At 40.6% G+C, this 144179-nt stretch overlaps 3 protein-coding genes across 5 annotated transcripts in view; all 3 read left to right on the plus strand.

Moving 5' to 3' along the window:
- LIN7C (lin-7 homolog C, crumbs cell polarity complex component) overlaps positions 1 to 3510 on the plus strand; it is a 12574-nt gene extending 9064 nt beyond the window's left edge. The window contains exon 5 of the mRNA XM_027663356.1: positions 1 to 3510. This exon is cut by the window's left edge and continues 50 nt beyond it. Coding sequence (XP_027519157.1) covers positions 1 to 106 — 106 coding nt within the window. The 3' untranslated portion in view covers positions 107 to 3510.
- Positions 3511 to 14653: 11143 nt separating this feature from the next.
- LGR4 (leucine rich repeat containing G protein-coupled receptor 4) lies at positions 14654 to 86624 on the plus strand. Of its 2 annotated transcripts, XM_027663309.1 has the most exons (18): positions 14654 to 14838; positions 46308 to 46379; positions 59125 to 59196; positions 60732 to 60803; positions 70342 to 70557; positions 71207 to 71278; positions 72714 to 72782; positions 73366 to 73437; positions 73524 to 73595; positions 74265 to 74333; positions 74765 to 74836; positions 75958 to 76023; positions 77096 to 77167; positions 78071 to 78142; positions 78443 to 78568; positions 79954 to 80075; positions 80563 to 80631; positions 83642 to 86624. In XM_027663309.1, the coding sequence occupies exons 1-18, from the start codon at positions 14654 to 14656 to the stop codon at positions 84916 to 84918; spliced, it is 2847 nt and encodes a 948-aa protein (XP_027519110.1). In that variant the 3' UTR covers positions 84919 to 86624. The 2 variants fall into 2 exon arrangements, with proteins under 2 accessions (XP_027519110.1, XP_027519111.1); XM_027663310.1 differs by lacking the exon at positions 77096 to 77167 and having other exon boundaries at positions 14748 to 14838.
- A 6418-nt stretch (positions 86625 to 93042) lies between these two features.
- On the plus strand, positions 93043 to 114249 carry CCDC34 (coiled-coil domain containing 34). Of its 2 annotated transcripts, none has more exons than XM_027663311.1 (6): positions 93043 to 93275; positions 96823 to 96955; positions 99403 to 99510; positions 111744 to 111902; positions 112330 to 112471; positions 113760 to 114249. In XM_027663311.1, exons 1-6 carry the CDS (start codon positions 93067 to 93069, stop codon positions 113972 to 113974), a joined length of 966 nt encoding a protein of 321 aa, XP_027519112.1. In that variant the 5' UTR covers positions 93043 to 93066; the 3' UTR covers positions 113975 to 114249. The 2 variants fall into 2 exon arrangements, with proteins under 2 accessions (XP_027519112.1, XP_027519114.1); XM_027663313.1 differs by having other exon boundaries at positions 93070 to 93208.
- The last annotated feature ends 29930 nt before the right edge of the window (positions 114250 to 144179 follow it).

Consider the following 144179-nt stretch of genomic DNA (forward strand, 5'->3'; position numbering starts at 1 on the left):
CCAAGGAAAGGTTAAATTAGTTGTACGATACACGCCGAAAGTCCTGGAAGAAATGGAGTCAAGATTTGAAAAAATGAGATCGGCAAAACGCAGGCAGCAAAACTAACGTTGTATGCAATAACTTAAAGAGAAAATATATTCCTTTTACATATTATAGTTTCTTTGTGACTCAGTTGATCCAATGCCTGGGCTACAAAAAACCCTGTCCTTTTCATAGAATCACAGAACGACTGAGGTTGGAGGGACTCCTGGAGATCCAGTCCACCACGCCCTCAGCTCAGAGGAGGGCCAGCTAGAGCAGGTTGCTCAGCACTGTGACATGCTGGGTTTTCAAGCATCTCTAAGGATGGAGCCTCCAGAAGATCTCTGGGCAGCCTGTTCTAGTGCTTTGCTCTCCCTTACACCGTGAAAGTCCATTTTTTAGTTTAAATAGAGCTTCCAGTATTTCCACTTGTGCCCATTGCCTCTTGTCCAGTCACTGGATTCTACTGAGAAGAGTTTGGCTCTTTATTTACTCCTCCCTTTCAGGCATTTACACAGGTTGGTAATATCACCCCTGAGCCTTCTCTTCTCCAGGTGAGACTATCCCAGTTCTCTCCACTTCTCCTTGTCTCTAAGATGCTCCAATCACTTAATCACCTTTGTGGCCCTTCACGGAACTCGCTCTTGTACACCCGTTTCTGTGTTGAACTGGGTAGCCCAAAACTGGACCCAGCACTTGTGTCTCACCAAGACTGAGCAGAGAGGGAGAATCCCCCTCCCTCAGCCTGCTGGCAGTGCTTTTCCCAGTGCAGACCAGGAGACTGCCAGGCTGCTTTGCTGCAAGGGCACTTGGTGGCTCGCGGCTTACTGCTGCTCTGCGAGGCTGCTTTGCAGCTGGTCGGTCCCCAGTCTGTGCTGGTGTGTGGGGTCATTTCCCCCACGCTGGGTGTAGGACTTTGCACTTTGCTGAACTTTATGGGGTTCTTGTTTGCCCCTTTCTCCAGCCTGCTGAGGTCCCTTTGAATGGCTCGCTGAGAGCGTGATCTGTCCCGTCACCCGGGTTGTTAATGAGAACAGACAACAGTTTGGACCCCAGTACGGGCCCTGGGGTGCACCAGTAGTGACTGGCATCTGGCAGGACACTGTGCCACTGATCACAAACCCTCAGCAGTTTCAGAATGTTTTCAGTCTCCACGTGTTTCACAGTTTAAGAGGAATGTGTGCTTTTAAAATGGCCTAAAATACCCTGAAAAAACATATACGGTGATATTTCTATTGATTTTTATTTTTTTTTTAATAAGTCTCGTGTCAGACCTTTAAGCAAGAAAACGAATTTACAGATTTTTCAAAGGCATTTAATAAGACATGCTGGTACAATCGGCATACCTTTTTTCCTGTTCTCTTTTGGCATTACTTAACATAGAATCTGCAGGGGTTTTTGCTGAATGACTTTTGGAAAAAAAAAATTCTTATGTAGCAGTATTTTGGCACTTTTCTTAAGAATATGTTGTATATCGACTATAAAACCTAATCACAATCTACTGTGTAGCTGATAATGATACCAGATTTTGTAATGTTTTGGTGAATACATTGTTTTTACACTTCTGCTAAATTGTAATTCATTATTCTGGAAATTGTATTACCTCTCCTGTAAATAATTTACAGTTGGTGTTCTCATATAATGATTTTGTAATAACCAACATTTACAAATTTGCAACAATCATTCCTGTAACTTATATTATTTTGTACTAATTTTAAAGCCGTTAAGGGGGAAAATATGACTGTTGTATGCAGTTCTGGATTGACTCTCTAGATGTATTTTTATATTGAGAAACAGAAGGTATATTAATGCAGTGCAAAAGAATTCCAGATGTTTCCCTGACTTTCTGCTGTTTAAAAGAATTATTCATCTTAATTGTCATACCTCCCTTATCTTTTTCGTATCTTCTATTGTAGTCTTATCTACACGCTGAATGTGTTGGTCCTGCAGTAGTTAGTACCTAAATTACTGATTGTTATATTTATAAGAGTAAAATGTTCTGAGTCTTAAATGCCAGGTTACTGTGACATGTGAACTTGTCTGGGGTTTTATTACTGACCGCTTCTGACTTGGAGGATTCTTGTTTGTGCTACAGAAGTACTACATCACCACTGCTAAGTAAGGACATCTCCATCTGTAAGCAGTTGATGTCTTATCTCATGCATGCTTGGTGGTGGCGTGGGTTTTGTGTGCCCTCTTGGAGAAAATTTCTGGACAGAGATCCACCTTTTGGAATCTACCAGGTTTGATGCTGTACTTGTGTAGTTTAGGTTTGGATTTGTTTTGGTTTGGGTTTTTTTTTCGAGCTTCACCTTTTGGTATATATCTAGGATTAACTTCGTTGTCTGCTGGTTGTCTGTTCACTTGTATGGCAGCTCTGAGTGCTTCCTGTTAGTAATTTGATTTTTAGAGGTTTAAACTGAAAAGTGCAGTTCTTGCTGTGTGGCTAATCCCTAGTCTGATTTCACATGGGGCAGTATGTGAAAGGAAAAAGGAAAAAGCTAGTGATCTGAAAATGGCAGCATGAAGCTTGTGCTTTGTCAGGTGAGCTATTCGAAAATAAAAAAAAAAAAAATGTGATTGCTACAGGCAAGTGAGAAATGTGATTGCCTTCTGCATGTTTGTAAGCATGGTAAGCCTGCAAAAAGAAATTTCGAAGATACTGGTAATTTGAAAATTCAGTATAAATATTTATCAGCTAGATGATGTTGAGCACTGAATTGCATGGTTCGTTATGTGTCATAGGCCTCTTTCAAAAGGCCTCATGTTACTGATACAACCATGATGTTGAATTGTATATTTTTATGGAACAACTGATGTTTAAAGTATTGAGACCAAAATCATTAGTTAGATCAATTGTGGATGTGTTTTAATTTAATTGTAAATTAGTAGAGGTTTGTTTTAGAGCCATATATAAATATATATATAATATAGAAAGGTATGGATACAAGATAGAAATGTGCATTTTACAACCTGTATCCCTTGTGTTACTGAACAAAGAGGTGTGTTTTGTTACTCTAATGAAATACTTACTCTAGTGCAGCTAGAGCTGTTAAATGCAGTAGCATTTTCATTCTGAATTGTGAATTGAGTCCAAATGTGTAGCATTTGGATACAGTTTGTCAGCTACTACAAAATGTGGGGAGGTGTATCTGGGCATATAAATAGTACATGTAGAATTTGATAAAATGTTTTTTAAATTGCAATAATGAAAAAATGAATAACAGACAACTAGTTGTCATCTTTTAATACTATGAAAACCCTTTAGTAATAAGGAAAGGGTGGATTAAAATACGCCAAGAAACTTGATCTCTGTTACTACTGAGCAGTGCCTGTGCTGTATTAATATGCAGTCCCTACACACTTGGCATACTTGGGTGTGCAAACAGATTAAGAAGAGGTATCATTTCTGCAAGTAACTTCTGCATCTGTTGCTGCTGTGAGGGATCTTTGGTTTTATCAACAGAAAAATAAAAGTTAAATCTCACACGCGTTGTGGCTGTGTGTTTTTCTTCCAACTTTCCATTCTGAGTGCGGGTTTCAGACTGCTGTAACCTCCAGGGCACAACATGAGCACCCTGCATGGGTGTGGGTGTCCAAAGAGAAACTTTAAATCTGTGGTAGTTTGTTCTCCTGATTGTTTATGCATCTTTCATTTCCTACCCCCGTGTTTTCTGATTTGCTGGAGAAAATCAGAATGCTCTAAAGTATGTATAGTAACTTGGACTTCCAGCTTTTTTGAGACCTCCTTAGTCTCAGCTACATAAACTCGTTATTCTCAATCAGATATTATCTTTTAATTGTTTGAAGCAAGTATCTCAAGTAATGAGATGCTGAATTTCTGTAAGTCCTTGTTTAAAGAACTTGTAAGATGGTTAGAAAAATGTGCCTGGAGTTAAGAATTGAGATAAAAGGTAGGAGAAAATGCTTCAGTTCTGAATGTTAAATAATGGGGGGGAGTGGGGTTTTTTTGATTGTTTTTGGCTTTTTTAATGTAAGTAGGCTGGACTGTGAATTGGAAATATATGCAGAAATATTTATGTGAATATCTGATGTAGAGGATTAATAATACTTGAACTGGAAATAAAAACCACACATTTTCAGTTTTATTTTAAAATCAAACGATTTCCATGACCGGACTTGTGCCACTGATGTAGGTCAAAAAGCAAAGTGCATTGTCAAAGGAGTTGCAATGGTGCAAGGAAAGAGTGAGACTATATAGTTGGTAGGTAAACATTGGAATTCAAGGGAATTCCAAGATATAGAGCAGTATGGGTTTCTGTGATTCTTTGTCTTCTAAAAGCCTGATGAGAAGTTGGTTTCAGAGCAGAGTCTGGGTTGCAGTGCTCACTTTTACAGGGAAGTTGTTCTTTTCTTGGAGAGTCTTCAGAGGGCACACTCAACACAAGACATCTGAAATTCAGAAGTGTGCCCCAGGATAAAATTGGCAGCTAGTTCTAGTGTTAAAAAACCCAAGAAAACTGCAACAGAAGTTCTAGGGAAGCCTTTTAAAATTAAGTTAGAAGTAATTTGAAGTTTTGATGTGCTGCTGTTTCTTCTTGCTTTAGAGACACAAGTTTAGAGTGACAAAACCATGAAAAATAAAACAAGCTCTGCATCTCTTGCCTTTGGCTTTTGTTGTGTGGTTCTTTGGTTGGTTGGTTGGTTTGGGGGTTTTTTTGGTGGGGGGGAGATGAGTAAATTGGGTATTTTATTGTTAGGTTTAAAATAAAATCTGCTACTCTGACACATGCTAATCATTTCTTCCCCACTCCTCACAAAAAAAAAAAAAAAGAAGGAGCCTTGTCACACATTGCAAGGCTTAAGAAACTGGATCTATTAATTCCAAACAGAGCAATCCTCATATCTCTGTATGACTTTTATATCTGTTTAGTTTTATCATTTGCTATATTGATAAATCCTGTCTATATAAAGAATGGCTCCCTTTAGTATAAAAGCTGGAGTAAGATGGATACATTCCAATATTACTGGGCGTTTATGTTCAATCTTTTAAAACCTTATATGGAAATTGTGTCCTGTTGAGAAACAGTGATATTTGAACAGTCATTTTCTCCTTCTAGAGTAAATTTCCATGTCCCCTTCCCCCCATTTTTTTCTAAATAGAATATTTGTCTGTCTGGTTAATCTCACTGGGTAGTATAGAAGGCAAACACGGCTCTAAAAGTTACTCAGGGTTTTGTATGAAGTTACTGATTTTTTTTTTTTTTTGCATCATATCATCTGTTTTAGACACTCAAGACGTACTTCTTTCATGTTTCTTTCTGATTTCTCCTTGCTTTCTAGAAAACAGATGGGGGGGGGGGGGGAGGGGGGGGGGGGGAACCTGGGGAAACAAGTACCACCCTCCCAACCTGACCAAAAACGTCCAAAGGTAAGTACAAGCACCTGTGCTTGGTTCTTATCTAATCACACTCTGCTGCTCTGCCTGAGCAGTACAGCAGCATTGTCTGAATAAAATCTAATCATTGGTGGAGACTGGATGGCTAACAGCAGGGAAATAAGTCACCAGGCCTTTCACCTACTTCAAGGGCCTGTAAGTAAAAAGGGAAAAGTCAGTGATTTATTGTATTCCTGGCATTGCAGCAGCACCTGGAAGTCCTAGGTTTGAGTCGGGGTTTGAAAACGGCCTCTGTTTTCTGTTTGTGTATTAATTTCCACTCTTGTAAATGAGAGTGAGATACAGTGGCCTACTTTGCCTTCCCGTGCCGTTACAGAAATATGGGAAATAAAGACCAGAGCAGCTGAGCAGTGTCAGAAAGAGTAATTAAAATACATGTGTATGAAGGACCTTGAGAGACATCCAAGGCTCGGGCAGTTTTATAGACTTTTTTCCTTATTGCAGAATGCAAAATCAGATTGTTGTCGACAGGCACTGTGTACCTTAGGCATTGGTCATCACACATAATTAGACATACAGTGAAACTAAAGCAAGTATTAATTTTGATGAGTATTTGAGAATTTTTCTCCTTAATCTTTGCAGAGGATTTTTTAGAACAGTTCACAACCTCCTCCAATCCTCTAAGAATCAGGATTGTGTTGTATTTTGCAGTGTACAATGGCAGAACAAATGGTTTGGCTCCAGAAACCCTCAATCTATTGCTGCGAAATTGTAGTTTTTGTGGCTGGCCCTGTAAGATAAGTGCTTCTGAGAAGTGGGGAAAAAAAATACAGTAGAAGAAAATGAAATAAGAGTTTTTGCAGTTTCTTATGTGACTTTATTTGAGGCAATTTATAAATTTATCTTTTTTTCCTCCAAGGAGTACCAAAGTGAGCCTGTCCCTCAGCACGAGCAAACAGCTTGAGATGCAAAACTCTTGGTATATTTATTAAAACTTGTTATTTTTTTGCTGAATTTTTTGCTGTTATTTTTTTGTAACCTTACTGAAGCTGAGAGCCTGTCTTGCTGCTTCATGAAAGTGTTAGAGAATCACAGAATCAATTAAATTGGAAAACACTTCTGAGATCATCAAGTCCAATTTATGACCAAACACTACTCTGTCAGCTAGACCATGGCACGGAGTGCCACGTCCAGTCTCTCCTTAAACACCTCCAGGGACAGTGACTCCATCACCTCCCTGGGCAGCCCGTTCCAATATCTAATCACCCTTTCCATGAAGAATTTCTTCCTAATGTCCAATTTAAACCTCACCTGGCACAGCTTGAGACTGTGTCCCCTTGTCCTGTCGCTGGTTGTCTGGGAGAAGAGACCAGTCCCCACCTGGCTACACCCTCCTTTCAGGGAGTTGTAGAGAGTGATGAGGTCTCTGCTTAACCTTCTCCAGGCCAAACAACCTCAGCCATCCCTCCTAGGACATGTGCTTCAGATCCTTTAGGAACTTTGTTGCACTTGTCTGTACCCACTCCAGCACCTCAACGTCCTTCCTGAATTGAGGAGCTCAGAGCTCGACACAGCACTCGAGGTGTGGCCTCACCAGCGCTGGGTACAGGGGCAGAATCACTTCCCTGGTCCTGCTGGCTGTACTATCCCTGATACATACCAGGATTCCACCGGCTTTCCTGGCCCCACACTGGCACATGTCCATCCATTGCTGACCAGCACCCCCAGGTCCTTTTCCACTGGGCCAATTTCCAGCCACTCTGCCCCCAGCCTGTAGCACTGCAGGGGGTTGTTGAGGTCAAAGTGCAGGACCCAGCACTTGTCTTGTTGAACCTCAGGCCGTTGGTCTCTGCCCGTCGATCCAGCCCGTTCTGATCCCTCTGCAGGGCCTTCCCACCCTCCAGCAGATCGACAGTCTGACCCAACTTGGTGCTGCCCGTGAATTTGATAATGGTAGAGAGACTCAATCCCCTCCTCCAGATCATCAGTAAAGATATTACATAGAACTGGGCCCAGCACTGATCCCTGGGGGACACCACTGGTGATCAGACACCAACTGGATGCAGCACCATTCACCACCCCCCTCTGGGCCCAGCCCTCCAGCCAGTTTTTAACCCAGTAGAGAATGCCCTCATCCAAGCCGTGGTCTGCCACGGAGTGTGCCATGGGAAACGGTGTCAAAGGCTTTGCTGAAGTCAAGGTAGACACATCCCTGTGTATAACATGTCTGTCTGAGCTGCTGGTGCTGTTAGGCTTGGGTCACACTGCAGTTTAATTGTGCACAGCAACAGCTTTAGGTAAATGTGAGGATGTACTCAAATGACATAGCGAGAATAATTCTAATTAGACGAGTAGAATGCAACTGGGCAAGTAAAAAAATTGGATCACCGTGATAAAGGTTTGCAGTTACTTAAGGAATGTGATGGTTCTGTCTTTGAAGTTTCAGTCATCTATTAAATGTTGCTAAACAGATTTGTTGCCTTGTCCTAGGTGTCCCCCAAAGTTTTCACTTTCATTTCCACGGCCTGTGGAAATTTGTGAGGGCCTGATAACATTTGTTCCCCTCCACTGAAAGTGTCTTGAGAAGTGTCTGGCCCTGTTTGGGGGCATCAGTGTCAGCATGTGTCAGTTCTTGAATCAACACTGTAAATATGTACTATGTTTTACAGAACAAAACTCGAACCTCTCTGCATGGCAAGCCAGAGAGAAATTGTGGGAAATGACTTAGCTGTGAGAAAAAAAGACAAGGATAACAATATTGGCAGAGAAGGTAAAATAGGATAAAATAGGCCCAAAATTACGAGTGTATGCTTATGCTCCAAATTTTGAAAGCAACTTTGTGTCTGATAGATCAACTTGCTGATAAATTCTAATTACTTAGTGTTCTTTCTTTCCTCCCCCCAAGACAGAAAATAGTTAAAATAAGGCTGGGATTTCTCAGCTACTCCAGCAGTAAGGATTCTGCTGAAGCCTAGTGAGTCAGTTGCCTTTTAACTATAAGAGCTTTACAAAACTGCAATTTAAAGTCAATCCTACCAAAACTATGGCACCCATGAGTTATGTTTATACAGCTTCAAAATATGGATAAAAATATAAATTTTTGTTGTGCTGTAGTATTTGAGTGAGAGACAAAGAACAACACAAAATGTTGGACAGTGATGAGGAATTGTGTGCTATAGGAAACCAAACCCAACACTTCTGTTTATCTTTAAGGTTCTATGTATAGGAAGAAATCAGTGACCTAGTCATTTCAGAGAATGTGCCAAAGGTATCTGGCATGTGTGCAACGTGATTTAAATCAATGCATTGCACCTAGGATGTTAGTGAGTTAATTTATACTAATAGAAAATTCAAGTCAAAACTGTTGGGGTGTGTATCCCCTCAGTCTTCATCACAACACTAAAAAGAAATAATTTGTTAGCAGTGCACTGACAATTGTTCAATACCAAATGATTACATTATGGTTAATTGTCCCCTTATAAGATCCCCTGTATTTCTCCCTGTGTATTTCTTTTTCCAGATTGTTTGGGTTATTCTGTGATTATGACAGTTAATGTACCAAATCAAGTCTTCTTTGATAAAGGATTTGAACAAAAGGATCTTATTCAGTCTTACATAGGAGCTTTAATAATATTTGGCTAAACATTTTAGGATCATGGGAGTAATTTATCATTGAAGATAAGTTTACTCCTTTACATTACTTGGGCTCTACTATAATTCTTCAAAATAGTGTTTAAATAGGTTTACAGCTACATAATCCTTAAGCTGCCCCTCTGTAGAGGCAGATTTCCCCCTTAAAGCACTGCTTTGTTTAGGTTTTTTAATTCCTGGTATAATGTCTTGCCTTCAATTTTATACTGGTCAGCACTTCAGTGGCTTATAAAAAAAAGTTAATAACAGGTTGTGTGACTTTAAAAATATGATTCTTTTTGTTTCCTATGGAGGATCTCAGAGAAAGGGGTATGGGCAGGATGGGAGCTGCTCCAGGGTGGTGAAGCCCACACTAGATGCTGCCTGAGAGCCCCTGCCTACCCCTGCCCACCCCTCACCCAAAATACTCTCCCTGCTAATTCTCAGTTGGCCACACATGGTGAAATATGCCAGAATGCATAGAATACATATGGGTGGATATGGATGTTGCCTTTTTTGCTTCTGGTCTTAATCTGCATGCTCTTCTACATCAAACCACCATCAAATCCAAATGAATTCATGTCTTTGAAGAGGGATTTTTGCCAGAAGCAGTTACATTGCTGGACTGTTCTGTGGCAATAAAAGAAAAAAATCCAATGTCCATACTTTTTGTATTTTTTCCCTTCATCTCTCAAGCTTTCCTAATGTCTTTTCAGTGAATGTCTGACAAAAGTTTTACAAACACCTGCCTATACATCAGTCTCTAAATCCTGAAGAATTTATGCAGTGATGCAACATCAGTTCGTGGTGCTTTCCAGTTTCCCCAAAGAACAGACCGTAGTTTCTCCACAGCTCAGCTAAAGTGAACCTTTCATCTATTTTTTTAGTTGACTTGATTGTTAGATCCTCATGTCCTTCACCTGGTTTAAAGCACAGCTTGGGATTTTTCTCTCCTTTGCAGTTATTTTTTTATTAAATAAGCTAATTGCTGCCTTATGCTGTATTTTGAGAGATGCTTCTTGGAATTTGTGACACTAAGGGCTAGATTTTTAAACTATGATAATTTCAAATTCCATGGGTACAATTTTTAGTTAAGCGGGTCATTTAGTAAAATGTGCCCATTTTTTTCCCAGCTTAAAACCCCTTGTAGATCTTTGTTACATAAATAAGCCAGCCTTGCAAAAAATGTTAAGAGTTTTCCTTATAAAGGAAAATAAAACCAATAAATGCCTGCAAACAGGTGCCTGCATAAGAAAGTGAGAGAAATGTGGGTTGTTGATGGAGAGGAGAGAGCAGTGCTCTGACAGTACCATCAAGGAAGAGGCAGAGGTTGAAAAACTAAGGAAAGCATTGATTTGCCAGGATGAGTTATGGACTAACTGGAAGCAGCAAAGCAGTATTGACTGAATGGCAAAGTCAAATGGATTGCTCCTAGGACAGAGTTTCGAATATGGAGACTTGAGAGAGCTGCACTATGGAAAATACACCCAAAGCCATGTTGAGAAAATTAACGGAAAGATTGAAATCAGATAAGGATTTGAGAGGAAAAGCTAAACTCTTCCAGTGTTTCGAAGCATGAAGAGGAAAAAAACCCAACAACTTTGCTATTCTGCTTTTACTAAAGATCTTTGGTCCTTTTTTTTTTTTTTTTTCCAGAAGAGAAGTTCTGTTTCTGTGGGCATTGCAGGCCACCACTGCTGCAGCACAAAGTAAGCTCCCTGCTACTATTCATCTTCCAAACGCCAAGCAGGCACTGAGGGCCATTTCTGCTCCCATTATCTTTGGTTAGTCGAGTGAGACTATTTGCAGAGTGAGTATAAGTGCTTTGTTATTTTTCTTTGCCAACTGTGGAAGAAAAAGGTCACTTTTTCTTATGTGGATTGGTTTGAATCTGTTTCGTTGGAGTATGTCAAGATAACTCCTTTCAATTTTTTTCCTCTACTATTCTGGTTGCTGCTGCTCCATCGCTGTCCCTGAGCACAGGCACAGAGGGTGACATGAATGCACAGTTTTTGACCCTGACATTTCTTAGAACAACATGGCTTTGATGATGCATTTCCCTGCCAAGATCAACCAGGGAGAAGGACAAGAGATAAACATATGTGTCTATATTTGTATGGCAAAGTTTTAGCATACATTGGTGGATTCAACTGTGAGAGCTTCATATTTCTCACAAGGTACAGAACAAGCACATAGTTATTAAATGACCTTACTTTTGCACTGATGATGTTCACACAAAATCAGTGTGTCAGGAGCAGGATTCTCAAATGGAAGATAATAACATTTTTAGTGACTAGGTAAAATAGTGTTAGCACTTTTAGAAGAGAGAAGTTGAAAAAACTTGAGGAGAAATGTAGGAGGTGGAGGAGGTGGCTGGAGGATCTATATTTCTAAGGTCCCCGCTGTGAACTCTACTTTCTTGGGCACAGGTGATTTTAAATCTTCAGGTCTCTGCTATTTACATGCTTAATTCTTAATTTTTACCAAACAACCACCTTTAAACCAAGACTTTTCCTTTTTCCCCCCACCTCAGTCAGCACAAGGAAGGTGTCATTAGTCCAGACATCAGCCCGGCGTGGGGTGTCCTCTGGCATGTCAGTGCTGGTACGAGCAGTCCTTGAGAAGGTGAAGTGTAAGGGATGGGGGTGTGAGGAACTGGACTTTTTTAATTGCCTTAAAATATTTGCAAGCTGTGCAAAGAAGCCCGGAGAGTGAAGATAAAGGCTGAGGGGAGGAGGCTTTGGCTCACAAACAGTTAACTCTGATGGCCCGAGGGGGGACGACTCTTTAGGTGTGCTCTGCTTCCCTAGGTGTGTGATGCCTTTTCTAAAGACCAGCAGCGACTCTCTGTGTGTGTGATGCTTTATCTCCCATGAGCTAGGCTGCGTCAAAAGGGGCCCTTTTGTGCACACACACACACATTACCCTGCATAACGCCTCGCTTTTAGCAGGGGTGGGGGGACCACCCCGAAGCCTAAAATGACTTTGCAAAAATCAGCACCTCCAGCTCTCTGCAAAACCAACATCAGTGTGCCAAACAGCCCCCTCCACATACACATGGAGGAGGCACCAGGAGGGTGTATAAACCCACTAAATTTTATATTTTGTGGGCTTCTCTCCCCCACCACACCCGGACGGACCAAGCCACCAGCAAAAACAACAACCAAGTTCACCGGAGACCTTTGAGTGGTGGCAATGAACTTTAATTCTTTTTCTCGCTCTTTCATTCTCTTTTATTCTTTCTCTTTCTCTTTCTTTCTTTCTCTCTTTTCCCTTACACATTTTCTTGGGTGATACTTTTATACTTTTACATTGCTATATTACAACCAAAACAGCTAAATATTTGTTTTCCTTTGCAATACCTTTATGCTTTTATATTTCCTTGTTACCATAGATAATAACAACCAAAACGGCTACATATTGTTTCCCCTTGCAATCACATTGTTCTAGAATAAACCATATATATAAATATATATATATATCTGTAAACACTGATATGTGTTTACATGATCGATACTGATCATCTAGTATCGATTTCCTTTAATTCACACCAAGGGATTTATTAGCAAAAAACAAAAGTTACTCCTGCCTGGCAGGGCTGGTCGTAACAATGGTGTCCTCAGCTCCTGACTGCCCTGCACCAGTGCCAGGCCAGGGTTGCTGTGAGCTTCACTGTGTGTCTGCTGGGAGCAGTCTGCCTCACCCCTGACATGTTTGACTTACCATGTATGTGCGGGTATTTGGGATTTTTGGGATGCGATTGCAGGAACTTGAAGTAACTGCTGCCATGCCTTGTGACACCCTTGCACAGTTGCTTTTACTTTGCATTGCAAATCTGCTCCTGGCTTCGGGGAAGCTGGCGGAGCTCAGTGTTCGCACAGCGATGTGGTTCATCCCATTTCCCTGCTGCGGTGGAGGCAGGTTGTCAGTCACTGCGCTTTCTGTGCTTCTCCATCACCTACCCACAGAATGAACAGACAGGTACCTGCCTACCTGTACGGATCTGTAGTGTGCTCTCTAGGTGTTTGTGCTGTTTAGGTTGGGCTGCACAGACACCTGCCTGGGTGTGACTCAGGCTGGGCTGGCGGCAGAGCTGGGCGGGCAACTCCTCAGGTAAGTTGAGAGCATCAGACGAGACATGTTAAGTAGGTGGTGTGAGTGTGCACCAGGACGGGATCCGGTGCCTTCACAGTGCTTGCTTCAGTCTGATCTGTGGGCTCAGAGCTCGTTATGGGGTCTGGACCAGAGGGAGCCAACTGTAAGAGGTCCCAGCTGGCATTACCCAAGCGCTGCTGTGATATCTCCAGTGAGATGTGGTGACTGTGTGGATCATGATGCATGGGTGAGATGAGCTGAACGTGTGCCAGGCTTATTCCTGGCGGTGGCTGCTGGTTAGAAACATCCAAAAGAGAGCATTAGGAAAAAAAGAAAAACCTTGGTTAAAGAGAAAAGCAGCCCAAAGAGGGTGATGGAGGGCACTAATGACAAGGATGGATGGGTTTTCAGCTTTGTTTAGCTCTCTTTTGAAGGTACTAAGGAGAAGAGGACCCAGACTGGCACAGGTTTGGTTTCAACGTACAGGTTCTATAAAAGCCAGGTACCACGGCAGTGTTTCGTATGGGAAGCAAACAGTTCTTCAAAAGCAAACCAGCTTTGAGAAGAGCTCGGGCTGCTTCGGGAACAGGAGTGTGAAATGCTTTATGTCCCAGAGGCAGAAGCACGGCATGGACCTTGTCCTCGCTTCCAGGGGATGGATGTGCCACGCCAGCTGGGATCCTCTGGTACCGAACCCCCCACGGGGCTGCCTTTATCTCCTCCCACTGCACGTCAGGTCTCGGTGCCGGTGCTTGCCGGCTGCTGGGAGATGCGGGGCCAGACTCCCTCACGCTCCCGCCGCGGCAAAGCTAGAGCTGGAAATAGTGTCCTGTGATCCCAGGGCCCGGCGCTGCCCTCATTCACAGGCCCGCCCGGCCCCGGCCCCGCGGCTCCTGCGCTCCTCCCGCCCCGTTCCCGCGGGACGAGGCCCCGGCGGTTCCCGGGGGTTCCCGGGGGTTCCCGGGGGTTCCCGGTGGTCCCGGCGGCGCCCGGGGAGCGGCCCCGGGGCGCGGGGGGCGGGGCTGCCCCGTCTCCAGCCCCGCCCACCGCGCCCATTGGCTACTGTCGAACTCTGCTTTGCATATTCCCCGCCCCGCCCCCGCTCCGCGCCAATGGGGGCGCGGGGGCGGGGCCTCATTAGCATGCGCACCCCTGCCCTGGGCGCGGAGCCGCCGCAGGACCGAGGTCCGGGAGGGGCGGGGGCGCCGAGCGCAGCCCCGGAGCCGCGGCCGCCGAAGGGCCGGGGACCGGCCCTGGACCGCCACGGCCACGGCCGCCCCCGAGCGCTGCCCGCGGGGCTGAGATGAGCGGCGGCGAGCGGCGCTGCGGGCTGTGCACGGGGCGGGCGGCGAAGGGCTGACTTCCCGCTGAGGCAGCCCTAGAGCCGCGCCGGTCGGAGGCGCCTCTTTATTTTCTTTTTTTTTTTTTTTTTTTTGCGGCGGCCGGCGGGGCTCGGTGCTCGAAGGGCGGCGGCGGAGAGCGGCAGGCCGAGCCGAGCCGGGCCGGGCCGGGGCAGGCTGGGCGGCCGGCGGCCGGCGGGGCCGGCGATGCGGTGCCTCGCTCTGCTTGGCCTCGTCGCCTGGGGCCTGGGGAGCTGGGCCGGACCCAGCGGCGGAGCGTCCCCCCCTCCCTGCCCGGCCTCCTGCAGCTGCGACGGCGACCGCGGCGTGGACTGCTCCGGGCGGGGGCTGGCGGCCGTGCCCCCGGGACTCAGCGCCTTCACGCACGCCCTGTGAGTCGGGGCGGGGGCCGGGCGGGCAGGTACCCGCGGCGGGGAGGTACCTGCGGCGGGCACTGGGTGTCTGGGTGTCTGTGTCTGTGCGGTTGTTGTCGCTGCTGCGGGTCCAACGCGGCCGCCTCTCCCGGCCCGGTGCGCGGCGGGGCCGCCGGGCCGCACGCAGGGCCCGGCCCCGCTGGGGCAGGTGAGGGCGGCGGGGACACGGGCGGCTCCCCTGGGCCCCGGCGGGCGGACTGAGCCGGCCGAGACCCCCCCCCCCCGCCAAGGGATCGGTTTAAAAGGCCGGGAGGAAGCTGCTGTGGCAGCGGGAGGGGAGGTCCCGGGGGGTTCGCCGTCCTGAGCCGGGGGGGAGCTGCTGCCCGCACATGTGTGTGCGCAGCGTGAGGTCCTCGCCCCGAATCGCCTTTCTCCTCCTCAGTTTTCTCCAGGAACCGGTTCCCGGGCTAGACAGATTTCTCCCGAGGCATTTTCAGTCCGAGGCATGCACAAGTCTAGTTAAATAAGGTGCCTTCGCTTTTACAAAATCTCTCGCTGCGGTGAAGCACAGGAGGGGACCTTGAAAAAAAGAACAACCCAGCGTAAACAAGCGTCGAAGGTTTATCGAGTTTGCTTGGAGGTGGACAAAAATATAAACTCCTAAAACACTTTCTCCCATATTCTATGATAATATTGTAAAACTGGTAGATCTTGTGTTGAGTTTTGGTAACTTTATTATTAAAATTTTAATTGAGGAATGAACACACTGTTCTGTAGAGACATGACCGAAGAGGGATTTTCAGCTTTCAATATGGTAGCTTTGCTAATCCACAAACTTGTTAAGTTTCACAATAAAACCTGTCAGTCTTGCCCCACTTCTCAGCGCAGATTTCACAGGGTGGAGCGAGGTCTCGCATGGGCCAGTGGTCAAGTCTGGTATTACTAAAGCTTCGCTGCGTTTACAACATGTAACACAGCACACTACGGCAAATGATGGCGTGTGGTTTCACGTCGGTATTGAACTGCTGTTTTGTCAGAATACGAGAGTGGTGTATGCTTTCGAAAATTGCACTTTTTTTTTTCTTTCTCTTTGTTTGCCTACACTTAATATGCAAAGGGAGACTGATTCTTAGTTACTGGGCGTTTTGTTTACTGAGGAGGTTTCCAATTTCTCCTACCTATTTGGATTGTTTTTTTCTTTTAATTGTTCAAGCTGGGTGGAGAAAGATTACTAGGCCTTTTCCCTGTGTAGCACTTGATGAATGGCAGAAGTTACAGGTCTCTGTTTTTACCTGCGCTTAAATATCTTATTCCCTTTTTTGTGCTCATATGGTGTTATTGGGACCTCACTTTGTGATTTTTTTTTTTTTTTTTCTTCTGTCAGAAACTGTGGTTTGTGAGTGTTTGGGGTAGGCAGTCAGGAGCTGCCATTGTGAAGCCTTGGACTTGCTGGGAAGTTGTCTTCTCTTTCCTCCGTGGATAAAATGGGGGAGTTTCCCAAATTCACAAAGCGCTCGAAGCTTCTTTGGTAAAGGCTGCGTTTAAGCGCAGGGTTTTATGGCTGCTGTGCTGTCTGGCTGTCTTGTGAAACGGGCTCGGTACAATTCCTGCGTGTCTGCAACGTGGCCTTCGTTGTCTAATGGGCACGAGTTTGCCATAACCAACACCCATGAGAGATAAGGCTGCCAAAGGCTTTCAGTTTATAAGTTCCCCCTTACTGTGCAGGTGAATTTCCCAAAGCCAACGTCAAAAGTTAGAGGAGACCTCCATAGCTTCAGTGTGCTTCGGGATGAGGTTTTGTAGCTGTTGGTTTTATATTCTTTAAACAACTGGAGAAACTTTGTAGCTAACTCTTTCTGTGGCGGTGAAGAATACTCTTGATCCCCATTTGTGTTTAGTTCCTGTTTCCTTATTGACGGAAGAAAAAAACCAGGTGACTTCTTGGCACTTCCAAGCTTGACTAGTCTCTCTTGTAGCAAGGCCACTAGAACTTTAGGATATGTAGAAGGCAGTTTTGGAGGCAATAAAAAACCTATTTCCAACCTGCTGGGATGTGGCAATGTGTAGTTTTCCCAGAGATGCAGATTTGGTTTGTGTGGAGAAAAAACACATGAAAATAAAATCACCCCCTCCAGCTGACGTGTTGGTGTCATGGCAGAGCACCTTAGCTACATGAAGAAAGCTCTTCTATGCTCTCTGTCAGGCACCATAACGATGCCAGGAAATCCCCTTAGCGTTGCTATGGGCCTTTTTTTTTGATTGTAGCCATGGCAGGAGAGAGCTCCTAACGTTGAGATGGTTGCAAGAGTGCCACAAGTGATGTTCTGTGATGCTAAAGCAAAGCTGTGCCTGGATTTTTGCCAGGAGAGAGCAACTGAAGAGAAGTTGCTCACAGTTAAAGTTGGCAGTGAATGAGTTTCAGGCCAGTTGAGAACCATGGAAGGGGGTTGGTATTTAATTTTTACTACTTCTGTTTTCCTGCTGTCTTAATTTCTTTGCATTAATTCTAATAATTTAACCAAGCTTCCACGTGCTGCCATGAGTGGTTGGGCAGGGGGTTTATGTATAGTCTTGAAGGCATATCCTTCCAGATTCCCCTTCACTTTCCTTATTTCTGTTTACTCAGCTTGCCTTGATTCCCTTGCTGATTCCTTGCTTACTGTGGTGGTTGGAAAGCAGGGAGAGAGGGGCTGGGGTGATAGCAGGGGGTTATATGGTTACCAAAGTACTGGGAGGTCACGTGAGGGTAGTTGCATCAGGCCCAGCAGCTTGGAAAGATGGAGTATCTGCTCATTACTTTTGAGTCACTGGGGCACTTCAAGAGGTGGAATTTGAATAAAGAAAGGTGAGTATGTCATCCCAACCACAGTTACCTGGGTAAAGAGATTTTTGGGACACGTACAAGTGCTCAGAAAGGAGAGGTGACAGCACTAGAGCCAGACTCTCTTAAGGGGCTGGATGGGATGGGATGGGATGGATGGGGAGGGAGTCAAGAGGACATAACCAGAGATAATTGCTTGATACATTTACTGTAGGCAACCATTTGTTCTGTATAATTTAGGTAGATGTTTATGTAACTCCTAATTACCATCTACCTATTTTTCTGTTTATGAAGGTTGATTTTGCTTTGCTGCAAAATAAATGTTGTCTGTGCAAGTGATGCCTGTGCTCGAGTGTGAAAACATTGTTTGTTTGGGTTTTTTCAGTGCATTGTGCTCCTGATCTTTGCTGTGATGTTTCACGTGCCGTATTCTAGAAAACATTCATGCAAGTGAAAGAAAGTTATGGTAGGGCATATGTATGCTGGTATTTCTCATGATGTCAGTTTGAGAACTCGAATTCCAGTTTGGGATGTTTAATACATGTGTGAGTCTTGTTTAGGAGACGAAAAGCAGATAATTCTGCATAATGACTTCGGAGACGTCTTCCATGGGCCTGGCTGCTTTAGGGTCTTGCCTGACAACCATGAGGAATGTAGCCCTGTCTCAGTGCACTTGAAATAAGAAAACAGTACAGATCATTTTCATTCCAGCGCTTCTTGCTTGTATTTTCAGGGAATGGCAGGGTCCCTTGCTTTAATTTTAGTTTCTTTGAGTTTGGAAAGGCGGGCTTGTGAGCTCTGGCTGCCCTAGACGAGAGGACAGACCTTCAGTCACCTTGGCCTTTTGGCTTTTATTACTCATTTAACCTAATAGTGCTGTCTTTCTGTGTGCTGTGTTATGTACTGGCTTTATAAGATCAAGATATGGCAGTTGAGAAGATCCTTTTTTCACTTATTTCATACTGCGGGTTGTTTCAGCAGTCACAGGGTGTTTTGGTATGAATGCTATCTGGAAGTACCTACACACTCTCAAGTTTGAATGAGATGCCCTGCATCATCTATATATTAATGGCAAAATGGTATGGTTCTGTGTGGATTGAGCAGAGCTTGCCCTTTTTTTTTTTTTCTTTTCGTCTGTCACTTATTTTTTGTAGCGTGGTGATAAAATGCAGTAGGGAGATGTGAGATGTCTTCTAATATATCTGGTACAAAGTCAGAGATATTTAGCATCCTGCTATGGTCAGATAGGGACAGTAAGGACTTGGTTGAGTTCTGTGAATGCTGTCTAACAGAGTTGTTATGGTGAAAAAAAAAGATGTCCAGACGTGACCTTGATTCTGGAAAATGTGGCATAATTGCAGTCCTCCTGAGATAGGACTTATCTAATTAGAGGTTTGAAGGTTTTACAGTTAAAGCATTTAGTTTTTCACTTGCCTGTGCCACATACTGATGGGATTGCAAGTAATAATTCCATACTTCTTTTGGAAAGACACAATCATTTCAAAATGAATTTTCCCGTGAGTCAGCAAATACTGTTACATTTGTACAGGCCCCTGAAATCCCCTGGACAGGAGAAGGACTTGAGTTTGGGGCAGCATCCAGTGGCTCCAGCAGCAGCCTCTCCAGCTGATATCACACATGGATTGGAGTCTTTATGATTCATTTTAAACTGGCTATTCATCTGTCAGTCTTGCAAAAAAGTAGATGCTCTTAGGTAGTACATACAAAAGTGAAGCTGTTGATTCAAAGTTTATTAAATATTTTTACCTTTTTTATGTTTCCGTTGGTAGCAAATTTGGTGTTTTCCTCTTTTCCTTTTATCCCTCCCCTCAAAAACCCCAATGCTCTGCCATAGCATGTAATTTCTCAGGTATTTGGCATTTATTTTGTACGTTGAGCTCGTTTGTATCAGCAATATGTAATTTCTTGTTTGATGCTTACTGCCAGAGGCTTGTAAGTATGACTTTGGAGAGTAAATACTAAGATAAGTCTGCAGCGTGGAAAAAAGTTGGACTTTAGTGTAAGCAAGTTTATGCTAGTAAATAATTACCTTTTCAGTTCTTGAGAGGAATTTACTAGTAACTATCTGCTTGGGAGGGGAAAATATGGAAGCTGTAATATAAGGACTGAAAAACAAAACAAAACCCAAAGAAACCTCCTCTGCAGGAATCTATCTTTGTTTTGTATTCTACATCTAAGCCAGCAATTTTTGTAGAACACAAGCTCTTATTTACCCAGAGAAAATTACTGGCCTAGATTTTAGAAGGGCTGAGCACCCATATCACATTTTAGAGAGTATGGGAGCTGCCGTGCTCCGGGAGTGTCTCTGAATGTCAGAATGTCTCTGAATGTTCCTAAAGATGAGCCTCTTACTGGGAGTGGGCAGGAGCTGATGCTGCGTTTATGTTCTGGAGGATTTGCCAACCACCCGGGTTTGCCTGCTCCTTTTTTTGCAAACAAGCAAGGGATTGAAATGGATGGGGCTCTTTAGCTTCAGCATGGCTACATGGACTTCATGGCCAGCAGTTGTTCTATTGAGAGGTGAATGTGTTTCAGGCAGCAGCCCTGTGCTGCCAAATTGTGGGTTTGGGGCTCTTTACAGAAGAGCAGAAAGTCAAAAATCTCTTGAGGAAGAATTAAGAGAGCTCTGTATGATCCTAGAAATAGGAGACAAAGGTGGGAGAGGGCACACAAGAGATGAGAAGAAGCAGCCACTCCTATTTGAAGAAACCTGTAAATTGAAGCAACAGAGATTTAAATGTTACAAGACCTTTGCTAACAGAGGTATCAACAGAATTTCGTGGGTTAGAGGTCCCTGGCCATCCTCCCCCACGTGGTAGGACTCACCATCTGCTTCAGCAGTGACCTGGGATTTTGCTACAGAGAAGTGCTCTTCTGTAGTCTTTCATACCTGCTGCAGTTTTCTGATAAGATGTTCTCAAACTTTGGTCTGAAAAGAGATTTCTGGTCACCTGATATTGGTTCTTAGTGCTCTCCCACCACTAGCTTGCCCTGCTCAACCCTTTTGGAAAAGCAGAGGTAGCTTTGCTGATAGGTGGGCAGCCAGTCTGGTGATGCAGAATTGCAGCAATGGGTGTCACAGGAGCTCACACAGGGCAGAGGAAGATCTTGGTGTTACCATGTAAATACTGTCCTCACTATAAATATGTGTGAAAGTTCTTGTTTCAGAATCAGGCCCAGATTTATTAGGGTTTTTTTGTTCCCAGTAAAGCTGGTATGTCCAAACTGGAAACATGTAGCAGTAGATATAAAGGGTGCCTGGAAAGTGAAATTAAATAATGAAAAAATGCCCTGTGATCTACCTGGCAAAACAATTGACCTTTTTACTTTTTTTTTGTTTAAGTGCTGAGTTATTGTACCTGTCAGTGAGTTTCACGGAAGTTGAAATTTCCCAATATTTTCAAATCGTATGTCATTTGTTTTAAAATACATAGTTGAAATAGCAGAATCCATTTTATTTCACTGTTGAGTGATTTAACTGTTACAGGATTGTGACAAGGTCAGAACTTTCCACTTCCCAGAAACATATTGCTGTTGCTGAAAGATTAGGGCTTCGCCATGAATTTGAATGATATTATACACCTCTTACAAAACAACAGAGGGGACTGTAGTGATCTCAAAAATAACAGCTTAAAGTGGTGTCTGAAAACTGCTGTTGAATTTGAATGTCTAATAGCCAACTGATGGCATCACACATAATGTCAGCCAATATGATAACAGGATTTAAAAAATGCAGATAGCTATTTTTGAACAGGTGATATTGATATATATTCCCTGGTGGACTGTGAGGGATGTTTGTTTTTAGGAAATAAGAATATCACTTCATGAATTTTTATCAGCCTCTTTTTCCCCCTTGTGTTTTTCATATCTGCCATTTATACTTACTGAGTCAGAGGAAAGTCGTATATTTGTCTGGTGGCCTGTTTTGGAGTTAATAAAACTCTGGCGAAGCTTTGGACATTAATTTTTTAAAACCTATTAAAAAGTATATTGTTAAATATATCTTGTTTAATTTGATGTCTTTGCAAAGGAAGAATGGTCTCCATAGCATGGCAAAAATAAAAAAGTTAATTCCTTAGGTTTCCCTTGTTTTTTTGCATTTCTGTCTGATGAGTACAATTCAGTAAGGACACCTGTGAAGTAGTGAGTGTGTGGAAGATAAGAGTGATATATTTTTTACAACTGAAAAAGGTTTCTTGTGTTTCTCAAGTCATAGCAGTTTTAAATGTGTTCAGAGGTTTGTTGGTATAATGTGAGATAAATATAAAACTTCTAAGGTCTGTTGCTGAAATTTGTTTTTTTGTTGATGTTCAAATCTAATATTGATAAGTACACATGTAATTAAAAATCTTGCTTTATAACTTGGTTACCTGTTGGTAATTCAGACAATGGCTGGTGAGTTTTGACAACTCAACTTCAAGATTTTGGCACAGTAAAGGTATAATTAAAGTAATTTCTGGGTCTGAATTTTTTTTGTTTTGTTTTTGATCTGAAAATCAAAATTAAAGTTAAAAATTATGAAAAAATTTTTTTTCATCAGGGCTAGGGAAACTATTACAAAACCCAAAAATACTATCGCTTTTTTTTTTTTTTCTAAATGTAGTAATTAATTCCTGTAAGCTTTGCACCAAAAATGAAGGAGGAGCCTCTAATCATTATGGTCTGGCAGATGGGATTGAAGTTGCACAGAAGGTGCTGTCTTTGGGGCAGAAAAAGAGATCTTCTTTCCAAGAGAGCACGTGCTAATTATTTACCTTGAAGAAAAGGCAAAGAAGAATCCCAAGTCAGGTGAAGTTGTTGAGAGGCCTCTGGAGAGCACCCTCAGAAGTCAGGCCCTCGGAAAGTAAACAGCTCTCAGTTGAGCATTTTCTTCCTAAAATATAAAGACTTTTTCTTTTTTTTTTTTCTTTTAAGGTGGTGTACCTCCTCCTCCTTTCTTCTCTCTCTCTCCAGCCAATCGTGGTGGAATGCTAGGTCTTGCAAGGACATTTTTTTTCACCCTAAAACTTTTTAAGCAAGTGCGTCTGGACTTTTAAATGGCGAACGATTAGCAGTGAATCATAAATGAATGTGCAATTTCAGAGGTATGCAGGGGAGGCCCAAACCTGTTTAATTTGGCTTAATAATGCAACTGCAGATGCGAGCTGCGTGTTTTATAAGGTTGCTCTGCGAAGATGTTTTTCTTTGGGAGTTTTCCCATCACCTCCCTGCCATCCGCACGGTCGCAGATGAATGGCCTGACCCAGCGCCCCGGCTTTCAGCAGGCGTGTGGCTGACAAAGGCAGCATATGGAATATCTCACTCCCATCTTTGCGAGCGATGTGTGGGGCTGTAAGGGCAGGGGGGGGTGGGGACTTTCCAACTTCATGGTGGGTTGGCCATAAGGTTTTGCCACGAGCCGTCAAAACGCCCTCGCTGAAGGCGTCGTGCTGTGCCTGGTGCTGCGCGGTGCTGCGGCACCAGAACCCCGGATGTCAAACAACGCTGTTGTGGCGTTGCAGTGTCGCTGGTGTGACCAGGCAGTGCAGCTCACCGTGGCTGTGCTTCGTTTTTCCCTGTGTGTGATACCAAGCAATGGTTTTTTCTCAATCTTTTGGGCGCGGTGGTGGTTGGTGGTTGGTGTTCAGGAGATGTGAAAGATGTGAGTGCAGGTGTGGGGCTCCCGCTGGGACGTACCTGGGGATCAGTCTCCTCCTGTGCCCGTTGCTTCCCCTTTCAGAGCACAAAGTGAGACCTGCTGTTCCCTGCCATCCAAACAGGACAAGGCAGCGTGTTAGCTTGTACAGTGAGAGTTTGTTTTCCCTGCACTCAGGACTTTGGGGTTCTGGCAGGAAAGTAGGACAGTTTGCTCCTATTGTAGGAGGAGAACACGGTTGCAAGTCAGGAAAGGACATTTGGGGAAACTTGTTGCTCCATGTCAGAAGGACTTGGTGGTGTCTAACTTCAATCCTTTCTTTGTTGCTAGAATTTGAGGAAAGGGATATTCTGACTGTCCTTTTTAAAACTTTGTCTTGTGTTACTTTAAAAATAACTACTACTTCAGAAGTTTCCTTGCTGTTTTTCTAAATGCTGATCCAGAATAGTAGCTGATGTAGTTGGTTCATCTGGAAAAGTGAAGAGACTGTGAAACCTGTGACTTTGGAGTGCAGGCCTCTCTCTCTGGGGCAGAGGGTCTTTCTGTGTGGAAATGTGTCTGGTGTTCTTCGCTTGGAGGAACTGGTGGACCTGCTCTTCATTCACTCCATTCTTGCACATAAAAGCTGTAAAGAGGCTGTCATCTTTTTCAGGTGCTCTGGTTGGAAGCCCTAGAAATGTGCTGGGTTTTTTTAACTAGAGGAAACCTTTCCCACACTGGGGCACAGGCTTGTAGTGCTCTCAGCAGTTCTCTGAGCTGCTCCTGCAAATTAGGAGCCCTTGAACCTACTGAAGGGAGCCCTGCACTATTTGAAAGTTTGGTGCCAGGCTTACATGTTCTTAAAGGGAATTTTGCAAAGCCACTGCCAGCAGCAGTATGTTCATCTCTCTCTAGTTGCAGTTTCATTCAGAGCAGCTGCTCTCTTGAGGCATTAAATGCTCACTGTGCTGGGTGGCCCTTTGGGGTCTTGGTGGCCTTCATGGAACTGGATAGGGAAAGTTGAGCTGGGGAGAGAAAAGGATATAGTCCTGTGTAAGGAGTCCTACTCTGAGAATGCAGTTACTGATGGTTTGGGCCTACACAGGCTTTTGGTAATTTTTTAGTGCTGTTGGTTTTAACACTTGGGTTAAAAAAAAGAAAGAAAAAAGAAAAAAGTGGATGTGCTAATGTTGACCAAACTGTTAATATTTTACAGAACTAGTGTGAGTCTTGCTAGGTGTAGAAAATCCATGTCTTTTCCAAGGGCAAATCTCTGGCTCTGTGCTAAGTGTTTACTAGAGGCATTATATCTCTTCAATATCCAGGTCAATCATTTATTTAGAATTGACTTGCTCTTGCTTGACATTTTAAACAAAATTTCAACTAGTTTGTTTACATGTTGGGTTTTTTTTGACCTGCTTACTGCAAAGACAGGTCTCTAGTTTCCAGACTAAAAACGTACAATATCTTGATGTTTAGGAACCTTAAGCAAGAATTTAATTTGTTTTCAGGATAATAAATGGCAGTTGTTTATTTCTTCAGCAGAATCCTTTGCAATTGTGCAACAAGACCAGTTTTTCCTCCTTAAAGTTCTTCAGCTCTCCTAAGTAACTGTGCCAGTAAAATAAATCTACACATTCAAAAAAGGCTGTTGTTAAAACGACAATATATAAGAAATCCTGCTTAAGAGTAGGACTGCTTGCACTGTCACTGTATCTTCACTTACATAATTTTTTTTCCCCTGGTAACTTGCTGCATCAATGGGAGAAATTCTGTAACATACATCAGATAAATATCCAAATGCCCTGGATATTTTTCTTTCCAAATATATTCCCTGTGTCCTTCAGGCAAAGTCCATCACCTGGTCTCAGTTGATCCAGTGCCATCACAAATAGAGAACAGTGGAATGATAATGTAAACATTAAAAAATATTCCTCCTTCATGCCATCTTTAAGTGAATTTGGTGTCCTCTCTGATTTATTTACTATAAAAGGGTTACTGAAGGTTTTCTCTGCTGTGGGGGAGTGTGTGTGTGTGTGTGTAGGGGAAACGTGAACATTTATGCAGAGAACATGAATGGAGTTTGGGGAGACTGCCTTCGTGTCCTGAACAATCTCACTTCAGATTGCCCCTACCTTAATTTCCTTCCAAGAAGATTGTAGATAGGTCTTGCTAACACACTGGAATATTTCAGTGTTCACTTCCCCTATGTGATTTAACATGCACAAGCTTAATTATTCTTTTCTGGCCTAGGGAGAGATTTCCTTCCAATAATTACCTTCACTGCCCTTTACCCTTCTGCACATTAGTTTGTTTGGAGAAACATAGTTGCTCGGTAAGCAATTCCAAACAAGGCAGTGCCTGGAGCTGTCTTGGAAACGTAAATTATACCTTTTAAATAGCATGTTAAGCTTCAGTTTGCAGAAACTCAACTACTAGATGTACTGAATTAGCAAGCCCTAAACATTTCGTCCTTAACTAAAGGCCCTATGAGTTCAGCAGGAAAGCACCAGTTTACATTGCACTTCAGTACTGTAGTGGGGCAATACAGGTGCAAAGGAAAAGACATTCAGGTTAGCAAACAACATCCATTAATTCAACCATTTCTTTCTACTAGCAGCTGTTTAGTCATACAGTATTTAAATGTCAAAAGAAAATGACTCCTTATGAGATGAATGTGATGCAATGCTGCCAGACTGATTGCTCCTGTGATAGCAAAGAAATTTAATTTTAATCTTTTTAATCTTAATTTAATCTTGTGGAAATTTCTCAGGATCATATCTTTCTGTTTGCCTCCCATGCTGTCCTTCCTAATACATAGTATGGATGAAAGAAAAGAAAATAGTAAAGAAAAGAAAATACAAATAGTAAAGACCAACGGGAATAAAGTATATACATTCTTTGTTAAAACCTGTTTCATTTGAAGTCAGTGGTAGCTAGAAGAGATGTGACTGATCACCTCTTGGTACAGAATTATTTCTAAAAGCTTTTTCTTTTGAAACTTTTATTAATCTATAAGATTTACAAAATACAATCTGATATGTCAAAGGGATGGGATGCTTCCCTTTCTATCATGTTTACTGTAAACAGTACTTACATCATTTTAACTATTTTATGGTAAATATAAAGAAAAGTAGCAAAAGGTTCCATTGGTCTTGGACCTTTGAATATTTTGTGCTCTTATTAAGATGGAATAATTATATAACTCTAGTTTAATGACACAGTAAGTATTTGTAAAATTTACCGTCTCTGTGTATATGGAAAAAATAAACTGTTTTGAACTTGAGAAAGCTATCTGTGTTTTTAAATTACACTGCCTTCTTTATTGTATCCTGGTGCTTGTTCAAAAACAGCCAAAGAGTGATCATGTTTTACATGTTTTCTCACCTTTTTCTTTAAGGTAGTCTCTTAAAACTCTACTCAGTTGGGGGATTACCTGTCCCTCAGCTAAAGGTTAAAATAAACCACTGCATCTGGTTTATACCTTTCAGGTTTGGTAGCCAATATAAGATGTGTTGTTATTTATTGTGGAACCTGACACCATAAATGCAGAGCACTACTTCATTTCTGGTAGCTTAAATATTGACTTTAGTAGGTGTGTTGTATTAAAAACGAAAAGATGTTACGGTTCGCCAGTTTCCATAAAAACCTTTTCACCCTCTCAACTTTCAGGGCGTTAATTTTTTTATTTTTTTTTTAATATTATCATCATAATTTTGCTGGTGATAAATTGGAAAAATCGGTGTTAATGGTAGTAAAGGATCAAATTGTTAATGAGGAAGCAGGGTGTCAATAGCACTGAGGTGACTGTACGAGGAGCAGGTTTCAAGCTGCATGGCAAGTTTTACTGGCCCCAGTTTACTGATTCAGTAAAACTCATAGTCTCTCAAGGTAGAAGAAACCAGACTTCTTTGAAACAAGCAAGAACAAGACAAACCAGATCTCTTTATTAATGGAGCCTGGGAAGGATATGTTTTGTCCACCTTGCATCCATCATAGTTGTCTTAATGTCAATTTACATTGATCAGTGGCCTTTAGGTAAGACCTGCAGTGTATTTCCTTCCCTGTAGGATAGCTGTGATGAAGTAAAAATATGGAGATAGCCAAGGAGATAAGAGTTCACAGGGCAAATTTTTTCTTGGATTTCATGTGTAAAATGCATATTTCTGGAAAGATGCATGTGCTTTTTTATCTATGAACGGGCTAGAAATTCAGGCAGGCTACTTGATTGCCTTTTGTGGGTCGCCTGCTTTTCCCTCACACATGAATTAGATGTGTTTATATAAAAATTGATCCTCTGTACATGATTAAACTTGACAAGCCTTAATCTCTGTTGCAAACAGTGTGGACTGGATAGTTAATGTGGTAGGTCTTTGTTTTTCATGTAAATACTTGTAATGTTCTGCTTGCATTAAGTATGCTGATTTTTTTTCTTGACAATTTAGTGATTAAAATCTGCTCAGTTTTAAATAGGTGTAGTCATTTAAGTGCTGAGAACAAAGTTAAGCTGAAGGGAGAACTTAACCTTTTCAAGGAAATTACTAGTAATAAGTGCTTCTTTGACCTCTTACTTATAATTGCAAGTGATGGCTAGTGGTTCTTTTTGGCAGAGGGTTTCTGGAAAGATTTCATGCTTGTATACATTTTCCTTAAAAATTAGAAAATATGCTAATTTTTAATTGGTTTATATTCTTGGGTCAGCAATGGTAAGTATTATTATTTTTATTTATGTTAGGGCAGAATCCTGAAGTCCAGAGCTGTCCTACTAAATTTGGTTATCACAGCTCTCCAGTTTGGGGTGCAATTCCTAACAAACAAAGTCATTCTGGTGAGTGCCTCCGATGTCTGGATAGTTTTTGGAGGATTGTCTGGTTTCATGTTTTTTCACAGAATCACATCATTGTTAGAATTGGAAGAGGCCTCTGGAGATCATCCAGTCCAACCCCCCTGCCAAGAAAGGGTCACCTAGGGCTGGTGACACAGGAACACATCCAGGTGGATTTGGAATGTCTCCAGAGGGGGAGAGTCCATGCCCTCCCTGGGCAGCCTGTTCTAGTGCTCTGCTACTCTGAATGGGAAGAAGTTCTTCCTCATGCTGAGGTAGAACATCTCGTGTTTTAGTTTATGGCCATATTTTCTTGTTTGCCTTGTTTTTTGGTTTTTTTTAGACTGTTGCAGTTTAGGCACTGAGCCATGCAAGCAGTGAGAGGCAAAGCCTTATCCTTGTGTGGGCTTTAGGGTGCATGGACACGCTGAGTCTTGCTTTGCTTTTTTACATTATATTGCAGTGGCATATTTTCACATTATATCACAGTTTTATCAGATATTCTTGCAACATTTTTATCAGCTTGTTATGAATTTGGATTGTAGTTTATGCATCGGGTGCACTTAGGATGACATTTCATGCTTGTTCTTTTAGAATGTGAATTACTTTTCTTGTTCTTTGCTGCTAGAGAGGACTCTCTCCTGAACTGCTGTGGTAAATAATCACAGAAATTGTCAATAATGTAACAGAACTTGAGTGCAAACCCCTCCTTGATCAACACTGAACTTTGTCAAGGTCAGTGATGCAAGATGTTCCGATAAAGGCTTGTGAACAGGCTTTCCAAAAATGTGTGCTTGGAGTTAGGCCTTCAAACCAAGTCATGCAGACATTGCTGTGGTTTTTTTTCCTCCTTATATTTTAGTATAGTTACTTCATATTTTCTTGTAGGAGGAAACAGGAACACCATGTAGGACAAGTGATAGTCATGTAGTATTTGTTGGGGCCTTAATTCAGTGGTCTAAGGTAAGACTAGAAAGAGATTTTGATGTATATTACCTAAGTAGGCAGTCTGATCTTTGAAAAGCAAAACCACTGAGTACCATTGGATTACCATTCTTGAAAGGCAAGTTACTTCCTTGATTATGTGAAACAGAATTACCAGAAGTTGACTCTTTGGTGTGTTTTTTAAAAGATAAGTCAATAAAGGTCTTAGCTGATTTGTACTCAGTTGCGTTTTCATAAAATCCTAGAATGGAATAGGATTCCAACCATCCTATTAATGGTTGGAAACGACCTTAAAGATCATCTTGTTCCAAACCCCCTGCCATGGGCAGGGACACCTTCCACTAGACCAGGTTGCTCAGACTCCCATCCAACCTGACCTTGAACACTTCCAGGGATGAGGCATCCACAGCTGCTGTGGGCCGTGTGCCTGTTCCAGTGCTTCACCACCCTCACAGTAAAGAATATCTTCCTCATATCTAATCTGTACCTACTGGCTTTCGGTTTGAAGCCATCCCCCCTTGCCCTGTCACTACACGCTCCTTTAAGTAGTCTTTCTCCATTTCTTTAGTAGGCTCCTTCAGGTCACAATTTGTCACCTCAAAGCCTTCTCTTTTCCAGGCTGAACACTCCCAGTTTTTGCCCAGACTCATTCAGTTCTCTTTATAGCATTTGGTGCTTGTTAAAGAGTGCCTGCTGGATACAGAGGTAGTAGAGAGGAGGATTTTAAACCATTGCTTTTTGTGTTCGTTCAGATTGGTGCTTGTAATAAAAACGTCTTTGTTCTGTTCTCTCCTTGTGTTTTGTGGGGTTTCCGTCAATCATAAAAAGGCTGTTCCGGTTTTCTTGCAGGGGAGAATTCCCAAAGCTTCAGCCTGTGGTTCTTTGACGTGAAAAATACCCTCTGCTAATGATTTTGGTAGTTTTTGGCTGGACTGGCAGGGCCGGTCCTGTGAGGAAGCTGCCTGTGTGCCGCCTTTCACAGGACAAGGACATTTACAACATAATGGACTGAGGCTGCAGCACACTGAGGGGCCTGGCCCGCGGTTGGCCGGGTGATGGCTTTGTTAGGTGGTGCTTCTACCTGGTGCTCCCCACCCACCCCTGTGCCCTTCACCGCGTGCGCTGGATGCCCCCCAAAAACCAGCAGCCACGTTATCCTGCTGTTTGGAATGGTTTGGAGTGGGAAAGGATTAGATGACTGGGTTTCCGCCAACCACAGCCTGCATCTGTGAGGATGATATTTCAGTAGTATTTTTTTAAAACCGCTTTGTTTCCTAGTTGTGGCTCAAACATTGCAAGTCTCTGCAGCATTTCTGTTAAGCAGCGTCCACCTATGCTGCTGAAAAGCAGAGGTAATCCTCAAATGTCCTTTTTGATACACAAACATCGGTTCAGTCCTAAGTAATGGAGTACAGATTACCTTCATGCATATTAAATGCAAGCAGATATTTAGTTGTACACGAGGCCACTTACCCATCGGGGTTTAATACCTTAGCCTTCACCAGCTCTATTCCCAAATAACGACAGTGTGTCATGTGCAGCCTCAGCACCACCCGGTCCTTTCTCAGCTGTCTGCTTCAGGATGCCCAGGGATGTTTCATCAACATGCTTTGTTCCACTTGCCTTCCCTTTGGAAGCTGCTGTCTTGTGATGGATTTGAGCGAGCTGTTGCAGTTGGGCCAGTTTTCTGCCTGCCTGTGTTTACTTTTTTTTTTCTTGACGTAGCAAGGGAGGTGCAGCAGAGAGTGGGAACAGTAAGCTTGAACTTCTTGTTATTGACGATAATATTTAAAAGCTAAAATGTAACAGTATTTCAGTTGTGAATACATGGAAATTGTGTGTACTGCTTAATGTGTTTCAGAAATCCCTGTTACTTTTCTTCCTTAAATACAAGAAAACAGGCGTGTAATGCCTCATTGAAAGAAGCCTGTAGGGGTGCTTTGTGAGGGTCTTAATTAAGGGCTTTGAAAGACTAAACAAAAGGAAAAAGAAAATGCTACAGGGTTATTGTTATTCCAGCCCATTGGCTCGGAGAGCTGACCATCCATTGGTGCCTTCTGTCCTTTTGGGAGCTGAATGACACTTTTGTTCGTGGTTAACAGAGGTGAAAGAAGCCAATTATTGGCTGTCTTTTCCACGGGGCAGCTGCAGACGGATTTCACTGCAGGCAAATATGGACTCTTCTGCCACAAGGATGGTTGTGATGACAGTTATTTTTGTGGAATTGTATGAAAGAAAACAGATTTTTTTTTTTTTTCCTCTTCCAGTGACTTGTGTAGATGTTTATTGAAAACTACTGTGAATATGCTGGTATGGAATGGGAATGTTTGAGGGACTGGATTCCCCATGCTAGCAGCGTACTCGGCTTTTTCTGTGGGTGTGTGAGTGAGTGAGGTTTTTTGGGTTTCTTTTTCTCCTCATACTTTATTTTTTTTTCTTTGAAATTGCAGTTGATTTTAGCTGTAGGTTTTTCTAACTGGTGTGCAGTGTGCATTAACCCTCTTGTGACTGCCAGCTCAGGCAGTGCTGGCTCCTTTGTGTACCACAGTGATGGAGAAACAACCTGTGCAGGTCAGTGGGAAGCCCTACAAAGGCAGAATACATGTCTGCAGGCCGTTAAGGACCTCAGAAAGTGCCTCTGTGCCTGAAACTTGTCACCCCTTCTCCCACATCTCTATTGCTTGGTTCAGTACATTATAAAAATATTTTTCCAAAACTCTTTCTTTTATAATTCAAAATTAATTCTTTCCCCCCAAAATTTTCTTTGTCTCAGCCTCTAGCTGTAGTTTAAATGTGTGAAGAGACTCAGCTGATTATGAACCATGTTCACCGACTGGATTCTGGAGAAATCTCTTCCAGTTTGGGGCAAATTTTGAGCAGGGATCCATGTCTCAGTCAGAGCTGATATATCTTTGTTTGGTTAGCTGCTCAGCAGGCCTGTCAGGGGATGGGGTGCTTGTGGTGGCCTCTTTGCATTTAGGCAGAGTTCATAATAATAGTATTAATCAAAAGGGAAAAGGTGATGTTCCTCATCTTACCTGTCGCTCTGCTGCAGGTGAGAGGAGAGTCTGTCTGCCTTTTGTCCTCAGACCTTTGGAGGTGGAAGTGCCTGTGAGTTCATTCCTCCTTCATCTCTTTTTGCATAAAGAGGAGTTTTTGTGCAGCTCTTCTCTAGGAGTGTCCTGGCAGATGTTTTGAGCAGCTTTCATTTCTGTTCATATCTAAGGTTTGCTGGAAGCTCAGGTGGATGCTCAACTCGTGTCTTCATATACATAAGGAAATTGGACTTCCATCTCAAATCCAAAAAAAAGAGAAATGTAGCTGAAACCAGAATTAAGATCAGGAAGCTTGTACAAAGCTACTGAGGCTGTATGGATTCTGGTATTCATCCACACTCCTTGTCAATAGGCAGCAACCCTCACTTTGCTGTTTGCTAAAGGTACCCCTTCCTGAGAGAAACACAAGGGTTGTGTGTTGGCACACATGAATGCTGCCATGTGAGAAACTTGAGGCAGACTTTAATCCTTTAAATGTCCCAAAGTGGAAATTACTCTTATGTTAAAATGCTGTGTGATAAATGACCAAGGATTTCCAAAACTCAAGTTTTACATCTTATCAGAACTGCTCGTGCTTCGTCAGCTAATTTAAGATGCCTTGAAAATTGCTACACAGAAGCACGTTTGGTTCTAAAAAGGCCATTCCAGGTGCTGCCATGAAGTCTATTTTGGCACTAGGAAGCTGTACTATGTGCTTTTAGTTTTCCCACAGTGTATAGATAATTATAGTGCTTTTTGCCAGAAATAATTTTTAGTTACATCCAAGTTACATGTTTTATGTAATTGAAAAAAATTCTTAAATGCTGAAGCTGTTGTATATAGGTTTGGACTGATTGAGACGTTTACATTTTGTCATCTGGCTTCATCATATCAGTGACTGTGTTCATGCACCAATTTTGTTTTGCTTTTTTGCTTTTAGTCGTCTAAAAATGTAGCTCTTGCCCAAACTTTTGAGGCTCTGGTTGCTTTCTAAACATTGGGTGGGACAGACTTAGAAGACCAAAATAAACCAGAAGAAAATGAATAAAATTCAAAGTACTTAGAGTTACTAAAGTTGGCATTTTTATGAAACTGGATTTGTAGCTGTTTATGTTCTCTTTTTGCAACAGCAAAAACACTCAGTGAAACTGCAACAGAAGACTTTTGTATGAATATGTGTGCAATGATAGCAGTGCTTTTCTCTCAGTAAACAGATTTAAGTGCAGGGCTCTGTCTAGGCAGCATTAACCTCCTCCTTCCTCCTAGAGATGCAGAAAGATTATTCTCCTTTGAACCAGACGTTTGGGAAAGGAAAACAACCTGTCCAAACCCACGAAACGAGTCTCTGCTGGGGCAAGTCGCTGAACCTCGCTGGGTCTCTGTCCGGAGTTGTAACGGGGAGCTTTTGGTGCGAAACATTTGTTGTTAGTAAATACAGTGTTGCTAGGTGGAGAGAGATGTGTCCTTGGAGTCCAAAGGGTGAGTGTGGCTCCCGATGCTCCCGTTGAGGCTGTTTAAGTTTTATGGAATTGCCCTTGAAGCTGTTAAATGGAATGAAACGTGCCTCGTAGGTGTTGGTGGTTACGCAGCAGAAACCTGAGACTGGAGCAGGGCGGGGGGGGGACCCAGATCTCATTAAACTGGTTAGATTACATACTTTGGTGATGTTCCTAGTGTTTCAGCAATGGTTGTTCACTGAGGTTTTCGATAAGGAAAAAATGCTTGAGAACTTCCTCAACTGTAATGAACAAAACCTTGTCCTGATCACGTGTGAAGTGTCGGTGTCAGGTTTAGCAATATGTACTTAAATTAAAACTCAGATTATGTGTTAAATTTGGGACTGACAACTCGTTAAAGGAAATTCAAAGTTAGAGTCGTTTAAAAATGACATAGTTAACCTTGGTGATTGATGGTTCAATTTGATTCCATGATGGTAAGGACAATTGATACAAGTGGCAGCGCTGCCCTATTTTAACTTAGTTGCAGATATAGTGTTAAACTTTATTTACTTAAAACATGACAAATATCTTTCCATAAAACTCCTTTAGGGCATCTGGTGTGGATTTCATTGCAGGCATAGCTACATGTTATATTTTCTCTTAGCGTCAAGTTCCCACTGTCTTCAGTACTTCTGCTCTGTCCTGGTACCATAGGGGTCTGCTGCTTCATAGTTGGGCTGATATGGCTCTTTCTGGGGCCATAGTATGTAGACAGCTAACCTCTGATTTCATCTGATTAAAAAAGGGGGGGGGAAAAAAAAGTCCACAGCCCAGAAATACACCTGGAGGGTGTGACTGATTGAAGCCTTAAGTGTGTAACCTGTTGCTGCGTTCTCTTTTTCCCCGATGTGTGGAGACCTATAGATTAAAAAAATTAGAAATCTTTCTGCTTTCCTTTCCTGGCCTTACAAATAATCTCAAGCTTTGCCAAAAGCGATGGTTGTAATGCATGGTTTTAGATGCGTGTGTTTTGAGCTAAGATGATCTTACTTTGTATAAATGATTTAAAAAAACTTTGAAGTCAGAGGGTAGCTGTGATGTAACCATGCTTCCCTACCAGGAGTGGGGGTGAGAGCAGCCCATGCAAATTGGTTACAGGTGCAGATGATCCGAGTTCCCATTTGGTTTTATCCATGGACCTCTTCGTGGTTTTGCACAGGTTATTTGCATTTTGTGATGAATACTCATAGGTACAGGAGTATCTCGGCATAGGCTTGCCTTCAGACTGCTTGATTAGCGTGCCTGTCACACGGTTTGATTTTTTTTTTTTTTACTCAAATTCCCTGGCATTACTGTATTCCACGGAGTAAATAATTATGAAACTGTGAATAATACGTAATTTTACTCTCCGCTGTAAATAATCTCTAAGTATGTAAATCTCTTAACTATGTAAAAGAAATGCTCCTGCACTGAAAGACATTTTGTTCCCTCCTCCAGTTTACAATAAGCCCTTCCTTTAGCCCTGTAATCTGCACCAAAAGTGTGGCTCTTAAAAATTAACTGAAAAGCGTGTTAATTTGCGCTATATTCCTATTCTGGGATGGGATCGCTTTCATAATAATGCAGTGGAATTTTTTTCTAGGTTAATTCCCCACCATGTGTCAACATAGGCCATTAACCGTATGTGTGATTGCTTAATGGCTGGCATGCAGTGACTCAAATACCAGTTCAAAATAGGGCTTTGCATACAAGTATTGTTCCCTCTAAGATCTTGATGATGGCTTGATTGGCACATGAATAGGGTACATTACAGCTAGTTACTGTGTCTGAAAGAAAGCTAAGACATCATGTTGGAAGGAAAAAAAAAAAACCAAAACAACAGGTTGATGTGGCATGGGAAGGAGAAGGCAGGAGAAATAACTTGGAGATACGGTGGGAGAAAGAGGGGGATGTTACTTCTGTTGCAGGAACAGACCTGTCTGAAATTTTGCCGCTTTTCTGTTGTTGTCAGTAAAAATGTTGTAGGTCCTGCTTCAGCAAAATGCTAAAAGCTTTACTGGAATAGGCAGGATTTTTTTTTTTTTTAATTTATACTGAAAAATGGCTCCGTGCACTACTGTTTCCTAAAACCTCTGATAATCAATATCCCCTTTAACAGCCGGGGGCGGTGGGTAATCTGAAGTTTAATTGTTTCCATGAAAAAGCAGGTTAAGAGCCTCATCCCCACGCGAGCTGCCACACGCGTTCCAGTTAGTTAGAGCCACAGAAAAATGGATGAAAACTTGCATATAAGCCGCTTGCATAGTAATTAGAGCTTAATTTCTTTCTGCCGCTACCAAATGGGAGAGAACCTCATACTCACTCGTGGCTGGGCTTCGCGAATGAAGATTTAGGAAGGCTCTCTGCACATTTGTTACAGGCACGCTGGTGGCTAATGAGGCCAATACGAGATAGACATATCCGATTGCAAAAGGTACAGCAGAAAGACTCCTTAGATGGTGTATTCTGCAAGACACGGTTGGGAGAGAGCCTACACATCTAGCAAACGACGAATTGTCAGAACCATCTCCTGTCCTGTTTTCCTGCTAAAAAGAATAAACCGGGAGGGGGGCAGGGGCGGGGAGAAGGGGAAGAAAGGTAATTCATTTGTTTTGGAGATGACACGGTGGGCAGTAGCTAGGAGCAGAACATGGGAGCAGCACTGGGCAACTGGAGGGTCTCCAGGCTCTAGGGGTGATTTTGGGCAGCTCGCTTCACCCCTGCCTGCCCTGTTTCCCCTCCCGCGCTGTTTGTTTCGTCCGCCGAAGCAGCAAACTCTTGTGGGTGAGGAGTGTCTCCAACTGTGTATTTGTACAGCGCCGGTCCCGCTGACATGTTGAACAGGGCCCTTGGCTTCTCGTCGCAATACAAACAGCAGATGATAAGGGCTGTGCTCATTAGCGAGATAGCGCGGGCACTCAGGAAATGGCAAGTGTGTTTGCTGGGTGGGAATGCAACCTGTGTCTTTCTTAGCCAGTCACAGAAGGTACTGGCTGAGGCTTGAAGTATTTGGGTATTTCCTTTCGTATGAGAGTGTTTCCTGGAAGAACTGAGAAATGAAACGTGCTCATAAATGAAAAATGGCACGTCTGATGGGGTTTTAGTGACTGCAGAATGGGCTGTGAGTACAGAACCGGTTTCTGTGCTTTTTTAAGTTTTGGAGGTCTCTGTGATCATGTCAGAGGCAGTAGGGACGTGCTTAAGATTGTTGGGGAGAGATGGAATCACATGGAGAAAAGTCTACATTAATGCAAAAATTGAGTTTAAATCTTCCATTTTATCGTTAACAGATTTACCCATTTTAAAAGGAACAGTAGATGAATATCAAGAGGAGAAAAATGTGCTGGGATGTGGTAGTAAGGATTGGAAATAAGGGATAGTTAATACTGCAGAGTTTTGGCTGTTGGCCTACTCAGTGGGCCCTTTCCACTGGGAGATGGGCACTGGCAGTTGTGGAGACCTTGTCAGAAAGTGAGAGAATGTAAATTTTAAATACAATACCAGTCTAACACTGGGACATTGGGGTCCTATTACCATATAAATGTTAGTATAGGTTTTGTACTATTGTACTACTACCTTGCAGTAATAGATGTAGGTAGTATATGAAAGGTAAGAAATTAATTTCTCAGCATGTTATTTCAACTTTATTTTGAACGCAAACATCACTGTGAACTCAAACACTTTCCGAGTGTAGGCTCCTCTGTAAACATCATCTTTATCTGGTACTTCTTTGCTTCCTGTTCATGATTTCTTGCTGGTGGGGTTGGCATGTCTGCATGTAATGCATATCCTTAGATTTTAGCTGCACTCACTGGATTCACAGTGCAGACAGTCACCGTTCAAAGCGGTAGTTGTGAGATGGTGCTTCCAGAAGAGAATTGTTTGCTTCTTGCCATCAGGATAAAAAAAGCAAAACACTACCACCAAATTTCTTTCTTTTTAATTGAATGAATTGAATTAGAATTTTCTTGCTGATCCTCTAGGCTTTCTATGCTTTCATTACATACTGAATACAATTAAGACATGGGCACTATTAATGCAAACTCATTTACTCTGTCCCCTCAGTGGGGCATCTTCATCCTGAAGGAACTGGCTAAATGGGAAAGTGGATCTAAACCAGGGATGTATTTCAGCTCCTGCTCTCCCCTGGGACTGGCTTCTGAAGGGTGTGATTTGGATGAAAATTATGTTGGTTTTCATCAAGTGAACATGTTCCTACAAGGAGTTCAGCACTGAATGTGTTTCTTGAGGACTGTAGCACTGCAGTACAACTTAAATTACTTTAGCTTAGAGTTTCCCTGATTTTGTGTCTCCCCCTTGCCCACTCTTGGCTCCAGCTTCTCTGCCTCTCTCTGCTCCCACAACACCAGGAAGTTCTCTTGGTTAACGTGGATGGGACCTGGACCAAGTTTGAGGCACTGACCATCGCCATTCACCTGCATATGCTTCTGTCCCTTCTTTGGGTTTTTTTTTTGATCATTGGCAAAGAACCATTGGTCTCGTATTCTAAGAAGAATGTATGTTGCTTTGTCTTTTTTATCTTCACCAATGTTAACTTAATCAGGTTAATCCACGTATCAATGGTCCAAATGGTAACAAGTGGCCGATTGTTGCTGAGTATTTTCCAGCAATGTCATGTTGACATTCATGTGCAGTATCCTGGCTTATTTAATCTAATTGCTAAAAATATTAACAGCCTCAGCTTTTCCTAGTACTGGTGAAGCTGGATCATAGTTACTACCTGGGGAATTTTATATAAGATTAAGACCTATTACCTAATGGTTTTGTACAAGTAGGTAGGAGGGCTTTATTCAAATATAGATAGCTCTGCCTAAGTAATTTTCTAAGTGTTATAATTAAATAACTCAGTGGCAGAGAGCCCAGACCTTGGAAAAGACTGAATGGAGCCTACAGTATTACATGCTATTATCTATCAGCAAACAGGTTAAGCTTGCTCAGAGGCAGTATTTTATAGGATTTTAAAGGTGCCTTGTTGAAACATGATCTTCTTTACTTCAACCAACACTCCTCTCTCTTTTTCTCTCCCTCCTTCCCTCTCTTCCATCCTTTCTAAACTTCACAGAGTCAAAAAGCTGAAAAGTAGATAGCTAATAAAGAAGTGCAGAGAAGCACAGGGGTGTGTGTCGATTTTATTTTTTAAGCAACCGATCTCAGTTTGGTTTTGTTGAGATAAAATTTCTCTTTGCCTTAGCTGGGTATTCCATGTTTTTTTCAGCCTAAGATCTGTTTTACAAAGGGGTGTGTTTTGGGTCGTTAGCATTCCTTCGGATGCCGTGTGTGAGTGTGGTGGGAAGGTGCCTGTGCCCCCAGCCCAGTGCAGATCCGAGGGCTGGGAGAGGAGGCTGTGAGCCAGGATGGAAAGTGTGGCACCGGCATCTCCTGTGAGTTTTAGGAGACGCTGGGTAGTGAGGAAGGTTTCTTTGCCTAAAATGTGCACACCTTTGGCTGGGGAGATGCAGTGATGCATGGTAGGTATTGTCAGAAAAGACAAGACTGTTGCAACTAAATGTCCCTGGTTCAGAGAGACTGGCATCGTTTTCCTTTTCAATGCCCATCAGTTATTGTGGGTCATTTGCTTTCATTCTCTGCTTACATCTTGGGCTAATTTATCTATCATTTTGTTGTCCTTTCTGTCCTACAGGAAGTCTATACTTCCCATTTTGTGGTCCCTCTTTGTTGTTGCAGCTTTTCTTCTCATGTAAGAATTATTGTTCCCCTCCTCCCTTTCCATCACCTCTTGCCCATCACTTTCTAGCCAGAATCACCCTCTGGCCATCGGTAACAAAGATGTTTAAGATAAATCTAACAAGGATCAGGCTACTTTATGGTAGAGGCAGTACTTCAAAATGAGAGAGAAGGCTACCTGTGCCTGCAGGAGACACCGTGACACGCTGTGCATTGCATCTAATTCTCTTTTGTGTGAGGCCACTGATGAAAGCTGTGACTGAAGCCACTTTTGAAAGATAAGAGTTTCTATTTTTAAAATGTGAGAGAATTAGTAAGTTGCTATTCAAGAGACAAAGTATTTCTGTTCATCCTGAAGCCTGAGGAAGTTTGACTTTGGTTAAGTGGTAAAATAAAGAATCCTTAAAAAAAAATAATCCAACCAATCAAAACTTCACATCAGGAACTGGAATTCTTGCATAGAAGGAGTATAATTAAAAGTTTAGGTGCATTATATTTCCTAGTTTATGTTTCTGAAATCTCCACTGCTGGTTGATTTAAAAGTGATTAAATCTCTGGCGTCATGCAAGACAAGATATGGTGCTCTGTGTTTTTTACTGTGTCCAGCAAAGATGCTTTCCTCTTCCAAGGAAAATGGACACAATGGCTTTAAGTGGGGAAAAAAAAATCTTTTCATTTTCCTAAGGAAACATAAATCTCATTTGATGCCTGTTTTTAACAGAGGGAGTTTTTTGTAGCTTTTAGTGTCCTTGCCAGGTAGTGTAAGTATTTTTAAAGACTTTAAAGTGTTTCTGTGTTAGGTGAAAGCAGGGAACTTTGCTAAACTAAGCTAGAAAGGAAGATTCAAGTAGTTGTCAGAATAGCCTGAAGGGATATCCTTGAGCAGGCTGGAGACAGCAAATGACTGCTGGAGAACCATGGCTTGATTCTTCACCTTTTGCCTTTAAAAATTAGTATCTGCAGGACCTGGGATGGTGAAATAACATTTACAGTAGGTTTCTTCAATCTACTAGTTTTAGTTGGTTTTATTCTTTTCTGTGGTACCTTCCTGAAAGAAGGACAAAGCTTCTGACAGAGCGTGAGGAGCTTTATTTATCATTCAAAACTGCAGCCAGGGCAGCAGCAGCATTGCAGGAGGGAGTGCAGTCGTGTTTGTTTTCTGGTGTTACCTCTGTTCTGCCTGAAATGGCGAAACTAATTGTAACTATAAGGCTGTGATTCATGTTATCCCCGAGATGCAGCCTCTTCTTGCTAAAGAGGTTACCACCTTCAGCAGCTCATCATTTTAGTTTCAATGCTTCTTGCCCCATCATGTTTCCAGGGATGGGGCATCTGCCACCTCTGCCTTGGTTAAGGTAGGTTAGTGAGTGAAGAGTTAGCCTGGCTGCTTAGTACAGATAAACCCAGTTAGTGGCTACCTATTGAAAGGTGTAGGTCTACCACAGCTTCTCCTTCATTTGCCTGATGAACCTACAGTGTAAAACCATGGCATCACTGTCACCTTTTCTCTCTTAGAGTTGTTGTGTCTTTTTTGCACTTTCTGGGGAAAACCTCTCACATATAAGTGTGGGTCTGAATTTGAATTCAAGTCAGAGCTGTAGATTACTGGGCAAACGGCAAACTGGGGAGTTGTTGGAAGAACAAGAAACTTAATATAAGCCTTTGAGATAACTGAGTCTGAACATCAGTGTACCACTAAAGTTTAGGGCAGATGTAGGGAGGTTTTGGTGTTTTGTTTGTAGGGAGTTTTGTGTGCATTTGTGTGTGGTGGCACTCAAAAGGTTTAGAGGTGTTGTGTTGTTTTTAGGGGGCTTACATCTGGATGTAATAACCCAGTCCAAAGTGGGTCCTTTAGCTTGGTCCTGCTGAAACAGGGCCTTAGGCAACTGCTGACACGATCCTTCTGTTGTGCGATAGCATCATTCCCATGGAATCATTCCCAACTATTAGAGGTTGGGAAAGTACTGCTAGTATTCATTTTGTTCATTCTTAGAACTTTGTTTTATGTATTAGGGCCTTAAGAGCTCTGGGCTCTTAACCCTGAGGTCTTATTAGTAGAAGTGGAGGTACAGGTGGAGTAGGACAGCTTCTCAGAGGAGATGTCTTTGACATGTCTAAGGCACATACTAATATTTATCTTCATTAAATGACCTTCTTGATACTGCATAGACTGATTTTTTTTTTTTTTTTTTTTTTTTAAATTTTAGGATTAGTAAAATAAGTATGTCCTAAAGTACAAGTAGCAAGGGCTATTTTTGTTTTGGACTATGGTTTCAGGGGATTATTTGTCATTATTTTGTCATAATATATGGTGCTAGTCCATTTTTATTGCAATTCTTCTATTAAGCATGTGTTATTAAAAGTATCTACTCAAATTAACTAGGTAAGCTTTCTAGAGAGTAGTTATTAAGCCATCTAATTTTAGTGACCTGGGTGTTCCTAATGGTTGTAAATTCTTGTATTGAAGCTGTCACGTGAAAGGCGGGGCTATGCCTGACCCTTAGAGTGGGGAGATGTTCTCGACCCACAGAGATTTATTTGTCTGTTAGTGCCTCAGGGAAAACAAAACCATGTCTGTCCAACCCAGTCTGTCAGGTATTCCACACGGGAACCCTTCTCCAAACAGATTCACAAGATCAGAGTGATTCGACTGCCCTTTTTCGGGGACTGCTGGGTAACAGCCTAAGGGAGAACCCCTCAGCAGACCTTCCCATGTGTCATTCAGCACCTTATAAGGGACTCACCCCAACAGTTTACAGAATAACATACTTCATTAATACAAACTGTGACAAGTTAATGAGGTTCCTGGTCGTTGGTGACAGGGTCTAGCTGCAAGAACACACTTCAAGCAATCTAATAATACTACAAAGCAAGGCACAAGCACAAACTCTGATACAAAACAATCTACTAATATATTATAGAGCAAAACATGAGATCTAGTCCTTAAAGCAGTAATTAGCACATACAGCATAAGTTTCTCCCCCAATAGGTGTCCCTGAAGTGTGTGGGGGGGAAAGACATGTTCAGGCCATCAGCTGATCCAGCAGTTTTGGTGGAAACTTTCCTCTGCTGTTTCCCCGTTTCCTTCCTTCCTTTTATACTATTTCTTTAGGTTTAGGTGGAGTTTGAGTGAATGTAGTCATAAGTGCTTAATTGGATAGTTGTCCTTGGCATCAGTCTTTCTTGGTGGACAGATATGGCTCGGTAAAAGTGTCACCATGTTCCCCTTCCTGCAGGATGTTTGTGGAGGGAGGTCACAGTGCCTTCACATCGCTCCCCTCTCTGGTGCATCCTCCATAACAGGTGTTTATCAGAGTTTGGGGAACCTTTGTGGGGCATCGTGACCACGTTTCATCTGAGAAGCAGCAACTGGGTCTCCTTCTTTAATTCTTATTCTCCTTTAACTTTTAACCCTATCCATTACTCCACAGAAGCTCGTGAAATATTTAATACTTTATTACCAACATATAATGCCTAAGAACTCATTCTCTGAGGATATTCTGTAGAGTGAAATGAAAAGAAAAAAGTATTTCACACCTATATCTAGATATCTGTGTGTGTGTGTATATATATCTGTATCTATCTCAGCAAAGCTGCTTTTACAGAATGTTTTGAATTAAGCAAAAATTGCTTTAAAACTCATGTGGCGATCGTTAAGAAACTTTGAAAGTTGCTGTTTTGATGTTCCCCAAAGTTTGTGAGTCAGTGCTATGAAGATTGGCTTATTTACTGTGTAAGAGTTACTAACACGTGTATTGAAGACCAGTACAGAAACTTTGTAATAATTCCAGCTTTTTGTAATAATTCCAGCTTTTTAGCGAGGCATCATGATAAGCAGTCTCTAAAAATTCACATGGTAAATACAATCTCAATTCATATTTGTGTCTGTTTTTGTTGTAAATTCAGCTTCACTGAAAATAAATTTCAGTAGAATTTCAGGATATTGATGATGTTTCTCAGAGCCTCATTTTTAGGGTGATCTGTTTACATCCAAAGAATCTACTTCCCGTATTAAAACTGTAGAGCTAACTCTTGGAGCTACAGGCAAAAAAACATTCTTTGCTAATTTCAGATCCCAGAGAAAGCCAAAATTGTGTAGAATTTGGATGTCAGCCATGCTGTATGACTGCATGGTTTCCATTGACTTTGTTTAGGGTTGCATATGACACTTCTGAAATTGGGCATTTATAGCTGTGGAAATTTCAAGACTGTTTCTTTCAGGTGGATGTGGTTTCTCTACCTCAGTTGTCCTAAAGAGCTATTATGTAGGGCAACAAACGTGGCTGCAGCCAAAATCTTTGCCAAAGTGATGCACAGGCATTCATAAGGTGCTTTCTGGTGATAAGTACTGGTGACTTATTTTTACTACTACCATTTAATACCATGTGTGTGATAGTAGGGTTTTATGTCACCTGGACAGTCTTTTGAGAGAGTTGTGATTTTCTTGCACAGGTTACTATTTTTTTAGGATTAGGGTCTCCACTCCCTTCTTACCCTCCTACCTTATTTGTAAATGCTTCCCAGTTGATACTGGAAGGAGATTTGCAGTCCTCTGAGAAGGAGAAGATGAGCCTGGATGTGTGAAATGTGCGTTTTTATGACAATTTGGAAAAAGTCTGTGGGGGTAGAGAGAACAGAAGTTGCAGTCTCCCATGGAGCAGACAGCTGACGATTCATATATCTGATATTTTTATTTACTTTCCTGCACAAGAAGAAAAATGTCCCCCACAGCAACTGCAGCATCGCATGGTAACCGGGCTGCTGCTGAGACACAAAGCAGCTCTTAAAGCATGTGGGCCGTAGAGTTCAGGGATAAATCACCTCCAGTTCAGCTCCTTCTGGACCTCAGTAAAGGAGCTTGTTGTGCCGTGGTGGATTTTCTTGGGCTTCTCTCACAGTTGGGTTTGTTTTGTCTGTGCTGAACTTTATTTTGATCTCATTGCTCTTGAGTTAACGTTAGTGTACTGTTAACAGCTGCTGAGGAATAACTCTTGGTTTACATTGGGAAATGAGGAATGAAGTTTTGGACTACTATTTAATAAACATTTAGTTTGAAGAAACAGTTGCCTCTAGATTTAATGTTAGAGTGCAGTGTTCACGTTGGTGGCGACCTGTGCTGCACAGTTGGGCCAGCAGACCAGTTGCCAGTTACTTGTTAACATCAAAATGAATTCACTGACATCAGTTGACATTGTCAACTGCTGTGGAGAAAAAAATAATTTTTCCTCAGTAACTATGAATATTTTTTTTTTTTACAAACTGAATTCTGTTGTCAGTGTAAATAATTTTTTTTTAAAGAGTTACTTTAGACATTATGGTCTGGTGACGGGAGAAATAATGTGAGTACTCTGCAAAATGTGATTCAAGTAGCTGCTGAAACATTTTTGGCAGGTTATATGGTACTGGACATGGCATTTGGTTCATCACAGCATGAAAGAAGGCACAAATGTCCTGAGACACTGTTTCCTCAGAAGCAGCACCAACCCCTCCAGGTGCTCCTTGCTCCCCTTAGGGGCCTGGGCTCAGAACCTCCTGAGGTCAGCACTGAGTCCTCTCTGAGAGCCATGGAAGATATCCTGAATGTGATTGTTTTTGCTGCCCTTCCAGGATAGTAGGAAAAGTCTAAACCAGCCTTTCTCTGCCTCATCAGAAACAGTGGTAATTCCAGTTGAGGCAGATAGTTGTGGCTATGGGTGGGCTAAGAATGTCTACCCCAGCAGCAGGCAGGGGTTGGTGCTTTATTCCAAGGTGTCAGCCAGCATCTGTTGTCCTGCATGAAGTCACTCACCAGCCCTTCAAATCTTCATGGAGGAGCTTCAGTGGTACTGGTTGGCTGTCAGTGAGATGAAAGGAGTGCTTTGGCTTTGTTTGCTTTTTACCTGAATTGCATGGAGAGGTAGCACATAGCTGCTAGAGAAAATTGAGTGGAAGACAGCAAGCAGGGAGGGCTCTGGTAACAAGTCTTACTGAATTGCTCATTAAACTAAAAAAAAAAAAAAAGTCAATAACAAAGTGGAAAGTAAGAACGTGGGTTATGTCACAAATTGTTAGGCAGTTATTAGCTTAATTATCAAACTGAATTTCGTGCTGCTTTTATTCACATTGAGTAATAACTAGCTTCAGGACTGGATTATCTGTGATGATTGTGTAGGTGTGAACTGAGGTGATGGCACCAAGTTTGCCACTTACTGCTCCTTTGTGAAGAAAAAAGCCGAGCAGGTCTGCATACCTATCATGTAGGCACTTGCTGCTGGCCTGTCTCTGCTCACGGACTGAGAATGAAATCTGCTTAAAACTATTACCTCGAGGACTTTCGTAGGTTCTGTAGAAGGAAAACAAAAAGCAAAAAACAAGCAAACAAAAAACCACACACACACACAGAAAAAAACCCTCAACCCCCCCCTAAAAAAACACACACACACACCAACCAACCACCCCACCCCCCTCACCCCCCCCACCCCAAACCAAACGAAAAAACCTGTGGTAGGGCCAGGACATGTTTCTGCTATTCTTGTCAGTTGTTCCAGAAGCCATATTTGCCAGAAGCTATTTATTAAGTCCTAATGCATGTATTTTTTTTATATTTTTTTTTTTAAGACACTGTGGGATGAAAATTTGCATGCTGGGTGGTCACATTTCCCCCCCCCATGCTGTGGTTTTAGAGCAGTCTTAATTATCTGAATTAAAACTGTATGCACATCTAAATTGGTAAAAATTAGTACTGGGGATAACAGTACTGTAGAGCCTCTTCCATGCATGCCTCCCCTCTAGTTTTACAGTATTTATTTTTGTTTAGAGGTTTTGTAAAACTTGATTTAGTCAACTTCCCTTTTTGTAGGTCTTTGCTGCAACTGGATTCTCAAATTACAGTGATTTGAAAGTTTAGCATGCAGATTTCTGGAAAGAGAGAATACTGTCTGATGCTAGAATATTTTTTTTCTGTTACTATACCATCTGATTAGGTTTTCTTCTTCTCATCTTTTTCCTAGAGTGTAAAAATTCCTTACTGGTTATTGATAAATCTGTATTTCCTCTTCTCCAGAGACATCAGCATGAATAACATCACAAGGCTACCAGAAGATGCCTTCAAGAACTTTCCCTACTTGGAAGAGCTGTAAGTATTTCACACGTGTTAAAGTTTTGCTACAACATCATATGGCTGTGTAAAGTGGAAGGTGGGTGGAGAAACAGTGTTGAGGTGAGCTGTGAACAGAAAAAGCAATTATACTTTAAAAATATAACCCTGTATATGTTTGGAAACCGGAACAGTAAATGCTACTTACAAGGGACTTTTTACAGTAATTATTTTAATCATGGCTAGAGTGATGACATATAATAATTACAGTGTTATCCAAAGATAACACAAGAGGTGTGTAATTACCATTGTTTCTGAAGGAGCTACAGTATAGCTGTTGCATAAGTTCCATGAAATAGATGTTGCTTCACTTAGTGAGCAGCTGGCTTCCATTGTCCTTGTAGGCTGGAGATGCAGTGCTCACAAGCCCATCCTGACCTAGATCAGAAATTCAGCTTCTGTAGTACAGGGCTTCTTGCTCTTAGTTTCTCTGGCAGAAATTTTTTCTCCACTTCCCACCCCCCATTTGTCCCACTCTCTTTTTAGATTCGTTTTGTTTTACTTAGGTGATAACTTGGACTTCTGAATCCTTGAGCTGCACCAAGGCTCATGTGCCCAGTACTTTGCTGAACTGAAATCTTACTGAGATGCCTTTGCAAAGTTGAAGCAGCATAACCCTGAATTAGGTTGGGTTTCAGAGTCAGTAAACAGGGAGGCAGCTTTGTCGTTCAGTTACTAGTTTAGTAAGTCCTATTATATGGCATGGGACTTCTGTGTGCCCTAGTTCCTTATCTGTGAAGAGAGGGTAAGGCTAAGGGTTCAACCTTTGCTAAAGAGCTTTAAGAACTTCCAGTACTAGGCAATAGATAAGACAAAACTAGTGCAATTTGCATTGCTTCTCTTGCATTTTCAGTGATAAAGTAGCATTTCTTATATCAAAGTGCATTTAAAATGCAAAAGTAAGGCTGTCTCTTTGTGGCTTTGGCAAGACTAGGACTGTGAATGCTGTGTTGAGAGGTTTTTTTAATAAAGGCACCTTAGGGAAAGAACAGCTCGTTTCGCCGAAGAGACAAACCCTTTTGAGGTAGGGAAGTGGTGTCCTGACTTTACCAATGAGGGAGCAAGCAAAGAATGAAAACCATTTGTAGAGGGCAAAAGGATAAATTAACCCTATAGCAAAACTGCAGATAAAGCCCTGAACCCTTTGACTCTGGTTATCTACCACTGCACCTCACTGGAACAAAGATATTGAGCAATTGATAAGGGATGGATTGCCTGCTGCTGAAGAAAGGCTTGGGTTCCTGAAAGCTTCTCTAGTTTTATTTTTTGCACCTCAGCCTCACTGGTTGCTCTAATAAGGTGTTCTGCCTCTCCTTACAATTTTGATCTCTCTTATATCCTGGTGATGTAGCAGCTACCATTACTAATGCACTTAAATACCTCCATTTTCTCTGGTTCTTAAGTAGTTTTGACTCAGGTCAGTACAATTCTGAAGCACAGTTGAGCTTATTTATGTCAGATGAATTGTGTGCGATATCTTATTTCATGCTTAACAGGTTCTGGTTTACTCCCTCTGATTTTAGGTATTGCTTAAATTTGCAGTATAGCTGAGAGTGCTTCATGAAGAAGAATAGGTTTTCAGATGGTGCATTTGTGGAATTGACAGGATTTAAGAAAAGCTCTATGGCATGAGTAGTAAATTGGAAAAAAATAAGCCTAGGAAGACTTGGTTGCCTTCAGAACATATACTAGCCAACATTCCCTATGCGCTTCATGATGTGCTGCTGTGTGTCTGTGTGTTTTGTTGAATTAGATTTGTAGTCCCCCTTTTTTCTTTTTTAAAATTCTTCACAGTCATATTTCACGCCAAAAGTTGAAAAAACCCCAAACAATTCTCTTTTCCCAACTTATGTGACTATGGGAGACTTATTTTTTTTTTCCCCAATAAGTAATTAAGCAATAAAACCTAACTGGTGGGTGTGCATGTTGTGTAACTTCCATAAACCCTGGGGTGTGTCAGGAGGTAAAGAGAAAAGGCAGAGCCTTCAGCCATCATCTGCTGTGCTTATTGCCTAAGAACCATTTGCTACATGTACCTCTAAATCCAGCTTTTTAGTTTGAAAAAAAATAGGCTAGCATTAAGCTCAGAATTGTGTGTGAACACCCAGAAGCTGTAAATCATTCTTAGCATGCTTACTTGATGTGTTAAAGCAACTTCTGGGGGGAAAAGAAACTCCAACCAAAACAATAAAACCCCCCAACGAGTCAAGTCCAGGTTCTCTTTGTTTCAGCTCACGTTCGTCTTAAAAATGGGAACATAATGAAGTAGATTCAAACAAAAGCATTTCTTTAATAGAAATGACCAGCACCAGATATGGCATGGTTTTGCTTCATTCTGTCCATTCCTTTTTCTCTGTGGAACAGGGTACAAAAATCTTTCAGCCTTTATTTTTGGTGGTTGTGAACAGAAACAACTATTGTACTTCCCACTGTACAACCAATATTTCTTCTCTACTCTGTGATTTTCAAACTTTCTTCCTGGATTTTATTTATAGTTGAGCAGATCCAAATTCTGACTGCCAGGCATTAACAAAATTGCTTTTTCAGCACACAAAGCTGGATGCGAGTCTCCACACCAAAGAAAAATAACTTAAAGAAAAAAGTTAAAGTAGTGTTGAAATCTGTGGTAGGAGTGACTTTTCCATCAAGTTCACCCAAGAATTATATGTCTAAAGCAAATGAAAATCCCATAAACTAATGGGAATGCAATAAGTACCCACACCAGCATGGACTCTAGTAGGTCTCCATCGAGGAGGCAGCCCCAGACACCCTTATCTTCATACCATGCCTTAGCCCTGCCATTGTCAAATGCTCTGGCCAATTAGCCCCTGGCAGAGTTAGTTAATTAATATTGCAAAATAGTATCACAGAATTTAATTGAATGTAAATGCCAGGCAATTAGATGTATTATGTAGGCAACTGAATTGCACATATGGAGCAGCTGAGATTAAAAATGCAGCAGGAGCCGCTTAAAACGGGGGTTGTCATTTCCTCAATGCAATGAATTATTTGGTAGTCTGGAGAGACTCCAGGGGATCATTTTCTGAATCCTAAAAAGACCACTGGTGAAAGAAGCAAAGTACCAGCCTTGGGAAAGGCTGGCTGCTGGATTCAGAGGTGCCTCCTGTGTCACCAAGGTGGGGGGAGCGAGTCGGGCACTTCGATGTGTCAGTCCCAGGCTGTTTTTAGATGTGCTGGGTTATCCGAGACACCCTCCCTGGAGTGACAGGGCTGACACAGAGGGGGAACCCAGGGCTACTGTGAATGGCACTTGGGGCCAGCTGGAGGAAGACATCTGAAATGGCACCAAAGGGCTGTGTTTAGGAGACTGACTCCCCAGAAAAGTATCCAGTTGGCATGTATAACCTTGAGGTTTTGTGCCTCTGAGATAGTACCCTATCTGAGTATTACCTGCAGGTACACGCAAGGGGATTCCAGCTTGTCCATGGGTGGAATCCACCCACTGGGTTGTGTGCTCCATGCACCCCCATTCACAGCCTCATCATGCATGTCACTGCATAGCACACTTATCATATGTCTGTAGGATTCTAGCACTATTTATAAATGTTATAAAAATTCTCCATGTCTGTGTAACTGATACCCATCTGGAAGTAATTTGCAAATTATTGAAATGGCAACGGTCAGAGTCAGTGAGGAACAGACCACCAAGGGTTTTGCCTCAGCAGTTACTGACGTGTATTCTCCAGAAAATGCTAATGAAAATATGCTGCAGCCCTGAACATGATATGGAAGCTAAAAATCCTTGAAGAACTTGGCTATGATTTTCTAACCACACCTTAAAGTATTTATAGAAAGCTAGAAGAGGAAAATACAGCTAAATAATGCAGCGTTTTTAGAAAGCAGAAACCATTTTCCAGGCTGTGTTATGTTTTGATGGCCTTTTTGAAAGGTGTTAGTCCCTTCTAATTATCTGAAGTAGTCTGAAGTATTTTAACTATATGATTTCCATTCACTGTAATTGTGAATGATCTGCTAGATCATTCACAAAAAGGCACTCTCTCATCGAGGAAGGCAAATCAAAATGTTTTTTTTTTTCTTGTCCAGTTTTCCAGTTTTCAGAAGTTTCTTCAGAAACCTGAACCACTTGAATAAAGCAAAAGTATCCTTGACTTTAATCACCTTTTAACCTTTTTTTGATTTCCACTCTTAACCCTTTAAAATGTTGTTGTCTCATTTGCCCTGCATTCATGGGCAAGGTTTAGATGATAAGGTCTTGGCTGTCTGGCTTCTGGTCCATGTGAGAGGTAGAGCAAGCTGTCCTGTGTCTGTAGGTTGCCTCTTACAGAAGGATGTGTTGTCCTAAAGGGGGCACTGGTCACTTCCCAACCAGTCAACCTCGGGGCAGGACTGTGACCTTCTCCAGCAAGGGTCAGGGAGGATACTCTCCGACTGCTGTGATGTTGAAGACCATATCGTGCCCAGTAATACTGCAAGGAAAATAATCCCTCCTGAAAGCACCAATGCCTCAATTAACTTCCAGATATGTACTGATACCAAGATCTGTTGTCGAGGGCTGTTGTGTTTCTGCTGTGTTTGCTCATCCATGATGTGAAACAGTCTCTCTTCTGTGTCACTACCTTCAGACATTGGGGTTTTTTTTTGTCAGGCAGGGGCAAAACTTTGTTATGTTTTTTATTTAATGGCTGGTTGAAAATGGTTCAGGAAATAAAGTGATAAAAGGAAGACTTAGATCAATGAAAGTTTTCTCTTTTCTGAAACACTAATGCTGATCTGCTTTCTGAGAGGTGAATAAACAGAGAGTGAGAGACTGCACACATGCAAACTGTAATTTTTGCAAGAAAAGAAAGAGTATTGCAACCGACTATTTGCTCGACTATTTAATGATATCCGTGCTGATTACAACATTTAAGAGGTCTTGCTTAAAGATCTCCTTACCTCCCCTCTCCCAGCCAGTGTCTCTGATCTTGGCTTTTAATTGACAAAGTATATTTTAGGAACGTAAGGATTAATTAAGTGCATACTGGCAGTGAAAATGAGGTGGGTTTTTGCCATAAGGTTGTAATCAGGAAGTATCTGCAAGGGAAATGTCTAGTTATTTTCCCTCTTGACTGCAGCTGAAGATGACCACCTGGCTGAAATGGCACAGCTGCTTGCTTTTGTAGTATCTCTTTCAGTGTGTAATTTAGATGGTACCCTTCCTTCTAATTTCTGCATCAGCACCAAGTTGCATTATCCTTGGGGAGGGAGGGGGATTATCATGTCTCTTTTATTACTTGGGTTTTATGAATAAGACAGGTCTTGGAGTTATGCCAAGGCTGAGCTGTTAGTTCAGGATGCCATGTGTTTCCTCACCTGGCTGTGGAACATTTGATGGAAGAACCTTTTTTTTGTCCTTCAGTGCTAGGTCTTTTAAAGCCAGGTCTTTCAAGGTAGAGTGTTGATGAGATGGTGCAATTTCTTTCTCTTTCATAAACATGGGTAGTCCCAAGGTTTGCAGTGAGAAGCTGGAGAGATGAAGGGCTTGTTTTGAGTAGAAAAGGTAAGGATGAATCTTCATGAGAAATCTGTCCTGATGCCTTGTGTTAGCTGACCTGTGGTAACTAAAACTGTGGTTAAACATTCTGTAAAACAGGCTGGCATGATTGGAGACATTACCACCCCATCTCTGTCCACTCAGCCCCTCCAGCAGAGTCTGAATGGCTGAGAGCTTTCTTCAGCTGCTTTGTTATGAAGGCAGCCAGTGTAGGTACCTTCTGTTGGTCTTTCAAAAATAGCTGTCTGAAGTTGTGTTGGAAGCTGATGAGTGCCCTTCATCCATCTACCAGCTCTGAATATTTGAACAGCTGGAAGAGGTGATTTCCTCAGTTGCTCCAGCTTGAATTCCAAGAGATAAAGTTTTAATGAAAAAAATGCAAGGTGTAGGTTTCACATGTGGTAGCAAGTTAAGAGCCTAAGCTTTAACTTGACCAGCCAGCACACATTAGAAATGCATGCTGCCTTGTGTGCACTGGAGCTTTAGAAAGTGCATTGGCATGTTCTAACTTGCACCTTCAAATTCTAGTCAAGACAAACCTTTAGGCAAAGACTCCCAAGTAGAATTAACCACAGTCAGCTAAGATATTTTTAAACATCAGTTGTTTGGTCTGCACTAGATGCTAAATGATGTTTAAAAACATGTTGGCTAGCTTGTGTTTAATTAGTGTTTGCTTATCTCTGCGAGTCCTAAATCAGTTTGATTCTGGATGAGTTTTAATCATGCTGATACGAGAATAATATTTCTGTAGTTTAGGAGGTTCTTACTCTGTTTAACAGCTGCATGGTTTTTCCTGTTTGTGGGGACAGATGCTAGTAGATTGAGTAAATTCTATTGTTTTTAGAAGATGAGGAAGTTTTTTTCCAGTCTCCTTTTCTACATATTAATTTCCAAAGTCGGCATGGTTGTGTATTAGGATCCTAAGACTGGTTATTCTGCTGCAAGTACTTTTAGAGGACAATGAGACTTTATCTGTCCTTTTTTTGCATCTTGCTCAATTCGCCTGTGCACACACACACACAGGAGCTGGGTTAGCCGAACGGCCTGGAGGCTGAACTTGCGGTGTTATTACACTTCAAGACCAGTCTTACGAGCCTGAATTTATTATGCTGCCAGGTTGGGGCTGTCTGAAGGTATAAACCAGATAAGAAACTTCTGGAGGCTGAGCAGTAGCCTGAGAAGCTCTCAGGCTGGGTCTCTCCAGGTGAAGTTCCCCAAACGGTGCTCATGGCATGCAGTCCTCCTCCTCCTTTAGGTTTCAGAAATTGGGACAAAAGATGTACGTGTGTGAGTGAACAGGTAGCCAGTTCCAGGGTTGGGTGTCAGGAAGAGACATATGAGCTCAGCAAAAGCCTTACACAGACAGAAAAGGAGGAAAACCAAATCCTCTGTGTTGAAGGTAAATGCCTTATCCTCTGAGAAAGTAATTGAATGCATTCTGTACTCATAGTATCATAGTATGACATTGTACGTTACCATAAAAAGACAGGATGATGTCATTCTTTTGCCTCCTTTCCTCTGTTCCTCTTGGGTATTTGTATTTTTATATTTTTTTTTTTGTTCATACAGAGATACTCTTGCCTAATTAGCAGATCTTATCCTGGCACAGAAGTAGTAACCAGCACTCCTGTAAAGTTCTTTTCCTGCCCTTCCTATATAGAAGTGAAATTCTAGATGATTCTGTTAAAATATTTGTTCTTATTTCGGGTGGAAAAAAGTAAACAGTTTATTTAAATCTGAATCAAAGAATTGTACTGAAAATTACTCCCATTTCCTTAAGGTCATTCATTGTGAAGGTGTCTACAGAACCTGAGTCTTGCATTTACCCAGCATGTATCAGAAGGGGTTAGAAAACTAGTCGCAGAAGTTTAATTGCCAAATATATGTAGATGTAATCCACTTCCCCATTTTGCAGTGTCACTTGCTAGATGCGTGGTCATTCAGAAGATCCCATGCTTGCATAGCCAGTAAATGCCAGGACAAGAGACAAGGCTGTGTGGACAGACCAAAGCAACTTTGAGGATTTATTATATCAACAGTAATTTTTTCATCCTTATGTCTGACCATCAACATATTTCATGATTGTGGAAACCTGAGCATCCAAATAGCACTCTCTGCTAAAAGCACAAATCTGAAGTTGGTTCAGTTGTTGCATCCCAGTTGATCAAAACCAAGCTTGGGGGCTTTTATCTCTGTGTCTCTGCTGTACAGACTGGGTGAGTGAAATGCATTTCCTCCTGAGTGTCAGGGGACAGCTGTCCAGGGAAAGGTCTGGACTATGGTAGAGCAGAGCAGAGTTACCACAACATAGTGCAAGATGTGCAAAGGTAAGTGGGGAGAAGAGGTTTGTATTTTATAAAATGTATTCTGCAATCTGATTTGGAAGTGAGAGGCGTTTTCAAAGGTTATTTCTGTTGTGGGAGAACTTGAAGGAAAACTCAAGCTTGTATGGGAAGCACAGAGAACCCTGAAAAAGTGAATGTTAGGGACAGTCACGTAAGGATGGCAAAATAGTTTGATGTAAGACAGCAAAAACAGTAAAGAGGTGGCAAAAATACAAGTGGGGAAACAGTGGAATATTTTCCAATGGGGTGAAAATAGATAGGTAAAAGTTGGAGAGCTAAAAGGAGAGGTTGGGTGGGCAGAGAGACAGTGATGGATGGTCTGTGAGGGATATGGAAGGTTCAGTCTTGACTACACCTTAAAATAGGAGTCTTGGGTCTTACCAGAAAGCAGCTAATGTAGAAATAATAAATCAGGTGCTTTTTTATTATGACATGTCAGGATTTTGCAGTCTGTGTCACTGTTGGAATTTCAGTGAGGAAGTAAAATTAGAGTTGATCCATGGAAAAAGCAGCCATTGTATTGTTATCAGAGACAAGATAGACAGATAAGGTTATTAGGATCCCAGAATACAAACAAAATGAAAAAAACACCCCAAAACAAGAACCCAACCCAAAATCCACAGCAAAAACTGTTTTCTGTATGAGCACAAGACTTTCAGAAGGACAAAAGGAGGCGAGACTCTTTGCTCAGATATCCTGAGGTTCACTACCATCTGGGATGCAAGACAAGCAGAAAGGTTTCCAACAAGTTTGTGTTTGCATCCTGTCATAATAAGAGTGGTTTTAATTGTTACAGACAAAAATGTATCCCTGGGACATCTTCCCTAATTTTTGGAGTGACACCAGTGATTAACTTGGCTTGGTTAACATGCAGCCGGGTTGCCAGGCTCATAATTGCAGAAGTTTTAATTTCCCAAAAGAGGGAAAACAGTCTTAGCTGCAGTTTCAGTGCAAGAAGCTAAGCTTACTATGTCCTCTGGGAGTGAGATACCATGGAAGGTTAGTCCTTGGCCAGATTGTATCCTGATGTCTGTAATAACAAAAAGGTGTCCTCTACATCTGGAGATCATTTACTGTGTCACTTAGAATAATGATTAGAGGGTATTGCTCACCGCTGTATGACAGGCTAGAAGAAGTATTTTTTCCTCTGTATGTCCTACTCTGTTATCCTGCTATGCTGAAATTGATTCTGTAAATTTGAGTTTGTCCAAATTTGCAGAAATTTTGTCCCTTTGAAGCATTCAATTTTTTATTTTTTAAAGTAAAAATAGAGGACTACAAAATTCAATGCTAAGCAATTACAAGATTGCTCACCTAAAAGAAAGGTACCTACTGCGGTAATACATGACAGCAGAAACTTCCAAGCTTTAACTCAGATGCACTAATTCAGGATACCTGTGGTCCTTGGCAGTCTCCAAACAAGGGGAGTCAGGACTGAGCTAGCAGGAAAGCTCTTGGTCGTTGTGATACACATTTACATCCCACTTTGGATGATGCCTGATGCTGTGTCTCTATGCCTTGAAAAGGTAAGAGACAGCAAATAAAGTTTTTGTGGCCTTGTAGCATGTCAGGACACTTTACAATGGTTTATTTGATTAAGTCTTTACTGCCTTTGTGTCTCTGCTTGGCTCAGTAGCAAGAGATAGACTTTCAGACCAGGTCTCTACCCATTTCCACTCAGAATGGAGGGAAGTACTTGGCTCTTGACAGTGTAAATGTAGGGCTGCTTCCAGGTGCTGCTTCATGGCAGTGTGAAGCTGTCCTGCCATAGAGCAGAAATTTTCCAGGGCAGTTCCCAAGCAGGTTAGTGAGTGTTCCTAGAAGAAGGTTGTCTGTCCTTTCGGTTGTGCTAGAGTTTTGCCCTTGGTAAAGCTGTGATTTCCCTTAGCCCATTTACTGTGTGCATGAGAGAGAGAGGTGCTTTTAAAATATTTAATAATAAATATTTTGAAGACTTGCTGAAAGGAGATAACATGGAAAACCTGACTGGATGATTTCAGTGACATCTTAATTTATAACGCTGTATGTGAGCTATACACTACATGCTATTAATTTTTCAATTCTCTCTTTAAAATGAACCTGGTTATGTAAAGAGAGACCTTTCCATCCTCCCAGTTGCTGCATGTTGCTGCGGAGGGAAGCATGTTGAGAGCAGTGTGTGATATGTTGGTCTTCGCCTGTTTGAAGCTGCAGTTGGAACCTCCTCACGAGCAGCTCCCCAAGGCCAGGATGTGAATGATAAATGTGTATTTGGCAAACTGATTAGTAGAGCCTTTGCACACTTCCTGGAAAGCTGCCAGATAGAGGAGAAACGGAAATGTAATGGATTGCAAGGGTTGGCTTTTTTTCTGTTGGTTGGTTGCAGAAAGGTTGAATAAACAGGAGTTGCCTTGAGGTAGGTGAAGTCTCGCTATTTGAAGTCACGCAAGCCTTGCTCTGGCTCAGCTGTATTTTATTTCCAGTGCTTCTTAGGTTGTTGTTAGTGACACTCAGTGGGGTTGGGGGAGGCTATTCAACTGTATTTAGTTTAGTTTAGGTTCTTTTTTAATAATCCCCAGCCTCTCTGGGAGAGGGAGCAGTTACAGCAGATGCCTGAGAAGCCACACACCCACCGGATTAATGGCGAACCTTGGCCGAGCTGCAGCCAGAGCTGCCTGACACACATTTACCAGGGCTGCCACTCCTTGAATTGTGTAATATGTAATCAGCATCAACTAGTTCTGTTTGTGTGCAAAATAACGAGGAGTTACAGCCTCAGTTAAAGTTCGCTTGATTTAAGGATTTATATTTTGCTGTTTCAAGTACGTTTTAAAATAAATGTGTTTTGCAGATCAGTGGTTCTCTGCTGTAGAGACCCAGCATGTTGCATCCCTATTTCTTTCTGTTTACAGTGAGCTTAATAGGAAATTGTTTAAAAGAAAGCAATGAAATATTGCAAACCTCCCTCCCCGTCACCTCAGATAAAGTTAATAAAGTTGATTTGGACAGCTACCGACAACAAAATGAATTTTAGGGGAATGTTCAGTTGCCACCTGGAATCTTTCATTAATGTTAAAAATTCAAAGTATTTGAAAAATCACATCCCAGCTCTGAAATTCTGAAGTCGTTTGCAGACCAGAGATTAAGAACATAAATACACATAGATTCTTTTTAGTTTTCTTCTGTTTTCAGAGCTGTTTATCTGCGTGGCTTGTGTATAACCAAACTTCTCAGCAGTCAGCACATGTGGGGTTTTTTTTAAGGATGCTTGTAATAGCTATGGTGATTGGGGGGTGTGTGAAAATACCAGGGGTAAATATTAAGGTCTGCCTTAACAAGCAAGAGTATCACAGTTTTCTAAAAAGAAATAGTATCTGCTGCTGTCACCTTCCTGTGCATGAGAAATCATCCTCTTCTCCCTTGATTTATAAATAAAACCATCTACCTATGAGAAATGGATTTGATAAACATAGCTAGCACCCTCTCTATCAGGCAGCATTTTACGAAGTAATTAATTCTGTTGCAAGAAGATTTATGTAGGCATTAAATGCTTTGGGTAATCTCTTTTATGTAGTTAGAGACTAAGATAAAAATGTAATAACGTTGCTATGTTCTGGCAAGCTGATACTTTAAATGTTGCTCTCATTATTTCCTTCATTTGCCTCTTTGAAATAGTATTTTCCCCTTAGTGTTCTGGCTTGCTTCACAGTGCCCTGTAACAGCAGAGGCGGGTTTTGATATTCTGTAACCGTTGTTAAAGCACATTGATTGTTTTTTAATTATTAACACTTATTGGACCCTGCACGGTATTTCCACGGATGATTTCATTGCACAACCTTGTCCAACATTGCTTTTGCTTAGTCTTGGATATGAAACCCAATCTGAAAGCAAATACTTTGGCTGAAATTATAGCATCTTTTGGCAGTTATGGGTTACCAGGTGTTTTGCATTATTGTCTTTACCCTTCAGAAAATACAACTATTAGCAGCTCAACAAAGGCTGGCCCACACAGGGTCTGCTGGTCAGAGGAGAGGTAAAAAGGTTGAAGGGAAAAAAAAAAGAGTGGGGGAAGGAGGAATGAACTGTTTGGAAGCAGCTGTTTTGGCTGCTGTTTCTGCTTTCCTGCTTTGTATTCTGCAGCATCTCCTGTATTTATTACTTTTAATATCACAGTGGTTTTCACAATTTACTTTGTGTTAGTGTCTAGCAGTCCAAGTTTGAAACCAGCCGTATCTTGAGAGACAGTGAGCACAGATGATAATCCTGGTCCCTTTCTCCCTCCCCCAAAGCAGTTTCCTTTCCTAAAAAAGTTCCTCCAGATAACTGACCAAAAGGTTGAATTATTCCCAAGGTGATATCTTGGTCACATCAACAGGGGTCCTGTCAACTGTCAGCACTGTGAACTTCCAATCTGCTTGTGAATATTGTTTCCACATTTGGGATTCTCATAAGGACTCTTCCTGCTTTGCTGTAGCATCTAGCTATTTTTACTTAACTTCATACTTTCTTTAGAAACTGCTGCACAGATTAAAAACACGTGGGTACCAGAGCTTGTGTTTCAGCAGAGCAATGCTGAAAGCCAGAGGATCGTGTTGGTAAATGCACTCTTCAAACCTAGTACCATAAGAAGATTCTTTATCATCCTGAGGTGTGGGTTTTCTTGCACGTCTGCAGAAGAACATCCGTGAGGCTGAGTTGTTCTCGTTGTTAAAGATGTGCAATGACAAAAATAAGTGTTAAAAACTTGGAAGATGATGAATACAGCATACTCGAATGCAAAACGCGCAATAGCTGCAAGATTTGATGTATCAGTGATTTTCCTTGTTAGATGGTTGTAGAAGTACTGTATTTTGTGACTGAAATTATTATTGCAATTTTTTTCCAGGCGACTGGCTGGCAATGACCTTTCTTTTATCCATCCAAAGGCCTTGTCTGGTTTGAAAGAACTCAAAGTTCTGTAAGTAATTGGGTTTTAGAGCTTCATAGCTAGCTGTACGCTTTCTTAGTGCACAGCCAGACTGTTTACTGGTAGGCTGGAGGAAATTTTTTTGCCCTCCCTCCCCCTAAATTATAGTCCTCCTACTTTTTTTTTTGTTTTAATAATTTCTTAACAAAGCCTGCTGTAAGTGGTTAAGGTGAACCATGGTGAACTTGACTAAACTGTAATTATTGCATTTAATTAGAACACTTACTTGCTTCTGAAGTATATATCTTGTAGCACAAGAATTGGAGGAAAAATCCTAAAAAAGGCATGTAAAGCTTTTTGTTGTTTTCTACCCCTTCAGATTAGTCTGTCAGGTGCCCTGACATTATCAGATAGTACTAGTGCTTAGAGATTCATTACATTGTTTGACCTTTGACTTATTCTCTACTGGTGATAGAAATAATTTCTATAGTTTGAGGCTTCTCTAGGTGAAAATGGGTTACTATTAAAAAGGTTTTTATTTTTCTTTCTGAGATAAGAATTTTCATGTCAGCTTTTTTTTTTCCCCCATAGCTAAGGATAAAAAAAAGCTTTCTGTTGTTTGGGATTTTAAAAACCTTTGTTCAGAAATTGTAGCATTTCTGATGATGTAAATATTTCCAAATGCTAGCAGGGTAATAGGTAGTTAATTAGACAGATATTTAAAAAAAAAAGTGGACTCTGAGGTTGTAGAGGGAAAAAAAGTATAAACAGACACTATAAGCAGGGTACAGATTAGGGAACTGCCCATCTGCAGTACTCCTTAATATGATATTTTGTAAGATGAATGCAGAGTGTCAAAGCTGTTGGGGTTATATCCATTGTGATATTCAACACTAGAGATGCCTGAAATTCTAGCAGTTCTTGAAAAATTTGGGACATGGATCTTAATTAGCAACTTACTTGCCCACTTGCATTTTACCCCAGTGTGCACCAAAACCTAGTAAGATGTGAGATCTCTGTTATTTACATTCTCTTTATAAAAGAACTCATTGTGCTATAATACATTGTCCCATTAGAGAATTCTTAAAAAAACCCCTAACAGTACAGCTTAATTCAGCTTGGCCCAAAGGTGCCTTGTTGTGAACACACTTGGTAAATTAGATTGTTAATGTATTGTGTATTCATGTGACTTCAGGAAAAAAATAGAGGTTTGTGTGTTTTGTAGCATGTATAGGATGATTCCACAAGAAAACAAGAAAATATCTATTGTAGCAAATTTGTACTAGTATTAAGTTGTTCAACTTCAGTGAGTTCCCAAGGGAATTTTAGCCTATTATGTCAGAGGCTTGTTCTCTGCAAATTAATGCTGTTAATTAATGAGATTAATGTGTTGCAAATAAAACTGAAATAGACCATTTTCTTGTTTCATTGTAGCCTTTGGGTATCTGGTCTTGATAATTTTACGTGCTTTCATGTACACTAGAAATCTGTGAAACCATAACAGGACTGTGGGCTTTTCTGTCACCTCTACTGTTGATAAAGATGATTGTCCAATTCTACTTTATTAATACAGTGGATTTTTACAGAACCCTCCAGAACAACCAGCTGAAGACTGTACCTAATGAGGCCATCAGAGGATTAAGCGGTTTGCAGTCCCTGTAAGTTTTCTTACTTTGCTTTTGTGTTTGGTTTGTTCTCCAGGTTCCACTTCCAGTCGCTCTCCGTACACCTTAGCTTCGTTCTGTAGGGTTGTGAAGTGTAATCGTGTATGTGTAGTAATGTACCTGGAGTTTCTGATAGTGCAACTGCAACTGGAGCAAAGTTTCACAAGTAAAAGTCATAAGGACTTTTGTCATCTTTGGTGGGGTGACCCAAATGCAAACTCTTTCAAAACGCAAACGCAGGTACAAGATTGCTGTGTAAATGCAGTGGTGATGTAGTTAAACCATCATCCTTCTTGCATGTCCTGAGGTGTTTAAGCAATTTTGAAACGTTGTGCAAAAATGAATGATGCCCAAGTCTTTTGTATCCAGAGGAGGGAAAGGGGTTTCTGGGAAGGAGTATTGCTTGAGACACGCACAGTATTGGTTTTACGGGAAGGTGTTGAAATCTCACAGACAGTTATGAATACCTCAGCCATTATTGCTAGTTGCTCATAAGGTATTTCATACGTGTTTATACTATCTCATGGCTTATTATGTTTTATAAAGCATTTTAATCAGACCTTAATAGTTAGTTACAGCTCTCTAGGTGGTAGATGCTTATCACTGTGATGAGGAGGCGGAGGTGGGAAGGGCCTCAAAATTTTTCCTCCTTTCTGCTTACCCACAGAGAGACAGAGGGTAGATTAGCTCTTCCCCCTGTGCCAAAATTCATGTTTCTGGTCTAAGATCCTGTTTCTTTCAGTGTTGCATCAGATTATGGATTTTTTTGGGGGGGAAAAAAAATTAATTAGTTTTGAAAAATAGCTTTCCAGACTGTTGCACAACTTTTGCAAAGGTACTTTCTGCACTCACTAAGCTTGGATCTTGGCCACTACCTTCTCGTAGCTGCTTGGATATTCCTGCCTTTTCCACCTGAAGAAAGCACAGTAAGCAGCAAATTTAGTGTCTACATTACCCTCTTGTTTTAGCATGTGTGTAGACAAAACAATAACTTGGTCTTGGTGCAAATATTATGCATTGTAGTAAAAAAACTCCAAATTGCATGATGTGAGTAACCCTTTAGTAATTATTAAAACAAAGAATCAAAATCAGAAACTCCTTCCTTGCTTCCAACACTTCTGTGATGCCAAAAAGAGGAACTGCTTTAGTAAATATGTTTGTCGACAAATCATCCATTGCATTTTCAGTGAACATTCTTTTTTCTCTACTTATTTACAGTAATGTTTGTTCTCTAATTAAAGTTTAAAATATTAAATCTCCAGTTGCTGGTTTGATGATAATTTTATGTGCAAAAGGGAACGGACAAAATTAGGGGGAAAATAATGAAGGTATAAATTAAGTAATCATATATATATCTATTTTTTAAAAATCCATATACTTTTAATATTATTGGAAAGAAAATTGTTAGAGCCATTTAAAAAAATCAGACATTATAGCTGTTGAAAAAAATAATGAAATGATTATGTGATATTGTATAATGTAATCAGTATAATCACTTGGACAAACATCCTTACAATTAAAATATAAGAGTAAGAATTTAAAGTGTGGTGAAGTTTCCTTTTCTGGGAGCTTCATTGTTTAAGGGGAAATGCTAGACTGTATCAATTTTAGGATGGTGAAAAAGGAGGAAATTGGGTTAATAAGTAGTAGCAAGCTTCTTGTTACTTTTATTTCTGAGAAAAACCAAACTGAGATTTCCAAATAGCTGCTAGAAATATGGGGGGCAAATCCAGTCTGGAAGTTACTGGTGTCCGAATCACAGAATATTCTGAATTGGAAGGGACCCACAAGGATCATCCAGTCCAGCTCTTAAGTGAGTGACCCACAGAGGGATCAAACCCATGACCGTGGTGGTTTTAGTTCTAACCAACTGAGCTAATCTGAAGCTCAAAGTTTTTATTATGGTTTTTTTTCCACTGATGTGGATCAGGCTTTGGTTTGCTCCTTTCTCTGTTCCTGAGGAGGATACCTGTCTGTATTGGCAAGACCACCATAATTTGTTAGAATGGGCAGGAATTTGAGAATAAATTATTTTTTGAGGCAAGCATTTTTTTTCTATGCAATGTTTACCTCACCAGAATGCATTTCTGTGATTTTAACAAATTTCAGAAAAACTTTGTTTATTGCACTACTCATGAATAATTACACTAATTATGCATATGCCCTGGTAATGCAGGTAGCACCTTCTGGCAAAGAAATGTAGAACTGGTCCTCTGAATTTTGTGCCTGAGCATGGAAACATAAATGTCAGCATGCTGCTTTATTTAATTTATTAAAAAAAAAAAAAAAGGAAAAAAGTGATTTATTCCCCTCCCAAAGGAATCTGTGTGGATTCAAAACTCCCAAGTTTTGTGACCTTCTTTTAAAACAAATTGCAGAATATAATTTAGAAAACCTGCTTTCTACCGTTTTAATATATAATCTCCATCCCAAACCTGCAAGTTTAAACATTACCGAACTGACTCTCTTTTTGGCAGTTTTCCACTTTACTCTGAAGTAGAGCTTGGGGGATTTTTTTCTTAGTGAAGACACAAATTGCTTGCTTATAAAACTTTATAGTATATTGATAATCATTTGATTTGAAACTCCTTTAGAACTGTCTGTTTTCTCCCTTAATGTGCTCCAGTTTTTAGCTCCATAGGAAGACAGTTGCCATACTGTATGTATTAACAAGTTCAGTAAACATACCTGGGTGGAAAGAAGGAAGATGGTTATAGAACCTTCATTTCATGATCTCTAATGTTTATATTAGAGCTGGTGAGTAGCCAGCCTGCCTCAGAATAATAAATGACAGCTGTTTATTTTCTGTTTGCATTGGATATTTTCTTACCTCTGGCCTCCAAAAGAGAGTTAGAATGGAGTTCTTTTTTTCTAATGGAGGTGAAATTTAGCAAAATTAGAGAGTTTTACTGAGTGGAATCTCACTGTGTAGCACCCCAGGAAAGTTTATATCTCATTGCAAGACACTGTGACAGGTGGGGACTGTGGCACTGCACTGCCAAAGGAGAAAGCACTGGTTGTCCACCTTGTGCCTGCCTCTTTTGGTGGCAGAAGAACATGACAAATAAAGAGCTTCACAAATGCAAACAATAGTCTTGGGGCATTTCAATTACTGCAAAGCATCAACAGCATGTTTTTGTGAGCACGAGGTGATGAAGTGGCATACTTGGTATTTTAGATCTGCAAATGGTGTTGTGTTGTTGAGGTTTAAGGGTGATCCAAGGATCACACAGAGAGCCGTGGGCCAGGAAGGACCAGGAAGCCATTAGAGAAAGTCCCTCCTTTTAATGCCTTAGCATTTGTGACTGCAATGATTTCTTTAGTAGCACTGCTTATACTGAGTGTTAACCCAGAATCTGGGGATTTGTAAAGTGGGTCTGTAAACTGCAGCAACTTTTAGCGTTGCTCTGATTCTCCCTGGAAATCCAGCTACATAGGAATTTTAAGTCGTAACACAGAATATTCTAGTACAATCCTCAGTGTGTGACAAATAGTGGAACTACGCTGTTTAAACTAAGATGCTTTGGAAAGGAAAACTGTATTCCACTTGAATTAAAAAAAAACAAATCACCATAACTGCCACTGTCCATTTGCTATCAGACCAGGAGTCATTTTTGAAAGCCTGTCAATAGCTGCTGATGTACTGGGGACAATTTTATTATAATTGCAGTTCAGGAATGACCAAGTTACTGTCCCAGCACGTGTGCACACATGCCCACATGCAGGGAACATTAGAGCGTTCTGCAGCAGTAGTTCAAAGCACTGCAGCTTAGCTGTTCTGCCACATTCCCAAATTGTGGGATTTGGGATCATGCCAGTGTGGTACTCAGCTGTGATAGGTCCTGCCTTTCTTGTTGTGTGGGTGTTCACCTGAGCTGCAAGGGTAAGTGTCTTATACATGTGGTCAGCAGTCATTTTGTGCTGTCCCTGGTGGCAGTTCTGGCTCCCTGAACAGCCCACTCTGCTCACAGCCTCTCCTGCAGGATCCTAACCAATTTTTCAGCCTGTTTTCCTATCTCAGGAGGCTGGAGCAGGCTTGAGGCAAGGTGAAGCAGGAGGTGTGAATGTGCTTAACTGGGATGTGACTGCACTTTCTGAGAGTGGGAATGATCTTGGCCCAGTCAGGAAACACTAGGGTCCTGATGTGGAAGTGAAAGGAATGAGAGTGGGATCTTGCTTTGCAGGGTAAGGGTGTATGGTAAAAGCATGGGGACAGAGAATGGAGGCATATTTCAGCTAGGACATATTTAAAATATGTACTGTAGCCCATATATGCTCCAGCCTTTCATTTCTAGCATTTTCTTATTTTAGATCAAGTTACATCTGCATTTATTAAAAAAACCCCCCAAAACAAACAATCAAATCTAGAAACATTCTGGTGGTAGTGAAACTGCCCATTTTTAAGCCGTAGTTCATGTTGGTGGCAGTTTCAGGAATGTAAACCCATAAGCACGCTGAAATGTATCAGAAGGGAAGATCCCTGAATTTGGAGAGGACAATGCAAACATAGTCCTATACCAAAAATACACAATTCTGTTCCAATTCTGCTATTTTCTTCTTGATGAGTGCTTTATGGCTTTAGTGATTTTGGATTATAGAGCTGGGAAGGACAAGGGGTATCTGTAAGGATAGTGTTGTCTGGGAGGCTGTGGAAGGTGTTCATCAACAGCAATGACTAGATGAAGTTAAACATTAGATCATTTTGTATGTAGTATGCACCTTTAACAGTGGCAGGTGGTTTTTCAACTAAGTAACTTTTAATGGGATGTCTTCAGCGGTTTTCTAGTCCTGCTTTGCTGTTATTAAAGGGTTAAAGGGTGTCAGACCTCAGGTTGAGTCTGTGTTAAGCTGTGGAATTAATCAGAATGGGAAATGAAATTCACACGTTTTCTTTTTAACCTGCAAAACCAATACAAACTTAAATTTGATGAATATGTTTTTTTTTTCCTTGAATGTTTAAAGTACGTGTAAGAGCTCTCCTGAACATGTTTGATTGTGCTGAAAAATCTTTAAATATGCAGCAGTTTAAATATACTGCTTAGTACACTTCACGTACTTGCTGAATGACAAGAATCTTATTTTTCTATGCCATGTTCACCTTTAGAAGCTGTTATGGTTTACTTGCAACTGAAGTATGGGTGTTTCTTGTGAGCTTCAGGAATTTCTGGGATTTTTGTAGCTTCTTTTTTTTTAACTGTCTGGGCTTGCTTAAGGAATTGCTGATGTTTAAATAAAATCAGGGAATTATTTAGAAATTGAATGATCAGGACATTAATTGAGATGGTGGAAGTTAAACAACATGTAGGCAAAGATCAGCTGAATCCTCTGTGGGTAATTTGCAGCAAACTTCATGATCTCTGACTGGTACCATGTTAAACATTTAGATGGAAGAAACAGATGTGCTGGCACATCAGTACTGGTGATTGAGATAGCTTTGGCAGGGATCATTAGTTTCTGAGAACTGCTGTAAATTTGTCTTTGAATAAAGCAAATCTTTGTGTTGATGTTCTCGACACCTAATGCACAGAGAGCCACCGCTTGATACTGTGAGCAAACTCTCAGAGTGTTTTGAAGTGCCTCTGTTAACATGGGGGGTTACTGCCTCCCATTGTAGCAGGATTTCCGAGGTACCAGGCTTATCAGTACTCAACTGCAAAACTTAAAAATCTATTCCACTTTGAGTGATTTCTTTGTGGTTTTTGAAGGAGCACTTTAGAGTTCTTTAATAATCACCATTGAGCAGAAGTGGCTTAACACAAGAGTTGGGAGTGATTTGTCTTTTATCAACATCAGCAGTAAACTCCTGCTATAAGCCCAAGGCTGTTAAAATTTCCCAGTCAGTGAAGCCTGGAAGACTGCAGTGGTCACAGATGAGAGCTAGCAAGGCTGCTCCTGGAAGGCCTCACAGGGGATACAGGCTGTAGGGCACTTGCCCTAAGCAGTGTGTGTGTGAATATGTGTAAAATTTCATTTACATGTGTGTGTTAGGCTTGGAACTCTTACTCATTTGAATTGAGGTAGGAGTTCGTATTAGTCCTAGTTTCCCTAAAGCAGAGATAATTGTTTGATAGACCTTTCAGTTGCTATGTCCTTGTTTTAATGATATATCAAATACTGATGTAAGAACTGCTGAATGTATAGGTTTCTGTCATCTTCCTGCTCTTTTCTTCTTGTTGAGTTGGTATTTGTGTGAGGAGGGAACCTGAAAGGTAATAAAAGTGAAGATGACAGCTCCCCAAGTGAACTCCGAAGTTACAGACTAAAATGTAAAGGTCTCTGACAAGCCACTGCCTCTAGGAAAGCTGGAATTGGAGTAGCTTTGGAAGATTAAGGAACTAAGTACATGCTGCAAGCTCTCATTTAAAGAACAGTCTTATCTTTAACACTGCAAAGGAAAAACACAGTCTTTGTACAAAGTTCAGTCCAAGCAAAGAATATTACTTGTACTTTGTTAGTTATCGTAGCTAGGGAATATACTCCCTTATCCACCTTAAAGAAAAGGTGTGGTTCTTAACTGTTAGTATTTTGTGAAAGTTGTCAAATATTTTAGGTTTGCTTTTCAGTTGTTTCACTAAATGCTTCATTATATGCATTTCACGCTAAATAGAAGCATTTCAGACGTGTTTTGTGCATTCAGCATCACGAGGATAAGTTTTGACTGTTTGGAAAAGAAAAATAGCATATTAAGCTTACACTAAGGGACATGAAGGAACACAAAAGAAATATGGGTAAGACAGAAATGGCCAAATAAGTTTAAAACTTCTCTATCACCCTCCAAGCCTCCCTGCTCAATGTCAGTGGGTGGGTGGTGGTGTTCTTTCCCCCCAGCCACATCTTCACTGCTCTGGGCAGGAGCAAACAAGCACAACGGACTGGATGGCTGTGAAGAGCCATCAGTTTAAGGTGCACTTACTTGGGTACTGGATCTGCCTGTGCTGGGCAGAGGTCTTGGCAAAGCAAACTAAGAATTCGGGGGCCAGCACCTTCTCCTTGATCCTCTTTTTTCTCCCTGGCTGAGAGCTCGACTCCCTCCTTGCAGGCACTCACCCTTCCCCTGGTTATCTTCTGCTTTAAGGGTTGGGGAGGAGGAGCAGGACTTGGGGCTTCCTTGTGTGTTTTTGTTTTCCAGAGTCTGCTAGAATAAATGGAATTTAGCAAAGAGCCAGTGGAAGTGCCAATGCACTAGACAACCAGGCACAATGATTGAGGCCTGCCTCTTGAGTGTGCTGCTTCTCTTAAAAGAACCACACCCCCCCCCCCAAAAAAAAAAACCCTCAGAACAAAACCAAAAGAAAAAGCACAATTGGGGGGGCAGGACAGGGAGAAATTAGAAGACTCGGATATGTTTATTCCACTGGGAAATAATTCTTTTGATCTTCAGGGAGCTGTATGAATTTAGGGGAGAAGAAAGACAGGTAATTTCTAGTTGCCTTTTTTTTTTTTTCTGAAGCAGAGCTGCAGGCTTTTTTCCTCTCCCCCCCTCCTTTTTTTTTTCCCTTTATTATCATCAGACTTTAATTTCTCTGATATGTTCTAGTGTCAGTACAGCCTAAGAACATTCAAACAGAATATCATACACACCTGTCAGACCATGGGGCAAATGATAAGGGGATGCCAGTTTAAGAACCATAGGAATTAGCTCTTTGATGTACAGTTTTAGAGCTAATGGCACCTCACTCATCTTAAGGGAGAGCTTTGACTACAGACAGTTTTGTAAGTTCCCACTTGTATTAGTATATTTGTTGCTTAATTTGATGTATTTTTTGACTTTCTATTAAATGGAAATTCAGCTGCTGACTTTTTTTCCCTAATAATTTGAAATATGTAAACCAAGTGCATCACAACAAACTGTTTTAAGGAAATAGATTGTGTTAATTCATGATCAAGCTTGTCTTCTGCATTAATTCTTTGTCCTGCCTGGCTTCTCCCTTTGAATTCTGCATGTCCTTAAAGTGTTGGGATCCAGAACCGCTTTCAGTACTGTGACTGTGCCTGGGGACAAGCACAGCAGTCACTTGGTCCACGCTGCCTGCCCAGAGAGGGTTGAGATGAATGGCTGGAGGCAATGACTTCTGAAACTACCAGCTAGACTTTCAAGAGAATGTCTGATCATGGCTTTAGAAACACAGTGAATGATTAATGTAACTCCAAACCTGTGCTGATTTGTATCATAGTAAGCATCAATGCTAGTGGAGGAGGGTGTATCTGTTCTGTGTGCCCAGACAGCAGCACACTGCCATGGCTGGTACAGCACTCATTTCTGAACAGTTATGCAAGGTGTCTTCTTCTGTGTTTGCAGTGAAGTCACTGTGTGTGCAGCCAAGTGGTTCAGCCTCTAGGTCAGAGGACAGTCAAGAGTTGCCTGGTGCTCTCAGCCCTATGCCTTCTCAGATCCATTACAGTCCATTTTTTTAATCTCATGGACGATCACTGCTTTATAAATGTTTTACTTCTTCCTGGGTTATCCCTTTCCTCTTCTCATTCCTGGGGCTTCCACATGCTTAAATCCAAGCCCAGGCTTTTAGTAGGGTGGTTTTCCACTTTTGTCCCAAGCACATCTGGGTACATGGCATAGCATAGACAAATCTGAATTGATCTCTGTCTGTGTCCTTTGCCCACCCTGGCTGCCAGTGGTGCTGTCCAAGCAACTGCACTGCTAGTGAAGGAAGATGGAAAAACAGATTGGTTCAGAACGTGTTGCATGAGGAAAAATCACATATCATTTTGCGTGAGAGTTTCAGTTTTCACTGCCAAAGCCTGACCGAGTTGCAGGATCAGGTTTGTCAGTTGTCATGGATCAGGATTCTGGTCTGACAGTAACACCTGTGCCTCCTGCCATGAGGGCTTCACATCTGGAGCTGAGCACATGCATTTTGGCAACCTGGCTTTCCAGGTGTGGAGTTCTTTTGTTTGATGCTTTGAAACCTGAAGCAGAGGTGAAACCCCATAGCACAGGTAAGCTGGTAACTGTAGCAGTTATGTGTGGTTTGATTTTTCTCCATGAAAGATAGGTAAGTCACCTTCCATGTGTGTCACTGTTGTGGTTTAAGAATGGTATTCTCCAATACAGTGCTCCCACTGAAACCACATCTTGCCCACTCACTCCTCCCCCTGCCCCCTTTCCCTGCAGTGGGCTGGAGAGGAGAACTGGAGCCACAAAAGGTGAAGATAACAGGTTGAGAGCAGAACAATTTACTGGAAACTACAATGAGATAATAAAACAAATGGTAACGACAACAATACTAATGACAGAGGGTACAAGAAAGAGGTGAATATTTCACATGGAAACAACAACTGCTCCCCCCCAGCACTATGTGGACCTGGCAGGGACCCCTTCTTCCCAGAAGAGTCTCCCTTCCTCCTGCCTCCAGCAAGGACATCAGGTGGTATAGAATAACCTCCAGGTTATTTCAGTAAAACCCATATAAGCTTAGGGGGGGAGAAAAAAAAAGAGTAATAGGACTTCAACTGATATTTCTGCTGATCTGCAGTTTGTGAGTTTGCTACAGGAATTCTTTCTGTTTCAATACAGGCGTTTAGATGCCAACCACATCACTGCCATACCAGAGGACAGCTTCGAGGGCCTGGTGCAGCTGCGTCACCTCTGGCTGGATGACAACAGTCTGACAGAAGTTCCCATCTACCCGCTCAGCAACCTGCCCTCTCTGCAGGCGTTAACACTGGCCCTCAACAAGATAACACACGTCCCTGACTATGCATTTACAAACCTCTCCAGTCTTGTTGTCCTGTGAGTATTTGTATTTTGTGGGTCACTTCGCTTTCCCCCCTCGGTTACAGTTTTGATTAATCTGGGTTGACACTGAAAATGGCTGTTTTGCTGCGTTTTAGCTCAGTTATCTAGAAACAGCCTGTGCTGCAAATACGAGATGATACCATGTGCACTAGAGAACCCACCCAAGGTTTGCTCAAGACTTTCTCCTAAACAGAAAGTCAAATGGGCTGTGGGTAGTGAAATTTGATTTATATATTCCTGATACCTCATTATAGGAATGAATATTTCAAACTGGTGGCTGTCAGAGAAAGCTTTCAGAGATATTAAAAGAAAAAAAAATTATGTTTTATCTGAAACGTGTTTCTGTGTAGGCTTAAAAACCTGCAAGAAATTATGTGAAAAACTAGTTTGATTTATATGTTTAAATCATATTTTTATCACACTTCTGGATAAAGAATTAAAATAGGTTGTCTTGACTGCAGGCAATCTATTCTGTTCCCATAGGAGGATGATATATTTTTGTCTGGGAGTGAAAGATATTCTTCTACATGATCTACCCCATGCACTGGTTTTTTCTAAACCATTTAACTCGAGTTCATAGAAATATCTGCTAATGTGTTAACTTATAGGAAATAATTCACTTTGTTTTGGTTTTGCTTTTTAGACATCTTCATAATAATAAAATAAAAACTATAGGAAAGCACTGTTTTGATGGATTAGACAACCTTGAAACCTTGTAAGTATGTTTCTTAAAACAATTTCTTGTTCAGTGTTTGTCTCATTCTCAGCTTAATCAAGGTTACCATACTGTTATGACAAAGGTTTTGCAAATCAGGCACTGTGCAACACATGCCACTAACACTTAGGTCCAGCTCAGGTTTTGGAACTGAAGGCTGGTATCAGTGCAGTGCTCCACCAAAACTAATTAACTCTGTTGAGAAGCAGGTAAATATTAGCCTGGGTGAAATGTCATGCTGGATGATGTGGCTCTAATGTTCTTAGCCCTGATCTAGCTGGTGTATCTTTGCATAGCACTCCACTGAGTCAGGTGGATATATCACAAGTGTTTGAGTGGCCCCAGGGGTGATAAGGGACAAATATTTGTTTCTCAGGTTTGCCGTAGGATTAAACATATTTAAGATACATTGCCAAAACTGTTGTGTGACAATAGGAGGTTTCTGAGGGGGCCCCAGTGGGCTGTTTCTCCACTGCTCCTCCTCCTCCAGAGTGCCTCATGGGCAAGGAAGGGCTTTCAGCTGCTTGGGTTACATCTCCCATTTCCCTTCAGCTCCCTCAGTGAATATCTAATAAGCAACATCTCCCTTAGCCGAGCATTTTGTTATGCTTAGGAGAACGTTAAATAAATAAAACTGAGGAAGGAGGGCAGGGGCAAGCCAGTGACAGCCTCTGTTAACATGAGGAATTTGGATGAGTCCAGAAATGCTGCTTACTCCATCTTGTCATTCTCTTGGAACCTCAGTTAACTAATGAGATTCTGTGTAAATACATGCAGCTGATGTGAGACTGAAAATGGGGTTTGCTGCTTATAGAGGAATCCCTTTTGCAGAAAAAAAGACTGTGACAAGTCCTGGCATTACTGCTAGAACAGTGACATGTTAGCTGAGAATTCAACAGATCCCTGTCACTCATGTATTGATTCGGTGTCATGAGACTTCCCTGTGCTTCTAATTTATTTTATTTGTAATTGCTTTTGCTACGAGGTTTGCTGGTACCTAATGCCTTCTTTACTGTTTGTTTTATAAAACCTGGATGAAAAGTTTTCTTAGTAAATTAATAAAGAGTAATCATTTTTATTAGGGGTTTTTTTTGTTATTTAATAATCTTTGAAATCATAGTTAATTTCCATGTAAATTCTGTTGAAGAATAATCTGTGAGGTATTGAAAAATACTGAGCTTTGCCGTAAGGAAATATTATTTGACTTAATATGAATAATCCTCTGGATAATATTAAATATCTTACCTAAGTTATTAGTTGGTTATAAAGCATGTAAAACATCAGAAGACTAAATCTAAGTTGAAGTTATTCTTTGGTCCAGTTGAAGGTGTTCTGAGAACTTTTTACTTTCATTGGACTGTCTTAAACAAAAACTGTTTTGACAATTCATGACTACTATTAAAATTTTTTAATGTTCTTGCTTTGTTTTTTCTAGGGATTTAAATTATAATAACATGGTAGAGTTCCCTGAAGCCATAAAAGCACTCCCAAGTCTAAAGGAGTTGTGAGTATTACTTATTCTCCCTTTTCACTGGTTTTCTTTCTCCTTTCCATAAATAAAAAAAGAAAAGAAATTCCTGGATTTAAGAGTGTTTGTCTCATTATTCAGCAGCCTAAGTTATGCTAAGTGAAGCTATAATTAAAGAAAAATATAATCATCATCTAGAGAGGGAATGCGTTGAAAAGTATTTTGGAGTTACATAAGCAAGCAATTTATTCAGGAGAACCATTAGCATAGATCTTAATCACAAGCTGGTTTTGGCTTCCAGTAGCAGAATTAAGTATTCATTGATCATACATGTTTTCTTTGTCCCCTCCTTAAGAGAGGAGTAAGAAAAGTGAAAGTACAGCATCATGTTTGGACAGAATAATTTCTTTCTAATGAAATATTTTCAGTTTAGCTGATGTGCAGTGGGCAGAAATCATACCTTTAAAGTTATTCCTGCAGTTTAACTTATTCCTATTTAATTGCAATCTTGGTTTTGGCAGGATTGGGAATTGAGTAGATGTGAAGAAAATAACTCTTGGTTGAATCTGCTGGCAGTGTATTTTTAAATGTTGATTTTCTTCTTTGCTGATATCTTTAGGGGATTTCACAGTAACTACATTTCCATAATTCCTGATGGTGCATTTGCAGGAAACCCCCTTCTACGAACGATGTAAGTAATTTTCGTGCATCTATTTTTAGCTGTTAGCAGACAGTGACTCTAAGAACAACCATTGAAACATGTTTTTCATTTCCCAGACATTTGTATGATAATCCTTTGTCTTTTGTGGGGAACTCAGCATTTCAGAATCTGTCAGATCTGCATTCCCTGTAAGTACTCTCTTGACAATACAGTACAATGAATGGGTATGAAATATGGTGGCTAAGAACTCAAAATAAATAAATAAATTTTCTGACTCTCTCTTACCTTATAATTTTCTTGCAGTAAGTTTTAACAAAATTGTTATTGTTGGGAATACCAGTTTCTTCAGAAGCTCTAGTAAATTTGCTCTACAAACTTTTTTTTTATTACCTTTCATAAGACACATAACCCCAGGCTAAATGCTCAAGTTCTTACTTAAACAAACTGCAATATGTCCTCAGTGTTTTTTTTGAGCGGGGATGTACATTGTGAGAATGTTTTGCAGGTTAGTGCATGCATGCCCTCAAAAGTTATCAGTTCTGGGGGTGACAAATAAGCAAAATGGAGTGTAACTTTGAACTAGAAACTATACTTTTCATAAGTGTATTGATATCACTCTTTCCAGTTTGATGAATTCCAGTTGTTTGCTCATGGAGGAGTCATTCATCAAGCAAAGAAGTATAAAAAGCAGTGAAAAGACCATCTTTCACACACTATTCAAGTGTAAAATTTAAATTAAAAACAATGAGAATGTTAGAATGTCTCCTTAGTGCAAATATCTACCTGATAATAAGATTGAATGTCACAACTCAGTTTTGTAACAGTTTACAACTAATTTCCATGGGGATTTTTTTTAGGGTCATTCGGGGTGCCAGCATGGTGCAGTGGTTTCCTAATTTGACAGGAACCGTGAACCTGGAGAGCTTGTAAGTATCTTCTACAAAAATAAAATTTCAGTAATTTCTTGGGTTTGCTTCTTGCGAAGTAATTGAAATACAATAAGTGGATCTGGAGAACAAATGCATATATTTTTCTTCCTGTCAATAGATGTAATGATACAGCTTTTCTTACTGTGATACCTGGGTGCCTCTTGACATTTTTTTTTTAGTAGGATAAGCTGATAAAAGCCTATGTAAAGGCCATTGGTACTAAACCCCTCTCACAGAACTGAAAAACAGAAAAGTTGTCCTCTTCCAAAAAAAACAACAAAGAAAAAATTTGGTGGGTGAATCTAGCACCCTGATAGCTGAGACTCCATCCTTATTTTGCTCTTATATATGCTTGTTATGCCATCTGCAATCAACAATACAGGCATTTAGATATGTGGCTTTGTTGCTGGTTTTTTTTTTTCCCACAGAACTCTAACAGGGACCAAGATAGACAGTATTCCTGTTAATTTATGCCAGGAGCAGAAGGTCCTTCGAACTTTGTAAGTAGACATATTGTGCCTCTCTTTTTATCTGCATCAGAATGCTTTGAAAGAAACTTCAATCTAATTTAGAGCAAAAGTATTGCTTTGAATTGCTCATCCTAGTAGTTCTGTCAAAGCTGGAAATTTTGGTTTCTTGGTTCTTCATATCAAGACGTTTGGCAGAGTTGATGTAATGCCTTACATTCCCTAAACAGAGTCCCCTTTGTAGGGATGCACTATATTTCTTTCATATGTTATAAGAGATATGTAAGATGGTGCTGCAGAGAACAGTCTTTGCATGTTCAGATTCACTCTGCCACCATTCATCCTTAACATAACATCTACATTCAGAGGTTAAGGAAGAGTTTAGTTACAGTGCTTTGACTTTTCGTGTCCAGGAACATGGGACAGAGTATCAGGACCCAAGAGAAATGGAGATGAGGATTAGGAAGAAGGTAGCAATACAAAGCTCAAACAGAAAAAGCAGTAAGGATGTGTTAAAATTAATGCAAAAACCCCCAAACTGGTTATTGAAACCATCAGGACAGTAGGGATAAACCATGTTTGTGAAGGATACACGCAGGAAAATGTGGAACAAAAGCAAATCCTGAAAAAGGGAGGAGAAAAAATACACTCTGTTTTATATAAGAAAAAACAGGAAGAAGGAATGATAGGGTGGGATTTATTTTCAAACAGCAGTTTATCTTTTGAATAGAAATTTCAAGATTATTAGCTTGTTCTAGTTTGGGTGGTTTTTTTTTTTCCTGCATAGTTTCAGAGAACATTCTGAGCTTTCCTAGCTCTGCTTAAGGAGGTACCAGCACACTACATCAAAACTGGCACCAAATTTCTGCATTACATACAATTTATCCAGTTTATTCTGAAAAAAGCAGGTTATCAATAAGCTTTTTTATATTACAACTCTCAAAATTCAGGGAACTTGTACACTATGTTTTTAGAGTATGCGTATACCCAGATATACACTTGGAGTTCCCTCTATGATTTTCTCTAAACTGCCCTTAGTTTTTCCACAGAATGGTACTAACAGGAAGATTTTTCTGTCAGTCTATTTAACAGTTACCAGTGATGGGATGTTTCAAGTAGAACTAAGCATCTTTCTCCTATTTTCTATTTTGAAGGGACTTGTCTTATAACAATATAAAGGACCTCCCAAGTTTTAAGGGCTGCCACTCCTTGGAAGAAATGTAAGTAGAAATAAGTGTTGTTTACCTTTATTAACTCCTTAGTATGCTGAGTCCACGTCCCTAGAAACTTTTTTGCTTCATGTTTGATTGTAAGTTTCTAAAATTAAGGACAGAGAGAGAGATGACCACCTTCTGTGAGGAGTGGAGTGTGCTGGACAGAGAATTCAACCACATGTGTTTTCCTCAACTGGCTAATGTTTAGTTATCCCTGTGGCACAAAAGAAATGAAAGACACACCTCAGTCCCACGTTTCATGGCAGTACTGCTATGCACATAAATGGAATGAGCATTTATGTCTTTTCCTTCCTGCCTGTTATCCCTTCCACTCTTTGGTTCCCTCCAGCCATCAGCATGTGCTTGTGTAAAATGAGTTTTTTCCCCAGTCCCTGAAAGACACATTTAAAGCCCATCTTTGTTTTTCCTTATTACATTGCTTTAAATCTACTTAAGCTTAATTGCCAGACCCTAAGCAGTTTTTCCACTTGTGTATGTTCTTACTTCTCCTTCTACCTCTCAAGTTTCTATCCCCTTAATCAGAGTGGGGCTAGCAGGCCTATGGACCTTTGTTATACTCATGACATCTCCAGGCTCATACCCATTGTTCATTGTAAAGGGAGCTAGTGAACTGGAATTAAAATTTTCCCACTAGCTCTTGAGGCATTTGTCAATATTTTCCTTTCATAAATCTGCATTTTGGAAAACGGAAGTGTACCTGTGGTTAAAATATGCCTAAAGACTTCCTGCAGAATGGAGTACAGTTGTTTTAAATCTTAGTGTGACTCTTCAACATTCACAGGGTTATTTTTAGCTTGAAAGTAATTCAGTCCACACTTAACAGTCTTTTCTAAATTAAATGAGTTGTGCATTGGACAGAGGTGCCACAAAAGTTCTTCATGGTTGTATTAATGTAGCTAATACAAAACAGTTAAACAGTCTGCCCACCGGGGGAAATGAGAAAAATCCTGCCATTGATAAGGCTAAATGCATGTATTAGCAGGTACCAAGCTCTCCCTTGGTTTGAAGTCAGCCCAGTTTGCTAATAAAGTTCTGTTTCTGCTTCTTCCCTTTGCAGTTCCTTACAACATAATCAAATACATGAAATTGCAGAGGACACCTTTCAAGGACTGTCCTCCCTTCGTATCCTGTAAGTGTTCATAGCTACAGTGCTGAGTAAAACAAGATCATGTTTTTGATTCCCATGTAAACTGATGTCAGGGTTTGGTGCTATAAATTTGATTGATGGCAAAAGGCCAGGTGCGCTGGATCCTAAGATAAAGTAAACCAAGTACAAGAGATACTAGCAGCAGCCAGTTTCAGCCCCGTCCATTCTACTCTCTATTTTTTTCTAGCCTATAAAGATATTTTTATATATATGGAGACTGAAAATGAGATCTTTTTTCCCAGTGCTCCACTATTTTGCATTATAACCATATTATTCCATTATGTAGTATTTATTGGAGAGATCCTATCTGTTTTCCTCAGGAGGAGCAGATCAGTAAACAAAATTATCCTCTCCCTTTACATCTCTAGGTTTATGAAGATTATATGTGAAACATTTTAAATTATCAGGAAAAAAATCCACAGATTGACAGGTATTTTAAATAGAATAAGTCATGGTGGCCCAGCAGAAGCTGGAGCTGGATTTTGACATCCAAAAATGCAGCTGCTCTTCTGCCTGTTCTTTTGTTGTCTTCCCCCACCTCTGCCAGTGTGCCCTGCTAGAGGTGCAATTGTCACCAAAGTGGTTGTCCTGGCACCTTCGTGCTGGGAATAGGTGGTGCCAGAGCTGGCCTCTGCCTTGGGAGCACAGGCTGTGCTCCTGGCAGCAGAAAGGAAGGGAAAGGGAGCAGGAGTGGGAGATGGATTCAACTGTGGGGATGAGGTAAAGCAGGATACAGCTGCCTTACCAAGGGATTTGGCTGCTACTGCACCTGGCTGACTGGGAAGAGAGGGGAAATGATCTTAGCTTTTTTTTTTTCTTAGTACAGTGACTGTTACAAAGATTTGGTGAAACTGCTAAAATAATCTCCTTTGACATTCATTGCAGGGACCTCAGTAGAAATCGGATTCGTCAGATCCACAAAGAAGCTTTTATCTCTGTTGGAGCTCTTGTTAACCTGTAAGTAGGCTATTTGTGCAGTCACCTCCTCTCCCTATTATAAAACTTCTGAGATAGTGAACATTTTTAGCTTAAAACTGATATATGCCCATCATTTAATATCTGTAAATCAGGAAGCCTCTTGGTAGCTGAACATATGCAGGGCACACTTTCTTTAGAGTGCCTGCTGCACTGACAGGTATATGCCAGACCACAGCCTTCTGTGAGACTTTAAAAGTCCTTCCTGCTTCAATGAAGTGTATGCTATAGGATCTTCAAACTTACTTTGTTTGTAACACTGTCTTAATATTCACATTCCAGAGACCTAAGTTTCAACGAACTCACTTCAGTTCCAACTGAAGGACTGAGTGGGCTGAACCAACTTAAACTCACGGGCAATTCTGAGCTGAAAGAAGCTTTGGCAGCAAAGAACTTCGCAAAGCTCCGGTATGTTGGTAAATAACACCACAGAGTGCCTCCTTTGTTCTCACAGCAACAAGCAATGGGGCAATAAATGAAGCCAGTTTAGACAGTCCTCATGACACATGATCAGGCCCTTTGCTGAGTCCTGTAGTGCCTCAGTGTTGGTATATATAAATGGGCATCTGACTCTTCTGGTGTAAGAAACCATTTACAGACAATTTTCTCGGTATCTTTTCTGTTTTTCCTCCACCACTTTCCAGGCAATCACCATCTCACTTGGGAGGAGTGGTTTAGGTGGATTTCCATTTGTTATTGAACTGAGCACATCTGTCTTTTACTGTGGAAAATGGGAGCAGATGCACAGGTGTCTCATTCCATAATCACCGTGCTTTATACATATGCTGTTTGTTCTTGGAGGCAAATGATAAGAGTAACAATAATCACTCAAATGGAAACTTGTGACTGATTTCTGTGGGAGATGGATCAGACAGGGATGAACTGCTTTCCATTTTCAAAGATCTTTCTGCACATTAAGAAAAAGCAGTTATAAATTATTTCCCACACTGTCCAATGGAAAAAGTGGAGATGAAGCTACTGTTAATTTGTCTAAGGCCAGCAAAAGAATCCATGTCACTTTTAGAATCAAGCTTGAGCAGTACTGTGGAAACAGCAGATTGTTTTTCAGGTTTTGATCTGTGTTTGAGAATTCATGCTTTCTGGGATTCTTTAGACTGACATCCCTCCTAAATATTTGCAAGAAGAGAATTCAGGAACAATACTGCAGATAGTTGATATTGTAGTCTTGAGTCAGAAAAATTAGCTTCTGGTCTGCTATTACTTCATTGCTTATGTGGGTTATGTTGGTTTTTTAGAACTCTGTGTGAAGGTATACTTCTCTGCCAGAATAATAGTATGTACCATTTCTGCCAAACATGTGGAAAAAAAATTAGAAATCTTATTTTGGTACCACAAACGAAGAGTGAGAAGGAAAGAGGCAACTTAAAAGCTTGTAGTCATCTGGGAATTAACTTTCTTACAAAACAGTTACTCTTTAATTAGCGTGCTTAATTAGTTTTCAGTTTCATTTGTACAGCAACGCCACAAACCCTGATCAGAATTTGGTTTGTATACAGAATAGAATGGATAGTAGAGAGCTAAACATAAACATTTTCCTTGTGCTTCTCACAGCAGGCAAGACTTGTATATATCACCTGTCCTTTATCTCAGTGCAAGAGTTTGTCAGAAGTGGTTATGTCTGCTCCAAATTGAAGTAGTTTTTTATTGGCAAATGCAAAAAAAGAAGCTTTAAGTTTAGCACTGAAGTGTGCTATCTAAATATTTTTAATAGATAGTAATCTTAACTTTGGTTACAATGCTTACCAGTCTTCCTTATTCTGCCTGTATTTCAGGTCACTCTCTGTACCATATGCTTACCAGTGCTGTGCATTTTGGGGTTGTGATTCTTATTTAAACTCTAATGCTGAAGATTCCAGTCACCAAGATCAAGGTGCCTTGATGGATCGTGAGAAGGGTAAATGTTTCATTGTACTTAACCAGCAGTATTGTTTTGTGCTGGACTCAAATAACAGCGTATGTTGTCTTTGAATAAGGGAGTATGAAAAATGTAAATCTTTATAGGGCTACAAAAGCTGAAAGTGCTTAGCAATTGCTAACAAATCAGCAGTACCTTGTTCCTTCTAAATATGTGAAAGGTATTTGTCAGGCGCTGTAAGACTTGCCTGTATGGGGAAAAAAAATCAACTTAAAAAAAAAAATTCAAACTGCAAGCATTGTGAGTACCTGGGTCAGGCAGGAGTAACTCAAACTGCTGCAGCCATTTCTGCACTGAGCTTTTGACCTTATGTGGCAAACCAGAGCAACTCCACTTTGTTGAAGGTTGGAGTGCTGGTGAACTGTTAGGTGTTTGATCCCTCAAAAGACTACTCCCATCCTAGGCAGCTTCACTGCATTTCACTTTTATTTTCTTTCTATGACTAATGTGTTTTTCACTTTTACAGCTGATGTTCTGAGAAATGAGGAAAATGAGGAACTGGGACAGACTATTATTCACTGTACACCAGCAACAGGTAAATCCTGTAATGTGCTTTAGCCACACTGTGAACTTCAGGCATGGTGTTACGCAAAGAGCTGGCTGCAGAGTTACATGTTTTATTCCTGGTAATCATTCTGTACACAGGAGATTAATTTATACAATGCTATGGGTGAAACATCACTTGATGTCAGTTTTGGATGAGCAGTCACAAAGATTTGACCGAGCTTTAGACACGTAGCACTTTATTGGATAACTATGCTAGGAAAAATACTGGAGTTTCTTTCCATAAGCAGACCAATCAAGATTGTAATACTTATATTTGGAGTCTGCTGTATTTAATCCACCATGCCCCCTAATTCTACTTTATTTTTGCCAAGGAGATATCTGTGGAGCAGACTGTATGAATGCTCACCTGTTTCAGTGGCAGTTCAGCCCATGCTCTAAAAGCTTGACTCAGACTGCTGTCACTGGTGGCTTTAACAAAGCTTGATGTCTTTGCAGGAGAGTGGATGGGGAACACTCACCTGATCTGTTCCCCAGCCCTGCTGTAGCTGCATTAAGTGAGAGCAGAGGGCTGTTACAAGTAGCTGGAGTAGGCAGTAGCATCTTAAACTGCTAGAGACACTTGTGCAATGAACAGTCTTACTGGCATACCAGAACTACCAATTCAGGCTTGAACGGTCCATGAGTGTTGAAAGTCTTTGATTTTGCAATGAATATTTCCATTCCAGGCAGCTTTTTTTCTGCCCTTCTGCTTCTCTTTCTCAAACTGCAAATTTCCATACATAGTTCCACTCAGCTCCTGAAAGCAATTACGGTGATGCTTCCTACTTCCTTGCCTTTGCCACAGCCTCTCCAGAGGATTCCTTCCATACATCTTCTATGCTCCTGTTTGCATAAAAAGGAACACATAGATGGCGGAAACAGTATGCTTCCAGTAAAGTTACTTCTGGATGAGCAGGAGTTATCCAAGTCTTATTTCATTCTTTTCTCCTAACTTGTATTTTACATTATGAAAATCTGTTCATTCTCCATCTTTTGGGCTAGCTCTAGCTTTAGTATCCAGCATATCACAAGGATTTCTTGATCACATCCAGAAAGAACTGTGGTCAGACAGTCAAATATATTATTAATGTAATTGTACATAATCTGAGAGTTAATTTGTTAATGCTGCTTATTTGCTTTTGATCTCCTGTTCACAGAGTGAGAATTCAGATGGTGTGTTACATGGGTTAAATCTTTGAAGTCTTCAGTTCTTTCTTTTTGCCCATGCCAGAAATGCTGTAGTAGATCTAAAAGGAATGAAGAGCTTGTTTTACAAGTTCAAAATCTGCCTTGTTTTTCACCAGTCCCTCCCATACTAACAAGTTTCTGTGCCATGTTGTCATCTGGTCATAAGTAAAACTCTCCACCCACCATATAGGTTCTGAATCACTGCTCAACTCGTAGATCCACCTTTCACTTTGCCTAATGGCAGGAATGGATTGCTGAACAGTGGTGTTCAAGTAGCTCAGGTTCTCTGAAAGACGTGAAACTCATCCTTCTGAGCATGAATTTTTCCCCTCCTCCCACATGGGCTGGAAATATCAGTGAGAGAGGAGGGTAGCTTTTAACTCTAAGGATAGCAAGACTTAGATAGGAAAGGGTGGTGGGTTTTGTTTGTCTAAAGTATAGCTACTAGAAAAATGGCTTCAAATTGATTTTTGTAAGCACAGAATTGACATTTTTAAATTTCCTAAGTGGGAAGTTGTTTTTATTTTTATGTAGATCAGCTTAGCAGGTATTGTTGTGTCATGTGATGAATGTACTGTAAAACTGATTATTCTGGCATGGATGCCTTACTTGGGAATACCTGCCTAAAAGGGATATTACTGCTGATTTTACTGGTCTGTTAATCCAGTGAGCACCATTATTTCATGCCCATAAATGAAGCTCGCTCATTTAAACGAACAAAATATTAATTTTTGTCTTGTCAGTTCATTAATTGCAGGAAGTTGTGTTAGGCCTTGGGAGATCCTTGCACTGACATTTAGTCGTTCTGTGCAGTTGTGTTTTAGCCCGTGTTAGGGATGGGTTGTCCTTATCTCTCCCCTGCCAAAAGGGAAGGCATGTGCTGTGCAGAGCCAGGGTCACAGGCTGAGTGTGGCTCAGAAGCTCCAGCCTTTGCACAGTTTGGCATTTTCCTTCAGCTCCTTGACTGCAGGGAGGGATCCCGAGCTGTTGTGCCTTGGACAGTTAGCGGTGCCTAATGGGGATATAGGAGAGGTTCAGCTTTTCTAACTGTTACTTAAAATCAGTAGGACTTCCCTATGGAATAAATAGCAATTAGAAGGGTAAGCAATAGTAGTGACCTTTCTTCCTTGCTTTGCCTCCTATTATTTTGCTTGCTGGGCTTTTTTTACTGTTTAAGCATTTTTAAGTGGCGAAAGAAGAAGAAAAAAAAATGATTTTCCCATATGGCTTTCCAAGCTCACAGTGTGTTTCAGTGACAAGGATGGAGGACAGGGCTTGTGGTAAATTCCTGTCCTTATTGAAGCTGATTAAATTGAATTTGTCAGCTGTTTTACAGATGTTTGCTTGTGACCAGAAGTTACTCTAGAAGGCATGTTTGTGAATCATTTTTTGAGAGAACACGTTCCTTCTAAAAAATTCCTTCCCCTTACAAGTGGGTTGTGAACATTTGCTTTCGCATTTTTTGCCAATCTTTTTTTATGATGTATAAAATCTCAATAAAATAAAGTATTTGGGTGGCACTAATAAAAGCTATTTTGAGTAGCTAAAAGTAATTAAGTTTGTTTAGCTAGCTTGTTTGTACAAAGTGTTCTCAAGTGACCATTCACTGTGGTAATTATTATTTCAGGCATAATTAATTAGTAAATAGCTTCAGCAGAATAGTTTACTTTCAACTGACCTATTTAGCAGTTCAGCTGTGTACTTCATTAATTAATGAGTACTCTTGTAATACCTTTTCAAAATCTTGCTTGTTAAGGCAGAATTTTTTCCTAAATTGGTTGTCCTTCTCTTTGTTTTTTGTTTTCTTCTAGGTGCCTTTAAGCCTTGTGAATATTTATTGGGCAGCTGGATGATTCGACTTACTGTCTGGTTTATTTTTTTGGTTGCTTTGTTCTTCAACCTGCTTGTCATGTTAACAATATTTGCATCCTGTACTACATTGCCATCTTCCAAACTGTTTATAAGCCTGATTTCTGTCTCTAACTTATTTATGGGAGTCTATACTGGTATTTTAACTTTCTTGGATGCTGTCTCTTGGGGAAGATTTGCTGAATTTGGCATATGGTGGGAGACTGGCAGTGGTTGCAGAGTTGCTGGGTTTCTTGCAGTCTTTTCGTCAGAAAGTGCCATTTTTTTCCTGATGCTGGCAGCTGTTGAACGGAGCTTCTCTGCGAAGGAGTTCATTAAAAAGGGGAAAAGCAATCGCCAAAAACAGTTTCAAATTGCAGCAGTTTTTGCTTTCCTGTGTGCCGTGGTAGCGGGATGCTTACCACTTTTTTATAAAGCTGAGTACTCGGCATCCCCCCTTTGCTTGCCCTTCCCCACTGGAGAAACGCCTTCACTTGGTTTCACAGTAACTTTAGTGCTCCTGAATTCGTTGGCGTTTTTGCTGATGGCTGTTATCTACACTAAACTGTATTGCAACCTGGAAAAAGAGGATCTCTCCGAAAACTCCCAGTCCAGCACGATTAAGCATGTTGCTTGGCTAATCTTCACGAACTGCATCTTTTTCTGCCCTGTTGCGTTTTTCTCCTTCGCACCGTTGATCACTGCGATTTCTATCAGCCCCGAAATCATGAAGTCTGTTACTTTGATATTTTTCCCGCTGCCTGCTTGCCTGAACCCGGTCCTGTATGTATTCTTCAACCCAAAGTTCAAAGAAGACTGGAAGATGCTCAGGCGCCACCTGACCAGGAAGAACGGCGCGGTAGCGATCGCCGTCAACGCTCAAGGGGGCTGCCCCACGCAGGATTTCTACTACGACTGCGGCGTTTACTCCCACCTGCAGGGTAACATCGCCGTGTGCGAGTGCTGCGAGTCGCTCCTTCTATCCAAGCCCGTGCCCTGTAAACATTTAATAAAGTCTCAGAGCTGCCCCACGCTGGCAGTGGTGCCTTGCCAAAGGCCGGATGGCTACTGGTCGGACTGCGGCACCCAGTCGGCCCACTCCGACTACGCGGACGAGGACGACTCCTTCGTGTCGGACAGCTCGGACCAAGTGCAGGCCTGTGGCCGCGCGTGTTTCTACCAAAGCCGAGGGTTCCCTTTGGTTCGTTACGCCTACAACATACCAAGAATTAAAGACTGAAAAGGCCTTCTGCCACCAGCTGTTCCAATAAAGAGGTATAATGCTTTGCAGACTGTTGCCTGTTTTGACCTTTCGAGCAGGAAGCACTTTTGTAATCGTTGTTTAGTGTCGTTTGTAAAGAAGGGAAGCGGGCAGCAACTTCTTGAGCCATACATTTAAAAAAAAATTTTAAACAAATAAATCAGTTTCCCTGACTGTAAATAATTGGTAAACCAAATTTGTTACCTGATATTTTTACTCTTTCCACGCAATAGTGGTTTCTTTTATACGGTTTTTACATGCTAATGGTGTGTTTCCACATTGTGCTCCAGTTGTACTTTGCTTCTGCTGTTGGCGAGGTAAGTTCTGTTGATTTCCCTCCCACCCTCCCCCGCCAAAGCACAATATAAAGGACAGCTGTTTGATATTATAGAAATTATTTTTAAATGTAACTTTTCTATAATTAAGCAAAAAAAAAATCTCTTGCTAGCTTTGTATAGTGTATTCAGCATTGAATCTCAGGATGAATTTTATTGCAGGGCCAAAAAAGGGATTAATTCTCCCATACGTAACTGTGACAGCAATATAGGAATACTATGTTTGTTTTGTATTTTAAGCCAATATTCAATTAAAAGAAAAAAGGGTTTGTTGCAGTAAAGCACTTGTAATCCACAATATTCTATAGATTAGGGGAATAAGAATATGAGGTTGTCAGGAATAGTAGAGTTTAACATGTTTTTCCAGTGATGATGCATTACTTCAGGTGAACCACAGCAAGTTTCTTCAGTATTATGCAGTCAAGTCATACCATTGGAAGGAATGTTGATGTATCAGGGGGTGTTAGCAGTGCTGTCAGTGTACACAGCTCATGTCTTTGCAGAAAGACTGACTAATGCTCTGCAGCCTATTGAATGTTACAGCACTCCAGTGATACTTATGGATAGACTGAACAAATGGAGGGAAAATGCAAAGCAATTTGGCAATGAAGAAAAGCATTTTTCCAATTATTTTACTGAGAGTGAAGTAGACTCTGTGAGGTCACTGATTTTCACATAAATCAGTGCAATCTTTTTAAACTGTTAAAGTCCTGAGACCCTAATGATTTAAGTACAATCAGTGATCCATTTTTTCTATATTTAGTTTGAAATCTGATGGATATAAAGTTATGAATGCATGATTAAGTATTTATGTATGTTTCTTGAACAATACACTAAATCAAGAGCAAATCCACTGCCGTCCCAGTCACTCTGGAGACATTCTCATTAAGAATTAAAGCTAGATTGCTGTTTTGAGAATTAAACTGTACATACTGTTCATACAATGAATTTTTATCTTTGTATTGTAAGTTATTTGATAGAACCCATGATGGAAAATGTGGCTTCAGTTCATTTTGTTAATTAAAGCTACCTCCTAAACAATAGTGGCTGCCAGTAGCAGAGTGTTTAAAATGTGGTTTATATACTTTTTGCATTGTAAATAGATGTGGTTGTATATTGTCACTGTAATAAAAACAGAATCCTTGTATATCAAAATCATGTAGTTTGTACAAAGTATGGGAGGATTATTTACTGTATGCTGTTAATTTTGTAAGCCAAAATATTCACGTGTAAAAAGGGAAGAAAACCAACCCAGAGTTGTTAATTCTTATATTTACACTCATGAATATTACATCTGCAATTAGCATGGAATGTTACACTGAAAGCAAATAAAGGGTACATGAATACTGATTGTTATTTATCTCTGTTTTTCAAACGTTAAGGCTGAAAATGGTGCACTTGTAGAATTATTGAGCATAAATAATGTGTCATCTGGTCTCGGCTGCATGTGGTGAGTTCAGGAAAGAACTGCCAGAAAATTAAGAAAGTTGCCAATTTACATGGGGATTTATGATCTCTGACTAATGCTGTCTTGGCACTCAAAAGATTAAAACCTTCAGTGAGGTGTTTGCCCTCTTACAAAGCAATCTCTTGATTAAAGATGTTATGTATTGTGTTTGAGTTAAAATGATTTTTGTATGGCTTGGATAATCATACAGATTATAATTCTCATATTGGTACTTTTTTTTATGTTTGAGATTTGGTTGGTTTTTTTTTAAGCTATCATTTTGCAGGTCACAGTCTGTCCCACATTCCCCCTGTTGGCCAACCTGTCAAAGGTGACACGAATGCTTCTCAAAAAGGACTATAAATGTCAGCTGCCATTTATAATCAGTAGAGAAGGAAATCCAAGCATCAAGCTTCCAGAAAGCCAGTTGTATTTTCAAACCGTGTTCTTGAGAATGGATTTATTTCTTCTGTGTTTTACAAATGATTCTTCACTGCAATGCTATTAAAAAGGTCCGATGTGGTCCATTTGAAGTTCCAGTACTTCATTTTACATCAGTATGTTTGTGGGGTTCAGCTGTGCTAGTGGTTAACTCTTACTGCAGTCAGCCCAGTGTCTTCCAGCACACACAGGTTCTGTCTGCTGCTGGTAGAGGTGAAAGAATACAGGCAGCAGCTCCTAAAACCAGCCCACCAAGAAGCAGCGCTGCAGAACTTGCCCCTCTCAACATGACCACGTCCCTGAACACCCGTGGATGATCACATAAGGAGAACCCGGACAAATCCAGCTGTCAGGTACTTAGTGCCACCTTTGTTGTGTCTTTGCTGGTCAAGCTGATCTCGGGCTAGGGCACAGTGGAATGTTCAGATGTTCACATCCACTGAGAACTCGCTCCCATTCCAAAAGCAGCGTCAAATATATGGACAACTTGCCTTAAAGCGGTGTTGTGTTAGCAACGTGTGGGATTTTTGTTACCTTTGTACCAGTTACCTTTGAGCTGTCCCCTCAGCATCCTCCTCTTCAGCTAGGCAAAGCTTCCTACCTTCAGTTTTGAGACTCAAACAAGTGAAACCTCACGTTACACCCTTCTGGAGGTCCGCGGAAAATAAATGCTCCAGTTTTCTAGAGTCTAAAGCAAGCTGAAACTGTTCTTACAGTGACAGTGTCACATACCTTGCTTCTAGACCTCTCTAAACAAACTGTCATACTGAATTCCAGTGCTGGATTTAGCAGTCAAAAAGGATTTGCTGCTGAATTTAAATGAAAAAATTAGGCCAAGGAGAGAGCATTTTTTTGTTGTTGTTTTTCTTCCTCATCTGCCATTGTGAGGAAGCAGCTTTTTGCAGGGAGACAGAGTCACAAATAGTGTTGCCAAAGGTATTCCCAACCTTTCCCCCATTAAGAGTAATTTCTTACTTATGGCTATTAGCCTGCTCCATGGCAGTATGGTGGGGAAACCGAGCATTTTCATTTTCTTACAAAAATTATGCATCTGCTTTGCAACTTTTTTGTCTAGAGTCCTTTTGCCTCTTTTCATTTCTTTCCAGTAGGATTTCCTGTGTTCATAAATTTACCCAGAAATTTCAGACTTACACAAAGATACCTCAGTAATTCTTTTCACTTTGACTACTGTTTTTAAGCCTTCAGCTTTAGTTTACAGGGTAGTATTTTTAACTAAAAGCTCAATGCAGCGTTTGTTTCATATGTACTCTCAATAATTTTTAATTTCATAAATGCTTTTGATCTTTTACTGGTAGCATAAGTTTATTTTTTAGCAGGAGACTTTTAATATTACCTTTTACATATTGTACTGTAGAGTCTGACTGATTTAGCACTAGATGTCAGTTGAAGATGATTCAATAAATAAGGAAATGAAATCTAAAATGAGGTAATACATCGCAAATTGCTGGTTTCTGTACTGTTGTGTACTCTAAGAACTTGGAGGGTGAATGGACTCATATGTTTCATGGCACTGCAGTAATATAAAATATAATTATTTAGGTTTTGCTTTAGGAATACTAGTTAGTGGTCACTGTGGTGTTTGCTGTAGGGAAATTATTTTGATTTGAGGGTAACAAAATATGAAGTGGTCTCACTGATTTCCAGTAACAAAAGCATAACCTGTGTCTTGAAAATTTCAACCCAAAAATGAGCAAGTAAATCTGTTACTATCTGACGCTTTAAAAGAAAGACTTTATGCCGAAGAATAAACTAGCTAAAGAAGTGAAGGCTGTTCAAAAGCAGGAGGGCTGTGATCTCCAACTCACATAAAACAGCTGGGTTGAGTGGGAATCCTGCCAGTGATTGAAAAAGGTGTGATTTTAAAATAACAAGAGAAAAATTCTCATCTCAAGGCCCTGCTCCTTGGAAGAGATGGCTCCACATCTGCAGTCAGCAGAACCTGGGCTGGGACTAGTGGTGTGTGCAGTGTACTGCAGCGACGGGAATACACCGTACTGCCAAGGGAAGTGAAGCAATCCAGGACCTCTCAGGTTTCACAGCCTCTAATCAAGCAGAACTACACATTCAGGCACAAAAATAGCCAGCAGACAAGTGTAGGCAGTGCTTGTTCAGCTCTGACATGGAGTGTGAGCCAAGTTTCTCCCTCACTCCCATGCCTGCCACACTATTTTTTATCAAAGTGGAAAATTGGAAGACTTGGGAAAACTTCTTAAATTCATCTATATTTGGTTCAAATTTTCTACTCTTTTTAAGGTTGCAAGTAAAATTAGGATCTGTATTCTTCAAGCTTAAGGCATGTTGTCTAAACCTCTGTTTCTGTCTAAATTTAGTAATTTTTTTTCCTACAGGATTATTTTTATGTTTCTATGTTCCTGAATAAAAGTGTGGAACTAGACATTACATCTGATCTGATTCTTTTCATTAAATCTGGGTAGTATTCATCAAGTTGAACTGAGAAGTTTCCTTCTGCTGGCTTTTGTGTTTTCAGAGATTGTTTATCATGTTACAGTTGAATTTCTAAAATCGAAGTATTTCATAAAGAGGAGTTGGCATTTCAAGGTACTTAGTGATTCAGACTAGTTGATTTGTGCCTAGAGTTTAATTCATTTCTATGTCTTTTACCTGTCAAATTGCTTTCTTGATATTTTCTGCATAAAAGGTTTTCTCAAATATTGTGGATGGCAGCTAGGGAGTACTTGTGAGAAATTTGCCAGGAGCATTGGGCTCTTCAGACACATTGATTGGCATGACCAAACAGGTAGAAGGTATAGGTCTGTGAATACATCAAGCTGTGTTTACTCTGAATTTTACTCCCTGTTGCTTATTCATTAGTCTGTGGTAGTGTTGGTTCAGTTAGCACTGAAAGACTGTAGTTTCTTTAGTGAAAAATTAGGATGATTTTGCACGCTGGTATCAACTGTAGGATGTGTGTATATATTTATTCACTACACTCAGTTGTTTGCGGCAACTTCTGTGCTTCACTGTGGCAGTTTGATTTTGCCTGTGGGCTTTAGCACTGTTGGCACTTAATTCTTACCAGGGCAGATGCTTTCTGGCACTCAGTTCACAGAATTAAGGATTTGCCATGAAGCACTGTCCTTGTAACATGCCGTTTTCCCGCTTCTCAGTCCTGCTATGGCCATAGGAGTCGTGTACCTGAACCTGCAGGATTGTTGTTTCAATCCTTGGTGTTTTATTAAATCACATTGTTTGGGCTCTTACCTTGCCTGTGTTAACTAGGGCACAGTGGCTGTGGAGGTGGCTTGACAAGTTGGGCAGAACAGTATGAGGGATAATAACAATATTATTTTATACTTTCACATCTCTTAAAAGTTGGATGCTTCTGCCATTCCAGTGGCAATGCTTTAATTCCCCATAAGGTGAACTGGCTTTTGGCACCTTCTCTGTGGGAAGTCTTGCCCGATGCTGGCAGCTTGTCACAATGCTAAAGTTTGTTAATAAAAACTATTTGCCCAATATCTGCTCCTGAACCCTAAGAAATTCTCTTAATCCGTATTACAGTATATGGAAGGAAGAGACAGACTCAAATGTTTGTGTCTTTGGCAAGATTGCTGCTGCCTTGCCGTGAGACACCCATTTCATAGTTTCTGGCCATCCCAGATGATGTGATGTGGGCCTCCATCAGAAATGAGAGATGCCCAGTGCAGTGAGCTCCAGAATTCCTCAATTTAGTGACACAAGACGGGGCAACATTTTTTCTATTCATTTAAGAGTGTTATTAGTCTTCACGATGAGACAGGCTTTAAGATCGGGGAGATTTTAAAGCCTTCCTAAGATGTCCTGAAATTACCTTGATCTGCAACCTGTTGAAATACTTGAAATTTTCCTGCTTGGAGGAAATGGAGCTTTGCTAGCAGTGCTTATGTAGCCATGGAGTAAGCAACTTTTACACTATTTTTATTTTTTAGCTGCGTGTGGCACATACACAAAACTTCTTGTAAAACCATAGGTGGTTAGTGTTTAACAAAGCTGAGGCACTGGACTGTGTAACTTGTGTCCTAAGAATTCAATCCAATTTGAAATTGTCTTCTTCTTGTAACTTTAACTGGCAAGAAACTTAGGTCCTAGTGATATTCTGTTGTCTCCAAGACTTAAGTCATCAGCTTAAATTATTTTATTTTTTTTTATTTTAATGATTTTAAATTATTTTAATGGGTGTAATTCATTTGTTAGACACCATGGCTAGTCACACTTGCTTCTTTGTTGAGCCTGATTATCATCAAATAATCTGCTGTAAGTGACTGGAGTTATTTCAGCATCATCAGCAGCGATTTGCTGCATAGTGATGTCGTCAGTATTCTGGGGATGCTTAGATCAGAGATGCATTCAGGCCTTTTTTGTGGGTGTTCTTCAGCTTGCTGGAAAACCATTCCAGATGATCAACTGGTTATCAGCACATGTGATCAGCGGTGGGATAATATCTAGGTTTTTTTCTTTCAGGAACCATAAGGATATTTTTCCAACCTGCCAAAACTGCAGTTCCCATGAAATGGTAAGACAAATTAAGAAGCTCCACCACTGAAAGGGGAAAGTCACCTCTGCCTCTCCCTTCCAGTTTGTGGCTCTGCATTCCTGGGGCTTGCCTGGTTTTGGCCTCAGCAGATGTCAGACATATCCCTGAGCTTTAACTTGCTCAGATGAAAGAGTTTGCTTGGCCAAAGAGTTTTCTACTACATTAGTAAGGTTTTGTGGGTCAGTGAAGGGTCTGGTGAGCAAGAGGGAGGAAGAAGTATGTGCTCCTGAGAGACAGGAGAGATGCAGCTCTTTTGGCTGAGAAATTATAGACTGGGGTGCCTGTGGCTGTGCAGCCCAAGAACCAAAAAGCCCATCTTAAAATTTCCAAATTATGATCATTTGGGCATTTTTTACATTCAACCTTTATCCAACTAAAAATACATTTCTTGCTAAACTCATACACCTGGAGAATCACCTTCAAACTTCTGTATCTCGTGTTAATATCAGTAATGCTTCTGCTTAGTCAGCCACAGCAAAATGAGTCAATGAAGTTTTATAAAAATTTGCCCACTGCTAGTCAGCAGTTATTTCTTTGGTTGATGAAATTTGAAGGCAGTGAAAAGCTTTGGTGATACATGTTTGTTGCTGATCCTGGGTCAAGGTGGCCCAGCATCAGCAATGAAGAAGGGACTGTGTACCTGGGATTTGGAACCACACTGGAATATTGACAAAAAAATCTACTGGTAAACAAGGATAGGAATATATATATATATAAAATCTGATCTATTTATAACAGATAGTTGTTGCTCATTGGAGAATTAACTGAGAGGCAAGAAGGGAAAGGACACCATTTGCCCAGCAGAGATGTATGAAAACCAAAAGTCTTTAGAATTTTAAATCGAAAACAAGAGAACAAGGGTGGCGACCGAAAGGGGATTTTTGCAATTCAATACAAGTGCGGGCTACAAACTCCGACCGGGCCGTTAGCAAGCGTTAAGCTGCCTCCTCCTGATACACTGCTGCTGTCACCCGCAGGTGAGGCGGCTGGTTCCCGTTTAGTGAACTGGTACACGCCCAAAAATATCACTAAGAAAAGGACAAGTGTGAAGACTTCCCACACAACAGATCGCGCGTCAGGCACCGCGCTGCAGACGCCCGGGGCTGGGGGTCGCTGAGGCGAGGCCCGGCGCTGAGGCGGAGCCGGAGGGGCGCTTAGGCCGGGCGGGGCACTGAGACCGGACGGGACACTGAGGCGGGGCCCGGCGCTGAGGCGGGGCCGGGCCGGGCGGGGCTGCGCGTCCCGGTTGCCGTGGCGGCGGGGCCGAGGGGGCTGTGGGGGCGGCGGGGCCGCGGGTGCCGCCGGGAGCGCCTGTAACCGCCGGGCGCTCCCGCAGGGGCCGCCCCGCCATGAGCGGCGGCGCCCGGCACCGCAGCGGCGGGGACACTGCCCTCGGCCCGCCGTGCTCCCCCGGCTCCGGGGGCGAGGAGCCCCCCAGTCCCTCCGGCGGCTCCTCGCTGTCCCCCGCGTCCCGCTCCAGCTCCCCCAGCGGTGAGGAGGAGGAGGAGGGGCAGGAGGAGGAAGGGGCGGCGGCCGCCCGGAGCCCGCCGGGCCATAGGTAACCCTGCGGCTGGGGCCGGGCTCCGGCAGCGAGCTCAGCGCTGCCCGTGCGCGACCCGCCGGGCCCTCCGCTGGAGACCTTGGGGACGGAGGATTATTTTACATAAATATAGACTTGTTTGCGTAGATGAGCGCTTTAAGCGCTCTGTTCCGTTTTGGTTGGTTTGTTTGTTTGTTTTGGTTTTGGTTGTTGGTGGTTTTTTTTCTTGGGAAGTCTTCCTGGGGGGCAGCTGAGTATTTTTTAGGGGTTTGTAAACTGTCTGCAAGCAGCTGACCCGAGCCTCGGGGTCTTTGCCGGATAAGAAAGCTGCAACCTTTCCTGTCATCCTTTTAAAAGCTCTTGGAGACCAAAGGGCTCCTCTTTGCCTAGTGTGTGTAGCAGTGTCCAGAGTCAGCGTTGCCTGTGTGCATTGCACAGTGCCCTCTCCTGTGGTTTAATTTTACTCCCTTTGAATCATATGCAAGCTTAGCAGCGTATCTTCTTTTTATTTGGGATCTCACCAGCTTGACAGGAAAATAAATAATTCTTATTCTTCCCTTTAAAACAGAAGGAGGAAGAGCAGGCAGTGCCTGTCTTATTCTGGAGTACAGCCTTTGCCGTGGAAACTTAACAAACTTGTGCATTAGCTGGTGGTGAATGTAATCAGTAAGGCTGAACTGAGCTAAAAGTGCAGGTGGGGCAAGGGTTCGGGATTCCAGCCTGATTCTCAAACCTCCAAGGAGAGCAGTGGAGGAATATGAACCACACTGAACTTTGCTTACAAGCACTTCTTGAAAAAAGCACTGAGAGTTCAGGAAAAGCGTGTTGAAGCGTAGTCAGAAGCTTCGGAATGAAAAAGATAGTAGCCAGTTTATGGTCCCTTCTCTTTCAGCTTTTCTGTTACCTCACCATTTGCTTCTTCCCAAGAAGGAATTTGTTAACTTACCTTGAAGTTCAGTAGCACTTTGTTCAAGTTACAGCATGTCCTTACAGCTTGAGATGCTCTTTGAAACAGCTTTCAGTTTTGGGACCTGTTGCTGCAGTGTTCTCTGGCAGCACTAAGGTTCAATTGAAGATGACCTCTCTTGGGCCTGTGTGAGTTAGCACAGCCTCGTTAAACTGGGGGCACAGTGTACACCTCACTCACACAGACATCACTTCTGAGTAACGCTGCTGCTGCGTTGTGCTAAGTGCCTACCACATGTTCACAGAGCAGATTCCAGGTACAGGTGCCAGGATCTCAAAGGTATAATAATAAAGAGCACTTCTTACATAGCCACTGCCCTCTCTATGTATGCACGTACTCTGAAGCTTTTTGTTGTTGTCCTTGTCCTCCTAAAACTACACAAAAATTAGCTGGAGGTAGACATCCAATGTGGGACATGCAATATTTACAGAAGAGAAAGGATGTAAACAAGGCCTTGTGAAACGGTGTTAGGCATTTTCATGCTTTTGTTATGGACCAGTAGTGCTGTGTTTGATGGTGTGACCTAAGTGAATATATGGGAAATGGTAATCACAGTGTTTTCTATTAATCAGACTTCACTTCTAATGCCAAATGTATCTGCCTTCTGCTGCAATCTGAGAGCTTGAGACACAGTACTGGGGAAGTGTTTCTCCTAAATTCATACTGAGGTCTTCACACTGAGTGTATTTTCCTCTGTTGAAGCTTCATGCTTACTTGTCTACAATAAATCTTTAATCTGTTACTGTGAATCGTTTTTTTGAGAAGTTGACAGCTTGAACTTCATAATTACTGATACAAGAAAACACATAGCAAATGTTATTTTTCTTAATTTGTTCCTTCTCCTAGTACTTTTTCTAAGGTTGCTTTAATGTGTCAGCCTTGTTCTAGTCCTAGGTGCCATAAGGCAAATCACGCAAAGCAAAAGAATGTGTTGAGGAAGTATCCCTGCCCAAAATGTCAAGTCTGTACAAAGTTGTGGGTTTTTTCCTGCATTTGAATGCCTAATACTTTTATCCTTATATTTAATAAACTTCCAGAGAGTTGTTGTCTAACAGAATGTGTTATTATGCATTCTTAAGTTGCATCCCTTATTATATGTACGTGTTAAATTTTTGGTCTTCGGTAACGCTGCAGCAGAACGTGTTGGACAACGCCAGGCTTGGGAGTGTTTGGCCTGTGCTGCCTCTGTCCTTGCACTGTCCGTGTGTCAGGGTGTCTCTGTCAGTTCTGTTACGCTACGTGTCTGTGGCAGCACAGTATAAAAGAGGGCTGGGGGCTGATGTGAGGAGGAACAAACCTTTTCCAGGTGAGTTTGAGCGTGAATCAGTTCCCCCGAACATGTCATGACCTGAGCAGCGAACAGTCGTGTTAGCACAAACACACCTGGGTAAAACAACAGAGAGGAGTAGGACAAAACTCCTTTGCGTTGACATCGTCCCCAAATGCTTCCTGTCGCAGAAATATATTCCAAAGATGACTGGGACAGAAAATGTTTTGCAACATAGTGTTGGAGTATTGCTGTTTCCTGTGAATATGTTACACTTTTATACTGATAAAGCCCAGATATCTTATGTTTAAAATATTTATGTCTGGGGCCTTTAGCATAATGGATCCTTCTTTTGTAGCTTAAATTCAGCAAACACTTCACTGTCGTGAAGTAAATATATAGGTAGGTATTTCCAGAGCCTATACATCCACGTAAAATACTAAAGTGGACTCTTGTGGTCACTGTTTGTTATTAAGAAGAAATTCTATGTCAGATAGATTTCTTTAAAAGATTTCTTCTATCGGCATGTTTTCAATTTTTTGTTGACTTGGAGCCTACTATTCTGTCTTACTTAAGAAATAGTATGTGTATAGAATATTATAAAAGACATTTCTGACCTGGGGCTAGGACTGTTGCATTATTCGTGAGTAAAGAAGTTACGAGTGAGTTATGTAAGGTATTCTCTTAAAAGTCTAGTAGAACCTTGTATAATACCATCAGGTGTTGTATGCTTTCTGCAGTTCTTAAGCACGTTTCCTGTGAAAGCTTTTTAAGGTGGAAAACTTCACCTCTTCAAGTGAATGGATTCATAATGCTGAGATGGCTTGATGCCATGAATCCACTTCGATGGTACTTGAAAGAAGAAAAAATATTCTTGCTCTTTCTTTGCTTGTGCTAAAGGGCACTTGATACATGAAGCCTCTCTGTAGGCAAGGACAGGATGTTAATTTTAATGTTTTTCCTTGTTTTCCATGTGTGAGAAGGAAGGTGACACTTTGATGTTACTGGTGTTCTTTTTGTTTAGGTTCTAAAAGGTAACAATTAGATCTGTCCCACAGTTTGGAGCAGGGGAGGACAGGGTGTGCCAGGGGTGGGGAAATCACTAACAGGCTAGAATTTAACGAGTAGAATGTAGAATATAAGGGGGATGGTCAGAGGTTCACTATAAATGCCACTTATCAGTTAAGGAGGTTACTGAGCAAGTAGAGAAATGATGTCATTGTTGTCACATTATGCCATAAAAGTAGGTTTTCGAGACAGTAGCATTGCTTCACCTTTCAATCCAATACCTTACAGATAATATTCCCTTACGTTTCTCATTTTTAATTCAGGAAGGCTGAAGACTCTGAAATAGTAGGGGGGACAAAAGAGTCACCTTTGAAAGATAATCTGTCACCATGGGAAGAGTGGTTCATTGGCAAAGAGAAGGAACTGCGTGCCCGCTTCCAGGCTAGAGCTGAAGAGGTGAATGCATCCGATTGACTTGATGTTAAATCTAATAGAAGACAGGAAACACTGGGTTTTTTTTTTCCTTTGTGGAAACATGAGTAGTGTTGTCCACTTTTTTTTAATGTCTTGGGCCTGAATTGTGTTTGCATTTGACAGTGCTGGCCTGATTCGTGTTATGTGCATTCCCTTTTGCTAAATGTTATGCTTCACTGAAGTGGTACTGTGTAGTATTTTGCTTATCCAACTGTCAGGTAATGGTTCGAGTTTAAAAGATTAAAACATAGAATTGGTACCTCGATTTTCATCTCAGGTACATACACCTGCATGGAGGTAGTAAAACACAACAGGGTGTGTGCTGGCTGTAAGGATGCCAAGCTCCTTGGTTAGATTGGAGGCACAGTATTGTTACCCACTTAGTGTGTAATTTTACAGCTGTTTGGTGTCCTTTCCCAGGATAGGGTTCCCTGTTACAGCATTTTTTCCCCCTCATTCTGTCTTTTGCCCCCTTGCAAATGAACAGTTCTTGAATACCGGGGCTGGGGCACAATTAAGTGAGAGCACTATATCTTTTCTTGATTAATATGTTTGTAGTTGCAGTTGATTAAATGATACTGGTGTTGAAAATCAAACTGGAAGTATTGGGTAGTGATTTGAACAATCACATCAAAGTTAGATAATTTCTCACTTTAGTTACTGATTTACTGTTTGACCTTGAACAGTGCCCTAGCTTTTCTGTGATTATCTGTAAAGTGCATATAGCATACAACTGTTTTATGTGGGCTACCTCATGTTATTTATAAAACACCTACTGATGGAAGGTTCTGGAACAGTCTTTTAGAGGTCAGCAGAACACCAAAGTAGTTCCTTAAGCTTGAGGAATATGTTCTGATCCATTAATATCCACCCAGTGTTTCCTGACTTCCCCTTTATATTCTAATTTGGTAATTGTCTTTCCCTGTTTTGATTTTTAAGTACAAAAAACGAGCCAAAGCAATTTTAGGCATTATGTAGAAAATGTGGTTTGTGTATGGACCTCTCATGTGGTCTTGATGAGGAACCAAAACAATTTATTCTTGTGTATCACACAATAACATTTACACCATACTAAATGTAATCTAGCAGATGTCTCTCAACTATGTAGTAAGAGGAGTTATGGGACAAACGTTACTTAAAACCATGTAGAATAGGTAAAAGTTTTATTTTTAATTTAAGATTTTGAAAACATTAGGTATTAAACTGCAACATAGGCAGCACAAAAAGCTTATATTTGGGGGAAAAAAACACAATCAACATTTTTGTAAGATGCTAGAAGACAATGAAGTATATGATAGTGATATAAAAATTTATTAGTACATCTGCATATGAAAAGTATTCTAAACTGATATCATAAGAAACAACTGTGAAGTCCCAGATCTTTTGCTGGCAGCAGCAACAAGTCCGTCCTGATTGTCAGAAATGTAGATAAACATTTGGAGTGGATAGTGGATTTGATCTTCTAAAGTAATTATAATGCCATCAGCTTTTACAGAAACCAGGATCCCTGCAACACAGATGTCTCAGAACTCAAAGGAGTGATACTTGCTGTAACTTTGCCTCAGTACAGCAACAGCTGTATTTTCACACTATATGTTGTGGGTATTTGAGCTTTCTGTAGGCTCCTCTGATGTCCTGCTAAACTGAATTCAATTCATAAGATAAAGGGGTTCTCTCTGAGACTGGCTGCAGTGTAGGAACCATAAAGTCAGCTTCATGGAAATAATTCCATCTGTCTATGTTTGAAGGCATGAATTTTCATTGAAAAGGAGCACTTTGTGCCAATGCTCCTGTTGGAGAAGCCAGACTTCTCAAGCTGTATTCTTAGTCATGTTTTTCCTTTATCAGTTAACTTCACTGGGGATACATAAGTGATTACATATATACTGTATGTCATATAAAGATATTTGGGCATTTCTTCTCTCATCTTCAAAATAAAGCTCCTGTTTCAAAGTTTGCTAAAATCTGCAATAATTTTGGTTTTAATGAGCTTTGGGTTAAGCCTGGGTTTCTGTAGCTCTGGTGCTAAAACTCACCAGTGAGTAATATTTCACTTAGCTTTTGGTACCATCCACAATGCAGAACATTACACAATGTAAATTTTAAGTATTGTAGAAAAGTCTTTTCAGTCAGCAGAATCTTAATCTGCAGCAGTACATTTCAATAGGCTGAGGAGTGATTTGTTCCATTGATTTGCTTCCAAAGCCTAATTAAAATATGTATTTCCAATTAATGCTCTAAAAATTGTACATTTCCATTGAATGTATTTCATAATATTTCTGTATTGACTGTCATCTGTCTTTTCCAAAGTCTTAATGAAGGAAAAATATCAAAATCTAATGTTTACATTGTTTAAACTGCAGCACTATTTCCAGTGTTGGCGTAGATGGTCACCACAGATTTAAGAGGTATACTTTTTCTTTAATTAGGAAATGAATATACAGCTTGAGAAGATGAAGCAAAAGCAAGAACGTGAAAGGAGGAAAAGGATAGCTGAAGAGAAACACAAGGAATGGGTCCAAAAAAAGAGAGAAGAGGTAAACATTGCTTTGGCTGCAAATATCCTAGTACATGCCATGCTTGAGTAAATCTATGTAAAATTTCCTCAGTCTGTTTGGGCACCCATGTTTTAAGTTTGCTGAATGAATGGCTGCTTTAACTGAAAATTATAAAACAGTTAAACATTTTTCCAAGACTGATCTGTTTTCTTCCTTAAGGTGTAAAGGGGTTTGTTTTCTGAGTAGTCAGGTAGCTGACAATTGGCAGTGGCCTTCTGCTGATTATAGCTGTGATTCTGGTCTTCAGTGTACCCAACTCTTTCAGACTTCCTAGGTTCAATGCCCAAGCATTTTGGGTAAAGTGTACACCCTGACTATGTGCAATGTCTTGTACACCAAGCAGAGCCAGAAGAAGGATTTAGTGAAGTACTATTGTGGACAGGCAAATAGTATGGTAAAGTTTAGAGGGATAATTGAGGCGTGGGGCCAGATTCAGGAAATTCTCAGTAGACCACAGTTAGCAACTGGGAATTCCTTCATCCAAAAAGTAATTTCTGAGTGGGACCAAAACATTTTTAAAGTTTTTTAAGAGAGGAGTGCCTTAGTCGAGGATCAGAAGCAGACAGAATCTTGATCTCAGTGGGGCTCTTTACAACTCTGTGTCACATGATGTGAGCATATGCACTGGATGACAAAAATGGGAATGTTTGGGAGACTTGGGCATGTTCAGCCCCTGGTAGTTCATGGGCATATGCATTCATTATCTAGTGGTCTGGAGCAATACCAATTGTTCACTGTTCTGTACTTCTGGTTCTGAATAAAATCAAATGAAAAGTGCTTAAAAATATCATAACGGCATCTAGGTGGGCTAGATATCCAGACCTTACAGAATCACAGAATATGCCAAGCTGGAAGGGACCCACAAGGATCATGGAGTCCAACCCCTGGCCCTGCACAGGACCACCCCCAAGAGTTGCACCCTGTGCCTGAGAGTATAATCCAAACACTTCTTGAACTCTGTCAGCCTTGGTGCTGTAACCACTGCCCTGGGGAGCCTGTTCAGTGCCCAACCACCCTCTGAGTGAAGAACTTTTTCCTGTTATCCAACCTAAACCTCCCCTGACACGACTTCAGGGTCCTGTCACTGGTCACCACAGAGATCAATGTCTGCCCCTCCTCTTCCCCTCAGGAAGCTGTAACTGCAGTGATGTCTCCCCTCAGTCTCCTCCAGGCTGAACACACCAAGTGCCCTCAGCTGCTCCTCACATGGCTTCCCCTCAAGGCCAGGTCAGAGCAGAGCAGGACAATCCCCTCCCTTGCCTGGCTGGCGATGCTTTGCCTGATGCCCCCAGGACACGGTTGGCCCTCCTGGCTGCCAGGGCACTGCTGGCTCATCTTCAACTTGCCTTTGACCAGGACCCCCAAGTCCCTTTCCTGGCGCTTTCCAGCATCTCTTTCCCCAGTCTGTCTGTACATCCAGGGTTGCCCCATCCCAGGTGCAGAATTTGGCACTTTCCCTTGTTGAACTTCACACAGTTGCTGATTGCCCAGCCCTCTCATTTGTCCAGGTCTCTCTGAGGGCCTCTCTGCCTGCCAGGGAGTCAACAGCTCCTCCCAGTTCTGTGTCATGTGCAAACTTGCTCAGTGTCCCTTCCAGTCCTGCGTCCAAGTCATTTATGAGGATGTTGAGGAGCTCAGGGCCTGAGATGGAGCTCTGCAGAACCCCACTAGTGACAGGTCACCAGTCTGGTGTTTCCCCATTCACTGTTACCCTCTGTGCTCAACCTGTGAGCCAACTGCTCCACCACCACCTGATGTGTTTATCCAGCTGTGAGCTGGACATTTTGTCCAGAAGGATCCTGAAAGCTTTACTGAAATCCAAAAAGATTCCATCAACTGGCTTCTCTTGATCAACTAGTTGGGTTACCCAGGTTTGATAAGCAGGACTTTCCTCTCATGCATTTGTCTTCTTCCTTTCAGAAGTCCCTCTTCAGATTCAGCCTAGAATGACCAGAATAACCTATGTTTGGATCTAACCTAATTAATCTTAGTTTTAATGCTGACTGGATTATTGGCATAAACCCATCACAGAACCTATCCTGCTCTAATCATTTATTATGCTTCAGGAACGATCCTTCCTAATTAAAGTACACAGCAAAACGTAAAAGATTTATTATTCAGCACAAACTATGTCATTTTCCTCTTCTAAAATGAAAATTAAATTATAGGTATCTGTAACTGTTCATTGTCTGCCTGTTAAAATAGTTCCCAGTTCAAAACTGGAAGTTCTCATTCTGTCTCCTCCCCACTGCCCCCAACCCCTCCTTCAACTTCTGTGGACTTCTACTCTTTGGGGGCCTCCGTGGACCTTTGTCTTTGTGGATTTACTGACTAACAGCTTCTATTGTCAGTGGGAACAGGAGGTCTTTTTTTATGGTAATCACATCAGCCCAGAGGACAGCAAAAACCTAATTGTGTCTGGACTTTATCATGTTATATTTTGGAAGCATAAGGTCATCCTTAGAGCGTGTCCCAAGCTTTTACCAAAAGTAATCTGATTTTCATTTTAATTGGATGATTCATTGGCTGATCTTTTCTGTAAAACACACCCAAATCAAGAACAAACTGAACTTAAAAGCTTAGCTGCCTTTAGTATATTAATATTTGAGCTGCATAGATCTTAGCACTTCAGGTTTCCACTGGATCTGGTCACAGACCGAAGGATAAATATCTCAATTCAGTGACTATGAAGGTGTTCAAGATTTCACCTGTAGTTTAAGGTTAGAGTCATGAACACTGACAGTTGCTATAATTTTCTTGGGGGCTGTTTATACGTCTACTATTTGGAAAACTCACTTCATTTCCTCATAGAAGTCTCAAGAGGTGCTTTTTGAGGCAAAACTTGCAGTATTCTTTACTGAAATGTGCATTAAGCACTCTCCTTTTTCATATTCAGCTATTGATTCTGAGCCCCTGTGTGTAGACTGCAGAAAAAGCTTTATTTGGCAAGAGGGGATGTTACTTTCAGGGATGTTATCTCTGTGATCTCCACAAGTCTGTATCCTTTTCCAGGGCTCAGTACTGTAGTGATGAAGGAAGCAAGGCGTGGTTGAGCACATGTGATACTTTTTCCTTCATCTTGAGCATCCAGCGCAAGGAGACACTGCTGGAATAGTCTTTATACCGTGAATGTGAGGGAATTTATGTCAGAAGTAAAATGTTTGTAGATGCATAAAAGAATTCTGCTGGTTTTCTGTATGTCAAGCCAGTTTTTTTGCATTTTGTCACATGGCAACGTCAGTTGTGATGCTCTTACTATTAAATATACTCCTTATATGGTCAGGTTAGGGAGTAAAGCTTGAACACTCTTTTTGTTTACTGTCTGTTTCATGTTTTTATTATTTTATATATATATTTGAAACCTATATGCTGTGAAGGTTTTTATATGCTTCCAGTCATTTTACATAAACTATTTTTGGAACTAGAGGAATCCTAGCCATTTAGTGTTCTTCTGTGTAAATAGCTTTTGTGATTTTTAAAGGTTGTAAATGAACAAAAAGTAATATTTTGAAATATGAGCCTTCAAAGAACATTCTAAGCCATTAAATATGTTTATACAAATATTTGTTCATGGCAAAATTTTGCAGCTCACTAGGAATCAAAAGCTTAATAAAATCATCTGTCAGGCACTATCCTGGATCTACTAATGCCTTTACAATTTTCAGTAAGATGCTGGACAAAAGTAGTCTTATTTTCTGTGCCTCCTAAGGTTATGTCATTTGTGAGCAAACAGTAAATTGTCTGTTGAGTTGTTTTGTTTTAAATGTAATAGAGCTCTAGTCCCAGGAGTATCAATTGAAATATTTTAACTCTAAAATAACTCTAAGCATGCTTTTGATTCCAGAAAAAAAATTTGCTTGAATACAACATGATTTTGTATGTAACTAAAACTTTTATTTCTGAGTTACTGTTAGATTCATTGATAAAAAAAAAAATGAGGTGGTAGTGATTATAAATGCTGAGCAAAGTTGGTGTTCAGTGTCCTGTTTTCATCATTAAAGTAGTCTTTTTTAAAGTGGTATGCAGAACTGGACACAGATCAGCAAAACCATTAGAATCTGTCTTAATCTTTCTGGAATGTTAAAATGCTTGCTTGTTAATTGCTGTATTTAGACTCCAGCTTGGTAAGGAGCTCCTAGCTGAACCCTAGAGTTTAAAACAAAAGGAATTGACATCCTTCATTCCCATCTCATCCCAGAACTACATCTTGAATAGGTATTCAGGATTGAAAACTACTTTGTGTTTAATTTCTTCGGATTAGATTTAAGGCATGTGAAAGCTTATTTTCTCTCTGTCAGTTCATTATGGCACTTTGTGGGTTTTTTTTCTTTTTTGGAGGGTGAGGGGCTAATAGAGAACTAATTCTTAGTGGAATGAAGTTTTTTATTGAAAATAGTACCAAGAGGTAAATAATGGATAGAATTTTATCATAAAAAAGAAGAGACCTTCGAAGTCTGTAATTTCCTGTGACTCCATGTAGATACTGAACAAATCAGTTAACTTCAGTCATTGTTCTCTACCACTGAGTAAAGTTAAAACAAACCAACCACCCAACAACACCCTCAGTACACTCCCCTAAACTGTGTTTTGGAATTATTTGAAGCAGGGTACCTACATATGAAAATCTCCTCTCCATAGTGGCATCTTTATGACTTGTATCTTGTTAAATGTGGTCTTGCTTAAGAAATAAAGATTTGGTGGCTGTTTGGCTTAGCAGGTTGTGCCTGATAGGTAGACTGCTTACAGATTTGGGTAAATTATAGTTTCAGGAGGAAGATAGAAAGTACTGCTACACATCCTCAAAATATTTGGGAATCACATTTCTGGTTCCTTCCAAGGCTTTTTCTCTGTCACCTAAATTCTGTTGAATTAATATGTGATGACAAAACTCTAGATGGGTCCTACTGCCCGATAACTTACTGTGTTCTACTCAGTGGGAGCTTCTGGAGGTACCAGTGAAAAGCTGCTCTTCTGTTTTGGAAGAACAGTAAGCTGCTCTCTGAAGCCAGTTTGATTTGTTTTTCATGTCATTTTCCCTTGAATTAACTGATTCAAGATATTTGTAGCCTTCTTCCAGGAAGAAGACTTTACCCCTGCAACCTCATCTCTCGGGAATGAGATGCAATACGGAGAACTCTTTGCTAGAGTTCAGTTTGTAAAACCTTTACCTTTTTAGGCTCCCTTTCTTCCTTTATTCAGTGTTCTCTTACAGTTGTAAGCATAATTCAGGTTTCAGACTTGCCCACACCTGTTGAGGGTGCTGTGTTTACAAGACCATATCTGCAGAATCCGAGCTGGATGTGACTTACCTCCTAATGTTTTGCCATGGGATAGGAATCTTGGTGCTGACAGGAGCAAGGTTTTTTCTTTTTGTGTTGTATGTGAGCTTCTGATCCTGAAATGTGTGGTCTCTTTCATTCCTATCAGCAACTCTGGGATTTAACACTTTAGTAAAAGGTACCTGTAGATGCTGAATTAGTGATTAAATCAAAGTACTGATTTCAAATCAGAGGACCAAAAGCTTTTGAGAAATGCACTGTGAATGCATAAACTGTGAAGAGTCTGTAAACTGCCGTGACTGTTTAATTATTTAGAACATTGTCATAACAGTCAGAACCTCTTATGAATTAATGTTGAACAAAATATTAGGATTAAAGGTCAGACCTGATGACAACAGAGTTTTGATTAAATATTAAAAAAATTAACACTGATACAGTGCACTCCACCCTCTGCACTCTAATTTGGTATCTTCCAATCATATTTAGTTCACCTTTACTGACTCTGCAAAGCTACTTCCTTCTTAGAATGCCAACAGAATATGAACTTAGAAATATCTGGAGTATTCAATTCATATATGTACATGTGTGTTCACCTGTGTCCCCTCCCAGCTTCTTGTGCACCCCCAGACTACTCACTGGTGGGGGGGGAGTGAGAAGCAGAACAGACCTTGAAGCTGTGTAAGCACTGCTCAGCAGTGACTGAACCACTGTTGTGTTCAACAAACACCATATTGGTCACAAATGCAAATATGTGGATTTGTGGACTGTAGACTGAACCCACAGGAGCTGCTATGAAGAAACTTAACTCCATCCCAACCAAAACCCAGTGCATGTGTGCAATGCATATGTTTGCAACAGTAACAGAAATCCCCAGAGAGCAATGCTTGCATCCCAAAATAGCTTGCATCCCAAAATAACAACTCATGTTTTTAACATCCTGGTATTTAGTCTTTGCATGTAATTCTTTATGTTATATCAACATGATATTTAGCAAAGTTGTAAGAGCATGAGTAGTGAAGTTACACATTTTTAATTGGAAAAACTAATTAATACCAATGTGAATTTGACTGTAGCATTTCTAATGCTTTCTGCATTGCAGAACAGAGAATAAGGCATCACTTTTTTTTTCAGCAGATATGAACAAAGCAGGCATTAGTCATAAAATGTGAATGTTCAACTTTTTTTTGTTCTTTTTTTTTTCTAGTAAGACCCCTTTACTCACTGAAAAATATAATTTTAATGGAAACTAGGTACAGGATGGGAAAATTCTGTTTCAATGCCTTGTCCTTGAAAATTTTGGTCTCACAATTTACTGTGCCCTTGGCTGATAGTCTTTCTGAGAAGCAGAGAGCAGTAAGAAGTATGAAGGCCTAGAACCAACACAGTATATAGCAATGAATGACAGTGTTCTTGGAGCAGACTTCCCTTTCTTGGTGTGCTGTGTGATTCCTCCCAGAAGAGACACCGAGATTCCAACTCTTACTCCAAAGACTTTCTGTTTAATTTGTACTTTATCTCAACATTGGTAATGAAGAGCACAGATTGTTCAACAGCTTGAGCATGACTTTCAGGTTCAAAAGCCATGCTCGCTCATGCTCTCTTTCTTTCCTCCAATGAGTTGTTAATTATTTTGTGAGGAGTGGGACCATTTCAGCAGAAGGGGTGGAGAATCCTGTCATCCCAGCCTGCACCCTGACAGGTGGAGACTTCTCCTCTCAGTGGGACATGTTAACTGGAATGCCCTCAGTGAAATCCAGATCTTCCCTGTCCCAGGTTGATGTTCTGAGTCGAAGCAGTGGTTGCTAATGCAGACCCTGATGTACTGTGGCTTTCCCTGACAGTTTAGGCTTGAAAGAGATACTAAGATGTCTGCTTTTTTCAAGACTGAACCCTTTCAAGAAATGTGTTTGTGAGGGCATCTTCTAGCAGAAATGCTTTCCAATCTTGAGAACCAACTGCATTTAACAGTTAAAATTTTCTGTTTGCATAAAAGTCTATGTATCTAAATTTTTTGTGACTCTGGGATAAATTTATTAAGGATCTTTTTCTGCATACTGTGGGTCTTTCACCCTCTGAACCTGGAGTGTCTTTACACAAAACTATTCTGTGACATCATGCATAACCAGTGCCATAGTTATTATTTTAGGTTGTACCTGAATCTTAATTACCTTTAGATTTCTGTAAGTAGAATGAACTAATTTCTCATGGTTAGTGTTAAAATGAGTTTTAGATAGAGCTGTGGAGGAGGAATTCAGGGTGACAGATGAATAAAATGTGAGTACTCATGTATTCAGCAGCATTTGTGGACTCTGCGTTCTTCTGAAGACCCTGAGAGTGTTTCAGGGACCAAGTACATTAAAACTTCCCACTTGTCACATAATTGAGTACCCACATGAAATGAGCATGGTTTGGGAGAGAGATCCAATAATTCTCCAGTTCCTAGACTGCAGTGGGGTCTGCAGTGACTTTATGTGAACTTGAGCAGTAAATAGTTGTAAACCTGCCTATCAGGAGACAACTGCAGCTCAGTGTTGTTTCACTGACCTCTTCTCTAGCCTCTTGTTCTTTACACCTGCCAGTTCAGGAGAGAATAAAGAGGTATTTCTGTGGGCTGGTTTGGTGACCGAATTGTGTTATAGGGCAAAATGGAAAAGATAATTACAATTGTCTGAACAACCCAGATTTCCAAGATTGCTAAATGTGGTTGATGTCCAGGATTAGTATGAGGATAAACAAGGAAATTTGGATGTATGTTCTGATGTTGGCAGTGTGGACTTTTCCTATATTTTGCCATCAGTCAGCATTAAATCATGCTAGAATATGGTAGCTGAGATGTCAGGGCAAACAGCTGTGAAATAGAACCATTATCTGAGAAGATTTCTGGGAATATTTCTGCTCAGTGTCAGTCTACGTAGAAAACGCAGAACAGAAGCATCTCTGCGCTTTACCCTCTCCAGCCTCTCATTTAAGCATTGATGTGAAAATACAGAAGTATATATTTTATTAGTTTTCTTCCAGTTGGATACAGTGCCTCTGATTCTAAGACAATTAGGGTTTTTTTCCTGCATGGAAAATGATTTAACATTTCTGCCTTCTGTCAGGAAGGAGGTTGGGTGCTGCTTCAGATTTTAAAATCCTGTGACCGCTCGCCACATACGTGTAGGTCTGATTTTTCTTGAAAAGTTAGTAGTTAATCCTGACTCAGTGAGACTGAGTCACCATCACTGCTTTGTGGGACAGAATGATTTGATTTGGGTGGGGGATTTCCAAGTACAGACCTAGCCCAGCCTTCATTAGGTTCTGAGGCTTGATAGGATCACAGCCCAGAGGAGTGAACCCTCAGGGTAGATTTGTATCCTCTCTCCTTAATTACGTGCTTGGGTAGGGTGGCAGGAGAACAAGCCTTTCTTGCAATGAGTAATTGGATGTTTTACAATCAATACCTTAGTTTATGTAATACCTGTAATCATATTTTAATGTATGTAAGTTTGCTGGTGGTTTAGCGAATGGATCATGTCTGTTTTGAACACAAGATCAAAGAGAATTTTTAAAACCCAATCTGACAACACCAAGCGTAAACAAATGGTTTCTCCCTCCCATGGAAGGAAAGTAAAATAAGGATTGAAGAACATGTACATTAATATGCACATTCATAGCATTTTTGATAGACTTGTATAAGGGAAAGTAATGAGTTGGGGGGGAAGCTGGGAAGGCCAGGGTGACAGGAGTTTGACATGAAACAGGTTCCTAAAGCAGCTGGGAATGTGGTGTACACTAAGTTTATGAAGGAAAAGCTGTTCTGATTGTGAGAGAAAGAGGAAGCGTTTCTGATTTGTCTGCAGAATAATTTCTAGGCAGCTGCAAAGTCTGCAGTTCTGCAGGGAGTCTCCCCATCTTAACGATGTCTCACTGGAAGTAAAACTTAGCAATTGTTGTGGCTTTCGTGGTAGTGTGCATGGCATATTATTGTTTACATAGGACCTAATTTAACTTTGGGTTGGCCTAGATACTAGCTAAACTCATCTGAAGTATTGTGATTAAAGATACATAATTTCAGAAGCTTCCCTGCATTTCATTTAGAGCATTTAGAAAGATTTTAGGTCTATTTGCTGCTTATAATAGTTTTCCATTATTGAACAATTCCCCTAGGTATGGAAGGGGCCCACTTTTTTCAGTTTTGTCCTGTGTTTGTTTTCATACCTTTTGTATGCCAAGACCTTAGCTAAAGGTTGTAGTTTTGGAAGATCCTTAGTTTTGTTACCTACATTCATGTACATCAGAGGTAAGTCAGCAAACAGCAAAATATGTGAAGTCTTTGTAAGCCACCTTCACCAACAGTTTGACTCACTGATTTAACCTTTATCTCTCATCTAGGTTAATGCTTCTTCTGTGTCACAGACTGCCACTGTCTTGAAGCAGGAGTTGTTGAGAGGTGCATGTGGGGAATATTTGTAATGGAGAGACAGAGAAACAGCTCTGGATAAATGAGATTCAAATGAATTTTAGATGATGAAGGAGGAAGAGCTTAGACAATGGATTATTTGTTCTTTTCAGGAAGGTGATACTTAGACTCTGCATAATTTGTCAAAAATACATTAATTTTCCTTTTCAGCATTTTTAAGTATGGAAGCATTTGTTTCATGTTAAGAAAGATCTTGTTTCCATTCTCTGCTAGTACAAAAACGTTTCAGAATCTCAACTTTTTTTTTCCAAAATGAAATTATTTTTTTTCATTGGTTATAGTTGTAAATAATTTTATTACATGTACAGGCCTCAGTGCTGTGAAATCATATTAATAAGACTTCAATTACATCGTAATTCTGTGGAGTTTTGCATTCCAGAATATACATTGACACTGGAGTGTATTCATATCTGACCACTTTCCCTACACTACAGTACAGATTCAGCTGATATTTGCTAGAATGTATTAGAAGTGAAATGGAAACAAACACAAGAGAGACCAAACAACAACAACAACAACAAAGGAGAGAACAGAGTTATTAGCTAATTGTAATAGTTTTGTGAAATTGTGAGCAGTATGTACATAAATAAATCTTTGTTGTCAAATAAGACTATTTGACAAGAGTATACCAAAACAGTGGTACTGAAAGTATCATTCTGATTTAGGTGAAGAAACATCCACCTCAGAGATTATACCAGAGTTAATAAAGTATAGCTTCTGAGAGGCGGGAGGGGAAATAGTTTAGCTGCTGGTTGATAAAAGTGTAGTAATGCTTCTTGTGTTGGCAAACCCAGAACAAGACACACTAACTCAAGCAGCTGTGTAAACTGGCTTCTTTTCTGGTAGAAATGAGGTAGTGTCTTGCAGGGCAATATAAGCTGAAGTTTTTATGCTGTATGATGCTACTCTATTGGAGTGCTGGTAAGTTTGGTGTGGGGGACAAGCACTGAACCATCAGATATCCTGTTTAGACCTGACTGAGGGAATCGTGCTGGTCCCCAGCTCCAGTATTATGGCTTCTGCTTCATTATGCATAATTGGATTTTGCAGAAAGGCAGTAAGTCTGGGGGAAAAGATGGGGGAGGGAGACTTGGGGAGAGCTCTAGTTTCTGCCTTCTTGTGCTTATAATGGGGAAAATGGCAATATATAATGGTAAAATGGGAATGGGGGTATATTTCTGGTTTTCTTGTGAATGTGTTTTTCCTCTATTTCATTTACTTATTATACTTTGCAGCTGTAGTTCTAGGCATTTTACATCCATACTGCCAACTATAGCAATTTTGAGTCAGTGTAAGTTTCTGCTGAACTACACATCTCCTTTGTTGCAGAAGTATATGCAGGGAAGCATACAAGTAAAAGATTTCTTAAAAGAAAAACAACTTTTTTTTTTTAACAGCTCTTTTCTATAAAGATGAAACTGCTCTTAAGTCTTCTGCCTCTCCTCCAACTCACATGCACAGCTTATCTGGTAGATTTTTGCTTCTACACGTGTATGCAGCTGCTTCAGAGCTAAGCGAGCTAAGCAGGAGTAGTATGGAATCAGTAGAATTCCAGACATTTCATAAAGGTTACAGGGAATGGCAGGAAGGGCTGTTGTTACTCTTCAAATGGAAATACCTCCCTCTCCAGATCAAGACCAGGCCATCAACACGTGGTTGTTTGCTTAGAGGAAGGTCCCCAAAACGTTGGGTCCCGTTGGGTGCACACACACTGAACAGAAGCAGAAGTGAATGACACCTCTGTGTGTTCTGTCTCCCAAATCATGCAGGGCAGGTAGCAATTTCACTTCACACTCAGTTACCACTCTTTTCCTACCCTAGAACGTGTTTTCTCATTTTCCCTTTGATAATTTTGAGAGGAGAAACATGTGGATGGATTCAGTGAAGTAGTCCCTATATGAATGAACTAAAGAATATAAAAAATTTAGAGAATTCCACAGGACATGAACTGGATTTTTATGTGAACTTTTTATTTTCCTGTCAATTTATGCTCAAGTGTGCTGAACAATCTGCATATCTCAATGACTTAGGAGGGGACAGTTGGCCTGTCTTCCATGTGGAACTGTAGTTCTAGATTTGCTCTAGATTGCACTGACAAGTAGAACTAACACACCACTGTTGAGAATTGAAACATATATTTCATTCCCAGAAATACTGAGAAGTGTCTGAAGTGTTTTAACAAATGTCTGAATAAATAAAAGAGCATAGTAAACATAATAGTATAAGGAGATCTGAAAGTAAAATTTTTATCATGTTTTTCTGACAGGTTTATGTTTCTAAAACTATTTTATCTGGAACCTAGAGATGAATAGGTTCTGTCTTCAAAAAGGTTACAATGCTACATTTTTTTTCAGGTTCATGATAATTTTATTTGTAATTATGTAGTAAAATTAACTGTATTCCTCAGAGGAATTGCTCATGGAAGTACACTGAAAAGTTTATATTCTGTTTCTTTGGTATGTTTCACATAGGAAAGAAGAGAAAAGAAACGAAAGCTGAGCAAAGAAATGGCAGAAAAAGCCACAAGGGAACTAGAAAAAATGCAGTTACAAGAAAAGGCTGAGGTAAAGTATAAAGAATGGTTAAAGAAGAAGAGAGATGAAGAGGCTGAAAAGAAGAAAAAAGAGAAGGTATTAATGAACTGATCATTTCTTTGGATGCAGTTACTTAATCTGTAACCTATATTAAATAAGTCGATATCAAATGGCAGTGTTGTACATGAAAAATAAACTTTGAAAAGTTGCAATGTTAGTGCATTGAAGACATTGTGGTATGTTCAGCAAAGCAAGATACACAGTAATGCATTTTTTTTTATAGCCTTTGAGCTTTTTTGTCAGAAACAGTGGAGTAAATATGGAGGTTGGGTTTTTTGAAATTTGTTCTCAGACTGAAAAGATTGCATCCTTTCTGTCATTGGGGAAATTGTGTTTGTAGTTGAAGACATTTGAAATATATTCATCAACCTGGAAATCTGTTTTAAAAAAAAATTGTTTACCATTTTGTGTATATTGTACACAAGCTTTGTCTATAAGTATCTTAGATTTTTTTTATTTATAGGAAAAAGAAAAAGAACGGGAAGCTGAGCTGCAGGAGAAGAAAACAAGATCGGAGAAAATCTTTAAGGAATGGCTACAAAATGCTAGAAATAAACCACACCCTGTTTTAAATGATTATAGTTTCCCACATGGGAAGTCCAAAGGTTTGTACTTCTAGTACACAAATATGTAGTGACTTAGATTTGTGGTTCCTTCCCTCTAATATTTTAATGTAAAATGAAGCCTGTTTGAGATACTTGTCCAACATCTAATTTTGTCACATAAGGATGATTACCTCATGTGGTATAACTCAGAGAAATATACTCTGAGACCTTTTGTGCACTTTTCTTAGCTTTTTTACCAGGCACAGGAATCACCAGAGCCAATCACTGGTTCCTGTGAAGCAAATCAGTTATATTATCCCTGGTAAAGGTGATGTTCGTGCCACAGAAGGCGTGTGCCAGCTTAGCACACAGGAATCCCCCTTAGAAAAAAGGTGGGGTTGTGAGGCACAAGAAGGCTGACAGAATTCCTGTCTGTGAAAGGAGACATGGGAATCAACCTGTAGTGAGCTACAATTTCCTTTCCATTTTGCTTTTCCCTTGCATTCCACCTCCTTGGCCTCTGTAATCCTGTTCCTTTTTTGTTTGAAAGCCAAGTGTGAAAGAGAATGCTGTTAATAGTGTGGTGTCTTACAAGTCTCACTATTTTTGGTGGCTTTTGTCATCCCACATGGTACAAAAGCAGAAGAGTAGCAAGAAGTGGTATTGCTTTACATGTTTGAGTGCTTTATTATATTTTAATTTATTATTTCTTTAAAAATAGATAAGTATGCTATTTCCTTTTTTTTTCTTTTTTGTACAATTAAAATATTTGCCTTTATTTGAATTCAAACCAGAAATAATGTTGGGACCAAAATTCTGAATGTTTAAACATGTATAAAGCCAGTGAACAACCTTTACTCTTTTGCATACATTTATTTATAGATAGTGATACACTTTGCCTTCATGTTTTGTTTTGGACCTTCATTACTTACTGCCAACTGCCATCATTTATTGAAATGATTTTTGAGAAATATTTCTCTACTCACTTGTGTTCATGCAACAGAATATATCACAGACTTTGACGTGTATCCATCATGTGGTCGGGTAAACAAAGTAGCCAATTCATAGACATTTACAGCTTTTAAGTATGCCAGTGACTGAGCATTCAACTTGCTTATTATTTTTAGCAAACATGAACAATACACCAGTTATTGGTAAAAAAAAAAAGGTGGAATATTTATTATCGTGAATAATTTAAAATTATGTGGTGTGCCTGTGCTGTCTTTCTCTGAAGATGCTGTTGTGTCTTTGTTAGTCCAGATGAATATTATAACTGCTTGTTTATTATTATAAAAGCTTGCAGTGTAAATATTCCTTTTTAGTTATGTGTATTTTCTAAATGTTTCAGGGATTGCTGACAGAAATTCATATCCAGCCCCAGCATATTGCAACCCCATTCCTTGGAAACCCATCCATGTTCCTCCCCCAAAGGAAGATGGTGTCCTTACCATGAAGAAGAATAAGAGACCTGTATCTTGTCAGCCACATGCATCTGCACCTATGGTAATTTCTAAGCCCAGGAGCAACCCTGGTATTGGATCCTTGTGCAGAAAGAAGTCATAATTCAGAAAAAAAGTGTTCTTATGATCTGGAGCAAACTGAGCCATAAATGTGAAATTCTATGTAGACATATGTCCAAAGCAGATTGCTTTGTGCTTTTTTTTTTCATTTTTGTGAATAGGTTTCAGCTAACTGACCAATCAGGTTTTTTATGTTTTTCTATGTTGCATTTTAGTAAAAAAGAAAAAAAAAAAGGGGAAAAGAAAAAGTCATCTTTAATCAATTGTAATGGGACTGTACTTAATACCAATAAAATGCACGGGATTGTTTCTTCCTTTCCTCTCTTGTTTTTGAAGGAGTTCTTCTGTTTATGTGATTATACTTTTGGGCAGCAGTGTAACTGGGTTATTTTAAAGATGCTGATTATAACTGATTTTAAAACAATTTTTGGCTTAATGCAGAAGGAATTCAAGGCCTGCATGCAGTTTCAGGGTTTATGTGTGCAGTTTTCAGTGTCACTGGGATTGCAGAGATGTAGTGGGATAGCTTCCATTTCTGGAGTGCTGCAATGAATGGATACAAATGCTGGTCCTCATATGTGCAAACCAGGGAGAACTGGTCAGGGATGTGAAGGCTGGGGCAGCCTTGCCTGCAGTGGCACACGTGAGTCTATGGGATCTGGCAGTGTGCACCTGAGAGTGCTGAGTGTAAGGGCACTCCCCAGAGATCATGGTGATCAGGGGAGGTTCCTGAGGACTAAAAGAAAGCAAATGTCAACCCTGTCTTCAGGGAGGGCAAGAAGGTGTGTCTGTACTACAGGCCACCTAGAAAGGTGATGGATGTGGGAAATGCAGCCAGCAGCGTCCCGGGCTGCAGGAGGAAGAGCACTGGCCAGCAAGTCAGGAGAAGCAATCCTTCCCCTGTACCATAAGTGTTGGTGACCACATTTGGAGTGCTATGTCCACTCCTGGGCACTCCAGTGAAAGAGTGACATGGACGTTCTGGAGCAAGGTCAGTGAAGGGCCACAAAGATGATTGAGGGATTGGAGCATCTGACAGACAGAAGCTGAGAGAGCTGGCACTGTTTAGCATGAAGGAGAGAAAGCTCAGTAGTGTCTGAGCAATGTCTGTGAATACCTGATGGGTGGAGACATGGAGCAGACCCATCCTAGTAGTGCCCAGTAAGAGAAGAGGAAGCAGTGAGTACAAAAATTAAAATACAGGAAATTCCATTTAAACACGAGGCAAAAAATTTTAAAGGGTGAGTCATTAAATGCTGGAACAGATTTCCCAGAGATATTGTGGAGTTTCATCCTTAGAGATATTCAGAACCTGACTGGACACAACCCTGAGAAACCCACTCTAGCTGGCCTTTATTTTGAACAAGGGAGTTGGACTAGACCATTTCCAGAGGTCCATTCCAATCTCAACAACTCTGTGATTAATGGTGAAAAGGAGAAAGCAGAAGGAAAGAAGACTGTTTTTCCTCTTATCATAGTTGTATCATTTTGGGAAATATCTTGTTCTTCTTTAAAAGTTACACTACTGAAAAGTATATTACATATTATAAAATTTATGTGTTAAATAAATCCACTAAGGCACATTCTGGCATGTAAGTATTCTATTAAATTGATTTTACTTCTAGTCTTAATAATATATTTTAATTTCCTCAGCGCAAGTTGTGAACAATACTAAGCCATCTCATGTCGAGTTTATACTTAATACATTCCTTGTACCATTACTTTGAGTGAATCAGTTTGTACAATATGCCTGTGTTTGTTCTTTCAGCATAGTGGCAAATGCTAACAAGACTGCAACACTGTGCAGTAGTTAGTGTTAATAGATTATTTGGTTTGTGTTTGTATTTTGACTTTCACAAAGTCTTAATTTTACTGTACACACTTAGGAGCAGTCTGGGCTCCGTAAAACACATGGAGTGTCAAACTGTGTTCCTGTTAGTTAGAAGCATGTGGGCTTCAGAGAAGAAGTCTGCACATTATCTTCAGGATCTAGAACTCTGTACCCCAGCTTTTTTTGTAAGGACCTCTGCAATAGATGGGTATGAACCTAGTAGATTAATAGATTAGTTGTTAATCTCTCCATCTGAACTTGCTATGTTGAGATGTCTAATCAGAGTCAGAAGTTTGACAGTGATGTAAGCTGTGAGAAGCTCGTGAGTGTTCAGGTGAAGGGACAGCATTTTACTGCAATGGAAATGATTAATTTTGGATTGGGACTGATTTAGTTGAAGAGTCATGTATTGGCATGTTAGTGTTTTCTCTGATAGTTTCTCTGAAATAACACATGGCCACCAGGAAAATGTGTTGACATAATTACCTGAGTGTATATTTGTGACTTCGTATTTGTTTTAGCATTTATTTGCTTGTAGTGAAATAAAATGACCTAGTAGACTTACAACCCCTAAAACAGGAGCTTTAAGATGAGGCCTTTGCTGTAGTCTATCCATAGCATTGTAAACGCAGTTCTGTCCCAACTAAACTATAAAAAAGGTTAAGGCAAGATAGCTCCTGTGTGTACGTACTGGCTCTGATTCAGTCCACATAATGGTTTTTCTGAAGAAGAGAAATAGTGTTTGGATTTTTTCCAACAAGGTATCAAACACACAATAAAATGGTCTGGCTGTGTGGCATAGTTTTAGGTTGTGTGCTATGGAAGGCTATAATGTCATGCTGTTGTGGCAACTAATTTACACCATTCTTTCTCAGATATTAGAAAGATAAAATCTTGACACTTTGTTGTAGCTTAAGCAGCATTCTGTTATTAAGGCCTCTCCTGAATTTCTCTGCTCACAAAATTTCACAGTAGATCAAGTTTCAGAGTCGCAAGTTACTCGCTGGAACCAATCCAAGATTTTACATCTCGGTGTTTATGCTGCTAAAATAACAGGAGACTTAACATCAGCTTTTTTTTCATCCCCGTGTTTTCGCAGAACTTCTGGTTGTAAGAATTCATAGGCCGCTTCCAAATGGTGACTGCTGCATCCTTCTAGGATTCACAACCTTTCCTCTTCTCCATCATAAATAGAGTGCCACATTCAGCTTCACTGTGAAGGATTACATCTCCTGTGAGCTTTTTCTGGGTTTGAAAATGACTGTGTAGGTGCTCTGTGAAGAAGCGTGTCTTTCCAGAAACTAACAGTGGATCTTCACACATGTATTTCAGGGTTGAAAGCCTACAAGCAGAAAACTGGATCAAAGGTCCTGGAAGAGCATACAAAGAGTAGGAGGTCACGATGATTGTAGTGAGCCTTGCATTCATGGGAAGTCTGGTTAGTGCAGCACAGTGCAGCTTCACTGTCCCAAGTTTTGTTACTGGTTCTGGTGTGGAGCCAAGGATTCACCTGAACCCGATAACTGCATCAGATTCTAACAATGTCCTTCCCAGTGTAGTGTTTGATTGTAAAATTAATTCCTTAATTTATCCTTTTGAAAGTCAGATTGAAGAACAGTCAGTAGTCCTGATGTGATTTTCACTTGTAGGTTTTTGTGAGTAAATATGGAAGATTTCAGCCTTCTTTTTCTGTTCAAAAGGTGGGTGTTCCCTGGGCAGCATCAGGGGCTGTGTTTAAATTCAATACCAGAAAGGAAATCTGATCACCCTGATCTAGTAAAGCATATAAACACATGGTTAACTTGAGATGTGCTAGGATAAGGAAGGGCTAAAGCAGTCACACCTTCTGGGATTTGAGGCCTCAGACCTAAGGCCTGTTCAGTTAGCAAAGCCTCCATTTGTAAGGTGATGTCCACGTTTTTTTACAAGTAACTCATTTTATAATGACAGACAATTCTCTAAAGTTGTAGTTAAGTGAGGTAAATTTTTGGAAAATGTGTAGACTTTTCCTTAATTATACAGACTGATGTATTTGCTTGGTCTGGCTTAGTGACTCAAACAGGGATTGCAAGTGTTTAATTCACAGGCAAATTTGAATTTACAGAAAGTTGGCAGGGTGAGTCATTTGGAAAGTGAAATTCTTGAAGGTCTTAAAACCAATTGAACTATGTTGTAGTGAGATGCAAGGGTACATTCAATTATGTTTCAATTATGTTAACAATGTTGTTACAAAGAACTCAGACTTTGGTTTGTTTTACTGAAGCTAAAACTGGAATTATTTCAGTATTATTAGCACTAAACAACAATAAATTCTTAATCCAGCTTGATAAATATCATAGTAAGTGCTTTTGTGTATAGGTCCTGTGGAAGATGGGTCTTTGACTTTTCCAGCTAATTCATTTAAACAATGTGAGGTTGTGTGTTTTGGGATTAAGGCAACAAGTTGTTAATAAGTGATCCAGCAATGCCAAAATGTTAATAGATGCTGGAATGTTTTCACTCTAACTTGAGTCTGACTAAAACAAAAAAAAACCACCCTACAAGTTTTGTTATACAATACCCCCCATGTGATTGTACAGGTATGAAATCCATAATATATAGGTCCTTTTTGGTGAGATGTTGATCAGGGTAAGAAGAAAGCTCTTCCATTTCCCTTTACATTGGCACATCTATTGTTAAATGACAGTTCCTGAAAGCCATGTACTGTGTCAGTACCTGTGAGGAAAGCAAGGTGACCATGGTATGCCTGAGTTCAAAGAGCCCTTCAAAGATACTGGTATAAATCCACACTTCAGCCTTTCCTAACAAAACTGTGATCAAGTTGTAGAGGATGGGTCCCAGGAACTCCTGTGCTGTTGTTGCTAATGCACTAGTTCAAAGGACTAACACCAGTGGCTTTATTTCCACTGTTCAGGAGTGATTTCTCTCTCTGTTAGGATATCTCTTCCAGCTGGGCAGAGCTCAGAGCACACTGAGTTACGCAGTGGCAGGTGTGTGAAAGGACATGTGAAGTTTGCAAAGACAGTTTCCATAGCAGATGTAAGTGCCAGGATACTGGACACGAAGATGAAAGGCTGATGGCAGCTGAGGCTGCAGCTGTGACTGGGCAGAACACGGTACCTGTGCTGCATCATTTATTTCTCGTACCATCAAAGTGTGTGCAGTGTGGAGCTGGAACGAGTGAGTTACTCTGCTCATCCAGCACTTTCTCCTATGCCACCTTATACACAGTTTGTCAGAGATGTACCAAAATTATCCCAAACCAAACGTGAATGACAACAGCTTGAAGTGCTCTCATCAGTAGAATCTAGACAGTGACATTTATTAAGCCAAGGGCCAAGGCTGCTGCACTGGTACAGGGCTGAACATTAAAGCCTTTGACTGGCACATGTTTGTAATGTTCCAGCCCATTGCAGCTGACATAAGCTGTATGAAACTTCCTTGTTTCCTTGTGCATACTTCAACCTCAGCCAGCTTTCCAGACCTTAGTTTTGTTTCATATCCAAATTCTCATACTTCTAAGGAAGGAAAACGGGAGGGTAAAACCCTACCAGCATTCTTGGTGTGTAGAGGAAGTGGGTAATATAGCCCCAATGAATTTAGCGAGGAAAGTATTTTCATACTGGTTTAGGAAGCTCTAGGATCCAGACACTGTTGATGTTTTTTTTCTCTTTTTCCTTTTTTTTTTTTGTTAACTTACTTTTTAAGCCAAAGTTATTATTGAACTATGAGCCTATCATGTTTCATGAGATTCCAAAACAAACAGACCTTTGAAAAAAATCTCCTAACTTTTTTGTTATTTCAGGTGCTCTGGGTGTGTTGCTCATACATAAAATTGTTAGGCTTGTTCTAAGACTGCTTCAGAGGTATAAGATTTCAGGATTAAAGTGCTTAAACAGGAATAGGGACACTAAGCTTCAACTTTATGTGTTTTAAAACTATTGAAAAGTGTCATTGCAACTTACCTTCAAGCCTTTGATACTTTTAAAGCATAATCTTCTTGTAAAGCTGTTCAAATGTTTGGTACAGTCACTTAAAATATTAATCTACTTCATGCCTAGTCCAGTTAGATCAGTGATTTATTTTTCATTTACTCTCCTTGCCGGTAAATTTACAGAATATGACTTCCCTCAGACATTCTTTTTGAAATGCTGATGGTTTTTCTAGAATAGTTAACAGGTAATAATGATTCCAGAGCTATTGGTCTAGAAAATAAGATATGTGAGTTTCAGTGTCTGATCAATGAACTTTTTTTTACTTAGTGAAAGTAAAGTGAAGCAAAGTAAAATATTTCCAGCAGAAAGGATTAAACAGCTCCTCGTTTGGCTACTAGGTCACTCACCTGAGTACCCCTGTTAAAAGTGAGTGGAAATCACTAGTTGACTATTGGGAAATAAAGTGGTTTGATGTTTTTTTTTCCCCAGAGGTTCTGTGAAAAACCTGTTGTAATCATATTTATGGTAAAAAAATTAGTTTCATCTTCAAAGGTTAGTGTTGAATTAACAAGATTTTGGGCTTCTGCTCTTTAAGGGCAGTTTTAGCTTGGGTTTAGATACAGTTTGAATGATATTTTGGGGAAGGGATCGAGGTGGGAAAATGTACTTCCTCTACTGATGCTAAAACCCTAATTATTTTTACAGCTGTGTCCCTTAGTTTCTGAGCTACAGTTAAGGTTTCACTGCACACAGCTAGTTGGCAGGACATGAATGTGTGGATGGTGACTCATATTTGTGCACTGCAACTTGTGTTTCCCTGTGTGCCCAACAGAGAGGCTGTCTGGGAAGAGAAACAGGATTAATTGGCATTTTGACTTCATTTGTAATACAAGTGCTGCAATACTGTGCTACTCTTTCCTTTTAATTTTGCACACAATCGTTAATTTTGTTTAAGTCCTCTACAGGAAGGGTTTGCAGTGTAGACTCTCTAGACCAAATCACTGGCAAGCAAAAGACACACCTCACGAGCTAATGATGCTATCTACAAAGTGTATCCAGGAGTTTGTTTGTTTTCTTCTTCCTGCTAATACTATGAAGCATTTTCATTCTATTTTATCTTTGGACTTTTTCAAGAGTAGACACATGTATGAAATTATATTGTTATTTGCATAAAGATTTCAAATGTACTCTTCATAGTCTTAATATATATAATATGTGTATTTTTATATGTATGAAAAACATTTGGCTAAGTTTTAGTCTTGCTTTGGTTTCTCAATACAAAAGGGAAGTAAAATGAATAATCATGAGGTTTTGAATCATGATCTCAAAAAAGAATTCTTGTCTGGCTGTGTATAGTTTGTAGAATTACACAGTATACTCTTTAATTAACACTGAGACAATGTAGAGTGGGTAAAGAATGCTGCCTTGTGATGAAATCAAAGAACTTGATTTAAAACTCCCGAATTATGTATCTGACTCTTTGTTAGATCAAGGCCATGCTAAGTAAGTAACTTCTCTCTGCCAAAGTTGTAGCAAGTCTGAAAGCTACTAGCTTTCATAAATTAGCACTTTTGATTGCCAGGTAAAAACCACATGTATGAAATGGGGTGTAGGAAGCTGGGTTACCCTACACAGCTTGAGTGATAAGGGAGGCTTTCAATCCTCTGGCTTTTTGGTAATGGCTATCATGTAAAGGAGTGCTTTAGCTGCACCAGTGATCCATTGCTATAAGAGGCACTGTCTCAAGCAGATGCAATTAAATATTGTCTAGGAACCATATCGTGACATGTTTTCCATGACTTTGTTTTAATCTTGTTTCTTACTCTGCTGCCATATCGTTGTTGTTGATTATGAGTTAAAGGCATGCTCTGATAGGCAACTAAATGCACTTTGGCAATGTGAACTTTTTGAGAAGGTAAAAAATATAGTAAAAGCTTACTGGTAGAGCATAAACCAAACTCAAACAGTGTCTGGAACTAACATCAGAAGTCAGAAGTGCTCGCCCTTTCAAAAACAAAACCCAAAAAACCCCTGGCAGTAAAGGAAATTATAACCAATTGTGATGTCCGATACCGCACAAATAAATACCATGTACAGAGCAGTTATTACTTTGTAAAAGTTTTCTTCTCTCTTCCCTGTTATAAAAGATGGTAACTTTTCTGCACTTTAAGTCCAACCTAAGACCCCTTGGTAGTTTTTTAGGGGAATCGAAAACAAAAACCACAAGGCAGAAAAGCAACAGCGGCTCAGCCAATCCAATATGAAACCTTGACTCACTGCAGCTTGAGGCAGAGTTCAGAATCCAGCTTTCTGGAAAGACAAGTTCTCCCTGTTGCTGGAAAAGGGAGGGGAAAATTGAAAGTCTGTGTCATGGATTTCAAATGCAACTTGATTTGCAACTCAAGAATTGGTTGCAGCGCTGTGTACTTTGGAGAGTGGTTTTAAAGGCTATTTTTTCCTCAGGTGTCAAAGTGAGTAAATGTTGAGAAATTTGAGAATTTGACAATTTTGAGAATTGCTCATCAGTTTAAATAAGATAAGCCTTTCCTAATATTTCTCTCAAATAATTGGAGACAAAGGAAAAATGAAAGTTATTTGGGCTCACTTTCATCTCATCTAACTTCAGATTCATTCTAATTTCTTGTAAACTACCCCCACTAGGTTCTTTTATATCAATGAGTATGCATTGGCATGCTCAGGGTGCAGCAATGGTCTTTGAGAAAGGCAGTTTAAACTCTAGAAGTGTGTGTTTCTTTCCATTGTATATAACTAATCTCTTGAAGGGTATCTACCTCATAGGGGTCTGCTGCTTCATCAGGTTTGTCCTGTCTGTGCCTTTTCAGCCCTCAGCTTTTGTAGCATGAGCTGTGTCTTGACTTAAACTGTGTCTGTTATTAGTCACTGTCACAACTTTATTCTGAGACTTGTATTTGGTATCTTTTTCTTAAAGTCCTGAATTGAATGTCACTTTTCGTTAAAAACAAACAACCCAAAACCTCAAAATGCTACGAAAATAGAGAAAGCTCAGTGTTGTGATTTGTAAACTAATGTTCCAACAGTTTACTGAGAATCAACTCATGCTTTTTTGCACTTTTTGGTGAGAAAGACTACTGTTCAATACAAACTAAGTTTCTGTTTGTTTGGGTTCCAGTTCCCCCCAGGCATAAGTTGCCCCTGTCAGTCAGATTTAGCTGTTAGTGTGTCTCATAGCTAACTTAATTCACAGTCAGATGGAGAAAACCAAGAAGCAGGTCCCAGAAGTAAAAAGACAAATCACAAAATTTGTCTGTATGGTTGTGTAGGTTTTGGGTAGGACAGAGGAGTCACTAGCAGCCTGAATATCCTCAGTCCTCAAGGAGTTTCCAGCATCACTTAAGCAGGACCAAAATGTATCCCAAGTCCATGAGTGGTATGGGTTGTGCCTCTGGTCCCAGCAGCATTACTTGTTGCAAGAAAAGTAACATAACAAAGAAAAGCAAAAAACAAGACTCCTAAAACTTTACTCTGTAAAGCTGAACTCCCTGCAAATTGTCTGGAAGATGATTTTTGTGAAGAAATCTGTGTGACATTTCTGAAGCTTGTGCAGTTGGGACAATGATGAGGTAGGTAGCTGATGATATGCATAAATTCTCAGTTTAGTAATGATTTTACAGTATTGGAAATAGTGGTATGTGAAAAAGCAAATTTTTTTAAAATGAAATCTAATGAATGTACTTTAAAAAGGATCCTTTCACAGCAGTAAAATACCCAGTACATAACCCCAGATTTTGTGGTCATTGTCACTAGGCCTGTTACTTACAATGCTTCTAGCTTACCTGACTCTCCATTTCCTCCTGGTTTCCATGCTGCAACTGGTGAACTTACTAGAAATTTCTGAGAAATTCTGGCTCAATTGTGATACAAGAGATTTATAAAAAGTAATTTCATGTGTAACAATAACTAATTACAGAATCCCAATCTATGTGACGAAGAAACTCTCCTAGGTAACTGAAATCACTCTGAACTCAAGATTTATGGGATTCTCTTGTTTTTCAATCCAGAATTTTATCACAAAATCACAAAAAGCAAAGTTCATATACCAAAAAATCTGAAAATACCAGGTCAAACATAAGCAATTAAAACCTAAGGAGTTTCGTAGGTCAAGGCTGTGTGACTCAGCAAAAAGGCCACCCAGTGGGTAATGCAAAGTCTATTTACATCTCAGCAGATCAGTGCATAAAATGTAGGAGTACAGACTGAGGTGTTTGTTTTTAAGGGAAAATCCTTTTACTATTGCTCCTATCTTAAAGAATATCTTTTTCTTAATGAGAGATAAATAGGGAAGAAATATGGATGTATAGATATATATACAGTATATGCTATCTACTGTGTCTGTAAGAGAATATTACTTTTTTTTAGGTTAAAAAAGAAATTGATAAAGGCAATGACACAAATCGGGGAATCTGACTCAATTTTCAATTTCAAGGAATCTGAACATTTCTTATAATTTCCAACCCTTGTAACTTTTAGTGAACCTGTTACAATACACTGTTGGGGGTTTTTTTACCCTCCATTTTTTTGTTTTGATTATTTGATAATTTCAACTTCAGCTTGAAAGAGCACATTTCTGTTCCTCGAATGCGAGTCATGTGTTGGTGTTACGTCCTCCCAACATATTGTGGTTTCTTGGCAGAACATCTGGGGTTCTGCTCTCTGAACTGATTTTCTTACTCTTTATTTTATGAGCCCGAAGAAAGAAGTTCTGATGCATTTGAAGCTGATGATGGCAGATTGCTTGAACTGTGATTGCCAGACCCGTGGGGAAAATAATTAGCTTGATCTTTTCACTGAATCAGGAATTAAGTAATTTCAGATTTTTGTCATGCTTCTTTATGTCAGTACAGTTGTGGAAAAACTGTGTTTCTTTTAGAAAGAAATGACAGTTCAGGCATCCTGTGCCATATGCTTCATCACAGTTTCTGAATTGGAATTTAAATGCACATGGTCTGTAGTGATAAACGTGCCAGGTATGTGTTTAATGGGCAGGACTTAATGCCAGACATGCTCTATCTGCAAAACCAGTAAACATGATTTCTCTGACTTCTTGTGGTACCAGGTTTTACTAAAGCAAGAACCTGATAAATGACCAGAACACTGCAATGAGATCCCACAGGGATGGATTTTGATGCATTTGATCCATTCTTTTCTTTTTTTTTCCCCTGGGAACTGTAAGAATTGTAAATGTACAGTGAAAAAAATCATATGGTTGTAATTCACCTCTCACAATGATCCCATAGAGTTCTTACATCTAATAACTAAACCAAACACTGCTTAGTTTACATAACATACAGTAATTTTACTTGCAATATATTTTTCACTCACTAGATGTCTTGGTGCTCTGCAAAATTCTGGACATTGTGTGATTCTTGGTAAACTGAGTCTTGAAAAAGAACTGGAGCTATAACTGGATTCTTCAATATTTTTGATACCAATAACTGTTAGCACAACCCTCTTCCCCCTCCATTTGAGAACCTTTTCTGGATTTAGGTATCTGGAATGTACATTCCTTGTTGCCTGCTATGTGATGAGATTTAATTACACCCTATAGCACTAATTTTGCTTTTTAAGGAGGAAGGGGCACTTTTGAATCTGAAAACAATTCTTTGAAACAAACCAATCCTCACAACAATTAAAGGTCTGTGATGCTTGTCCAGTTATTAACTAACCAGTTATTAAAATTAATGTTACTATTCCCATTAGCTTTAGTCTTTTATAATATATAATTGTTCAACTTGATTTAGATAATAAAAAGATTGTGAAGCAAATAACTTAAATATCAGTTAATGAGTGCATTAAGCAGACAGCAAGGAGTTTGGCTCTAAAGACATTTTCAATCTATTCTGTCTGGGTGGAAATGCTGATAGCAATGAGTGGGATTTTTCTTTCATCCAGTTGAATTCTTGGTCCTGATGGATCTCTAGGTTCTCTTGTCATTGTTAGAAGCTCATTCTCCTCAAGTGCTTTGAAAGCAAATGTTTCATCTTTGGGATGCAGCACACAGCATGCCTTCCAGGCCTTCTCTCCTGAAGTTGACTTCTTAACCCCCTATTCATATTTTCTTAATCTCTTATTTCTTCTCCAACTCCTCCAGGTGTGTCTTGATAGCCCAGGCAGGTTACAGGAAGCTGAGGGAATACGACGACTTACCTTTTCTCCTTGTGTCACCAACTGGTGTAAGGTAAGGGGTGCAACAATTAACATGCAGTCAATTCTGAGGCATCAGCAAGTTTGGCATGGTCTTAATTACATATATGACTAATTGAGCTGCGGCTTTTGATTTATTCAGGAAAGTAGTATGCTTCTTGGAGACGTTACATATAAAGTTTTGTGTTGGTATATGTGCGTTCAACAAAACTTTTCCAGATTTCTTCTGACTAAGGAGGCAACTTTTCAACACTGCACAAGGTTCCTTTCATCACTTGCGTAAATCCCAGTCTGTGTGTTTTAATCTAATGAAAGCAGAAAGAGAGTTGATATTTCATTAGACTGTCAGATGCTTGATTTTTCACAAAATATTTCATAAAATGTTGTGGAAAGACTAAACTGTTATGGAAAGCAAGAATTTGACCTTACTGTTCTTTATAATGCTGAATATTTATGACTGGCTAAAGTATTTACAAAAGAGCTAATCTGCACATTTCAAAGAGGTTTTAAAAATTAAAAGCAGCTGAGGAGAGCAGTTCAATATGTGGCAAAGGATCTGTCTGTATTTTCCAAAGTGTATCTCACATACCTGATACATGTGTGAAACACAAGAGTTTATATTCTATGTGTAAAATCTATGTGGTGAAGATTAAATGTCAAATTCCACGTCTCAATTTTTACATTTGTCGTTAGACTACAAGTATTTGGGCTTCAGCTTGTAAAAAATCAAACATGTAAACACAGGTATTAACTGTTCATCCTGTTCTTAAGTTGTAAATCCTTGTCTTGGCATCACTTGGAAGGATGCCCCCTAGCTCTAAGAATGAAACCAGTGCTGTGGGGTTGGATGTCTAACCTCTGTCACACACAGTCAGGGAACAGAGGACAGGAGACCCTTAACACCATTCAGCATTTTGGGATGAGCTGACGCTCTGCAGCACCCTCTGCTAGCACAGCTACAGCCTTGCATACAGACATATATCTTGTCGCTTCCTGGAAGAGATCAATGGTTGCAAAGCTCAGGAAACCCAGGTTAATGGAAACTTTTAAAAGTGTTTTTTGGGTGCTTGTTTACTTGATAGAACAAGCAAGAGGAAGTTACAAACAGGCAGCCCTTTATTGTGCTCCCCAAACTGCTGGGATGTTGCCAGCCCACAGCATTTCTTGTGGCTCGCCTTTGTGCATTTTTCGTTCTGTTTTCTAGCTGTTGTCATGAACTAGGTACCAAAATCCATAAAAAGAACTTGTTATTGCTAAAAAGATTAATTGTCAGGTGAAAGGAAGGTATGCTGTCTTTGACATCTATGCTGTCAGCACATTTTATATCTGGTATCTGTAGGAAGACTCAACATGCAGGGTAGCTGAGATTCAAGTACCTCAGCAAAAGAGAGATTCATATAAAAGATTTAGAAGTCTGCTCTGACATTTTACCTTTTAGGGGAACCAAATGGTCTGCAACAGGCTTCTGCATTGCAGGTTCTTGCTTGGCCTTGTTCTTGGCAAGCTGATATTTCCTCCAGAGTTTTTACAAGGGTATATGGTGATAAGACATGGGGGAATGGCTTTAAACTGAAAGAGGGTAGATATAGGCTTGATATTAGGAAGAAATTCTTTACTGTGGGGGTGGTGAGGCCCTGGCACAGGTTGCCCAGAGAAGCTGTGGATGCCCTGCCTCTGGAGCTGTTCAAGGCCAGGCCGGATAGGGCTTTAAACGACCTGGTCTAGTGGAAGATGTCCTTGCCCATGGCAGTGGGGGTTGGAAGTAGATGGTCTTTAAGGTCCTTTCCAATCCAACCAATTTTATGATTGTAATTAAGATGCTACAGGGAGAGAAAGCATCATTTAGGGTGATTTGGGTCTGAACAGCCAGACAGTTCTGCCAGTGCACATAAACCAAACACACTAGGAAGCCAAGGGAAAGCCAGCTGTAAAAGGGGAGGGCTACTGTTGAGTGTATGAACCAACATTATTCCAAGGTAATTTCTGTAATCACAGAGTTGTCTTCAAATGCAGTTAGCAAAGCCAAATGCTGACCCAGTATCGTACGTTTCTGCTCCGAGGAGTGCTGTATCTATTAGGAAAAAGCATAACTGTGACAATTTTCAATAAGTGTTTCTTGACCAGGCTAAACCAGAATGGCCTTTCCTTCCCTGAGCCGTCTTGTCCAGGATGGGACGTCACTAGGCTGGTACTGCCAGGCAACCAGCAGTAGGACAAGAGGGCACAAGAGTCTTAAGCTGTGCCAGGGGAGGTTTAGGTTGGACATTAGGGAGAAGTTCTTTACAGAGAGAGTGATTGGGCACTGGAATGGGCTGCCCTGGGAGGTGGTGGAGTCACTGTTTAAGTGTTTAAGAAGAGACTGGATGTGGCAACTCAGTGCCATGGTCTGGCAGACAATGTGGTGTTAGGTGAAAGGTTGGACTTGATGATCTAAGAGATTTTTCCAGCCTAGTTCATTCTGTCATTCTGTGTGTAAAGGTATCATACTTTGCTAATAGTCATTATGCGACTCTGATCTGCATTATTGTTAATTTTATTTCATAAAATATTGATATAATCAGAATTATTATGAAGAGCAGAGTGATTATTTGTTACCCTCTGGCACTTAATAGAAGTATCAGATGAATACAGGAAAAGTTTTCCAAATCATCCTCTTACTGTGTCTGAAGCCAGACCAATTTTTAAGATGGGAAACAGACTATTTTTAGAAAGAAGGCATAGTATACAGAGGAGCTAAAATATCTTGCTGAAATCAGAAATGAGAGCTTTTAAAATCTTGTGTAGATAAAAATTCCTAAGTGATATGGTTTAGTGATTTAGGGGTTACAGTGATAGTGCTGGGTTGATGGTTGGACTTGATGATCTTAAAGGACTTTTCCAACCTTGACGATTCTAAAATTCAGTGCTCTGAAGTAGGACCCCTTTGCTCAAGCTCTGAATGAAACCTGAATGTTAAGAACTAAGGCTAAGCAGAGCTTATGCATGATGTTATGTTTTGTACCTCAGCAGGACTCAAAAGGAAGCAAATGGTACAACACAAGGGAGCAACATAATTTTTGAAGCTGAGGATGTTGGTATCGGTTCAGTTTCCTCTTCCCGTTTGTAGAAGTGTTTGGGATTAGTTTGGGGGTTTGATGGGATGGGAGAAGATGCACATGAAGAGATGATTTTTGAAAGATCAGGATCATCCTTCGTGTCATAGGACTGTGTAGGTGTCAAAGCTGAAGGATTTATGTCCTAATAATATTAAATTATTGGACTTTGCATTATAATTTAATTCCTTAGAAGACTTTTGAAGAAAGACATTGCAGCAACTGTTCTTTCTTACCCCCCTACAGTCACATTTTTACAAAAGAATGCTTTGCAGTGTTATAATGAGAGCATTATGAATGCTGCCAACAGAAGATACATTACAGGACAGTGGAACAGTGTATTGGTACCAACTGTCATCATCTGGGATTAGTCCTGTGCCTTGTTGTGTGAGCCACTGTTAGGTCTGTGTGTTCATCTCTGTTATGGTTGTAACCAACAGAGAAGAACGAAATCAATGTTTTGGATGGATGATAGTAAACCCCCAAAACAATACACAGAAGTATCCCTGTTAACAGAAATATCCAGTTTAGTGAACTCCATGGGTTTTAAACTAGGTCCTACAAAGAAGGCATGCCTGTCTTGTGAAGCCTGCAGGAAGCGGTTGTTTATATTTTTTATCCCCTTCTCTCCATCTCAGTTTGAATGGTCTCTACTGGTGTTCAGTGAGTCTGGTCAGATGAAAGTTTGGACTCTGACCGGCAGTATTTCTGGCAGGAGTTCACCTGAAGGAAATAGTACAGTGAAGTATGATCCTGTGCCAAAATCAACTGTTGTAAAGCAGTTCATCCTCTGGCCATTCCATCCTATCTGTGTATGACAAGTGTTTCCATTTTTATGTTTGAATTCCTCATGCATTAACAGACATGTTACTGTTCTTTCCTCTGTGGTCTGGCTGCCACGTCTCTCTTTTATTGTCAAAACTGTTTCTTTTAGAAAACTACCCATTTCAGATAACTACCTCTCCACTAGAGAATGGCAAATTGCACACAGTTTTGGTATTTTTTACCTATTGATTTGCCCACCTCTGCCAGCATCTTTGGTAGCTTCTGCTGCAAGAGTCCTGTAAGGATGGGCATGAGGGTATGTCTGTGCTCCAGACCTAAAAGGAACAAGAGATAAAACGATCTTATATAGTTCTTGTAATGCTTTTCTCTTTATTCCTATGAAGCTTTTTAATGAAGTAAATGTCTGTGTATAAAGAAAATCCTCTCTGTGTTGATGCTGGCATTAGAAGGACTTTCAGCTAGAATGGGATCAGGATTTTCCTCCTCTGCTTTTTCCTTTCCTGGTGTCACAGTTGCACATCCTGTTGAAAATCTTTCCCAGGAAACACCTCTGTTAATTCCTGAGCAAACCCAAATATACTTTCTTAGGAGTGTAGGTGTCTGCAGTTTGATTTCGTGTCTGGCCACTTCAGGTATTTAGATTGCATTGAGGGCAGCATTTGTACTAACAGTTTGCACAGAGATTTAGCTGAGCTTGTGGCAGTAACAGCTACTGAACATCCTGACTGACTGTATATGTAATTTGGGTGGCTATCCAAGGGGCTGCCATAGTTTTGTTGCCTGAATTACTGCTTATTGACATATTGTGGCTTCTTTCTTCATCTTCATAAAGATTCCTATTTCTTGTCAGTGTCCTGGTGGCATAATGCTCTGCACATGGATCTATATGTAGGGCTCTGATATCTTTGTCAGCAGCAACGTGATATGCACATTAGGTTACTGGGATTACAAGTGCTTAGTTTCTACAGGGGTGATCTGAGTATAACTAAAAGACATTATTACTTGAATTAAGGGCTGGGTGCAGATCTGAATACAGATGCAGATGCAGAATCTGGGTGCAGGCAGATAACATCTCTGTAAGAAACTTCTTGTTGAAGTTGTGTTGCCAGTATACTTTAAATAAAAGTTTTTGAGCTGCTTGTTTCAGGCCAGCCTGAATAACTCTGTATTTCGAGATGTTTAGAAGAGAAAATCCACTGGTGTACTTTCCTTTTTGAGGTGGAAACATGGTAGGAGAAACAGGGAATGTCTACATTCATTGAAACTGCCTGCTGAACTGATTTTGACCATATAAGCTAATAAAGTTCAACTGTGACCTTGTCTAAGCTTGTTCCAAAAGTGAAGTAATTTCTGGCATCTGAAGCAAGTCCATGGAGCTTTAAAACCGTGGCTCTGTAAACTGGGCTCTTCTGAGCTACAAATAAACTAGTAGTATGCACCATTTAGGATGTGATTATGGGCTGTTTTGCTTCAACCCACATGCACAGTTCAGAAGGTCAGGCATCGCCGCAGTATCTCTCCTGTTATTTTAGGGCTCTCGTGTGTTATGTTTGGCCCTGATCACATGGCATTTGGTTTCACTTATTTTTCCGATGGGTTTGGCTTTTAAGAACAGACACATTTGAAGAAAAATCCAGTAAGTTGTAAAGTTCACAAAGACTGAAGACAGTGATTGCTTTTAGACTGAAGCTGTTGAAAGGAGATAAGCATCTTGTTCTAAGGACTGGGACTGTTTAATCTAAATATAGTGTATCTAAGTTATGGGTAATGGAAAGAGCAAAGCTGGGTTTGGGTTGCTGGGTTAAAGAGGCACAAAGAAGATAGAGCTCCTTAGGGTCATAGTAGCCCTTAGCAACTTTCTTACTTAGACCAACTGTTGCTAAACTACTCAAAATTTAGAGGCAAACAAAACCAAAAGTGGAGAAACGGTGCTCTTGTTGAAGTGAAGTCCAGTAATTAGTCTGATAAATAACACAAGGAGTAGAAGAGGGATTCCCTTCTGATGAAGATGATCCCCAGCTGTGGCTCATCATTTAAACTGGTGTTTTTCTTGTTTCTGTGGTTTTCAGTGTAAGAAATTTTTCCTAACCTCTGTACAGCAAATGTAGGCACCCTTTGTTTAAAAGTGCCTGGGGGTAGAGTAAAAATTCCAAGGACCTAATTTCAAAATGTATGTGGCTGTTTAAATGGTCAAATACTAGTGGTACTCAAAGGAGTGTGTCTCCTCTGTTGTTACAGTGCTGAAAATTTGTCTAGGGGCTTACAGACTGGCTGTCTGAATGATGTGGTAAGATTTTCAAACCCAGAAACTGCTTAATACTTTAGAAAATCTGTTTGTCTGAGACTCATTCCTAAAAATGCTTTTGAAAATAGAATGAAATGCTCGAATGAAGGAAGTGCAGTTTGTGTAGCTGTGAATTGGTAGAGGCTCTGGCTGCTCATGTAGAAATATTAGAAGGCAAGGGAGGTCTGAGGCAATGCGTGCTGAGGTCTTGCAAGTCATAGTGTTATGGTGTTATGTACACATCAATAGAGACAACAAGCTGTTGTGTAAGGAACTGTGGATCTGGAGGCCTGAAAGACTGGTGAATGTGGCAGGGTTTAGTTCAGCTTTTCAGACTCTGCAAATAAACCGCTCAACACAAGTTTGATGCCACTCCTGGTTAGTTCTGGTTTGTATCTCACGGGGATGCACTCAAAGGTCGAGGAAAGACTGAAAATCCTTCCTGAGAAACTAGAGAATGAGACAAGGAGAGGCAAGGATCTGCCTCTCCACTACCTCCTTTACTTCCTAGAGCACTTGTTGTTCACGCTGCAGTAAAGGTGTGTTCTTAACTTACTTTGATTCTTTTGGTGTGACTAATATTGTTTAATGGCACATGAGCTGAGATTTGGGGTTTTTTTGCAAAATTCACCTCTTTTGTCACTGTTACTCTGCTTCAAAATACAACTTGTTTAAAGAATGTACCATTTTGGTAAGGTAGATTTATCATACTTGCAGGAGTTTGGATGCATGAAGATTGAGGTTTACAATACTAATAACACAAGTTTTTTAAGACATCTCATGTCTTCTGTATTTTTTTCTGTGCACTAGTGTTAACATTGCTAGAGTACAATTAAACATAATACGCTTCTCCTCCAGAGAAGAGCACAACAGAGATAATGTAATACATCTGTTGTATTGCTCTGGCTTCTCTCATTGCAGCACCAGACAGAAATGAGAGAGAATAAGTTGATGGTCAGGTGGAATACAGAAACATATCCTTACTTCCTATTTACATTAAAACCAACTTTGATTTGTTCCTCACCAATTCTTAGTTCTAACTGTTGCTTGCTGGACTTGTGTCACCATCATAGGGTGACATCATTACTGAGTGAAAATCAGAAGCATGTGTTGAATATTTTAGTGGAGTAACAGGACCTCATCTGCTGTAGCACTGGAGGAGTATTACCATAAACCAAAATGCACCACTAGAGTGTGGACAGGTTTTGAATAATGCTGGTTAGCTTTACAGTGAAGTAAGGATTAAAACTGGGAACTATTTTCTTGCTGTCTAAGACTCTAAAAAGAAATAAGAATGTATTTTTTTTCTTTCTTTTTTTTTTTAAATTTATTTTTATTTCTGCATAGTGTTGCCTAGCTCAACAAGGACTCATGGTCTCAAGTTGTGCCAGGGAAGGTTTAGGTTAGATATTAGAAAGAATTTCTTTACAGAGAGGGTGATCAGACACTGGAATGGGCTGCCCAGGGAAGTAGTGGATTCTCCATCCCTGGAGATTTTTAAAAAGAGACTGGATGTGGCACTTAGTGCCATGGTCTAGTAACTGCAGCAGTAGTGGATCAGGGGTTGGACTTGATGATCTCAGAGGTCCCTTCCAACCCAGCTGATTCTACGATTCTATTCTATGATTTGCCTGATTTAACCAAGGCCCCATTAATATGGATTTCACTCTGGGTCAGCTAGAGTTTAAGAAGTTCAGGGAGAGAGCAGAAGAAACATTTGTGTGTGTGCTCTTATCATGCCTCCCTGCAGGGGCTCTGCAGCCAGCGAGCTATTGTGTGTGATGGTGAGATCTCTGGGACAGACCCAGGTACGCTGGGATGGGAGAGAGGAACTTTGTTGTTAGTGGCAGGAAACTTATTTATTGTCAGTCAAAACTAAAAAGTATGTACAAGTCTCCGGAGAGAACAGGGAGGTAAAAGTAGCATCACGTTCATTAAAAAGCATCTATCCTGTGCTTGTTTCCTGCTTAATAGTGTGAAAGTGAAGATCCCTGCTCAGCCAAGCCTGCCTTCTGCCTCACCTGCTTGACTTTCAATATTTGGGAATCGCCTGCTACTGTGTGATGTGATTTTTGAAATGTGACCATCACTGATGGACCCCAGAACATGCAAAAACATTTTCCCAGGGGACCTTACTTACCAATTCCTGGAGCAACCTGAAGTCTGCTCTCCTGAAGTCTGGATTTGAGGGTTTTTTGACACTTTTTCTCCTGACAAAAGAGATCTTAAACTTGATACCTTCGTGGTTGCTGTGGCCAAGGCAGCCTCAATGTCCACTCTGCTCATGTGATCCGCTCTGTGGACAAGCAGCAGATCAAGGAGAGCATCTTTCCGAGTCTGCTCCCTTAGGATCCGTTCCATAAAGTTGTCATCCAGGTTTTTTAGGAATCTTCTGGCTGGGTTGTACCAGCTGTGTGGTGCTCCCAGTGGACTTCTGGCAGGTTGAATTCCCCCATAAGGACAAGGAGTGTTGACTTGGAAGTGTTCCTCAGTTCCTCAAAGAATAATTCATTGGCATCATCCTGGCCAGGAGTTCCGTAGCAGACTCATGAAATGACATTGGCATTATTCGTTTGCCCCTTGATTCTCACCCAGAGGCTCCCAACTGTGCCATTTCCAACTGTGAGCTCCATACATCCTAACCCTTCTATCACACACAGTGCCACCCCTCTGCCTCTCTTGCCCTGAAGAGCCTGTAACCATCCAGCAGGGCACTCCAATCACAGGGCTCATCCCACCGGGTTTCACTTATGCCAATGATGTCAAATCTCCAGGACTGGGCCAAAGCTTTGAGCTCCTCTTGTTTGTTTGTCATGCTGTGAGCATTGGTGCAGAAGCATTTCAGGTGTGGTACATGGTAGCCAACACCCTGTGAGGCAGAGGAGGGTATCCCATTAGTACTCGTTTTCTCAAGTTTTGGCACACCCTCCCGTCACTCACCACTGGCAAGCCTGCTTTTGTCCCTTTTCCCCTTCCAAGCTACCTTAAAGCTCTGTTGATGAGCCCCACCAGCTCCTATGCTAAAACCCTTTTTCCCCTCTGAGATAAGTGCATCCCACCAGGTGTCAGGAGGCCAGGTGTTGCATGGAACATCCCATGATCAAAAAAACCCAAATTTGTCCCTTTGCACCAACCTTGAGCTGCTCATGGCCCTGATGGATCTACCTATTCCTATCTGGAATGTGGATGATCAATAGATATTGACAGCTCTCATTTCCTTCAAGGTGCTGCTTGTAGATATTGCTATAGAGACAGAATGTTTGAAATACTTGAATACTGGGGATACAACTGGCTGACTGTTGCTGGTCAGAATTTTTCTGACAAAATGAGTCAATTCACTGAAGTGGAATTGTTGCCAAGATTCAGCTAGCTGAGGCTGCTGCTTATAGGGTTTCTCTCTTAACCCCTTTCTCTCTTGGGGTTAAGAGAGAAAAAGGCCCTTTGACATTCCCATTCTTACACTTCCTCTTTTTTTCCATTCCAGCGTTGAAATGCTGCTTTCACTCGCATGAACGAGGTCAAAACCCGATGGAAACATTTCAAAAGCACAGAAAGCACAACTGCCCTCCCCAGCCATCCTGTTCTGCTGCATACACTCAGCCTGTGGGTGCTTTTACCTCCAAATTTTCAACTCCTTTTTTGGTAAGGAAAAATGTTTGGGTTCTTAAGTGCTGACAGGTTAGGAAAACTGTTTCCCTTGCTGCTCTCTCCCTGTGACTGTGCAGCCCTTGTTGGAGGGTTGATGGTGCTGGGACAGCAGCCAGGACTGAGGCGTTCTGCTGCAGTGGCACTGGTGGAGGAGCTGCTCTGAGATGCCTTTGTTTGGCTCTCATCAATGTCCTATTGTTTGCCAGGATAATTGGCCAGTTAATCCTAGCTGGTGGGATAACTGTATAAAGCTCATGTCCAATGTAAACAGGAAAAAAAAAATAGACTTTGCTAATCTTTACTAGGCATGAAGTTCCCTTCACTTCTATCAGCCTTCTAGGACTGGCTGGTAATTATTTGCTGGCAAGGAATAGGGGGTGACAAATTAATATCAGGAACATGGGATCAAAACCTAATCTCCCTTTTTATTCAGGTGAAATACCTATTTTTAGGGATCCTTGGTTTAATTGAAAGCCTGAGAGAATCGTGTTTTTTTCAGCCTGTAAAAAAGAAGGCTGAGGTGTGACTTAATTTTGGCCTTCTAGTACCTGAAGGGAGCCTATAAGAAAGATGGAGGGGAACTTTTTACAAGAACATGTCGTGATAAGACAAGACAAGGCTTCAAACTGAGAGTAGGCTTAGATTAGATATTAGGAAAAAATTCTTTACTGTGAAGGTGGTGAGGCACTGGAACAGGTTGCCCAGAGAAGCTGTGGATGCCCCATCCCTGGAGGTGTTCAAGGCCAGGTTGAGTGGAACTGAGAAACCTGGTCTAGTTAAAGGTGTCCCTGTACACAACAGGGGGTTTGGAACTAGGTGACCTTTAAGGTCCCTTCCAACCCAGGCCATTCAATGATTCATTCTATGATTTTATGATTATTCCACATTGGATAATGTCCTATATCTATAGTTGTTCAGCTGGTTTTTCTAGCTTGGAAACAAATAGCTACCAAAGTTCATGCTTTAAAAAGACTTTTCTAATAGTAGTTCTGCTACTGTGAAAAGGTAAAATGTAATTTTTTTTTTACACCCAGTAGTAATACAGCTCAATGACTAAAATGCTTACTATTACTATGGAGAATTCTTGAACACTTGTTTCAATAAGTGTTTCAAAACACTTAATGTTAACAACTAACGATTTTAAATCAGTCACTTAACTGATTACTACTATGAGAAGCATTTATAATTGAAAAGAGTCCCATAGTTACTGAAAAATCATGGATTTGTTTTCTTCTATTTTAACCCTTGAGGTTTAGGAACAGTTTTCCTTTACAGTGAATAATTGGAGACTTACAACATGAGACAGTTTGCTTCAGTGGCACTGTTTGTACTGGTGAGCATATCAACCTGTAACTCATAACAACAACTGTTTCAACAGTTGCTGTGTGCAACTGGTTGAACATTGGTGAAAAATTGGATTGGGAAGTCCAAAAAGTCTCGCTTTTTATTTGCAGGTAATGAATAGCACAGAATTACATCAGTACACAGAGTACAGTCAGATATTGGCCCTAATTTTACAGCTAAGGGGTGCAGGGAATATCTGCCTGGGTACCTTTCCTGCTGCCCATTGCTTTCTTTGCTCCATAAAATCTCTTGTATTTCTAAGGCTTGCTGACCTCCAGGTGCCCATGCTGGAAGTACAAGTGATAAATCAGGCTCTGAATAACATCATCTCACCCCTGGGCTCTCTGACCTTGAGCAGCAGAGCCTTGCACACTCTGATTTAGGTGCCTGTAGTATGCACAAGGTCACTGACACTCTTTTTATTCCAGTTCTCCCCCCTACAGCTTTTGTGGTGGGTGGAGTTGAGCCGGTGATGGAAGTAGCAGGAATATTCCCTATGATAGCCTGAGGGGACTGTTTTAATTTGCTAGCATTTCCCACTTAGGTTAATGGGAAAGGCATGTCAAAATTAGCTTCAGAAAAGGCATTTTAAAGGTTTATGTAAAACTTCCTAAATGACCTGGTATGTTAGAAAGACTTGAGACTAATATAGAAATCTGTCCTTTTGTTTTCAAACACCCTTTCCTTTCCCTTGCAGATAACATCTTGCAGGTCCAAAGACTACTCCACTATTTTAACATTTATTAATTTTGATTTTTATTAACTGTCTTATCCCCTGTTCATCTGAATTTCTAGCTGGAAGCTCTATATGATGTTTCATACAGTGCAGTTTGTTTGCTCCTGTAAATGTTTCTGCCACATATTAATCATCAAAAATTTGATTTCTCGACTCACTATAAAAATTCCAAAAGTGCCTCCAGGAGAATCAGTGAATCCATGTTTCTCTCATCCATCTTTTTGAGGATTTTGGAAGCTCTACTACTGGGCAGGCCAGCAAATCAGACCTTTTGCCATTTGGCTCATTCCCAACCACTGTTGAGAAAACAAGAGTGTGTACTGCTGCCTGTTTGGTAACTTGCTGGAATAAGATGCAGTTTGGCAGAAATTAAGATTTTTTTTTTTTTTTTTTAACCAGCAGTACAACTCCAGTGGAATGCTGCCTGCCAGACAGGTTTTTAATGGGTTCTGGCCTCGTTCTCTTTACCTGGCTGGCTTCTCCATCACCAGCTCCCTCTGAATGGTGACCTTCCCCAAGCTTTAGAACCTGCAACTGCAGGGATGTCCAGGAGAGAAGAGTTGAGATGCCCGTGGCCTGGGCTGGGCCAAGGGTCCCAGGTAAAGCAATGAGGGAGCAAGGCAGTCAGAAACTCCTAATGAGCAGCTCTGAAAGGCCATTTTGTTAAAGCACCTGTGTTTCCAGACCAGCAGCAACAAAGCTGCATGTGCATTAACAACTTTGTTTCAGAGAACAAAGGGTATTTCCCCATATGTGTGTCCTTTATCAGATTGCTGGAATATTTAAGAAAAAAAACGTGGTGTCAGTTGAAAGTCTTGAATTTCAGAGATGTGCAGCAATATCCGAGTGGGGGAAAATAATGCAAATGCACGTTAACTTCAGTTTCTGAAGCAGAATTTGCTGTATATTTGCTATGGCTAATACTAGAATTTGTCCTATTAATCAGCCCACATATTTTTTCTTATTCCAACCTGTGAATAAGTGAAGTTAAATGTTCCATAACTTCTGGGGAGGATGTGCAGTAAATTAAGACTATCAACTTCATAGCATCTTCTGCTATCAGTTTCCTTGCTTTTCCCTTTCTGCTCTTTGTCTTTGCTGCTGCTGTTCTTGTTCTGTGAACTGGCAGCCTGTTCTGCACAAGCTCAGCCTCAGTCAGCAGGCATTAGCTCTGACAGTGCTGTGTCTGCAAACCTTCCCCCTGATGAATGAGACTGTCATGGCACTCTAGGAAAGAACAAGTTATTTCTGAAGACCTTAGTTAGGCCTCTTCAATGAAAGCAAAGATATTAGCAGTGAATGTTGAACTGTATCCTGAGATGTGTTCAGCCCTTCCTGCCACCAGCAGCAGTCTGAGGTTGCATCACCTGGCCCTGTGTTCACACCTACAGAAGGACAACAAGCTTTGCTGTTTTGCCTCATGGATTGATTTCAAACTTGGCTCAGGAAGATGCTTCCCAGAACATGCAGTGTTGAGCCTTGTTGTGCCTGACTGCAGTCACTGGCAGAACCACGGCTCTCTCCTGATCTGCAGGTGTAGTTGGAATTCTGCACTGCCAGTTGCTGACGGAGTTTCTTTCTCAATATGACCATCTAAGGCTTATTTTCCATGCTGTTGTTGTTGGGTTCAAACCCTTAGCTAGAAGTCAGAAAACAAATATTTGAGAGGCAGGAAGGGCCTGTTGCCCTTGGTGTTATGATTGCAGGCAGAAGATGGAGGTTCAGATTCTGGCTTTGCTGCAGACTTCCTACCCTTGTGACCCTGCACAAACATCCTGGTGCGTCAGTTGCCATAGCAAACAGAGATATGGTTTCCTTCCTTCCACTGCCTGTCTCCCATGCGAACTTTTGAGGACAAACATTTTTACTTAGGGTTTTACAGAGCGGCACTTGACGCAGTGTGGTCCTGACTTTTGGCTGGGGCCATTAGCTGCCTCCATGTTACCAGTAATAACTGGAAAACAAAGCAGCCTTGTTCTGCAGCAGCAACAGTCCCAGCAAGCCTGATCAGAAGCATATGCACTGTCTAAAAACTATTTTATATCTTATTACCAATTCTCTGGTTCATCTAGCCTTCCAATTATTCAGGTATAAAGAAAGAGCCAGTGTCAAAAACCAACAAGTAAAGCTGTAGATTCCTCCCTTCACTACTTCAAAGGGAAATGAAGAAGTAGCAGCTGCTCATCATGTTCTGGCATCATGGTGATGCCAAAGCCCTCCTAGTTGTAGTGGTTCCCAAGGGCTGGAAGGGGGACCAGCAGCCCAACCAGTGTCTCTTTCTTTGGTGTGTGCTAACAGACATGACAGAAGGTTCATCCTGACCTGCATCTCCAGTGGAAGATGCACAGAATTGGTTGTGTGTTGGGGATCATCTGCAAGGCAGATGACTTGGAATGGGGTCATCTCCTGTGATGCTGCCCTGAATCCTGTGTTGGTCATCAGCCACAAGTACATTTCCCATGAGGTAGGTGTCAGAGTCTGTAATGTTTTAAACTGCTGGAGAAAAAGAGCCTTAAATATATGATCACGTATTTGTCTGGAAAAGAGCTTTAAAACCAGGGTGTTACAGGCGAGTCTTTACAGGCACCAGTCTCTGAGAGTGGAAAATAGCAACTGCACCATTATTCCACATAAGTAGCTCTTGCCTGGAAGTGGATAAAAATGCCCTGCACTCTGAGGAAACTGTGTAGGAAGATGTTGAAGGTTGGACTTGATGATCTTGGAGGTCTTTTCCAACCTTAGTGATTCAATGATTCTATGAGTCTGACATTAGTAATGTCTATACCGGGCAAGGGTGCTCCTGTTAAACTGCTCACTTCCATGGAGGATTGCAGGGGTCTCCGGGACTTTTGTGGTGCGTAATGTGAAGTTTTGAGAGATTTATAGTAGTTGGGTGGTAGAAAGGGCATAGTTCTGCTGGTGTGGTGATGCCTTAGCAAATAGGCTGCATTGTGAACTGGACCTAAGGCAGCTGGTACGAGACCACTGGTATTAGAGTGGTGTCTCCTAATGGCATGGTGGGCTGCTAACAGAACAGCAATTCAAAGGGAGGAGTGCCCTCTGCAAAATTACAGTGTCTCCCTTTTAGGTTCTTGGTATGTTTCTGGAGGTTTTCATCAGCCAAACATTGGCACAGTGTTGTTTATCCTGTCTGAGGATATCACAGCTTGAAGCGATTGTAGGACATTTGAGTTACAGCAAAGGGGGAATATTTCGGGCACGTTTGGGGACTTTAAGAAACATATTGACTAAGGAACCAACACTTTGCTCGGGTTCCAAGAAGAGCATATAAATACCTCTTTTGATTAAAATAAATTTCAATTCTGCAGAAGGGTGAGAGAGGGAAGGAAAAATACTTGCTGAAGTAATTCCTGCCAGATACCTCTGCTTCCTTTCTGACCCGTCCCATTTCCTTCTGTTTACTGATGGATAAAAGATCTCTTGTCCCTGCTGCCTGCCTGTGAACTAATCACACCAGTGATGTTCCCTCCCAACCTTCATCCATTCTCCTTCGTTTTCAGTCCTACTCATCCTTTTTCTTTCTGGTTGCTCTGTCTCCTGTCCCTTCCTGCCCACCCTATATATCCATCATCATTTTGTCCAGTTTTGATTCTTGCTCCCCAAAATGAAGAGGAATTTTGAACCTACCCATGGACTCCCATAAAGGAGCAGTATTTTGAAGTGTTCACTTTGCTGTCCCTGTTTCCATCAATCAGGGTTTCCATAAAGGTCACTGAAAGTCAGTTCAGTGCCTGAACATTTGTGACTTATGTACAAAAGGTTTTCAATCAGTCACTCTCATGTGACTCTAAAAATCGTGTTGTTAAAGGTGTCTGTAAGGTCTGGTGGGCTTCATGCCAGACCTATGCTTGCCACAGTCAGGTCCTTTAGCTCTTAGAGCTGTGGTTGTGACTTGGTTCTTAGCTGATCTTGACAATCAGCCAACTATACAGCTTGTCTGGGGCTATTCCTTCATCTTCCACAAACAGAAACTAAGTTTGTGTTTAAATGTTGGACAAATACTTGCAGGAGTGTTTGTGTGTTTGTCTGCCTTAACAAACACCAGCTTCCTGAGGAAGAGCTCTTGCTCCCAAGTAAGCACAAAGGACAACTTCCCTCATTCCCGAATAGAAAGGTTTGGCAAAAAATTAATGTTACAAGATGGGAATCAGTCTGAAGTGGAGAATTAAATTTGTTGCCCATCCATGGGAGGATACTTTTCAGGTTGGAATGTGTTTTGCTATATAATGAAATGTATGACTTCTGTATAAGGAAAGTTGTCAGTTAACACTGGATCAGTGGTAATTTTATTAGCCTCAGAATCATCCAGTGTAATTTGGAAGAATTTGCTTCATATTCTATCCACACATCTGTGTAGCAGCTGCATACACATACTTCCCAGGGGCTCAGTCTAATTTGTAGAATTACAGGGGTTGTGCCTGGCTATAGAAAAGGTCTATTAGTGTTGCTCATGTTGGAAATTTAGGCTTGATGCCTTCCACATGTTTTGTTTTGGGGTTTTTTTGTTCGTTTTTTTTCTGGGTCCATAATTAACTCTTTGGAGATATCTCTCTTAAAGCAAGGCAACTATAGTGCTGTCTGTTTTGTGCCATGTCCTCTTTGAGGACAGTAGTGTCAGATGAACTGTGAATTCATTTGGATTTTTTTCTTTCTTTCTCTATTAATTGCATCCAGAAATCGATTTCTCCATTCCTGGAAAGCAGCCACTCTAACCAAAATAGCAGTTGACAGAAGAAGTGTGTGCAAAGCACACAGGGAAGAATATATCAGCCAAATTAAACCTTGAATATATTTTTGGATGGCAGAGTGATGTTGACAAAGTTTGAATTTGGTCAGAACACCAAACACAAGCCTTCACTGCAATATTTGCCAGCCCCCAGCAGCAGCCTGCACCTCCCATTCTGAGTACAGTGGCAGGGTCAGCTGAAATCCACCATATGTTTATGTTCTTCAAGTGAAAAACATCAGGGAAAAAAAAAATTTAAAAAAAAAAAAAATCTTCCATTTCTGTCTTTGGACAATATATTGGCTGTCTGGGGTCTGACTGACTGTGGCTTCTTGCCAGACTGGAACCTCACAGAGAAAAGTGCCACTGGACTGAATAACCACCACCACATCCCACCCTCTGCCTGTTGTGCTCACCCACTCCCACAGCAGCTGGCAGCTTCACCTCAGACACGTGAATTTTCAAGTGGGAAAACACGGCCCTTCTGTGAGAGCTTGTGGGTATTGCACTGTCAGCTGGTGGGAAGCAAAATCAGGTGTTTCTAAAATTATTTTGCTGGAGTTCTGGATTTGCTACTGGAAAAGAAATTGCAGCTGGGGAGAAAGCACTTAACTTTTTGCCAGACAAGCTTTCAAAACATCAGCTTGTAAACCTAAGCCAATCCTTTTACTTGTAGATCTACTTCATATTAATCTGTGTTGATCTCTGTTGTTGTGACACCTTCCCAGTGCCTTAACTCACTCCTGCTGCAGGGCCTGGGTTCACTGGAAGAGCCACATCTTTCATGCCAGACTGTGGCCACTCAACCCAGTTTGTATCACAGAAATCCTATCCCAATGGAAAGTGTAGTCCATGGAGACACTTGGCACAAAATGCAGAAATGGGATTCAAGCACACTTCATGAGGTGAAAATTGAATGGAAAATAGTCTAAAGAAAATATTTTAACATTTCATGGTATTTTGGTCCATATTTTCATATATTCTATATTACTTTCTCTTCCATTCCTGAACACCCCTCCCCATATATATATGTACATAGATATATATATAAGAAATAATCATGTTATTTTCATTTCATTGATCTTGTGGTAACCATTTGAAGAGAAAACTACTCAATCACAGTATTCTTTTTCTGGAATAATCATCAAAATTTTAATGAAGAAGAAGCAAATTATCTTATTTGTTTTTATCACGAAATTCTTTATTTCCAGCCAGCTTTCTACTCAATATGCTATTGTGTGAATTGTTCAAGAGATTAATACGAAGATGATTTACCTAATTTTTATGGAAATGGGGTTTATAATTTGATAATCTAAGCAATTTTATATTGAATTTCAAGTATAAAGGCAATTTCAAGAAATTACTGTTCATGAACTGCATGTGGACTAGTGATATCTGACATTCATATGAAATTTGTTGTACAAGATCCAAGTGAACATTAACCACAATTTCCATACTGATCCTGTTGAAGTAGTTGATTAAACTCTCATAATCTTCAGTGAAGCACAGAATTCATCCTCACTTGGGGTCTTTAAGCCCTTTTGCTTTCTTTCCTTTCCATCTGCCCTCTCCCTTTCTCTCTCTCACCCCAAATTCCCCAATCTGTCTTTATGGGCTTGACTGCATCCATCACTGAAATACAGTTATTCCTGTTTGTCAGCT

The sequence above is a fragment of the Corapipo altera genome, unplaced genomic scaffold (genome assembly GCF_003945725.1).
Source record: "Corapipo altera isolate COAL_440 unplaced genomic scaffold, ASM394572v1 100, whole genome shotgun sequence".
NCBI lineage: Eukaryota > Metazoa > Chordata > Aves > Passeriformes > Pipridae > Corapipo > Corapipo altera.

Bases quoted from the DNA above. Each gene is read 5' to 3' on its own strand.
- CCDC34 (XM_027663311.1), top strand. From the start codon at position 93,067: ATGAGCGGCGGCGCCCGGCACCGCAGCGGCGGGGACACTGCCCTCGGC. The intron at 111,903-112,329 runs GTATTAATGAAC...TTTTATTTATAG, and splicing joins AAAAGAAGAAAAAAGAGAAG to GAAAAAGAAAAAGAACGGGA. The intron at 112,472-113,759 runs GTTTGTACTTCT...TAAATGTTTCAG, and splicing joins CCCACATGGGAAGTCCAAAG to GGATTGCTGACAGAAATTCA.
- LGR4 (XM_027663309.1), top strand. From the start codon at position 14,654: ATGCGGTGCCTCGCTCTGCTTGGCCTCGTCGCCTGGGGCCTGGGGAGC. The intron at 46,380-59,124 runs GTAAGTATTTCA...ATTTTTTTCCAG, and splicing joins TTTCCCTACTTGGAAGAGCT to GCGACTGGCTGGCAATGACC. The intron at 59,197-60,731 runs GTAAGTAATTGG...GGATTTTTACAG, and splicing joins TTGAAAGAACTCAAAGTTCT to AACCCTCCAGAACAACCAGC.